The sequence below is a fragment of the Nicotiana tomentosiformis genome, chromosome 2 (genome assembly GCF_000390325.3).
Source record: "Nicotiana tomentosiformis chromosome 2, ASM39032v3, whole genome shotgun sequence".
Lineage (NCBI taxonomy): Eukaryota > Viridiplantae > Streptophyta > Magnoliopsida > Solanales > Solanaceae > Nicotiana > Nicotiana tomentosiformis.
This window is the reverse complement of record NC_090813.1, coordinates 54,874,061-55,001,920: the sequence shown is the minus strand read 5'-3', so window position 1 is coordinate 55,001,920 and position 127,860 is coordinate 54,874,061. Positions and strand designations below refer to the sequence as shown.

Genomic DNA, 127,860 nt, shown 5'->3' with positions numbered 1-127,860 from the left:
ATATCAAGGCTATTAATGCATGCATTAGCATGGTTAAAGATAAAATTATCCTTAAAGTCAAACAATATGGAGGGCATTTTTGTAAACAACTAATTTTATTTAAATGATGCAATGCATTTTAACTTTTAGGGGTCGTTTGGTAGCCGGTTAGAGAGGAATTATCCATGTATTAAAACTAAGATAACTTTATACATTGTTTGGTTAAAAGAAGGGGAATAAATAATATCCACATAGAAGCTAGCATAAGTTATACAATGTTTGGTTATTTTTTCCTCTTTTCCACATAAAATGTAGCATTGCTAATACAATATTTAGTTCATGTTTTTCTTTTCCGCATAACTAATACATGTATAAGTTAGGAGGGAATCTATGTATTATTTATGCAGGTAGAAGGTGGAATAACTTATACATGTACTAGTAATACTTGTATTAAAACATAAAATGACAAGAATACCCTTTATTCAAACTTGTATTTTTTTGTTTAAAAATATATATTTAAACTATACTAACAATTTTAATAAAATAAAGTAAGTTAATAATAAATAACACTCATATTACATTTATATTACTAATTCTTATATAACAACCGCATAACTAATTCACGCATAACTAATCACAACACAACTCAACCTTGCATAACTATCCCTGCATAACTAATACATGCATAACTTATCACTGCATTACATATTCTTGCATAATTAATACATGCATAACTAATACATGTATAACTAATACCTGCATAACTCTAACCGGCAACCAAACGACCCCTTAATACACCACACCAAACAATGGATAAGAAATAAATTCTACATAATTAATGCTTGCATTACTAAACCATGCATTACTAATCCTTGCATTACTAATACACCTTATTCAGCACTATTCTTATACATGCCTTTGTGGTATTGGATTTTCTTTGGGTTTATTTAATAAATTCATAAAAATAAAAATAAGAGCTGAGAAATTATTCACATTTAAATAAAAACTTAAATATCTTAGCTATAGGCAGACTTAACCTTTCAATAAAGAAAATGCATAACTATCAGCTATTGATCCCATTCATCCATCTTGTTCTTCTCTTCTCAATTTGTTATAGTTTCAAAATTTACATAAAGGTTCCCTTTTTATTGTTTTTTGTAAGCAAACTATATTGTATAAATACATTAAATTGCACTTAAATGTACACCGATTCTTTATTATTTTTTCAGATTCAACTCGTTTTATGCTACCATAATACTTCTCGTGGAGCCACTTTTTATTTTTGCCGTTCTGCTCCCATCTTAGAAATTTAGCTCTAATCATCAATTTTTTTAGCTTGTATCATTTATGTCTAATTTGACTTTTTTTGTTTTTTTGGGTCTTTATCAACGCAATTTAAAAAATTTGAAGAAGATGATCATAGGATATTAAATACTACCACTCCGGTCCACTTTAAGTGATTTTTTGGCTTTTTTTGTGGTTTGATTTTTTCAAATATCAAGAAGAAATTAACTTTTCTTTCCAAAGTTGTCATTGGAATAAAGAGTGTAGGAGTAGTTTGTTATATTTCCAATAAGCAAATTAAGGTTAATATGATCAATTTTATTATTAATTAATGCTAAAAGGTAAATTTCTTAATATATGTGAAAAGAGCAAAAAAATCACTTAGAACGTGTTTGGAAAGCCACCTAGGAATTGGATTTGGGTGTAATTGGGTATAATTACACAGTTTGGCATTCTTAAGGGGGAGGTGAGAATTGGTGGTAATTACACTGTGTAATTACAAGGTTACTTTTTAATTTCTTTCTTTTTTGTTTTTAATTTTAATTTATTTTCTTTATAACTTTTTATTTCCATTATTTTAATTTCTTTTTATTTTATTTTTACTTTTTAATTTATATTTTATTTTAAAATATATTTTCTTTATACATCATTTATCTTTTATTTTTCTACCTATACTTCTTGTGATATCATGTAATTGCTCATATATTTTATTTCTTATTTTTTTTGGTTGACTAGATATTTGTATAAATATATATGCAGTCACATTCGGGGAGGTCTCAGCCTCCACAAAAAGAGTGTAGTCTACTGCTACATTATAAATATTACAACCCCTTATTTTTCTTTCCAAAATAGTTCCTAGGATGTCTGTCCATATTGTTTCATTGGCAAACACCGGAGGAACTACCAAAAAGTTTGTTCTTGCTTAATTCATCTTGCTTGCTTCCTTGGCCAGCTTGTCCGCCATCATGTTGGTTTCCTTGTAGCTATGGTTTATTGGTGGATGTCCCAGTGTTGTTAGGAGTGACCTGCATTCACATACAATAGCCTCATAAATCATATTGCCTTTATTGATACCGTGTATTACCTCTGTTGAGTCTATGTTAATCTCCAATGGTGTGAAGTTGTTCGATACAACCATTTTTAGTCCCTGCATTAGAGCTATTAGTTAAGAGTGAAGAGTATTGGTATAATTTATTTTCCCCATGAATCTCAACACCCAATCCCCATTGTTGTTTCAGATTACTCCTCATACTCCCCCTGTAAGGGCATTTTGAAGAGTTGCCCTATCTGTATTGAGTTTGTTGTGGCCTCTCCTTGGAGGATGCCACTTGACATATAGAACATTTATAGTGATGTCATTATTATCCCCAACCACATGGATGAACTTGACAGCTTTTGCTATGACATTTTTATAGGAGACATACTCTCTCTTTCCATTGAAGTAATTGTTGTTTCTGGTTAGCCAAATCTCCCATAGGCAGAAAGGAATCAACTCTCCCCATTTGAGGAGTGAGTTGAATTTTTTGTTGTGGATAGTATTTTTGAGTTGATTCTATGGTTATTTAAGCTCATGTGGGATAGGTTGTCCCAAAAATGTTTGGCATTCTTACAGCTAACTATGACATGCTCTATTGATTCATCCTCTTTGTCACAAAAGAAGCACCTTGGATTCATATTGATCCCTCTATTTTGCAGGTGCTTTGTAGTGAGGAGTCTATCATGAGTTAGCAACCACATGAAGTATTTTATCTTGTTAGGCACCTTGTTTTCCCAAATCCAAGTAAACTTCAAGCCTGGACTATGGTGCATATCTTCAGATTGGTCAAAGATCATTGCATAGGCAGATTTAGTGGAGAATAAACAATTATGGGTCATGTTCCACACCATTTTGTCTATACTAAGTGGGTTAGCATTATAAATTATGGAGTTTATACTAGCAAGGATACTGCCAGGAATGTTGAAGCGAAGTCTGCTGGGGATGAACTGGCCATTTAGAAGACATATGGCCAGAGTTATGTTCTCCTCTCCCCCGTTAAGGGGGCCACTGATTAAAGATCTAATGAGTTCTAAGTTTTGGATCCATATGTCATTATAGAGGTAGATTCTATCACCTTTATGCACTATCCACCTATTAGCATCTCTGCATACTTTCCACTTATTTCTGATGCTAGTCCAAGTTTTTGAGGCAATGTGCCTGCCATGGTGATTGCTATTGCAGTGTTTGTGGAACAACAATCTGGCCCACAGGGCCTGAGGGTTGCTATACATCCTCCAAGCCAAACTAGCATGGCTGGCAGTATTCCTAAGGTCAACTTTATGCACACCAAGACCCCATGTTTCTCTAGGCTTAGTAATGATGCCTCACTTAATCAGATGTATTTTCTTCTTCTCAACAGTGGTTCCCCATATGAAATTCCTCTGAATCCTATCTATTTGGTTGCACACCTGAGCAGGTAACCTAATGTACTACATGACATGGCAAGGAATGCATCCCAGTGATGACTTAGCTAAAGTAGTTCTCCCGGCCATGTTCATGAATTTAGTTTTCCAACCTTGCTATCTATGATGAACTGGAAGTCTTATGAAAAATTGGAAAGCCTAAGTATTTCCCAAAGGAAGAGCTAGGCTTGATATTCAAAGTCCTTGCTAAGCTATCTATGGTATCATGTTGGCAGTTATTGGAGAAGATAACTTTTGGACTTATGGTATTGGCCTTTTGGCGAGATAAGCTACTAAAATGGTGTAGAGTATCCATGATTGTGGCACAATTCTTGGTGTTTGCCCTAGAAAACAGAGTTAGGTAATCAGCAAAGAAAAGATGTGAGATTTTAGGCCCAGGGTGGTTGATTTTGATGGGAAACCAATCCCCTTGATACACCTAAGTCTCAGTGCTCCCTGATAACCTTTCCATACACATTATGAAAATGTAAGGTGACATAGGGTCTCCCTATCTGATACCCCTACTAGGCTGAAAGAAATCAGTCCTACCCCCATTTACCAGGACAGAAATAAAACTTGAAGAAATGCATGATATGATTAATTTAGTCATATTGTGAGGAAATACAAAGGACACCAATATGTCTCTGATGAAGGACCATTATAGTCTGTCAAATGCCTTTTCTAGATCAATTTTGAGGATCATGTTAGCATTCTTTCCTTTTATCTTGGTAAAGTGACTGATGTATTCCTGAACTATGATGGCATTAACACTGGCCCTTCTGTTGGACAGAAAACTGGCCTGACCTAGGCCAATGATGGAAGGAAGGACTGGCTTGATTCTATTGACAATTATTTTGGTAATGAGCTTGTACATAATATTGCATAGCCCAATATGTCTGAAATTCTTAAGGATTATGGATGGCACACTTTGGGATCGGGCATAAGTAGGTTGTATTAACTTCAGAATTCATTTCTAGGGTGTTAAATGACTGGTTACAGAACTGAGTCACTTTGCTCTCCAGGATATTCCAGTATCTTTGGTAAAAGAGGGGGTGCAGACCATCAGGTCCAGGGGCCTTAGTGGGTTTGAAAGAGAACATGACCACCTTTATTTCACTACTCCTAAGGGGAGCACTCACAGTAGTTTTCTCCCTACTGGATAGAGTGGGGGCATCATATACTATGCTCTTCTAGGGAGTGAAGGAGTCTATATGTTCTGTGGTGAACAGCTTGGAGTAGTAGTGGTAAATGGTATCCTAAATTTCCCGTTGTCCATCAATCCAGTTCCCTACATCATCCTGCAGGGCCATGATTTTGTTCCTTATTCTCCTATTGAGCGTTGAAGTATGGAAGAATCTAGTATTAGCATCACTCTCCATCAGCCAGTTGATCCCAGACTTAGTTTTCCAAAATACATCTTCACACTTGAGAATAGGAATATTCCTCCAGAAGTTGGCCCTCTAGGAAGGGGTAGGCATTAGATTTCTGGATACCCCCAAGTCTGGCCATAATGTGCATCTTCTTATGAAATATATTACCAAACACAATCCTATTACATATCATCACCTGTTCCTGGAACTGGGCATTGACCCTTTCGAGGCTACCACATCCATCATAAGCCTGCTGAACAATGTTGGTGAAAGATGGGTGACCACACCACATGGGTTCAAATCTAAAAGGTTTGGAGGTTTTATTGAGAGCATTGGGCCACAAGCTGATCAACATAGGACAGTGATCAGAGTGTGTTCAAGGGAGGTGGCTCACATTATTGGAAGGGTAATCCTTGATCCATTCATCATTGGTAAAGCACATATCTAATCTTTCAAGGATTAAATGACTCCTATTCCTATATTTCATGCTTGTCCAAGTGTATTTACTCCCCTTAAAACCTAAGACAATGAGCTTATAGTGGTTCAGGCAGTGCGAGAATAGGTGAGCTCTTGGGACAGAGATGCAGTTTCCCCCCTATTTATCTCTTGCCCTTAAGACTTCATTGAAGTCCCCCTAGTAGCCAGCTCCCCATGTAACCATCAGAAATAGTTTTAAGCTGATCCCATAGGGCCCTTCTGTTAGCATAAGTGTTGCTGGCATAAATAACAGTGAAAAGCCAAGAGGTGGAAGAGGAAATTACCTTGACCATGACATTGATTCCCTGGGGAGTGGTGGAGACTTCATCAATATTTAGCATGTCATCTTTCCACATAATGATAATGCCTCCTGACAGGCCCACAACAAGGTTTTGAATTTTTCATATGAATCCCAACTCCTAAATGAGGTGTTTGTGCTCAGTCATCCTTGTTTCCAATAGGACCAGCATGGAAGGCTTGTGCATCCTAACCACTCTGCACAATGTCTCCTAAATTCCCCATTGTTAGCCCCTCTAGCATTCCAGATTATGAAATTCATCAGTAACATTGGGTTGGTTTGTGGCTTCCTTTTCAAGCATTTAGATTTCCCCTTCACTATTGGGCTCTCTGTGTTCTCCATCCCCAGATGATTTTGAGGAGTTAATTGGGCCATTACTGGTTTTAGGTTTACAGTTGAGTCCCCTGAGTTTGGCTCTAAGGCTGATCTTAGGCTTACTCCATACATTACCATGCTTCTTGGTCATAGTACGATAAATATTTCTCCCCCAGACCCTCTGAACTTTATTGGTTCCTCCTGTTGTAGAAGCATCGCTTTGGTCTTTGGCACTCCCAGCCTTGCTATCATTTTCTCTAATTCTATGTTGGTGGCTTCTAGTTGCTGGTGGACATTTTCTGACCTTATCTTTGGAGATGGGGTCCTTGTCATCATTGGTGTCCATGGGGAGAAGGATGGGTTGGGGATATCCTCTTCTAGAGAGACTACTGGGAAGAAGGGGGTGTGTGGCTTATTTGTTGCATGATAAGACTCAACTGATCTGTTGTCATTGTTTGCTGGCTCAGTTGCAAACTGGGCTTGCATGAGAGTTGCCAGCCACAGTTGGTGCCCATAATTCAGCAAGGCATGGTTCAGGCTAGCTGTGACCAGTTTGGCCAAGTAGTGTGGGTTTTGGATTACCACTGATATAGGTATTGTCCCCATCGAGAAGTTTAAGGAAAAAATAATACCCTGCAGTGCCATATCCAACCATGAGGTTGGAATGTGATCCATGTGGAGTGGGGTAGATGAAACCCTTATCAGATTTGGGTCCTCCCTTTGGTCCTGCATGTTACTGCTATTTTTTGGGTTGTTTTATTTCCCCTCCATTGTTATTGTCTATAAAGGTAGTGAAGTTTACCTTTTCAGTTGTGCCCTCATTTCCCTTTAAGCAAGGGTCCTCTCTGTTGGGTTTCCGTGCATAAAGATTTCTCATCATTAGAAATCTTTAAGAGGCGACAACGTCAGTCAAATCAGTAGAAAGGGAGTGATGATGGGACACAATGTTGGTTATAGTGTGAGAGGGAGAGTGAGATAGATTATTTAAATTTTTCTCCCTTTGCACTGTGTTAGTGGTGTTGTTAGAGAGATCAGGTATAGCCCCAATGATGGACCCCAGAATGTGATTTGTGTCAGAATCGGGGGGTATCATATTTGGAATTTCATTGGGGGTATTTTCCATACCCAAAATGGGTGCGTGTTTTACCCATTGGGCCGCGTGCGATGCGTTAGGTATGTAAGTGAGGGGGCACGTGCCGAGTGTTACACCTTATGTTCTAAGGCTGATCTTAGGCTTACTCCATACATTACCATGCTTCTTGGTCATAGTACGATAAATATTTCTCCCCCAGACCCTCTGAACTTTATTGGTTCCTCCTGTTGTAGAAGCATCGCTTTGGTCTTTGGCACTCCCAGCCTTGCTATCATTTTCTCTAATTCTATGTTGGTGGCTTCTAGTTGCTGGTGGACATTTTCTGACCTTATCTTTGGAGATGGGGTCCTTGTCATCATTGGTGTCCATGGGGAGAAGGATGGGTTGGGGATATCCTCTTCTAGAGAGACTACTGGGAAGAAGGGGGTGTGTGGCTTATTTGTTGCATGATAAGACTCAACTGATCTGTTGTCATTGTTTGCTGGCTCAGTTGCAAACTGGGCTTGCATGAGAGTTGCCAGCCACAGTTGGTGCCCATAATTCAGCAAGGCATGGTTCAGGCTAGCTGTGACCAGTTTGGCCAAGTAGTGTGGGTTTTGGATTACCACTGATATAGGTATTGTCCCCATCGAGAAGTTTAAGGAAAAAATAATACCCTGCAGTGCCATATCCAACCATGAGGTTGGAATGTGATCCATGTGGAGTGGGGTAGATGAAACCCTTATCAGATTTGGGTCCTCCCTTTGGTCCTGCATGTTACTGCTATTTTTTGGGTTGTTTTATATCCCCTCTATTGTTATTGTCTATAAAGGTAGTGAAGTTTACCTTTTCAGTTGTGCCCTCATTTCCCTTTAAGCAAGGGTCCTCTCTGTTGGGTTTCCGTGCATAAAGATTTCTCATCATTAGAAATCTTTAAGAGGCGACAACGTCAGTCAAATCAGTAGAAAGGGAGTGATGATGGGACACAATGTTGGTTATAGTGTGAGAGGGAGAGTGAGATGGATTATTTAAATTTTTCTCCCTTTGCACTGTGTTAGTGGTGTTGTTAGAGAGATCAGGTGTAGCCCCAATGATGGACCCCAGAATGTGATTTGTGTCAGAATCGGGAGGTATCATATTTGGAATTTCATTGGGGGTATTTTCCATACCCAAAATGGGTGCGTGTTTTACCCATTGGGCCGCGTGCAATGCGTTAGGTATGTAAGTGAGGGGGCACGTGCCGAGTGTTACACCTTGTGCGTCCCAAGGTGACGTATAATGAATATGAGACTTGTTAATCATGATTTAAATTAGTTTAAAGTGATAATATGACTATATATGATGTTTTGATAAAACACATAAAGTTTGGAAAAAATCGGATTAAAGTTGTGGAAAAACCAACTAAGAATTTGCCCTATAACAGAGCTTTTTGAGAAATAAATTTCGTATGCTATATGAGGTATTTTTGGGATATATTATATATCAAATTGAAGGTCTTGGAATTTAGTTTCCAATGCTCTTAACCGTTCATTCATACGATATCCGGATAAAAAGATATAAGTATCGGAAGATGGGCGAATCAGAGAGTGCCAAGCTAGCACCTTTTGATTTTTCAAAAGTTGTTATATTTTTTTTTAACTCATCTTTCTCTCTCTCTCTTTCTATCTCTCTCTCTCTCTCTCTTTCTATCTCTCTCTCTCTCTCTCTCTCTCTCTTCATTTTTACATAGCATCTGACCAGAGGACACCATAAATGGTCCTTGAGCTCTCTAATATTGCTTCAAACAAGACTATCATCTCGGACACGAAATCAAGAAGCGATAACATTAAAACGATCCCTACGACGTAAGTTTTGCTATACTGCCTCTCTTTTTATTTGTATTTTGAGTTTTGGAATGTATTTAATAGTTAATAAAAATTCCTAATTTCTGTATTTAAGCTTTAAAATATCAAGAAAAGTTGACAAATTCGTTTCCTAATAGTTAGACCTCACAGGACGGTGATCGGAAGCCGTGAGTTCGAGTTATTTAACTTATAGTGGACTGTTTTGTGTTGCCTTTGGGTTGTCTATTGTGCTGCTGATTTATGGAGTTTGGAAGGATAAAAAGGGCATGGATAAACGCCACATGTGGTAGGGTAGTAGGTTGGTCGCTCGTCGTCGTAGTTATAGGCTAATTGATAACTTGTTGATTGGGTCTATTATGGTATATTTGGGGGTTTTGTTGTATTGAAGGTCCCGTATTGTAATTAGGTTGGTTTTGAGTTGCTGATTGTATTATGTTTGTATCTCGCATATAATAGGCTTGAGGGAGCAGCAAAATCAGGGGAAATGCTGCCCGTTTTATTTTAGAATCGAGTTGTCGTTTGAGATACGTAATATACTACCGCCATCTAAATTGTACATGTATTTCTTTGTTATAAGGTTGGCACGCTAGTTGTCATAAGCTTGTAGTTGAGTTGCATTGACGACTTGAGGTATGTTAAGGCTATCCCTTCTTTCTTTTTGGCATGATCCAAATGATACAAACGAAATGAGCAAAATACGCAACTTTCATAAATGACTCTATTCATAGAGATACTAGGGGTGTCTATATTCTTGATTTTCCATGTGAATTATTATTATATCCTCTATTCATGGGTCTCAGAAAAATACGTATTTGATAAAGTTTGTCCGAAAGGCATATTAATTTTATGATATTCGACAAATCTTATTAACTTATTTCTTATGCATTTCATGCATTTATACATGTACATTGACCCATGACCACAAGGCGTTATATACACGTATATTATATGTATATGGAATATGGGAAAATATTAAGGCGTTATATATGCACCACCACCTGATCAACTGGTATACATTGATGATTTGCCCACAGTGGCCGAGATGATATGATGGGATGCCCTCAGAGGCTTGATGATGTTATGTACACCTATACCTATGCATGATATGACATTTATATGCACGTTCATGACATTATAAATGTTTCAGGATTCACAAAATTATTTAGACTCACAGGTGGAATTCTTTACCCCATGTTTCATCTATGTCTTTTATGTACTGATTTCATACTTTACATACTCAGTACATTATTCGTACTGGCGTCCCTTTTTGCCTGGGGATGCTGCGTTTCATGTCCGCAGGTGCAGGTAGACAGGCTGATGATCCCCCTTCTTAGAATCCTTGATCAGCGAGAGTTTGTGTGCTCCATTTAATCCGGAGCTGCTTTGAGTTTTGGTACGATGTGTTTGCATACATATATGGGTACGACGGGGCCCAGTCCCGTCCTTTATACAGTTGTACATTCTAATAGAGGTTTGTAGACAATCATGTATAGTTAGATAGTATGTGGCCTTGTCGGCTAGCCCTACCGTATTCCGTATATATATATATATATATATATGTCTTTTGGGCATGTTTTTTTCACATTGGTTGTTCATATGAATTGGTAGTTTATTTCCAGACTTTATGCATGTCCTATACTTATTTCATGTTTATATCTTCGACGAATGCTTAGGGGTGCTCGATAGGTAGAACTCGGGCACTCGTCACAGCCCATCGGTTTGGGTCATGACAAAAGTGGTATCCGAGCAATTCTGTCCTAGGGTTGTCTACAGACCGTGTCTAGTAGAGTCTTGTTTATGGGTGTGTTGTGCACCATACTTATAGACAAGAGGCTACAAGATATTTAGGATGGTTACTTTTCTTTCTTATCTTAGATCGTGCGATATAAGAATTCATTTTCCTAACGACATGTTATGTTTTCAGCGATGCCCAAGAAGGCTACAGCCGCCCAGAAGGGCAAGTCCGTGGATGATGAGACTACAAGTAGAGTGCCACGAGTTACCAAGTCTCGGGAAGAGTCGCATAGTGAGAATCCATCTCAGACTTCACATACCCTGCCCTCTCTAGAGGAGATCCGAGGGGGACCAGCTCCAGCACCCGCTCCAGTACCCCCAGCTCCTCATCCAAATGCACCAGGTCAGGAGATGAGAGATGATATTCAGATATTGACTTAATTAGTGGCCGCACATGCTCGGCGCTAGGAGGTAGGTATTGGCCATACAGATAGGGACATTAGTGCGAGGGTTCATGATTTCATTAATTTGGACCCTCCGATATTCACTAGAGCAGATCCAAACGAGGATCCTTAGGTATTTATCGATAGGATACAGAGAACTTTGAGGGTAATGAAGGCCACTGCGACTGAGTTAGTTGAGCTAGCTTCCTATAGACTTCAGGATGTTGCAATTAATTGGTACGAGTCTTGGGAGTTGTCCAGAGGTGAGGATGCCCTTCCAGCACTATGACAGGATTTTACAGAGGCTTTTCTTCGTCATTATTTGCCACCAGAGCTTAGACGGGCCAGAGTTGATAGGTTTTTGACCCTTCGACAGGGTAATATGAGTGTTCGGGAGTACATCCTTCAGTTTGATTCTTTGGCTAGGTATGCTCCCACTATTGTAGCTAAGATTGAGGATCGGGTTCACCGGTTCGTGATGTGGTTGGAGCCGCACCTGCTCAATGACTGTATGTCGGTCTCACTTCATCCAGGCATTGATATTTCTCATATTCAGGCATACGCTCAGGGTGTAGAGGAGCGTAATCAGAAGCAGAGGGCCGATCGTGAGCATGGTAGGGGCCAGAGTAAGAGAGCGAGATCTTCAGGTCCTTTTGGTGAGTTTCGAGGTGGTCAGAGACAACAGTATTCGAGGTATCCATCTCAGCCATCAGCTAGTGCACCCCCTCAGTTTTTCGGTAGGAGATTTGATCGTTCCACATATTCAGGGCCCAGTCAAAGATCCAGGGCCTCCCGTTCTCAATATAGGGGTGAGTCAAGTCAAATAAGGCCACCCTTGCCATGATGTGCTCAGTGTAGTAAGCATCATGTCAGGCAGTGCCTTGTGGGGTTGGGTGTTTGTTATACTTGTGGTTATCCAGGCCACGTTATGAGAGATTATCCGACGAGAGGTGGTGCAGGTATAGTTCAGCCAGCGGGATCTATAGTTGGTTTGTCATCATCAGTACGCCCCCCTGGACAAGGATCAGAGGCACCAGCCGGTCATGGTAGAGGCAGAAGTGGATCATCTAGCTCTAGTGGTCCTCAGAACCGCATTTATGCATTAGCGGGTCGACATGATCAAGAGTCGTCACCTGATGTTGTTACAGGTATATTATTAGTCTCTTCATATGATGTATATGCATTGATTGATCCAGGTTCCACCTTATCGTATGTCACTCTGTTGGTTGCTAGCAAGTTTGGGATAGAACCTGAGTTGATTAAACCTTTTGAGATGTATACACTTGTTGGGGATCCAGTGATAGCTAGACGGGTATATAGTGATTATATAGTAGGAGTTCTTAGTCGTTCTATAGTAGCAGACCTGATTGAGCTAGATATGGTAGAATTTGATGTTATAATGGGTATGGATTGGTTGGATTCTTGTTATGCTAAAGTTGATTGTAGATCAAAGATGGTTCGGTTCCAGTTTCCAGGGGAGCCAGCTCTAGAGTGGAAAGGTAATACTGCATCGCCGAGATGTAGGTTTATTTCCTATCTCAAGGCAAGGAAGATGATCAGAAAGGGCTATATTTATCACTTAGTTCGGATACATGATGTGAAAGCAGAGTCACCGACCCTTCAATCTATTCGGGTGGTGAATGAGTTTCCCGATGAGCTTCCAGGCCTTCTTCCAGAGTGGGAGATTGAGTTTGCTATTGACACATTACCAGACACTCAGCCGATATCTATTCCTCCTTATAGAATGGCACATGCAGAGCTGAGAGAGTTGAAAGAACAACTAGGGGATTTGCTTGAAAAAGGCTTTATCAGACCTAATACATCACCATAGGGAGTACCTGTGTTATTTGTGAGAAAGAAAGATGGTTCCTTGCGGATATGTATTGACTACAGACAGTTGAATAAGGTGACGATCAAGAATAAGTACCCACTCCCGAGGATTGATGATTTATTTGATCAGTTGCAGGGTGCCAGGTGTTTCTCAAAGATATACTTGAGGTCGGGGTACCATCAGGTAAGGGATAGAGAGAAGGATATTCCAAAGACAACATTCAGGACCAGATACGGACACTTTGAGTTTCGTGTTAATGTCATTCGATTTGACTAATACCCCAACGGTATTCATGGACTTGATGAACCGTATGTTTAGACCCTTTCTAGATTTGTTCGTGATTGTATTTATCGATGATATTTTGGTTTATTCTCGTTCAGAGGCTGAGCATGTAGATCATTTGCGTACTGTGCTCAGAGATCTATAAGAAAGGAAGTTGTATGCAAAATTCTCTAAATGTGAATTCTGGTTGAATTTTGTAGCCTTCCTTGGTCAGTGAAGACTTGGCCTAGACCCACGACACCGATAGAGGTTCATAGCTTCCTGGGTTTGGTAGGTTATTACAGGAGATTTGTAGAGGGGTTTTCTTCCCTTTTAGCACCATTGACAAAGTTGACTCAAAAGGCAACCAAGTTTCAGTGGACTGATGCTTGTGAGCGGAATTTCCAGGCATTGAAGGACAGATTGACTTCAACACCGGTTCTGACACTTCTAGAAGGGACTGATGGTTATGCTATCTATTGTGACACTTCAGGCGTTGGATTGGGGTTGTGTATTGATGCAGCATGGTAAGGTTATCGCTTATGCTTCTAGACAACTAAGAAACCACGAGAAGAATTACCCGACCCATGATTTAGAATTAGCCGTGGTGATTCATGCACTAAAGATGTGGAGGCACTATTTGTATGGCATTCATGTTGATATCTATACGGATCATAAGAGCCTTCAGTATATATTCAAGCAAAAGGAATTGAATTTACATCAGAGGCGATGGTTGGAGCTACTAAAAGACTATGATGTTGATATTTTATACCATCCAGGAAAGGCGAATGTAGTAGCCGACGCCCTCAGCCGTAGATCTATGGGTAGCTTATCATATCTACAACCAGAGAAGAGTGAGATAGCTTGTGAGATTCATCAGCTAGCTAATCTTAGTGTTCGATTATTAGATTCAGGTGGTACCGGAGTTACTATTCAGGACACGGCAACATCCTCTCCAGTAACTGAAGTGAAGGAACGCCAGTATGAAGATCTTGTGCTAGCTCACTACAGAGATACAACCCCTCAAAAGGAGAAGACACCATCGGAGATTACAGGAGATGGAGTCCTCAGATACTGAGGTCGATTATGTGTTCCTAATGTAGCAGGGTTGCGCCAGCAGGTTATGGGTGAAGCTCACTATTCTCTTTATTCCATTCATCCAGAAGCGACGAAGATGTATCATGATATCATGTGAATATACTGGTGGGACGGAATGAAGAAGGATATAGCAGAGTTTGTTGCTCAGTACCCAAATTGTCAGCAAGTTAAGATTGAGCATCAGAAACCCGGTGGATTATTGCAGGCTATAGAGATTCCGACTTGGAAATGAGAAATGATTAACATGGATTTCATCATAGGCTTACCTCGTACCCATCGTAAGTTCGATTCTATTTGGGTTATTATTGATAGACTTTCAAAATCATCCCATTTTCTGCCTCTCAGGACTACGTATTCAACAGAGGATTATGCAAGGATTTACATTAAAGAGATAGTACGACTTCATGGTGTCCCTATATCTATTATCTCAGATAGAGGTGCTCAATTTACAGCCAATTTCTGGAGGTCCTTCAAAAAAGGATTGGGGACTCAAATAATTCTTAGTACAACATTTCATCCCCAAACAGACGGTCAGGCTGAGTGTACTATTCAGACACTAGAGGATATGCTATGGGCTTGTGTGATGGACTTCAGGGGTAACTGGGATGATCATCTTCCACTTATTGAGTTCACATATAATAATAGTTATCATTCCAGCATTCAGATGGCTCCATACGAAGCTCTTTACGAACGAAAGTGTAGGTCACCTATCGGATGGTTCGAGGTTGGGGAAACTAAGTTAGTAGGACCAAAGTTGGTACAACAGGTAGTTGAGAAGATTAAGCTTATACAGGATAGGCTATTAGCAGCTCAGAGTCGTTAGGAGTCATATGCAGATAATCGACGACAAGACTTGGAGTTTCAGGTAGATGACTGGGTATTCCTAAAGGTATCACCGATGAAAGGCGTTATGAGATTCGGTAAGAAAGGAAAGCTTAGCCTGCTGTACATTGGACCTTATAAGATCATACGCAGAGTAGGCCAGGTAGCATATGAGTTAGACTTGCCTTCCAACTTAGAGTCAGTACATCTAGTTTTTCACGTGTTTATGCTCCGCAAGTGTATTGGAGATATTTCTAGAGTCGTTCCAGTTGACGATGTTCAGGTCACAGAGCATCTATCATATGAGGAAGCTCCCATTGCTATACTAGATAAACAAGTTCGAAAATTGAGAACTAAAGACGTATCTTCGGTTAAATACTTTGGAGGAACAAAATATAGAGGAGATGACTTGGGAAGCTGAAAAAGACATGAAATCTAGGTATCCACACTTGTTTCCGCTTCTGGAGGAGGATTGTACTGAGACATCACAACCTTAGGTACGTATATGGTACTTGATTCTTATGTTAGTTATTGTCATTGGTAATGTGAGACCATTGGTGTTATTGATGATTGTGGACCTGTGTGGCTTTGTATTGTTGGGTTTTCTGTCTAACAGGTTGATAGTTGTACCATTACAGAGGAGACTCTGCCAAAATTTCTATAAATATCTGGGAGTTTAACATTCGAGAACAAATGTTTCTAAGGGGGGAAGATTGTTACACCCTGTGCGTCCCAAGGTAATGTATAATGAATATGAGAATTGTTAATCATGATTTAAATGAGTTTAAATTTATAATATGACTATATATGATGTTTGGATAAAACACATAAAATTTGGGAGAAATCATATTAAAGTTGCGGAAAAACCAACTAAGAATTTGCCCTATAACAAAGCTTTTGGAGAAATAAATTTCGTGTGATATATGAGGTCTTTTTGGGATATATTATATACCAAATTAAAGGTCTTGGAATTTAGTTTCCAATGCTCTTAACCGTTTGTTCATACGATATCCGGATAAAAAGATATAAGCTTCGGAAGATGGGCGAATCAGAGGATGCCAAGCTAGCACCTTTTGACTTTTCAAAAGTTGATATATATATTTTTTATCTCGTCTTTCTCCCTCTTCATTTTTACATAGAATTTGACCAGAGGACACCATAAACGGTCCTTGAGCTCTCTAATATTGCTTCAAACAAGACTATCATCTCGGACACGAAATCAAAAAGCGATAACATTAAAACGATCCCTACGACGTAAGTATCGCTATATCGCCTCTCTTTTTCTTTGTAGTTTGAGTTTTGGAATGTATGTAATAGTTAATAAAAATTCCTAATTTCTGTATTTAAGCTTTAAAATATCAAGAAAATTTGACAAATTCATTTCCTAATAGTTAGACCTCACGGGACGGTGATCGAAAGCCGTGAGTTCGAGTTATTTGACTTATAGTGGACTGTTTTGTGGGCTGTTTTGTGTTGCCTTTGGATTGTCTATTGTGCTGCTGATTTATAGAGTTTGTAAGGATAAAAAAGGCATGGATAAATGCCACATGTGGTAGTGTAGTAGGTTGGTCGCTCGTCGTTATAGTTACAAGCTATTGATAACTTGTTGATTGGGTGTATTATAGTATATTTGGGAGTTTTGTTGTATTGAAGGTCCCAGATTGTAATTAGGTTGGTTTTGAGTTGCTGATTGTATTATGTTTGTATCTCACCTATAGTAGTCTTGAGGGAGCAGTAAAATCAGGGGAAATGCTGCCCGTTTTATTTTAGAATCGAGTTATCGTTTGAGATACGTAATATACTACCGCCATCTAAATTGTACACACATTTCTTTGTTATAGGGTTGGCGCGCTAGTTGTCAAAAGCTTGTTGTTGAGTTGCATTAACGACTTGAGGTATGTTAAGGCTATCCCTTCTTTTTTTTTGGTATGATCCAAATGATACAAATGAAACGAGCAAAATACGCAATTTTCATAAATGACTCTATTCATAGAAATACTAGGGGTTTCTATATTCTTGATTTTTCATGTGAATTATTATTATATTCTCTGTTCATGGGTCTCAGAAAAATACGTATTTGATAAAGTTTGTCCAAAAGGCATATTAATTTTATGATATTCGAGAAATCTTATTAACTTATTTCTTATGCATTTCATGTATTTATACATGTACATTGACCCATGACCACAATGCGTTATATACGCGTATATTATATATATATATATGGGATATGGGAAAATGTTAAGGCGTTATATACGCACCACCTCCTGATCAGCTGATATACATTGATGATTTGCCCACAGTGGCCGAGATGATACGATGGGATGCCCTCAGAGGCTTGATGATGTTATGTACACCTATACCTATGAATGATATGACATTTACATGCACGTGCATGACATTATAAATGTTTCAGGATTCACAAAGTTATTTAGACTCACAGGTGGAATTCTTTACCCCATGTTTCATCTATGTCTTTTATGTACTGATTTCATACTTTACATACTCAGTACATTATTCGTACTGACGTCCCTTTTTGCCTGGGGACGCTGCGTTTCATGTCCGTAGGTACAGGTAGACAGGCTGACGATCCCCCTTCTTAGAATCCTTGATCAGCGAGAGTTGGTGTGCTCCATTTAATCCGGAGCTGCTTTGAGTTTTGGTACGATGTGTTTGCATACATATATGGGTACGACGGGGCCCAGTCCCGTCCTTTATACAGTTGTACATTCTAATAGACGTCTGTAGATAATCATGTATAGTTAGATAGTATGTGGCCTTGTCGGTTATCCCGACCGTATTCCGTATATATATATATATATATATATATATATATATATATATATATAGTAGATATACATGTATATATAGTATAGTATATGGCCTTGTCGGTTATTCCGACCGTATTCCGTATATATATATATATATATATATATATGTCTTTTGGGCATGTTTTCTCACGTGGGTTGTTCATATGAATTAGTAGTTTATTTCCAGACTTTATGCATGACCTACACTTATTTCATGTTTATATCTTAGACGAATGCTTAGGGGTATTCGATAGGTAGAACTCGGGCACTCGTCACGGTCCATCGGTTTGGGTCGTGACACCCAGTGTGTGCTCTTTACTCCGCACAAGTTGTGAATTGTACATTCGGTTTGGGCTGTGCGTTGTAGGCGCATACAATTGTGTCGTGGGCTCATGCGGCCTAAGATGCATATCTTGTTGGGGCCTATCTATACAAGGCCCGTGTGGCTTGATTTGGGCCTGTTTCGTTTGGCCCATAATTCCCGTAGCCTTAGCGCCGCCATGTTCCCTAGCCTTTCTTCCGCCCTCAAAATCATCTAAATTACTAAGGTCAGAGAACTTACCTGAGTCTGATGGCCGTTTTCGCTCCCCGCTTTGTTCTCTGTGGCCTCCGATCGTGCCTGAGCTTTGAAAACTTCCGTTCTCCCTTGCCATTTTGCTTTGTCGTGGGAATTCCACCACTTTCTAGTCATCCTCGTCATTGGTTTTGTGACCCGCTGACGTTATTTCTGTTGCGTCCCTTGCCCTTATTTGTCGTTGATTTGGGCACTTCTTGAGTAGATGACCCAATCGCCCACACCATTTGCACATGATACCCTCTCCTTCGTACTCAATTGGTTGTTTATGTTCCCAATGAGTACCATCGTTTGTAGCGGTACCTCGATGGGTATTTGGATGCAAATCCGTGCATACATGCCTCTTAATGTAGCAAAGGTGCTTGTATCGATTTTCAACAACCTTCCAACCCTTTTCCCTACCCTTTTTAGGATCTCTTTATTGTTGTAATCCGTGGGTAATTAAGGCAGTCGGATCCAGATGACGATGGCGTGTATTTTTGATTTTGCTGGAATAAAGTTCGGTTCCTAATTTCTAAGGGAGAGCAAGTGTCCCATTACAAACCATGGGCCTCCGTGCAATGCAGACATCATGTTCTCATCCTTTTCAAATTTCACCACAAAGAAATCCCAGCCTAGATCTATCAGTGTTAGTTGTTCACTGAGGTTCCATAGGTGGTGTAATTTGTGTTTCAGCAGGTGGTGGGGAATTTTCTTCCCAAAGATCTTGATGATTAATGAGAAATGCCATGGGTGGTACAGTCTGTTCTTTTGTTCCATGGGCGGTAGAGTCTGTTCTTTTGTTTCATGGGCGGTAGAGTCTGTTCTTTTGTTCTTGGCTGAGAATGATGGGCCCGGTTGTCTGTTCTTTTGTTCTTGGCTGAGAATGATGGGCCCGGTTGTATCATCCGGAGTTGAATTTAGAGTTGTCTCCAGTTGGTGGTACTGATAATTGTATGTGCTTGACTTTGTCAAGTTCTCGTCCGCTAGCATTTCCTTAAAGGTGTTAACCTTTTCTTTTGGAGTTGATTCAACTTCCATCGGAGTTGAAATATTATCCGGTGGGTCGAGGGGTTTTAGTGTCAATGGTGATAGTTGGTCCTGTGGGGATAGGGGTGAGGCCATCCAGGGGGAAGGGGATAATTCTTGAGAGAGTTTCTCTTCATGTCTTTTTTTTTTTGGTTGCTAATTATACTAAGTTTTATTTTTTTTATTTTTTTTATTTTGCGTAACTACGTTATTGAATGAGATTATAAACTTATTATATTTTCTAGTCTAAAGTTGTATTGAAAATTATTTTTATTATGTTGAAATCTGACATATGTTAAAGTAATTTTTTTGGTGGGATTTTAAAATTGTGTTATACTTATGGTTCCAATTTACTTGTTTTAGTAATATTAACTTGTTATTTCACATTATATGTTGTTCATTTTTTAGTTAGAATTGATAGATAATTTTGTCAAACATTTGCATAATGTTATGACATTATATTTATAAATATCAATTTATTTTATCAAACATGCATTCCATGATGTTCTTACAAAACGTATGTTTTTAGTTGTTATAAATAATTAAACTATTTATTATTAAGTTAGAAATATATATCAATTATTTTTACAATATTAATTATAAATATATGATTACTAATTAGTGTATATTGAAGAAAAAATATGCATCTTAAATATCAAATCTAATATTATTTATACTTATAAAAATTATTTATAGACATATATTTATTATATTAACTTTTAAATTTTGATAATTATTTCATTTAAAATTTAATTTAACTGTGTAATTAACTTATGCAACCAAACAACACATTTGTAATTACAATGTAATTATGCTATAACAAACAAACAAATCGTTGTAATTATTAGGCTGTGTTATTACTACCATAGTAATTACACCAATTCCAATTAGCGGGTGGCTTTCGAAACAGACCCTTAAGGTGGACCGGAGGGAGTAAGTTTTATTTCACAAATGGAGATAAAGTAAAGTTAATGCAAATAATAGGCAATTATAAATTATGTATGCGCTAAACATAGTTTTGTTTCACAAAATCTCCATTTGCAAGCAAGCCTTCCCTCCTCCCCTCTTCCCCAAACAAAAAAAAAGAAAAGAAAAAAGAGAGAGAACCTCAACAGTCAACTCGCTTATATAGAAAGGCTAGTTATTTCGAATGCTGATTTCAAGTGAAGTCCAGTGAACTCTGTCTCTCTCTTCATTTCCCATTTTCAACAGCTGCAAAGCGGAAAATCTACTGGGAGTTTGGGGGTCTGTTGTCGCTGTAACAGGAAAAATGAGGATGGAAAGCAGTGAAGAAGAAGATGATTTCCCATGTATCGAAAGTGTGACCCCCCAATCCAAGATCGACTCCATTTACCAATCCAAAACTGAAAAAGTACTCTCTCTCTCTCTCCTCTACTTCCGTTTCACCCCCATTTTGGTTCATTGCTGAGAAATTAAGTGTGCTAGCAAATTCAACTGCTCTTATCGTTGTGTGTGTGTGTGTTTTAAATTTTGATCAATATTCTGAACCAAATTTGTGACTACTCATCTGGGTGTTCTTTAGTTTTCATGGACTTCAAGTGCTGGAAGTTAAATTTTGGTGCTTTGATGAAACGTGCAAGTTTGTTTATTCCTTTCTTGAGGTTGATCTGTTTTCTGAGCTAAATTTGTGAGTTTCTGTAGGTGCTCCTTATTTTTTGAAATTCTTATTTTGTTTAGTTTCTTGGGGTGTCCATATTTCAAGCAAAAGCCTAGTTGTGCTTGCTGAAGAGGAACTGAACTTTTATTTTGGGAGTTCAAATTCAATTTGATTTTCTAGGTTAATTTTTTGAGTGCCGGAGGTAAAACTGTGGTGCTATTGTGAAATGTTGAAATAGTCTGTCTGATATTAGGCTTACGTCTTCCTGAAGTTTTATGGTCATGCATTTTTGTTTTGTTCCCAAATATGCATACTCCATTTCCTTGAGTAGGAACGTTTTGAAGGTAGTCCTGCTATGCTTCTTGCCTTTCTCCATTTCTGTTTCCATTAATTTTCCAATAGCTCATGGGGGAAATGATAATTAGTGTTGGAATTTACTGAGAATATATTTTGGAGCCCTGCAATATAGTTGTCTCTAGACCGTGGTTTAAGTTTCTCTAGTTGGGATATGATGGTGTCTTGCTTTCTTTCACATGTGAAATCAAAGAAATCTATATTTTCCACTATTTCCAGGGTGCTTGTTGATTCGTCATTTTTGTCTTTTATTGTGGTTACCCAGTTTAATGTTCCGAGTTGTGCAGGGAATTAGGAAAATCTGCTTTGAGCTTTTGGATTTGAAGGATGCGGTGGAGAACTTGTGTGGTAATACCCGAACAAAGTGCTTGGCCTTCTTGAGGTATTGGTTGATGAAACTCTTTTACTAGACCAAAAGTGGGTTGAAGATTATTCTGTTTCATCATTTCTTGCGACGTCTTCACAAACCGTGTTTTCTGACTTTCATATGGAAGCTGCGGTTACCATTCTGTTGAAAACTTAAAACTTACACGGATACAATAGAAAAAGCTATCTTAAAACTTTGCACTAGATGAGTAAACGTGCATCATCTTAGGTAAAATACAGGTACTACCACCTCAAAGAGATGTGAAATAGTGTAATGCATCCTTTCGCAGCTCGGAGGTAATGAAAACTATCTGTTAGTCTATGTATTTGGAGTCATACTTGAGTCTGACATTGAGTTCATGTCGGTAGCACATGGACACATTTCCCATGTCTAGAAGGACCAAAAGCAACCCAACTGTGTGCACTATTTATTAGTTTTCTCTTGATGTTATATAGTCTCTTGTACTGAGAATCCTTGCTTAGAACTGTATAGGAAATAGACTTGTCTTTCCATCTATTGGTTCTAAGAGCTCCCTCTTTGTTTTTTGTTTCTTTGGTTTGGGGGGGGGGTTAATTAGTGAGAACTTTTGTTGTTCGATGACGTGTCTCAAACATGGAAGGAGAAACGGTAAGAAGCAGAAAGTGGGGAGATAAATCAGTCTAAACAGTGGTTATAAGCAAAGAATTAGAAGATATCTAATATTTAATTGGAAAAATGCACTTTGGCCCCTGTTTCATGTTTCCCTTCTTATAGGTAACCTTCTATTTTTTTTTTGTTTTGTTGTTTGTTCGTTAGTTATATTTTTTTTAAAATATTTAAAGAAGGATAATAAGAGTTAATTTAACAGAATAACAGTTGGATTTAACAAAATCTAGTGGTTCCATTATCAATTTTGATCAGAAGTGGTGCTAACACCAATAACGAAAGCTTTACGTGCTAGCATCACATTGCTCTTCTTATGTTCCTAATTATTATGGGATCCTTTATATTGGAGAAGGCTACACGACATAGTTTCTTATCGACAAAAACACAAGGAAGAGATGCAAAAGCACATTGAAAGAGAAAGTTACTAACTGTTCAACTTACCATCTCTAGATGATAATGTGGATGGTGTTAACAATCTCCATAGATTTAGGTCGACTGATTACTTGCATTTAGGCGTTCTGAACATTGCATGTCCAGCTGTTCTTTTTTGCGTTACTGGCTATTTTTTGCATTGAGCTGCTTTATGCATTATGTACTTGTTTTTTTCTACTGATCACCTTCAATTTATCATCTCCTGATCTATGTTATACTCCCTCCGTTTCAATTAGTTTATGCCTATTTGACTGGGCACGAAGTCTAAGAAAAAAGAGAATACTTTGAAACTTGTGGTCTGAAACAATCCATAGATATTTGTGTGGCTATAAATCATCTCATCTAGGGTAAAAGGGGAATTTTAAAGTTACATTGTTTCCAAATTTAGAAAGGGTTCATTCTTTTTGAAACTGACTAAAAAGGAAACAAGTTCATTCTTTTTGAAACGGAGGGAGTATGTGTTTTTCATTTGCCTTGATATACCCATGCCAAACGGGTGCAACTTGGATATGGGTCCTGTCTGCAGATTCTTTAAAATACACTGAATGATTGGCCAAAAGCGTATCAGATACTTATATACACTCTTATCAGATACACAACTGTAACTGAATCCATGTTATGGTACATGTGTGCAAAGGTTAACTTCTAATCTGTTGTTGTCATTGTAGATTGTCTGAGGAAGTTGTGGAAACAGAACATGAGCTCAATGAGCTTAGAAAGCATATATCAGCCCAGGGGATTCTTGTTCAAGATCTCATGAATGGTGTATGTAGAGAACTGGATGAATGGAGCCGAGCTAGTGGTGATGTCCAAGAAGCTAATGAAAGTCTTCAAAGCTCTGATTATGGTGATACCCTCATGAATGCCATGGAAGATGAAAACGTGTTATTCTTGGAGAATATTGATGTTCTTCTAGCCGAGCACAAGATTGAAGAAGCAATAGAGGCAATAGATGCTAAAGAAAGAAGTCATCCTGAGCTGAAAAGTTCAGGAGACACTTCATCTACTGAACCATCATTATTTAAGTCTGCTTTGTCTAAAAGAAAAAAGATGCTCGAGAATCAGCTGGTTGAGATCACAGAACGACCCTCAATTGGTATTGTCGAACTTAAGAAGGCCTTGTCTGGTTTGCTTAAGCTCGGGAAAGGTTCTTTGGCACATCAGCTACTTATTAAGTCGTACAGATCTCGTCTCCAGAAAAGTATTGAGGCTTTCCTGCCCCTTTGTCCTTGTTATCCCGAGACTTATTCGGCTACATTGTCTAACCTTGTATTCTCTACCATTTCTTTGACTACTAAGGAATCCGGCACGATGTTTGGTGACAATCCTGTTTATAGCAACAGAATTATTCAGTGGGCAGAAAGGGAAATTGAATACTTTGTACGGTTGGTTAAAGAACATGCACCGCCTTCTGATGGAGCTCCTGCTTTACATGCCGCAAGTGTTTGTGCTCAGGCCAGTCTTAATCACTGTAATGCCTTGGAGAAACAGGGCCTTAAACTATCGAAATTACTCTTGGTACTTTTGCGCCCATATATGGAAGAAGTCCTTGAGTTGAACTTCATACGAGCCAGAAAAGCGGTTCTTGATTTTGCTTCAAGTGATGAAGGGAAGCCTTTATCACCTCGCTTTGCATCTCCTTTATCTACATTCGCAACTACATCTGATACTCTGCTTGTTGAAAGTGGAATGAGATTCATATATGTAGTCAAAGTAAGGTCTCAATCCTTATTATTAATGTCCGATCATCTGATTGCTTACGTGTTAATACTGTATCTCAGTGCACTTAGCTTGACGAAGTGCACAGTGCCATTTTAGTTTGCACAATTTGCCCTCCTTCCTACATCCCCTTGTTTTCTGATTCCCCTCGATAAAGACTTCCTTCCTCTTGTTATAGTTGTATTGCAAGTTCTTCTGCATAACTTGGCTTATTGGTTTGCGTATTCTTGCAAGAATATTAAGCAATTTGTAACCTATAATGTTCTTTTTATAGACCTCCATGATTGTCCTTTTTTTTTTTAAAAGATGAACTAAGGTGTTTCATTAATAAAAGGCATCAAGAAGATGCAAAGTTACCGAAGAACAAAAGCACCAGAACACAAAAATACTAGTTTGTTAGCCCCTTTACATTGTGTCAGTCAAAACATTAGGGAACTAACAAAATCGAAAAATAGATCAGAGCTAATTACAGTTAAGTTAGTCCAGCAAAAAAGGTTAAGCAGACATCTAGCTTTAAGAGAGTGAGTTGGAGTTGAGATCCCATAAAAACATCTATGATTCCTTTCATTCCACTAGCACCAAAAAGTAACTGCAGGGATCATCACCCAGATCTTCTTGATGGTCTTGTCAACTCTCCATGATTGGCCTTTCTAGACAGCTGAATCTGTCGAGAGACTGGTAGATCAAATCCAGATGCTTTATTCTCTTCATTCTTTCTCTCCCCCCCCCCTCTCTCTCTCTCTCTCTCTCTTTCTCTCGCTCGCACACACACACACACACTCTTGTATATTCAACTACTTGATTCATTAGCAGAAATAGGAAGAACCTTGGGGTCTAAAAAGTGTCTACTTGGTCCAAGAAAACAAATATTTCTTGAGCAGAAAATAGTATAAAAAATGGAAGTGCCACTCTGTCAAAGAACCTTTCTGCTTTGCAGGTGAAGAAGGGAGAAAAAGAGCCATGTCCTGTATGTAACATACTTATAGCTGCATATTCAGCATGGTGGCGCAACTACTATTTACAATAGTGCAGTATATATGAATAAGTGTGTGATTTCTTTCTCTTTCTTGGCACATGATTTCTTTCTCTTTCTGCTGGATTCTGCTAGCTGCAATATTAGGATGACCTACGATGTTGTGCCACTTAAATAGATATCTCAAGTATTTTTCACTGCTCAAGTAGGAGCAAAGATTGATTTTTGAGATTGCTTTGAACTGCAACATATGAAAAAGGACAAAAGAACAATAACAGTGCATCAGGTGTCTGTTTCGTTTAATGATGGCTTAATAATAATTTGTTCAGCAACTTTCTCCTCTTTTGCAGGAAATAGTGGAGAAGCTCACCCAGTTAGTCATTCTACATTTTGGAGCTAACATATTGACCAGAATTTCACATCTTTTTGACAAGTATGTGGATGCATTGATTAAAGGTCTACCTGGACTCTCTGAGGATGACAATCTCACAGAGCTGAAAGAACCTGTTCTTTTTAGAGCTGAAACAGACTCTGAGCAGCTTGCTCTATTGGGAACTGCATTTACCATTGCTGAGGAACTATTGCCTATGGTTGTATCTAGAATTTGGAATGTTCTAAATGAAAGCAAGGAAGTGGGTTCTGAAAATATGATGCCTGCCGCAAACAATACCGTAGAGCTCAAGGACTGGAGGCGTCAACTTCAGCATTCGCTGGACAAACTTAGAGATAATTTCTGTCAACAATATGTTGTTAATTTCATATACTCAAGAGATGGTGATGCACGATTAGATGCACAGATTTATTTGAGTGGTGTCAGGGAAGATACAATTTGGCACACCGATCCGCTTCCTTCATTGCCATTTCAGGTACTGTAATTCCCTTTTGTCCTAGTTCCCAAAATGATCCTTACTAATTCGTGCTGTGAATAGCACACCCTAGCTAATTCTTTTGCCCATTTTAGTTTGTTCACTTCTTTTTCCCCTTCGTTAAAATGGTGCGAGATTAATTTAGTTTTCCTTTTTGTGAATTGGAAGAACTGAATGTGTAATTTTCCTTTATCCCAAGTGAATTAATGCTTCTTCTATTGAGTTTCTGGTTCATCATTTATGTTCCTGTTAGTATGTAACTCCACTTTCAAAACCTTCAGCTCCAGTTTTTTCTGCTTGTCACCTATCACTGCTTTATAGCAGCAACATAAGGAGAATCTTTTTATTTTGTTTTTATTAGACAACCATTCATCAAATTATTCAGCTGATGCTTGTTAGGCTTCATTATAAAGCTCAAGCAGGGGGTGCTCCCTGGGATTTGAAATTTGAAGCATTATGCTCTGAAAACATAGATTTATGTGGTCTCTCTGATGGTCATTTAGAACTGTTTGACAGTTCTTATCAACCTGCCCAAGTTCTAATGTTCTGCAATTTTTTCTGGAGTGCTTTCAAGAGTTTCTGCTAAATGAGAACCTTATAAAATACTTCACTGTTCAAATATGTAGGCATTATTTGGTAAGCTGCAGCAATTAGCAACTGTGGCAGGAGATGTTCTTCTAGGAAGAGAGAAGATACAGAAGGTTTTGCTTGCCCGGCTGACTGAGACTGTGGTAATATGGTTGTCTGATGAACAAGAATTTTGGAGTGTTCTAGAGGATGAGTCGGCTCCTCTGCAGCCGCTGGGTTTGCAGCAGGTATTTTGTTTTATCTACTACCTTGTCTTTAGCTGTACTACCTCAAATATAATACAGTGTAGCACAATTTCTTCTTTAGTTTTCCCCTCCTTATCACCTGTCATCAAGCCTACTTCCCGAGTTTTTCATTCAATTCAGAATGGTGTGTAGGAGCTGTTATAACTTTGTTTAATTTGAACTCTGTATGAAGAGTAGCACAACAGAATAAATTGTATGGCTCTATTGCAGATTCAAGTCCTCAACTGTAGAGAAATTCCTGAATGGACATTTCTCAAGGATATGTAGTTGGGAATAGGACAGTGATTAATATCTTACCTTTTTCTGAAAGTAACTCTCTGGGTATATAGGTGTTTGAAAATGAGGGTATCTTGTCCATGCCCTTATTACTTTAGCGGTTTAGCCCAATCAGTGTAAGATGTTAATTGGTTAGTTCAACAGTTAAGACCTTAAAGTATTCTCCCATTAGCCGTTAACTTTGGTGAAATACCAAAATGATACCTTAGTCTTAGACCGGGGTATTTCTATGTTAACATTCAGATTTCTGATATTCAACACGAAATACTCCCTTTTTAAGCAAGTATTTTGATTTTCTATAGGTTATGATAACACCTTCTCCCTATCTTGATATCAACTTTTTGTTCGACAGTTAATTCTTGACATGCACTTCACTGTTGAAATTGCACGATTTGCTGGCTATCCATCCAGGCAAGTGCATCAAATAGCGTCAGACATAGTTGCACGTGCAGTCAGGACGTTTTCTGCCAGGGGCATAGATCCACAAAGGTATACCTTGTTCACTTAGCTTACTGCTTTTCACCTTCCTTAGGCGTATGCTCATCATTGAATATGTCTTTTCTTTATCAGTGCCCTACCTGAGGACGAATGGTTCACGGAAACTGCAAAAGGAGCGATAAACAAGCTTCTCCTAGGTGGTTCTGGATCAGATACATCGGAGATTGATGATGAACACCTCATTATGCATGATGGAGGGATGTCGGACTCTGATGGATCGCCTTCCTCCCTCTCAAGTGTTGATAGTTCTGAGTCATTCGCTTCTGCACAAATGGGCGATTTGGATAGCCCTGTGTATTTCTCTGATCCTGAGAGTTAAACAATGCTGTCTAATTACTTCCAGTGACTTGCATTAGAAAAATATTTCTGTTGCAAGTGTGTGTGTTATGTTAGGATGGTAGGAGAAATGTAAGTACTTGTGCGTAATACCCTATATTTTTTTTATAATGGTGTATTGGTCATTAGCATAATAATAATAATAATAATTATAATAATTATAAGAAACTAACTACAAAAAAAAAAAAAAACTAAATAAACAAAACAAAAAGAAGAAAGAATACAAGTGGGCTTAGCCCAATAACGTGACACAAGTTACGAGGGTTAGAAAAAAAAAACAAAAATCAAAACAAACATCTATCTGCCAAATTGAAAGGGATTAGGGGAAGGGGAAACGCAGACAGAAGCAACGGTTTCAGAAGAAAAGAAAAAAAGAAAAATCCCTAGAAGGAAAGGAAGAAAGCATTGAACGAGAAAAACAAAAGAAAGAAAAATCCCTAGAAGGAAAGGAAGAAAGCATCGGACGGGAAAAACAAAAGAAAGAGAGTCTCGGGTGTTTCTTTAGCGCCGAAGATCGTGTTTCATCTAATCTTTGGCATACAATTCCTTGGGTTTCAGCAATACACTCCAGGTAGTTACATGTATTTCTCCTCTTTTAAGACAATGGAATTTTATATACATAATTCTGATAGGGCTGAGTAAATATAATTTTGGAATTGGATTAAGAATTTGAAAGATAAAGCTAAGAAAATTTGGAGAAATTCATGAGACTTTTTCTTAAATTAACTGAGTATATTATATGAATAGGTTGGAGTTGATAGATTAGTAATTACTCATATATGGGTAACTATAATTCGGCGAATTAAGAGTTAAATATAAAACTTGGGGGATTGGGTATTCTAAACTAGTGATGGATTTAGCCTAAACAAGAAAATTAACATGAGATCGATATTATGTAATTATAGATTGATTGGAGGAAGTTGTACGAATTGCTCGAGGTGAAGCATTTGGTATTTCGGCACGAGTACTGTGAGTAGTAATCTTACCGCAATTTGTATTTTCATAACTTGCATGATTTACACATGATTTCTATTATGAATATGTTACCGATTATTTTGAGTTGCATATGGGACAAGTCTTTTACTCGATATGATACCGAATAGATTTTTGACATGATTACAGTTGTTTTAAATATCCTTGTTGTCATAAGATATGCTTTACCGTTACTTGAATTTACTGTTATCGAAATGAAATTACATGATTTGATAAGAACCGACATGCCCTATATTGTTTTAAAATATTTTTCTATGAGTATATACGGATACAAAGACAAGTATAAATGGGAGTAGACTTTGAAGGATCCGTTAGCTAACAGCGGGTTCGTTAGACCTGGTGCACCTTGTAATTACCGATTACCATTATAACCCTCGCTTGTGGGAAGGTAGAACTAGCATAACGTTACCGATTTTCCTCGACTAGGGACTACCGTTATATTTGACTTCTTACGAAGAAGTCTACAGTTATACCGATTACATGATCCGTATATTGAAACCTTCCAAATGTGAATATTGATATTATACAGTGGTTACCGAACTTATTACTGAATTGTTAATTGTATTATACTATAAGAAAAGTATGATGAGACTGAAAATTATTTATTGTTTCTGAAAGGGCATTTTTATGTTATTTCTGTGTGAGATACTAGCATGCTTTCTGACTTGTCCCCAATAAAAACGGTTGTGGTTAAGTGTTATTATTCACTGAGCTAGCGACTCATTCCCCGCTAATTTTTTTTTACAGAGACAGCAGTTGACGCAGGCGAGGATTTCATTAATTAGAGCGCCTAGGTTGATAGTTCTTGGTGAGTCTCGCACTTGTTCGTGTGGGCGGAGATTTTATTTATTGTTATGGTCTTTCTTTGAACTCTTAGAGTCGCTCCATAGTCAATATTTTAGTGTCATGAGTATTCTTTTGTTATTATAGTCTTATGTTGAGTATCGTTTTTTATTATCAAAGTTGGAGATAAATTAGTATTTCTGGTTGTTAGTGGGTTGATTAGTAATGGTGGAGACTTGTTTTGGTTAATTGATAAGTTGTCGATTATTTAGTTTGATATTAGGATGGTTGGTTGTTGATTTTGAGACAGGAAAACTTTTTAGATAGTCCAAAACAGGGAAAACTCTGCCCGATTCTTTGTAAAATACCGATGAGGCTTACTTGGGAGCACTTGCTCCTAAGCGCTGGTCACGATCCTAAATTGGGTCGTGACAAAGTTGGTATCAGAGCTTAGGATTTAAGTCCCGAGTCATGGAGCAATGTTTAGTAGAGTCTTGTTCATGGGTATGTAGGCGCCCATACTTATGATCTTGAGGCTACTGAACATCTAGGAATATTTTCTCTTCTTTCATTCTTTGATCGTGCGTTGAGATAACTTGAGATTGACTTTGGAATATTTCTTTCGCAGATGGCTAGGACACGCACACCCTCATCTGCTGGACGTGATGCTACCCGGGGTGGCGGTCAAGTTGGCGTTCATCAAACTAGAAGACAAATTGCCCCTCAACCTGAAATTGGAAACATGGGTCAACCCCAAGCTGCTATGCCAGATCAAGTGCAAGGGCATGGAGTTCAGGACGCTCCACCACCAGTGCCAACTGTTGTGCCTATTGTTGCCTTACCTGCAGACGCAGTGGCAAGATTATTGAATGTGTTAGAGGCATTGGTGCCTACTCAGGGTGGAAGTTCAGCTCCTCAGGCTACTTTACAGACATAAGCACCTGCACAGACTTAGACTTTCGGGAATAAGGAAGTATCCCTATAAGAGTTCCTGAAATTGAAATCACCAAAATTCACAGGTTCTGATAATTCAGCAGATCCTCAAAGTTTCTTGGATGGGACACTCAAGGCATTACGTGCTCTAGGATGTTCTAGTGAGAGAGTTGTAGAGCTCGCATCATACAAACTAGAGGATATGACCAACACATGGTATGAAACTGTATTGCTAGGAAGGCCAGCAGGAGCAGCACCACTGACATGAGACGAATTCACTAAATTGTTCATGAATCATTTTCTTCCGGACAACCTGATGCAAAAATATGCTAGAGACTTTGAGAGATTGGTTCAGACTCCAGATATGGATGTGTCAATATATAACACCAAGTTTTGTAAGTTGGCTAGATATGCCCCTTACTTAGTGCCTACCGAAGAATCTCGAGTTCAGAGGTTTGTTGATGGATTGGTTGGTCGTCTATACACTGTAGTAGCCCCACAGATGAAGACTTTATCCTACTCTGATGCAGTCGACCTTACTAGAAAGATTGAAACCAAGGGACTTGAGGAGCGTGCAACTAGTGATTTACGTAAAAAAGGCCATGACATGAGGGTCTTTCGGTGTCGGTTTTAGTGAAAATCGAAGAGCAGGAAATCAGGGACAACAACAACAGGGTTCTCAGACAGGGACACACTCGTCTTCACAGTCCACATACATACCACATTCCAGACAGGGTAATAGGGGACCATCATCTTCTGGACATCATAATTCTGGGCAGATATATGCCACTACTCCAGTCTGCCAGACCTGTGGTAGATCACATTTGGGCCAATGTCGTATTCTAACTCGAGTGTGCTTTCGGTGTAGCCAGTTGGGACATCACTTGAGGGATTGCCCTCAGCCTCCGAGAAATTTCAACCAGGCTTCTATTCAGTCAGTTGCACCTACTCAGACTACTCGTAATACTTCAGGTGCTATAAGTACAAGAAATAGAGGTCGAGGTGCTGGAGATCGTGCTACTATGAATCAAGGACACGGGAATGCTGGTAGAGGTCAGACGAGAGTTTTTGCATTTACTAGGCAGGATGCTCAGGCCTCGAATATTGTGGTTACATGTAGACTTTCTGTCTGTTCATTTGATGCACTTGCGTTGATTGATCCGGGATCTACTCACTCCTATGTGTCCTCGTACTTTGCTTTGAGGTTTAGTAGACAACCTGAGCTATTGAATGACCCTTTTCTAGTTGCTACTCCTGTTGGAGAGTCTCTATTAGCTGAATACGTGTATCGTGCTTGTTAGATTCGGTTGATGGTAGAGATACTCTAGCTGACCTTATTGTACTTGATATGATTGACTTTGACATGCTGATGGGAATGGATTGATTATCTTCCTGCTATGCTATCGTCGATTGTCATGTAAAGATAGTCAAGTTTGAGATACCAAACGAACCTAGTTTTGCTCTAAAAGGGGGTCAGGTTCCAGAGAATTGCAAATTTGTATCTTTTATGAAGGCTCAACGACTGCTGAAGAAAGGTTGCTTGGGTCTCATAGCTATTGTAAATGACACAAGAAAGGAAACAGTTAGTATAGAAAATGTATCAGTAGTGAGAGAATATTCTGATGTAATTCCCGAGGAATTACCAGGATTGCCTCCAGTACGAGAAATAGATTTTGGTATTGATTTGCCACCTGACACACAACCCATATCAATACCGCCATATCGGATGGCACCAACAGAGTTAAAGGAGCTAAAACAACAACTGCAAGATTTGTTAGATAAGGGTTTTATCATACCGAGTATATCTCCATGGGGTGCACCAGTACTGTTCGTAAAGAAGAAAGACGGATCCCTGAGAATATGCATTGACTATAGGCAGTTGAACAAGATAACAATACACAATAAATATCCTTTGCCTCGTATAGATGACATGTTTGATCAGTTACAAGGAGCTGCCCACTTTTCAAAGATTGACCTCCGTTCTGGTTATCATCAGCTTAGAATCAAAGATGAAGATATTTCTAAGACTACTTTTAAAACTCGATACAAGCACTATGAGTTCCTTGTGATGCCTTTCGGACTGACTAATGCTCCAGCTGCATTCATGGATTTAATGAATAGGGTGTTCAAGCCGTTTCTGGATAGATTTGTAATAGTATTTATTGATGATATCCTGATATATTCTCGTAGCCAAGGAGAACACGAGGATTATCTCAGGACTGTGTTGCAGACATTGCGAGAACATCGGCTTTATGCTAAGTTCTTGAAGTGTGAACTTTGGATAGACTCAGTATCATTTTTGGGGCATGTGATATCCAAAGATGGAATTATGGTAGACCCTAAGAAGACCGAAGCTATGCAGAAATGGCCCAGACCTACTTCTCCTATAGAGATTCGCAGCTTTTTAGGCTTAGCAGGCTATTACAGGCGTTTTGTGCAGGATTTCTCCAGAATAGCAGCGCCACTGACTAAGCTAACACAGAAAAATGTAAAGTTTCAGTGGACGGAGGAATGTGAGCAGAGCACCAATATTAGCCTTACCATTAGGTTCTGGAGGATTTACAGTATTCTGTGACGCCTCGAGGGTGGGATTAGGATGTGTTCTCATGCAAAATGGTCGTGTTATAGCTTATGCTTCGAGACAATTGAAAAAGCACGAGCAAAACTATCCTACAAATGATTTGGAGATGGCTGCAGTGGTATTTGCTCTAAAAATTTGGAGGCATTACCTATATGGCAAAACTTGTGAGATTTATACTGACCATAAAAGTCTGAAGTATATCTTTCAGCATAGAGATCTGAATCTTCGGCAACGCTGATGAATGGAACTACTCAAATACTATGACTGTTCTATTTTGTATCATCCTGGAAAAGCCAATGTGGTGGCTGATGCATTGAGCAGAAAATCTATGGGGAGTTTGGCACATATAGCTCCTGCAAAGAGACTTTTGGCCAAAGATATTCAGAGACTAGAAGATACAGGTATCAGATTTAGTGTCGGAAATTCAGAGGCATTGTTGGCTTGTGCTCAGGCTAAGTCTTCATTAGTTGAGCGCATTAAGGCCACCCAATATGAGGATGAGCGATTATGCAAATACAGAGATGAGGCCTTAGCTGGTAAAAGCAAGGATATAATTGTTGAAAGTGATGGTGTGCTTCGAATGGGGGACAAGCTATGTGTAGCAGACGTAGATGGGTTGAGACATTCTATTCTTGAAGAAGCCCACAACTCTAAATACACCATACATCCTGGATCCACAAAAATGTACCAAGACCTGAAGCAATTCTATTGGTGGGAAGGTATGAAGAAAGATGTTGCTAACTTTGTTTCTAGTTGTTTGACTTGTCAGCAGGTCAAGGCTGAGCATCAGCGACCCGCAAGACTACTACAACAAATTGAGATTCCAAAGTGGAAATGGGAAAGAATTACTATGGATTTTGTCACCGGGCTACCACGAACCCTTAGAGGTTATGAATCTGTATGGGTGATTGTAGATCGACTGACGAAATCAGCACACCTTTTGCCAGTGAAGACTATATATGGCGGAGTGAGGTATGTACAGATATTTATGAACGAAATTGTCCGACTTCACGGAGTTCCAATATCCATCATCTCTGATAGAGGATCACAATTTACCTCACACTTTTGGAAATATTTTCAAGAAACATTGGGTACACGAGTAGATCTTAGCACTACATTTCATCCACAGACAGACGGGCAGTCTGAACATACTATACAGATCTTGGAGGATATGTTAAGAGCTTGCATTCTTGAGTTTAGAGGTAGTTGGGACGCTTATCTACCTTTAGCTGAATTTTCTTACAACAATAGCTTCCAGTCTAGTATTCAAATGGCACCATACAAAGCATTGTATGGTAGAAGATATCGTTCTCCTATCGGATGGTTTGAAGCTGGTGATACTAACTTATTGGGACCCGACCTAGTACAAAAAGCTATGGACAAGGTCCAATTGATCAGACAGAGATTGCTTGCAGCTCAAAGTAGACAAAAGTCTTATGCTGATAAGAGAAGAAGAGATTTAGCGTTCACAACTGGGGACAAAGTGTTCCTGCGAGTCTCCCCTATGAAAGGTGTGATGCGGTTTGGGAAAAGAGGCAAGTTGAGCCCCAGGTTTATAGGACCGTATGAGATACTAGACTGAGTGGGACCTGTGGCTTATCGTTTGGCACTTCCTCCTGAGTTGTCCTTTATTCATCCAGTGTTTCATGTCTCAATTCTAAGGAAATGTATATCAGACTATAACAACCCGATTTGTCGTTTTAAAAATGTACGCCTCATTCAGTGACTTAAGGTCTCGAGTAGCTTCGCAATATGTATTATGACCCGTGGGTGTGGTCGAGTTTGATTTACTGAAGATTCAGAATTAAATTAAAAGAACAATTCTTATTTAGAAGTTCAAATGGAAAGAGTTGACTTTTAAGCAAACGAATCCGGAATGGAATTTTGATGTTGTCAAAAGCTTCGTATGGTGATTATGGACTTAGGAGCGTGTCTGGAAAAGTATTTGGAGGTTTGTAGTGGAATTATGCTTGAAATGACGAAAGATGAATTTTTGAAAAGTTTGACCGGGGGGTTGACTTTTTGATATCGGGGACGGAATCCGATTCTGGAAATTGGAATAGGTCCGTTATGTCATTTATGAATTGTGTGCAAAATTTGAAGTCATTCCGAATTGATTTGACATGTTTCGGCACAAGATATAGAATTTGAAAGTTCAAAGTTCATAGATTTTTGATTTGAAGTGCGATTCGTCGTTTTGATATTGTTCGATGTGATTTGAGGCCTCGAGCAAGTTCTTAAAGTATTATGGGACTGGTTGGTATGATTGGTTGAGGTCCCGGGGGTCTCGGGTGTGTTTCGGGGTGGTTTCGGATCATTTGGAGCTGTTTTGGAACTGCTGATTCTGGTGTGTGGTTTCCTTCTTCGCGAACGCGAAGGAAGTCCCGCGTTCGTGAAGAAGAAATTTTTGGGGTGCTGGATTTGACTTTCACGAGCGCGAAGCAGTGAACACGAACGCGAGGCAAGGTCTGGTCAAGCTTCCGCGAACGCGACGTAATGGTCGCGAACGCGAAGCCGGGACCCTGAACCATTAACCCTTTGCGAACGCGAAGCTTGGACTGCGAACGCGAGGAAGGAGGGCAGTTGGCTACCGCGAACGCGAGAGCTTGAACGCAAACACGATGCTGTGCATGGTCAGGCTTTCGTGAACGCGACACTGGTCACGCGAACGCGAATAAGAAAAGCCTGGGCAGTGAGTTTAAGTTCTGAAAATGGGACGAAGTCTCATTTTTCTTTTTTTTGACAGATTGGAGCTCGGGATGAGGCGATTTTTGGGAGATTTTCAGAGGAAATAACGGGGTAAGTGTTCTTAACTCAATATTGGTTAAATTATCCGAATTCATTGTTGTTTTTAACATTTAATCGGTGAATTAAGTTGAAAAAATTGTGAAACCCCTCTTGGTTCAATTTAAGATTTGGAGGTCGAGTTGTTATCGGAATTGGATAAAATTGGTATGGTTGAACTTATATCGAAATGAGCGTTCATATTTTATAACTTTTGTCGGGTTCCGAGATGTGGACCCCACAGGCGATTTTTGGGTTAAATTTCGGATTTTTGTAGAAAATTTATATTTTCGTATGGAATTTATTCCTACAATTTGTATTGATTGAATATAATTAATTATGATTAGATTCGAGTCGACCGGAGTGAGAAAAATCGAGGAAATGACATACTACTTGACTGATTGAGCGCAGTTTGAGGTAAGTGTCTTGTACTTCGAGTGGGGGAAATACCCCTTAGGCATTAAGTATTATATATAAATTGTGTAAATTGAAAACCATGTACGCGAGGTGACGAGTACGTACTTGGTTTATATGTGCAAATTTCATTGATTAAAATCCTTAAACGCCATTATATATTAAGTTGGAAATTATTGGCACTTATTAAATCCTCTATTTGTCATGCCTAGATCCATGTTTGTTGAAATTATTTTTATATGATGATTTGGTGTGATTGCCACCTTGAATTTATGTGAAATATTATTTTGTTGAGTTGTTCACTCCCGGGTATTTTTATTAAGATTTTTGTTCACATTATAGTCGAGTCATGGGCTCCTTATTGTGGAAAATGATGTATTGTTGGTTTCCGTAGTAAGTTGAAATATTTGAACACTTGATGAGCCATTTATGATATGTGAGCACTTGATGTGCAGTTGTTGGAGTCATATTTATTTTGGGACTATGGAACGGTATTCTGGGAGATCCCCCTACCTTGCATATTTACTTTGGGACTACGGAACGGTATTCCGAGAGATCCCCCTGCCCTGCATATTTACTTTGGGACTACGGAACGGTATTCCGGGAGATCCCCCTGTCTTGCATATTTACTTTTGGGACTACGAGGCGGTACCTCGGGAGTGCCCTTTGTTGATATTTTTCTATGGATGCACTTGCCTTTGGTTATTTTGTTTTTTCGTGATATGTAAATTTTTGTGTTCTTCTGTGATGTATTATTTGATTTTATTGTGTGGTTGTATTCCTTGTTGTAATGTGTTGGCTTTGGCTCTTGTACGAGACTATGAGGATTTGTGTTTCTAGTTTTTACTAATTTTTAAGGTTAAGTTATTTTAAACAAAAGAGATTGTTGTACGCTTTATTTCTTATAAGTTTCACATCCAAATCAGCAACTATCAGGTGTTTCGTTTTTATTGAAATATTATTTTCTCTGCCCAAATAATTTCTAAAATAAATTCATTCTTTTGTTGATTTCCTACTTGATTTAAAAATTTTAAACTTACCTTATTGGGAATAAATTAATCATGTGGATCCTTATACATGGCACGTGAGTAGTCCGTGCAGTTGTGATAGAAATATGGGTACGAGGTACCGTGGAAATATAAAGGTGGGTTGAGACCCGTATTTGATGATTATAAAATGAGGTGTTACAAGGTGACTTTCAAATTGAAGAATTATATTTTTAAAGATATTTATTTGAAAGAGTTTTATATTCGAAGGATACTTATTTAAAGAAATATATATTTGGAGGGTATTTTATTTGAAGGGTTCTTATGTGAAAGACTTGTTTAATTAGTTGTACTTGTGTTCTTTCTTATTTGTCGGAGTAATAATTGTGGTGTTCTTGCTACCTTATTGTTTATATCACTGCTATTTATTCTCGATTATTTTAGTATGACACAGGTTATTTGACTAGTGAGTGTCTCGACTCTACCTCGTCATTACTCCACTGAGGTTAGTCTTGATACTTATTGGGCACCACTGTGGTGTGGTCATTCTACACTTCTGCACATTTTTGTGCAGATCTAGGTATTGTTCGTTAGTAGTTGTGCGGGTCGTTGCTGTGGAGACTCTAGGTAAACCTGTTGCTGCTTTCGCAGGCTTCGGAGTCACCTTCAAGTTTTCATTTTGCACTGTTTATTCTTATTTCTGGACAGTTGTATTTAGAAGCTTTCTAGCAAACACTCTGTAGAGCTTATAATTGGTGTCACAAGTGCACGAGCTTCTAGAATAAATATAAATAAAGGTCTGAATAAAATAAAGCTGTCTGAAAATAAACACACAGCTAAAGTAAAATAGACGGGGACTTCAGAACTGCGGACGCCATGCAGTTATACCTCAAGTCTCCTCTGGTAGCTGAAATCCGAGCAAGTCTTTGGTACGCCGTTGGGACCAACTCCAAAATCTGCACAAGAAGTGCAGAGTATAGTATCAGTACAACCGACCCCATGTACTGGTAAGTGCTGAGCCTAACCTCGGCGAAGTAGTGACGAGGCTAAGGCGGTTCAGTTACATTAACCTGTACGCAATATTAATAATAACAACAAATAATAGAAATAAATTAGGTAACTCATTTATAATAATTGAAGCCAACTCAGCAGTCATAATCCATTATTATTTCAACCAATTCTGTTGCAGCGTGCGACCCGCTCTCACAATATATTCACATTCAATTCTGTTGCAACGTACAACCCGCTCTCCCAATATATTCCTTTTAATCAAGTCTGTCATATATATATTTCAATCAAGTATATATAGACTTTTTAATAAGTGTGTTGCGGCGTGCAACCCGATCCTCTAATATTAATTTTTTAATAATTCTGTTGCGGCGTGCAACCCGATCCTCCAATATGGACTTTTTAATAAGTCTATTGCGGCGTGCAACCCGATCCTCCAATATATCCATTTCAATCAATTCTTATAGAAGAAATTTCCTCAATAAATGAAACAATTAATATAAAATTATAAGACAACAAGCATACAATAATTATGATTTAATTATGAAACAAACAATGACAAATAATAAATTATTATAAAAATCAGGGAGAAAATAGGCAGTTTAATATTTAATATGCTAAATGTCAAATAACAATTAAAACACATAATTCAAATTGCATGTAACAATTAATGCAGGAATTCAAGAATTAATATTTGGCAAAGAATATGAGAGAAATAATTATTATAATAATTAATTTATTATTTAAAATAATTTATGGTTTTTCAAGTAAGCAGGCAAACAATTAATTTCACGACGTATAGACACTTGTCACCTCGTCTATACGTCGTTCACATGCATTTCACATAATAAATAATTTAAGGGTTCTATTCCCTCAAGTCAAGGTTAACCACGACACTTACCTCCTTTTGCAAATTTCAATCAATTACTCGACCACAATTTTTCCTTTTAAATTTGTCTCCAAAAGCTTCAAATCTATTCACAAACAATTTGATATACTCAATACGAATTATAGGAATTAATTCCATATGAATTTATTAATTTTACTGTTAGAAATCTAAAATTTATTAAAATATTCGGCAGTGGGACCCACGTCTCAAATCTCGGACTCAATTGAGTTTTTAAAACTCTATTTCACATTTTAATCTATTTTTCACATAAAAACTCTTCGGAAAATTGTACGGACTGCGCACGCAAGTCGAGAAATAAAAAATAATATTTTTTGAGGTATTAGAATACATAATTACTTATTAAATTTAAAGATGGCATTTTGGGTCATCACATATATAATTTTGGAATTGGATTAAGAATTTGAAAGATAAAGCTAAGGAAATGTGGAGAAATTCATGAGACTTTTCTGTAAATTAACTCGGTATATTATATCAATAGGTTGGAGTTGATAGATTAGTAATTACTCATATGTGGGTAACTATAATTCGGCGAATTAAGAGTTAAATATAAAACTCGGGGGATTGGGTGTTCTAAACTAGTGATGGATTTAGCCTAAACAAGGAAATTAACATGAGATCGATATTATGTAATTATAGATTGATTGGAGGAAGTTGTATGAATTGCTCGAGGTGAAGCATTTGGTATTTCGGCACGAGTACTGTGAGTAATAATCTTACCGCAATTTTTGTTTTCATAACTTGCATGATTTATACATAATTTTTATTATGAATATGTTACCGATTGTTTTGAGTTGCATATGGGACAAGTCTTTTACTCGATATGATACCGAATAGATTTTTGACATGATTACAATTGTTTTAAATATTCTTGTTGTCATAAGATATGTTTTAACGTTACTTGAATTTACTGTTATCGAAATAAAATTACATGATTTAATAAGAACTGACATGCCCTATATTGCTTTAAATTATTTTCCTATGAGTATATATGGATACAAAGACAAGTATAAATGGGAGTAGACTCTGAAGGATCCCGTAGCTAACGGCGGGTTCGTTAGACCTGGTGCACCTTGTAATTACCGATTAGCGTTATAACCCTCGCTAGTGGGAAGGTAGAACTAGCATACCGTTACCGATTTTCCTCGAGTAGGGACTACCGTTATATTTGACTTCTTGCGAAGAAGTCCACAGTTATACCGATTACATGATCCGTTCATTAAAACCTCCCAAATGTGAATATTGATATTATACAGTGGTTACCGAACTTATTACTGAATTGTTAATTGTATTATACTACAAGAAAAGCATGATGAGACTGAAAATTATTTATTGTTTCTGAAAGGGCATTTTTATGTTATTTCTGTTTGAGATACTAGCATGTTTTCTGACTTGTCCCCAATAAAAACGGTTGTGGTTAAGTGTTATTACTCAGAGAGCTAGCGACTTATTCCCTGCTAATTTTTTTTACAGAGACAACAGTTGACGCGGGCGAGGATTTCGTTAATTAGAGCGCACATGTTGATAGTTCTTTGTGAGCCTCGTACTTGTTCGCGTGGGCGGAGATTTTATTTATTGTTATGGTCTTTTTTTGAACTCTTAGAGTCGCTCCATAGTCAATATTTTAGTGTCATGAGTATTCTTTTGTTATTATAGTTTTATGTTGAGTATCGTTTTTTATTATCAAAGTTGGAGATAAATTAGTATTTCTGGTTGTTAGTGGGTTGATTAGTAATGGTGGAGACTTGTTTTGGTTAATTGATAAGTTGTCGATTATTTGGTTTGATATTAGGATGGTTGGTTGTTAATTTTGGGACACGAAAATTTTTTGGATAGTCCAAAAACAGAAAAAACTCTATCCGATTTTCTGTAAAATACCGATGAGACTTACTTGGGAGCATTTGCTCGCCAGTCACGATCCTAAATTGGATCGTGACATTATGCTCCCCTCTTCTGTTGTATTCAAATAGTAGCCACATTATCAATTAATTAGTAGGGATTAAAGGGTTATCTGCTGCAAGATTCTGTTTTGAAGAAAACAGGAGAGTTATAGAACTAAGTGTCGCACTCAATGGTGTATGGGAATAGGTGAGCAACAAACCTTAAGCTGTAAATGAAAAACACAATTATATCATATCCCAGGACAGTAAAATTATGTAATATTTAGTTATTACTATGAGTGTCCTATTAATAAACTAGTTATGATGTACGTGTATTTTGTGTTTGTTAATAAAAAAAAAAAAATGGAATATAGAATAAGAATGAATTATGCGTATAGCAATTGACGTCAAGACAGATGCAACATTCATCTAAATAAAAAAATAAATATTATTACACTGACAAAAATAATTGAATTTCAAGCGATCTATAATCTATAAAACTGAAAAATTTAGGTGTGTTAGGTATAATACTATAATTAAAAGTATTTCATTATATGATATAATAATATGTTATGTTGCTATATTTGACCTTACATACTTTGTAGATGATGTTCTTGGTATTTGGTGTATCGTCTTATTAAAGATTTTATTATCAAATTTTTGGGTGTAAGTACATAAAAATACTAATTAGTGGCCATCAAGCCCTGGTATTAGTCGAAACCATCAACAACACCCAGCACTACATGTTGCTAAGATATGAAGCCAGTTAAATAGGATAGAAATTGAGCCTTTTCAGCCAGTTGAAAAGCTTTCACTTCAAAACTCCTCGGCAATGCACATCTTGAATAATTTGCTTTATGGTGAAGCAAAAGTCATTCTTTGTATTTTGAAATACCCTTTAATTTCTCTTGTACCAAACATAATACACCACGACAGTCATAGCCGTTCTAAACACTTAAGCCCCAAAAGATTTTTCTTTAACACACTCCTCATAAGACTAATGCCGAAATCAAAATAATTATACTAAATATCTTGGATATCTAATCTAGATCATAGACATTCTACCAATTTTTCTTCATAAAGTTTCTACACGTGAGACTTTCTTTTTTTATTCACAGACTTAACAAATAGGTACTTTAATAACGATAACTATTGACAATATTTATAGCCACATTTTTTAATGCGCCGTAAAACTTCTTCTGCAAGTGTCAGTTTCATTTAGACGTCTCATCTCCAACTATCACATATCGTCTTAATTACTTGTAAATCATATTCAGATAAGTATGTTATTATTGAGGTTAAAAAAAATATACACTCCTTAAGAGTGCGTTCTCCGCTTGACAAAATTATAAAGAAAATTACTCGACATATTTATGAAATACTTCATATATGTGCGATTGTGCGTACAAAAAGTCTAGGAGAAGAAGAACAAAAAGCATTTTGATTATTTGTTTAAGGTTGGCTAGTTTTAACATAATTAATGAAGGATAGCGATTCAGTATAATTTAAATTTTTTAATGTAATAATAACTTCAAAGCCAAAAAAAAGAGGAAGTTAATTAACGAACCTACAAAGAAAAATCTCTAAGTGATTGACATTTTAAATGGATTCAAAATTTTAAAAGTCATAACACAACAAATCAATAGGATGCTGAAATTCAAATATTATGAGGCTACTTGATTATATACAATCAGTTGCTATTAGATTTGTAGGAAATGCACATTTATTTGGTAGAAGTACACATTAATAACTTAACTAAAAGTACAAAACAATCAAACGAATTCTAAAAAAAGACTATAAATTTCTTTAAAAGAGTAATCGAAAAATATCAAGATCGGATGATAAATATATCTGACATACGCAATAAACTTATCAAACTGAAAATGGAGAGATTATTGATCTTCTACATCTAGATATGCTTCTTGCAGCACTTTGATTAAATTGGCTATTAGATGAATAGTGAGTGAGATATTAGAAGATATTCTGCACATTAAGAATGGTACTTCTACTTTAGTTTATGCCCATTATGTGTTTTCTCAAAGAAATCATGTAAGAAAGTTTCAAACTGATTCTACGAATAATAAAGTTGGTCTGCCATAGCGAAGCATGTCGACATCTCAAGGACTTACCCTGCATATCCATAAAAATGGAATAAAAAAATTTTAAAACCCAAAATACCACGGGCAACAACTTGAAATTAATTGCACACAAAAAATTTTTAACATGAGTTAACTTGAATACGCCGAGTTTAAAGAAGTTTTATTTTATTGGATCATCCAAAAGATATCTATAGGTAACACTCCATAAAAGTGGAATTCTGCAACCTAATAAAAGTGACCTAACTATATTAAAAATCTTGCTATTTGATCTAATACTCCGTATAAGTTAAAATCTTTTAACATTTTATTTAATGGTCCTTCAAGAGGTTTGAATTTGTGAGGTTCTTTTTAATCTTTAAAATCGGTGTACTTAGAGAAAGAAACTTTTTTGATGTGAGAAGAATTAAGGTTGATTGATTTTTAACTTCGCTTTTTTCCTAATGATTAAACAACACATGAATGCAATATATTAAAATTACTATCGAACTAATACAATAGTACTAATTCAAGCATAAACGGATTGTAATTCTGTATGAAGCGTTATTATAGCGTTGTATGGCATACTTGAATGGACGAAGATACAATAGTAGAAATTTTCAAGACTTAAGTGGAGCAGTGCATATTTCTGGCATTAAAGCAACACCAACTAAAGTTTATTTCTTAATTAAAAGTACTAAACCATAACAATCCACGAGTGTGAAAAATATTTTATCTTAACTCAACGTTTAATACTGATAAAATCTAAAATGCAAAAATTTAGTTTTCAACGAAGAGAATTTAAGATTCACATCCACCAATCATCATAACTTCTATTTTGCTAGAAAATAGAGTTCATCCCCAAAAAATAATTTCTTTATCTTGACATTCCCAATTTATTTTCAAATTAATATTACCTAAACATGAAATAAAAAACATAGATAAAGCACCATGAATTATTAGGAATTAGAAACACAACGCAAAAATTAAGAATGATATTCGCCGAAACAAAATATTCAAGTTATAGCAACAGATAACATAGAACATAGGAAACCACACAAATTATAGTAAAACCAAAGAATACATAATCAAATTTATAAAATTATAGCGTCTAATATCAAGCCGATAATCAAACCAATTTAAAGCTAGATAAAGCAATGCAGTTGATAACTTGATAAGCAGTACAGTTATGGGTGTTGTGGCTACACTCAATTTTATCGTTCATTGCTCTTTTATAGATGTGATTTTCTAACCCTAAGTGTGGATTTTATTTAGATTTGATAGTAAAAACATAATTTCAAATAAGAAAAAGTAACTTGGAATGTATTATGGAACTTTCGTTAACTTCAAATAAGGAAAAGTAACATATTATGGTTATTTTAGAAAGTTTAAATAAGGAAAGAATTTAGTAAAAGAATATTATTTGATTAGAAAGTTCTTAATATTAAAAAATTATGAAATCATTATCTAACCAAATATGAAATTTATTTTTAAAGGGTTAAAAATACGAACGACATTTCGTTAAAGGCATTCGTACTTTTAATATAATATAAATAAATAAAACGCACACATTATCATCTACAAGTTGCAAAGTAGTACAGAGAATATGAGGGACATAATATTTTTCCTTTTCCTTTTTTTCCCACCAACATAGAGTGGTAATTGAGCACTCCAATTCTTAGATTTTACTAGGGCAAGATAATCAAAGAGAGATATTTGATAATGATACACTTAATTGTAATTAGATTAATTATTCACTACATTTTCTTTTCCAAGTACAAAAAAGGGGGAAAAACAAAATTACTCACTTGCTCCGTATTATTCGCCACCTTGCCTTCTCAAAAAATCATATTTGGCCAACCTTCTAAAATCTGCTTATTTTGAAAAATATTTTTTTCAAAAGTGCTTTTCAAAAAAGCACTTTTGATGAGAATCGGTTTGTATTTGGCTAATTTATTTGAAAAGCACTTTTGAGCAGTAATTAGTGTTTGGCCAAACTTTTAAAAACTGCTTCTAAGTGTATTTTTTTCAAAAGTGATTCTCAGAAAAGTGCTTTTGGAGAGAAGCTGCATTTTTCTGCTTCTCCTCAAAAACACTTTTTTTTCCTTCTAAAAATTTGGCCAAAAAACTCAATTTTTTACCAAAAGCACTTTTGGCAAAAAAAAAAAAAAAATATTTTGGCCCCAAAAAAGTTTGGCCAAACAGGCTATATATATCTGGTCACAATTTTATACTTTTCGAAACTAGATAATATTCCAATTTCCAAGCTTTGCTAATATGAAGTGGTCTATAAATAAACATAAAATTCAGGAAAAAGCGCGGGAATTTAGAAGCTTAACTAAAATTAGGGCTTTTTTTGCTACTCATTACCAAATCAACTGAGCTATGGAGAGAAACACCGGCGGAATTTCAGGCACAATTGATTTAAACGGCAATCTGCCGCCGGCGAATGTCGTGGATCTCACCGGGAAAGTGCACCAGCTGCCATGCTGTATTAAGTTCAATGGTCCATCTGATGTTTCACAGTACTTCAAACCAAAACCCACTGGTATAATTATTCTATTTCTATTATGCTAGTCAATCTCATACTCCTTTGTGTACTTGAATTTTTATTTTTGGGTATTAAAATTTAGTTATTGGAAGAACTGTTTAAAAAAAATTTGTTAGTCAGTGTTTGAATATGTTAATGAAATTGAAGGTGTAATTGTTGACGGGTTAAGTGTGGAGGAAGCTCATTTTAGAGGAAGGAAGCTTCAGGGAACTACTGTAGCAATTCCTCATGGCTATTCTGGTAAACTCTCTTTTATTTCTTTTTCCTTTTTCCTTTTTTGTAAATACCAGTAGCATTTGGACCAGCTTGCCTTTTAAATAAAATTGAACGTAGTATTAGGGAAACACTGCTATGTTGATATTATTGCCTATCCAGCATAAATGATTAGGAGGCATAATTACTGAATGGCTCTGAACCAATTGATATTAACTTTATGGGAATCATATGCCAAAAGCTTGCTGTTAATGTGGCAGAGCCTAAGGTCATGTAACCACAGTGGAATCTCGTATAAACGACATCAGATTGAATCATGGTGGTAGTTTGGATTTCAACTTTTGATGATTTAACAGAAATTTTTGTTTAGCTTCCAATTTCAATAGGCACTGTCAATTTTAGAACAATGGTCTGGAAAAAAAAAATCCAGATGAACGTAAGATATATGCTTTTCGAATGATAGTATATTGTCTTTCACCTTTTGTATTGGTGGACTCGAATCACTAATTTGTGTTCCTTCAAACGATGTACTCCCATCCCAATTTTTGATAATTCTGTGATACACACTTCTTAATATGTATCACTGCATGTTTGCTGTTTCCGTTGGTATCATCTTTTTCCTTTTTTTCTTTCTTGAACTTCGTATAGTGAAACTACCTATATCACCTCTCAGCTGCCACCTAAAGTCTTACAATGATTATAGTTTGGATTTATGCTAGGAACTTAATCTTGTTAACTTTATTTTATTTGATACATCTAGACTTGCTTCTTCAGGGTTTGTCTTGGGAAAGAAAATGCCTCAGGAGAAAAGAAAAAGGTCTGTGCAAGATTCAAGTTGCTGGGAGATGAAGGCGATGTTCCAAAACATAACATCGTGGAATCATGACTCTCTTCCCTCAGAAAATGATGCTTTCTTGCGTGCCTTCCACCTATTTTCTGTTACAACAGCAGTACGTCTTCATACTTGTTACTGGGAAATGCCTTTCCTGCCCTATCTGTTTGATTATCCGTAAATTTTCTAACCAAGTGTTCATATTAAAGCTCTCCTTAGACAACAGCAGTTTCTACTGACTATGATACCTGCTTTGACGTGACACCCTGGTCACCTAAACTGTTCTTTGGATTGTGCTGTTCATGATGAAACATGCATCACCGAGTCAGCTAGTTTTGTTGTTAAACATTTGAGGGTATATTTTACTTCTCCAAAGTTTTGACTTTCCTTAGGTAGAAATGAATTGGAGATTGTCTTACTTGGTTTTGTTGAGAGGTGTATCAAATAAGCACCAGTAGTCTCGATCTGCAACCAAATGTTTGGCTAGTTTTAGTTCTCATTTTCTTTCCTCTGATGAACACTAATGTTGGAACATGAGTCATATAGACGAAATATATGTAGGAGCTGCAATTAAGATGGTCTGGATGCATTTGTATGGATTCATTACGCTCCTTTGTGTACTTAGTGATGTGTAGCCTCTTGTCGAGCCTTTGTTAAAGTTGCTTTTCATCAATGCAGCTGCACCAACCAGTCAGTGTTGAAGACCTGGAAGCTGCATCAATTGATCAAGAATTAGAGTTATGAATTGATCAAGATGCTGAGATAAGTAGATAACGTCCACAAGGAGCAGTACATTTGGAGCTCGTTTAGCTCTTTGCCAGTTAATGGAAGCTTTCTTCATTATATATCTAATCAATCAGGATTCTATTTATCCTTCATCTAATATCTATAAGTGAGAACATATTAAACACACGTATTTCTGATATCTCAAAAAATTCCCTTCGTTTCTGTAAGATTGTGCATTCTCGAGGTAGTCATAGATTTATGCCCAGTTTTATGTGACATCCTTGGAAGTAATGCGTTTACTACATTGTCACACCCTGTTCTTATTATCCCTTTAAGAGGTCCAGGTAATTACATTTCCTCTTTTTTCCTTCTTTTTTTTTTGGGTTGGGGGGTTTGGGGGGGTGGGGGTGGGGGTGGGGGTGGGGTGGAGGTGGTTGGGGGAGGTTGATAGTAGCAGCTATCTTCCACTCTACAAAATAACAAGGTAGAGAACAAAGAGGACGACTGATGACTGATAACTATCACATGTTAAAGTAATGCTGAGGGCTGACTACGTTTAATGAAGAGTTCAAATTGATGATAATTTCTCCCTTTATTTGGACTGGTTAAGTATATTATAAGGTGTGTTTGGCATGAAGGAAAATAATTTCTAGAAAATAAGTCATGTAAAAAATATTTTTTTAACGCACAAAAAAATATTTTCTATTAAAAGAAAAAAGGCAGAATAGCCTAATAAACACTTTTACTTGTTCAGTTTGACATCCCGGTCCTCCTACTTTATGAAGTTTCAACCAGACACCCGAGCTTGATCAAAACACAAAGTTATGTCACCGGAAAGCAGGGGGACTATCTGTATAGGGTAAATATGATATGACACGTGGCTGACTAAAAGGAGGACACGTGGAATCCAAGATAGGATAGTTGAGGACCGAACGCAGCCATTGCACTTGTCACCGGAACAAATAACGTTCATAAAAGTGTATTAAATGTTTTGCGCCCGGTAGCATTTACTAAAGAATATTTTACATTATTAAAGGGACGATCTGTTACAGAGAATTTGGCATTTATACTCAACGTTACATCTTTATCAATGACCCTCATGATTGGCATTAAAGAAGCGCATGATCCTATGACCTTTTCCCCTAATCATAACTATAAATAGAGAACTCAGTTACCATTGTAATGGACACGAATTTTCTGGCAAGAACATATACTATATTTTATACAAAGCTTTATAAAATTTCACTTTCTTGCTTTTAGATCTCATCATTGCTGTGTTCGGGAACCGTGTTCACGGAATCATCATCTTTGCTATTTCATCTACATTCTAAGGCTAAGTACTATGTATTTCTTCAATTATTATATTATTTCAGGATCAAATTAATTCACTTGTCTAGAAACCGCGTGTAAATTCGACTGTACCGTTTACGGGTAAACAGTTTGGCGCCCACTGTGGGGCCTAGACAGCCGTGCAATTAAATTGATCCTTGCCTCTTTTACTAATGTGTTTTGACTATTTTTGTCTTAGAAAAAATCGCAAAAATGGGAGATAGCACTGTTAACGATGCACACAACCCCGAAATTCGAGGGGATCAACCTCATTTCGAGGACTCAATCAGTGACACCCACAATGAGGGAAATGACGCCATGCCAGTGCATGGCAGACGGTATCGGGAAAGAACTCCCGATGATGCTGACGAGGAGCAAGTAGCGGATGCTGTGAGGATCCTGCAAAAGCAATAGGCAATCATTCTAGGCCATCTCACGCGGCAGGATCAGGTTATGACAGAACTGAAGTAGGCGCTATCAGGTGCTTCGAATAATGCAAACATGTGCGATCCGATTCCTCCCGTTGTTCCCGCAGACCAAATAACACAGAGAATCGATAACAACACTCCCAGGGGTGAAGTTGGCTCCGATGGGGCTATGGGGAACAGATCAGGTCTTAATAACGAGAACGATTCATTCAAAGATGATCTTTTACGATTCATGAGGGAAGTGAACACCCGCATGGATCAAATCCCGAGCGCACCACCAGTATTGAAAGGCCCGAACTCGAAGAAGTATGTTCAATTACCGCACAAGCCAAGTGCGATACCAGTACTGATCTCGAAGCATTTCAAAATGCCTCAAGTTCCAAAGTATGATGGAACTTCAGACCCGCAGGAACATATTACCACCTACACAATGGCGGTGAAAGGAAATGATCTAGCTCCTCACGAAATTGAATCTGTGTTGCTAAAGAAATTCGGCGAAACTCTCACAAGGGGAGCCTTAACGTGGTATTCATTACTGCCCGAGCATTCCATAGATTCTTTTGAAATGCTCGCGGATTCTTTCATTAAAGCTCATGCTAGGGCCATAAAGGTGCAAGCCCGGAAGACTGCATATTCAGAATCACACAAGGAGAATCAGAATTATTATGAGAGTTTGTTACTCGGTTCCAGAAAGAAAGGATGTTTGCTCCCGGCTATCCCGGATGAATGGGCAGCTGAAGCATTCACCAAAGGATTGAATCCGAGAAGTTCAGACGCTTCCCAGAAGCTGAAGGAGAGCCTGCTTGAGTTTCAAGCAACAACCTGGGAAGATGTTCATAACCGGTACGAGTCAAAGATAAGGATCAATGATGACGAGGTCGGTTTTACATCATCGGCCAAAGGACGGGAAAAGAACAAAGAAAAATCAAAGGATGAATACGACGCAGATATGCGGACTATGAGGGGTCAGTTTTTGCCCTACGAGCGTACCAAAGGCCGTGGCAGAAATTTCTGAACAGTAAACAAGTTCACTGTTGACGGAGGGACTGATCGTGGTTGAAATAATAGATCATTTCAAGATAAACAAACGTCGGGGTCTCAAGACCTTTCTTACCCAGGTTATCAAAATATAGATTCAACGTCAGTGTAGTGAAATTGGTGTCAGCCATGAGGAACATTAAAGAAGCACGATTCCCGAGACCTATGAGGTCCGATTCCAGCTAGAGGGATCCCAATTTATGGTGCGAATACCACGGGACGAACGATCATCGGACAGGGGACTGCCGAAATCTTCGGGAGGAGGTGGCAGCACTATTGAAAGATGGTCATCTCCGAGAATTCTTGAGTGATCGAGCTAAGAACAATTACGGTCGCAACAGAGACAACGCGAAATCCTCGAAAGCAGGAGAGGAAACCCCACGCCAAACGATCAACATGATCTTTGGGGGGAACGAGATTAACGGGGTCACCTTTTCGGCGGCAAAGAAGACTAAAGTATCGATAACTCACGGCAAAAGACTCTGAGAGGATGATATCACTTTCACGGAGGAAGACATAGACGGATTGCTTTTACCACACAACTACACACTAGTAATCTCTTTAAATGTGTTAAATTTTAAAATTAAGCATGTTCTAGTAGTTCCAGGAAGTTCGGCTAATATCATATAATGGAGAGTATTGGAATAAGCTAAACTCATTAGAAGCATTATTCTGGCGACAAAACTCCTCGCTGGATTCATCCTTGCGAGCGTGACGATCGGGGGAAGATCTTGCTGCTCACAAATGCTGAAGGAGTGATGAAAACAACTCTCTTCGAAGTAGTGGATGATGATATGCAATACAACATCATCTTAGGAAGGCCATGGTTACACGAAATGAAAGTTGTACCTTCGACGTATCACCAACTGCTGAAGTTTCCAATGCCCGAAGGAATCAAGCAAATAAGAGGTGACTAACCGGTATCAAGGAAGATGAATGCAATCTTAGTTTCCAGCAACAAAGGGAAGGAGCGCATGACATAGCAATTACAGGAAATTGGCATGCAATCTGAGTTTCTCGAGTTAGAAGAGGTTATTCCAGGGGCAGAATCGTTAGAACAATATCAGGTGCCGAGATATTTCCAAGTTTTGGAAGAAACGGACACAACAAAATCCACGGTAGAGGAGCTAGAGCAAGTGTCATTGTTCGAAGAATTTTTAAATTTCTACGACTATTAATGCTGATTGTTTGCATGGCCGCACGAGGATATGACAGGTATCCCGACGGAAATAGTCATGCACAAGCTGAGTTTGGATCCCAACGTACCACCGGTACGGCAGAAGAAGCACCCTATTGCCGAGGCCAGGAATAAATTCTTCAAAGAAGAGGCAACTCGTTTGCTTAAAATTGGTTCGGTCAGAGAGGTAAGATATCCAGACTGGCTAGCCAATGTAGTAGTAGTTCCTAAGAAGAACAATAAATTTCGTATGTGTGTAGACTATAAAGATCTTAATAAGGCGTGTCCGAAAGATTCGTTTCCGCTGCCAAATATCGATCAAATGATTGATGCCACGACCGGGCATGAGTTAATGAGTTTCCTTGATACTTATTCCGGGTACAACCAAATTAAGATGAATCTGGAAGATCAGGAAAAGACTTCGTTTATAACAAATTTTGGTACATATTGTTACAATGTAATGCCTTTCGGGTTGAAAAATGCCGGAGCCATTATCAACGGCTCATAAATAAGATGTTTGAAAAGCAAATAGGAAAAACCATGGAAGTTTATATAGACGATATGCTCGTTAAGTTTTTGAATGCAGGTGACTACCTTACGCATTTGCAAGAAACATTCGATATCTTGAGGAAGCATAACATGAAACTTAACCCCGAAAAGTGCGCGTTCGGAGTCAACTCTGGTAAGTTTCTGGGGTTTATGGTCTCACAAATGGGAATTGAGGTAAACCCCGACAAAATCAAGGCCATAGATGATATTCCGGATCAATTATCAAACGTAAAGGAAGTCCAAAGACTCACAGGAAGGTTAGTGACTAGCGCAAAACACACACTTAAATTGTGCTCGCTAGTCAAAGATAGTATAATATAATATAGTATCCACAGATATTGGATTTAAACAGTATTATCGTAGTTTGTAGCTAGATTGCTATTCAGGAGGATCAACAATTAAGGTTTATATAATTAATAATCTAAAATCTACAGCTATTGACTAATGACAATCGCAATAAAGGTAAGCAAGGAAGTTATCAATGGGAGAAAATATGGGTTGATACGATATGTGCAAGATAATTATTCGGGATTTAACTCTAGATAATTCATTCTAATGTTCAAGTGAGTCTCTCAAATTCACTTAATTATCAGTACAATTGTTTAGTAGAAACTCCTTTCTCGATTAAGTCTCAACCTCACAATATGAACCAATTTACGCTCGATGAAAGATATGCAAGAATTTGTAATGGATTGGTCTTTAGGAGAACCTCTTTCGATTATCCTCCTCACTAGGTTTAATCAAGGATTAAACTAGCATCTTTCAATTACTTAGAAGAATCTATGAACTCAACCAACAATATAGTGCAAATATATTATAAGTTATGCTTCTCTCGATTACAAGAACAAGTGAACATAGATGCAACGATTAAATCTTTCAAAAACGATTCAAATACATAAAAATAGAGTTATAATCCACAAACAACCATCAATACACCAAATCTATCAAAACCCAAAAGGTTCTACTCCATAGACATGAAGAAGTTCTTCACAAATGAAATAAAAGTAGAGGAAAACATAAATACAATCCAAACCTGGATCTTGAGTAGGAAAAGAATGATGAAATCCTTATGCTTGTGTTCTTCAAACTCCTCCTTAGCCTCCTTGGCCTCCCTAGGTCGAAATCTGTCCAAAAATCGTTCTAAAATGGTGTTTTGGGATATTTAATCCGCCCTCAAAATAAAAATGCGAAACTACCCTTTTCTTAGAGAAATAGAACTCTTCCCGGATAGGACATGCGCGGTCGCGCACCTGGGGACTTGATCATGTATCTGGGTTGTATCAGTTGGATATTTGGTAAAGTGTAAAACATGAAAGTTGTAGCCCTTTTAAATAGATTTCGAATGATATATTGTGAAGCCCAAACGGATTTTTGAGCTAAAGGTTATGTACATTTTAATGGATAATGCGCAGTATGCCTACCCGATTCTTCGTTGTGTTCTTAAAGTGCACTATCATCTGTTGATCCCCGAACACGATCCCAAATTAATCCTTGGGCTTTTACTCAAACTTCAAAGCTCTAAAATAGCATGAATTCATTCCACAACATCTACATAGATCGGAATCACTTCGACAAGGCGTAAAACACACAATTAGTACAAAACACTAGTGATTAAAGCTCCAACTCAATTAAAGTGCAGTAAATTAGAGTGCAATAAACGACTAGAACACAAGATTATAGCCTACCATCAACACCCCACACTTAAACTATTGCTCGTCCTCGAGCAATCAAGCCACACTTTATATAGATACGACATTTTTAAACAACTCCCCTAACTCATTACACCAAGAATCTTTAAAATAGACTAAGCACAATAGTGTAACATTTTTACCTCAAGAATTGACTCACAATTACCACGCATTATGCATAACTTACTCACTTAATCTAACATAGAGGTCCACGATATTACCTTTCCTTCATGAATCAAGTACCCTCATACAACAATCGAGAGTAGTTCCACACACAATAGACATCAAGAACAATTAGAACTCAAGATAGAAAGAATTCACTCTCTCGGAAAAATATTCATATGCCACAAAAGATGAAATATAGGCTTGCCCATAGTATATTACTCAACTAATCGAGCTCATTCAGTTAAGGATCAAGTAGGACTTTAATTGGTTGTAATGTAGGATGCGGGACGGGCAGGATACATTTAGATATAAGAGTAACTACACCTCCCTAAGCACTTTTAATACATATACTTAACCTTTAAACCCCACACTTATGTCAAACTATAACTCCACCTTCACATCCGTATATGTCGACTCCCAACTTCTTTAAGCACAAATACATCAAGAGTTACCACTATCAATAAATATAAACTATTTTTTTTCTTCATTTTCTTTTTCGATTCAAGTGGCTCATACTTTTTCACAACAGTGCACCTTTCTCCTTATTTCAATAGTTCCACTCAAAAACCAAACCAACCACCCTGCACTTCAACTTTTACAAAGTTTATACCAATTTCAAGTGCTCACGAGAGGTAAATGATTCAAATAGATGATAAATTCAGACAAAAGGGTAAAGCTTGTAATGTGGTTACCAAAGAAACTGGATTACATGCTCAACGGGGTTAACTACGATACATAACCATTTTGTGGGTAACATATATAGCTGGCTCAACAAAGAAACGCCTATATCACTTCCAAGACTGAACAAATCTACTATTTCTCTTTGCAAACACATAGGGAAAGTTTTAGACATCAATTGCACTGCACAGAATACATAAAGCCTCACACACACATGGCACATAACTCACTTAAGATCGGACTCATCAAGATACTTTAATCAAAGTAGTTAAGCAAAGTTAAGATCATACAATTTAAAGTGCTTATACAAGATTCAAAAACTGAGCCTAAGCGTCACAACTAAAGCACTTACTATTCTCAAGGCATAATAAAGTCAAGAGATATTGCTTTCATTTAGAATCACAGCACAAGATCTCCTACTCCTAAAAAAATAAAACTAACTATATCCGGTTCCAACAAAACCCTTGGAAAAGAACCGCGGAACAAAGAAAAACTAAGGGGAAATTATTATACAACCTAAAGAAAATTATAATTTTTTTTTCGACTTTAAAAACTTCAATCAAAAGAAACGAAAACACAAACAAGAAACGAAAACAACAGTTAATTACATATTTACATCCCCACCCCACACTTTAAATTGTGGCATGTTCCCATGACATATAAATAAAAATCAAGAGGTAAAGAAGACTCCCCTGTACTTTTTCCATTTTCGAGAACTTGTTAACTCCACCCTTAATTCTGAATGCACTTTTCAATTTCGCTCCTCGAAATTCTTTATGGAGCTCATCAGGCCAAAGTCCTTTAGGAACTTTTGAAAGACCCGCTCTTTTCTTTCTTTCTTGGCCTCATTTTGAGCGATGGATTGTTCTTGTAGGATTATCAACAACTTATTTTTGCATTCATCCACAAGATCAATCCCTGCATATTCCTATAAATCCCCAAAAATAAAATCCACATCATCAAGGTTAGAATAAGAAAATGAAGAAGAAAGGTCATATGAGTACTCCTCTGATAAGTCCAAGACCATTTGTTCCTCATTCTCTTCTACTAAAAGTTGCAATTGTGGATAGGTGGATGGGGGTTTGAACTCTTCTTGTATTTCTTCATAATCAACCAAAACCTCATTTTCAATCATTTCAGTTGAAACAGAGTCCTCTTGCAAAGTGAAAAACTCTCTCTGTAGATGTTCATTTTCTCGGGTAGGCTCATTTTCACACGGTATCTCTTCCATATATTCACCATCCCAATGCAACGAGCTAAGTCTATTCACTAATTGATTCATTTGCATTGTTAGGTTGTTAGTGGCGTCATCATCGTGTGTAAATCTATCATCCTTCTTATTTACGAACTTATACATAAGCTCTTCTAAACTAACATTCTCCGCTTAAGGTGGTTCTCTCACTTCGCTTTCATTCCAGTCATAATAAGGGTATTTATCCCAACCAAAGTCAGAATTGTACCCATATGAATCCTCATACCTGTACGGACTAGAGATAAAGTAAGAATGTTCAAAAGATGAACCATAAGAAGAATACCTACCTGCTTGACAATCAACCTATAGATGATTTCCACCGCATTTAAAACACGTAGCACACCAGCGATAATATTCAGTTGCTAACTCTTCAACCATTTTCTTAGGCTGGTTGTACTCCATCTTCACATCATTTAGAGTTCAATAACAAGAATATGCTCTTCAAGATTTCTTCAACAAAAGAAATCTTGAAGAGAAGTTAACATAACAAAACTAAAAAAAAAAAAAAATCTAATTCCTGAATTAGCACTACAAACTACTTCAAACACTATTGATTGCCAATCCCAGGCAATAGCGCCACAATTTGACGAGCACAAAACACATATTTAAATTGTGCTCGCTAGTCAAAGATAGTATAGTATAATATCGTGCCCACATGGATTGGATTTAAACAATATTATCGTAGTATGTAGCTAGATTTCTATTCAGGAGGATCAACGATTGAGGTTTATATAATTAATAATCTAAAATCTACAGCTATTGACTAATGACAGTCACAACAAAGGTAAGCAAAGAAGTTATCAATGGAAGAAAATATGGGTTGATAGGATAGGTACAAGATAATTGTTCGGGATCTAACCCTAGATAATTCACTTCTAATGTTCAAGTGAGTCTCTCGAATTTACTTAATTATCAGTACAATTGTTTAGTAGAAACTCCTTTCTCGATTATGTCTCAACCTCACAATATGAACCAATTTATGCTCGGTGAAGATATGTAAGAATTCGTAATGGATTGGTCTTTAGGGGAACCTCTTTCGATTATTCTCCTAACTAGGTTTAATCAAGGATTCAATTAGCCTATTTTGATTACTTAAAAAAATCTATGAACTCAACCAACAATATAGTGCAAAAATATCACAAGTTATGCTTCTCTCGATTATAAGAACAAGTGAACATAGATGCAATAATTAAATCTTTCAAAAACGATTCAAATGCATAAAAATAAAGTTATAATCCTTTTATGTTATAATCCACAGGCAACCATCGATACACCAAATCCATCAAAACTGAAAAGGTTCTACTCCATAGATATGGAGAAATTCTTCACAAATGAAACAAAAGTAGAGGAAAACATAAATACAATCCAAACCCGGATCTTGAGTGAGGAAGGAATGATGAAATCCTTGCGCTTGTGTTCTTCAAACTCCTCCTTAACCTCCTTGGCCTTCCTAGGTCGAAATCTGTCCAAAAGTCATTCTAAAATGGTGTTTTGGGGTATATAATCCACCCCAAAATAAAAACGGACGAAACTACCCTTTTTTTTAGCAAAATAGGACTCTTCCAGGATAGGACATGCGCGATCGCGCACCTGGGGACTTGGTTGCATACTTGGTCGCACATTTTGCTCACCATTCTGCCCCCAGTGCGCGATTGCGCACTTGGTCGCGCATCTGGATTGTATCAGTTGGATATTTGGGAGAGTGTAAAACATGAAAGTTGTAGCCCTTTTAAATAGATTTCGAATGATATATTGTGAAGCCCAAATGGATTTTTGAGCTAAAAGTTATGTACATTTTACTGGACAATGTGCAGTATGCCTACTCGATTCTTCGTTGCGTTCTTAAAGTGCACTATCATCCGTTGATCCCCGAACACGATCCCAAATTAATCCTTGGGCTTTTAATCAAATTTCAAAGCTCTAAAATAGCATGAATTCATTTCACAACATCTACATAGATCGGAATCACTCCGACAAGGCATAAAACACACAATTAGTACAAATCACTAGCGATTAAAGCTCCAACTCAATTAAAGTGCAGTAAATTAGAGTACAATAAGTGAATAAAATACAAGATTATAGCCTACCATTAGTTAGCAGCTTTGAGCAGGTTCATTTCTCAGTCATCAAAAAAGTGTCATCGCTTCTTTACATTGCTAAAAAAGAATGATTTCGAATGGACTTCGGAGTACCATCAGGCTTTGAGGGACCTGAAGAAATACTTATCAAGCCCTTTATTGCCTTCGAAACCAAAAAGAAGGTGAAACATTTCTGGTCTACCTCCAGTTTCAGAAGTTGCAGTAAGTGCAGTTTTAGTCCGGGAGGACGATGGTACGCAGTTTCCTATTTATTACGTTAGCAAAATTTTAACGAGAGCAGAAACTCGCTACCCACATTTGGAAAACTGGCCTTAGCTCTCTTATTCTCCGCTCGAAAGCTGAGGCCCTATTTCTAATACCAACCAATAGCTGTGGTGACTACTTTTCCTTTGCGAAACATCCTTCATAAACCCAAACTCTTGGGCAGATTGGCCAAATGGGCCGTCGAAATGAGTGAATTTGACATAGAATATAAACTGAGGACTGTAATTAAGTCACAAGTCTTGGATGACTTCGTGGCCGATTTTAGTCTGGGACGGCTACATTTGGCAACCAAGGAGGCAGTCATGATGTCGGAATCGACATCAGGAGTTTTGACCTTATTTACGAATGGATCCTCGAACGTAAAAGGGTCCGGGCTTGGAATCATTTTTATCACGCCTTCGGGGGAAGCCTTAAGGCAAGTTTCAGAACAATTACTTTAACTAACAGTGAAGCATAGTATGAAGCTTTGATTGCAGGGCTCGAATTGGCTTGGGGACTTGATTCTGAGGTTATCGAAAACAAATGGGGACTCACAGCTGGTGGTAAATCAAGTTTACGTGATCTTTGATACCAAAGAAGAACATATGCAACAATACGTGATAAAGGTCCAAGCTCTTTTGGCACAATGCCGTGAGTTGTCAATCCCTCATATCCCGATAGAGGATAACGCAGAATCGGATGCATTAGCAAAATTAGGTTCATCAACGGAAATAAAGGGATTAGAATCTGGAACGGTGGTACAACTGATGAGTTCAGTCCTTGATACAGATGGTTACTATGGAGTGAATTCGGCTAGTCTGGTCTGGGATTGGAGAAACTAAATAATCAACTACCTCGAGCACGGAAAGTTTCCCGATGATCCCAAAGCGTCACGAGCGTTACGTACTAAAGCTGCAAGTTATAGCTTCAGGAAAGGCCAATTATATAGAAAATATTTCCAAGGCCCATTGGCCCGATGTTTAGGAGCATCAAAAGCTGACTATGTCATAAGAGAAATCCATGAAGGAATATGCGGCAATCACTCAGGCGCAGAGTCTTTGATGCTGAAATTGATACGGGCAGGATATTACTGGCCTAGCATTGAACAAGACGCCAAAGATTTCATACGATAATGTGATAAGTGCCAACGCTACGCATCACTTGTACATCGACCAGCAGAACCCTTACATTCAGTTCTGTCCCTATGGCCGTACATGAAATGGGGGATGAACATCATCGGACCGCTGCCACCGGCTCCCGGAAAGGTAAGGTTTCTTTTAATTTTGACTGATTATTTTTCTTTTCTGCATAGCAAAATGCTTATGTAATTTCTGAAAATAGAAGGAATAAAATAAAATCCTTTTGCTTTTATCTTATTTCTTGTCTGAGCAATAAGCTGATTTTGTCATTTGAAAGTTAAACAAGTACTTCAAATGTTAGTGCCGCAATGAACAGGAAACGTCCTCTTCAAGAGCACCGTAAACATAAGAGTGCCCTCTCTTATAAAAACCCTCACGTTAAGGGGTTGGTTCCAGAAGAATCAATGCCCAGAATCCCAAATGCCATCAGGGAAAATACACCCGAAGTCGCATATGAAAAGGGCGCAAAAAGCAAACTTGCATAAATATTCATAGAAACCCTCATGTAAAAGGGAAACTTGTGCAAAGATTCATATAAGTCCTCACGTAAAAGGGATGATACTCAAAACCGAAATACTTCAAAGAAAAGGCATCTGAGACTACATATAGTAAAATGCGAATTAAACAACATGCGCGAAATACTTGAGCAAATACAAAAGTTAAAAGCTTGCATGGATATTCAAACGAAAGTAAGACTTGAATGATATTTCAATAAAAGGTATGTCTTTATTCACAAGAATGGGTTAAAACGTTACAAGTACAAAATGAGAAAAAAAAGAAAAAGATAAATTGTAGCGCCTCCGGGACCAGGAGGAAGAGAAGTATCCGCATTGTCGGAAAGAGTAGTTTGGCCTTCGGCCTCATCGCCTTCCGATCCTTCTTCAGTTTTCAAAAACTCAGAACTGGAATCGAAAGAACCTGGAGCATCAGATTGCGCCGGGAGTCCATTTTTTTGCAGCCAACTCAAGCTCTTGGGCCTTAGAAATTTCGGCATCAACATCGATGATGCCAACTTTGGCCTCTTCCAAGGTTTTTCTCCTCATGCTATACATGGAATAAGTTTTTTTCAACAATGAGGGAAGCTGCTCGGCGCTTAAGTTCTTATTTGAGTTGAGTGACCTCGGCGGAAAGGTTTTCCCGGGCGGATCTAGCAGATTGGAGGCTGATATCGAGCTCACAGACAGTTGAACTAAAGAGCATATTATGCTCTATAGTTTTACTGTACTTCTCTTCCAGCTGGGCATATTTCTCCTCCACAACAGCAAGCTCTTCACTTTTGGAGTTCAAGGCTGCTTCTAAGTTAATCACTCTTTCAGCGGAGGCATCCTCGCGGTCGGTTGCAGCAAGAATAACGTTCTGGACTTCTGCCTTTTTGGCTTTGGCCGCATCAAATCTAACCCTCAGCGACCCAATTTCTTGGTTAAAAAATTGATGTCGCCCAAACTCACACCACAAATATAGGTAGTGAGGCGGTCGAAGCAATAACAAAATCCAACGCAAGTCGGGGTCGAATTTTCAGGGAGTTAGAATTGGGATTAGGTATATATTTAATGTAATTATACGATATGCCTTAGATTACACTTCCACATTCTTGTTTGTTGTTTCTACTTCTACTTTAAACTATTGATTGCAATTATAAAACTAGAAGATAATATTTTTGGTTTTGGTTATTTTCCAAATGATAAAATATCTAGGGTCGTGACTTCCACCTAGGTGGTTACCTAATGAATTGTAAACTCTAGGGCAAGTTTGATTGGTCGGGGTTGTAATATAGTAATCACACGCAATTACCCACTCTATACATCTTATTAGTTTGAGTGATTTTGCCCAATTTGGGTATTGCACAAAATAAGTAATAAATGCTCAAGTCGGGTCTTACTATCTCTAGATTCAACCCTTTAAATTGGGTCTATCAATTTCTTGAGTTCACCCCAATTTCTTGTTAGCCAAGTTTTCCTAAACTTAGTCTCTTTTTCTCAAGTAGAGACTAAGTCAATTAGGCATGAATCAATATTTGCAACCATTAATTCTTGAATTCAAGCAAGAACTAGGCTAAATATCATTAACCCAATCACAAAAAAGTCCTAAATCAAACACCCATTAAGTACCCACACTAGGGTTTGGCCACAACCCCAGCTAGAAATTTAGCTACTCATAAAAAATGAAGAAATACAAGAAGAAATTAAGATAGAATGTATAATAATTTATTAGGGAAAGAAAATCTAATGTTTAGAAGCTAATCTAGTACAATATTACTCAAAAAAGTAAAGAAAAACGGCTCAGGTGCTCTCCCAAAATAAAACTTACCTTAAAATGACAAAAAATTCTATTTATATTAAGCTGAAAATATCTGACAAAAATGCTCATGCGGAGGTTGTGCGACCGCACAATTCTGTGTGCGGTCTGCACTCTGAGCTTGACTAGTCAATTGGGCCTTCTGCGGTCGTATAAAAGTGGGATGCGGCCGCACTTTATTTGATTGTGCGGACCGCACAATTCTGAGTGCGGCCGCACACTTGAACTTGGACTGGAACATGGCTCTCTGATTCTTCTCTTCTGTGGACCGCACAATTATGAGTGCGGCCGCACTTGTCATCTTGCGGTCGCATAATTATGGTGTGGTCCGCATATCTTCATCCTCCCCAAAAACTAACTCTCTGAATCTCCTCTTCTGCGGCCGCATAATAATTGTGCGGTCCGCATACTCTAAAGGACATCTGACAGTGATGTTGCATTGTTCTGCGGCCGCACACAGTATTGTGCGGTCCGCACTGTGGGCCTTTTTGCCTTGTTTTGGTCCTTTTTTATTTTTGACTCCTTTATGAATTGATTTTGACTTCTTTGGCTTGTCTCTCAATATTCCTGCACGAAAGCACATTTTATTAGTTCCCGGAAATACCTTTAAGCATTTTTGAGCTAAAATGCAAGTAAAAGAGAGCAAATAAGCGGTCAAAATCCCTACTTATCAAGGGTTACCACTTCTTGCTCGCTTTGCTGAAAACGAGCCTCCAAAACAACGGCATCAGCAGCTCTGGTTTCCAGTTCTGAGAGGCGGAGAACAGTCTGGTCCCGTTCTGCCAAAAGCTGATCCCGTTCAGAAGTAAGTTCTTCCTTCTCACGAATCAACTTTTGAAGGCCCTCAGAAGCAAGAAAGTTGGCATATAAAATAAGAAGAGGTAAAATTTAGAATACATTCGTTTAAAGTAGAAGAAATAATAGAGGAAGGAAGGAACGTACTGCTGCGGTATTATGCATAACATTATTCAACAAACACTCTTCCGAGAGTGTCTAAATCTTTCCCCAGTCTTTTTCTAAAGCCAAAGGCTTCAGGTAATTAGCAAGCTCCACCGGCCGTGATAGCAGGTTGCTCCCGGTAGAGACCGAAAGAGTGATGTTCCTAATCCTTTGGGGATCTTCAAAAGGAGCAGCATAATTTTGCCCCAAAAATTTCATGAACTGGGGACTGTGGAAGAGGAACACATTCTTCATGGTCAGGTGCGGCCGATGGAGATGGTATAGCAACCACTGGTGGGAGAGTAGACGAAGATGGAAATGATATAGCAGTTGCTGGTATTGGTGAAGGTGGAGATAAAGATGATGGAGTTGAAGAGTGAGAAACAACTGCATCCAATGCAGTGCTGGTTGTTTGATGCTTGCCAGCCAAAGACGACAGGGACCCGATACTCAGCCTCGCAGCACCGATTACAACAATTAGGGTCCGGAAGCGGGGAGTTGGCATATTCTACTAAATCAGATTCTCCCCAAAGTGTTGAGACATTGTCTTAAGTTGGTGCAACTATCTCAACAGGTTGAGCATCCTGTTAAGATGATGAGGATCGTCGCCTTCTGTATAAAGAAGCTCCCTCATCAACAACTTCTTCAAGAATCACTTACTCGAACAGGTATCTTCGGGCCTATTTCTGGTGCAAATATTTCTTTACGGAGTCCCCGACCGGAGAAGCATTTTCTCTTTGTTTGTTTATCTTCCGGACGGGGACTCCGTAAAGAAATATTTGCACCAGAAACAAGCCCAGAGATACCTGTTCGAGTAAGTGCTTCTTGAAGCAACCTCACTGCATCAGCAAGATTGGCCAGAATATCCTCTTCGGGGACAACAACAGAACCTGCAGGTAGACCTAATTTTATGAACAAAGTCAGAAGGGTTCAACCAAGTTCTTCATATACAAAAATGGAAGCAAGGTAAATTAAAGTTACCATGATTTTTGGCCTTCCACCTGTACTTAAGGGCCAGTTCTTTCCATGAATGAGTTTCGGGCGTTGTGACGTCCAAAATCTTCTAAACCCACTGGTTCAAACTTTCCACCACCGGTGGGAGCCATCGAGTTGCTGAAACATGCAGAGGGTAAAGAGATGATATGGCCATAAAAAAATATCTAGTAAGAGGAATATTATACAAAGAACTTACGAGTGCAGTTCCAAGCAATCGGAAAAAATGAAGCCGTTATCGGAATGATGTCATTGGTGGCAACTGCAACGAACCATTCCATCCACCCATGGTCGTTGTCATCATCAATGCTAGACAACAAAGCATGGTGGCCATGCTTGCAAAGATTTATCATTCCCTTGTGGAAGATTTTGGGGGAATAGAGATTCATCACATGAGCTAAGGTTAGCTCCTCTCTAGTTTCTTGGCACAAGTGTCGGAGGCAGGCGATTGTCCTCCACATTGAAGGACTTACTTGCGCCAATTTACCTGGTAGCGAAGGCAAAACTCCGTAATCACGGAATCAAGCTTTCCGCTCAAAGAAAACGCAACCAAAGTAAAGGGATACGTGAAAAAATATGTAAAACCTTCCTTGGGAAGGGTCACTTGCTCCGATAGATCAGGAGCAATGATTTACAACTCATTGCAGCGACAGTCCTCCTTCACAACATGAATACTGGAAGGACGAATGAAAGAAGGGTACCTACTAACAACCCATGTACGAGGCTTAGCAGTAGGAAATTTCTCTTCAAATTTCTTAGAAGTACTAAGCCTCCTTGGGATGATGGAATCCACTGTTAGAGGAATGGAGTCCCCGGTTTTGTTCTTATTCTTTGAAGAACCACCATGTTTGGAAGAAGAAGCCATCGGAAAAGAAGAAGGTAAAGAGTTTGTGTTTGAAGAAAATTAGGAAAGGGATGGAAAACAAGGATGCAAATCAAAAACTCAAGCAATTGTGAAACGTAAAGGAAAAGAAAGTTACGTATAAGTAAAATTCTGGCGGCTAAATTCATGGCCATGATTACCTCGATAATCGGCAAAAGCTGTGCTGAATCAGGGATGACACGTGTTAGGGGCATTAAAATACAGAGAGACATCCGTCTAATCAACTGTCAGAGACCTTCAGAGGGAGTTATAGTAATTCCCGCCAAAAAAGTATTTCTATCAACTTTTCGGTAACACAAAGTTATGTCACCGGAAAGCAGGGGGACTATCTGTATAGGGTAAAATATGATATGACACATGGCTGACTAAAAGGAGGACACGTGGAATCCAAGATAGGATTGTTGAGGACTAAACACAGCCATTGCGCTTGTCACCGGAATGGATAACGTTCATAAAAGTGTATTAAATGCTCTGTGCCCGGTAGCATTTACTAAGGAATATTCTACAACATTAAGAGCGACGGTCTGTTACAGAGAATTTGGCATTTATACTCAACGTTACATCTTCATCAATGACCCTTATGATTGGCATTAAAGGAGGGCATGATCCTAGGACCCTTTTCCCTAGGCATAACTATAAATAGTGAGCTCAGTTACCCTTGTAAAGGACACGAATTTCTTGGTAAGAACATATACGATATTCTATACAAAGCTTTATACAATTTCACTTTCTTGCTTTTAGATCTCATTATTGATCTGTTCGGGAAACGTATTCACGTAATCATCATCTTTGTTATTTCATCTATATTTTAAGGCTAAGTATTGTGTATTTTTTTAATTATTATATTATTTCAGGATCAAATTAATTCACTTGTCTAGAAACTATGTATAAATTTAACTGTACAGTTTTACGGGTAAACAACTGCGTGCTGCTCACTCGAGTAGACATGGAGGATATATCGGATCCACCTCAGCTAAATTAAACCATGCCATTATTTATTTTTATAAAATATTATTTTTACTTCTCCTTCTCCTTCTCTTCCTCTTGCGGAATCAACCACCACCCTCTATGCCTTCTTTTCCTCTGCTTCCCCCTCCCCTTTAACCATTGGTTGCCGGTCTCCTCGCCCAAAACCAAAAAACGAGCGGACCAGGGATATAGAACAACAAGCAACATCACCGGCCGGAAAACCCGCTCTGTATTAGTCCCTACGTCATTAATAAAGAATTCCAAAATCCTCTTAAGGAAAGAAAAAAAATCACATCTTTAGCTTTCTTCCACTTCCTGTTCATTATCTCCATAGAGCAAGGCACCAAAAAGAATAAATTGTGGGTACAATCTTAACGTCCATTAAATTTTTGGCAAAAGTTATTCCAATTCAAAGGTTACCAAGATCTGGGTCTTCTTGACATGGCTGAAAAAGCCAACACGGTCAACTAAGCTGATCAGAAGTTTTGGATCTGTGGTGATGAGGGATGTCACTTATAGATGAAAAGGTGGTGGGGAAGGTTGTTGCAATGGGTTTTGGCTTAAAATGGGGGAGGAGGAAAAACGTGAAAAGGTAGGGAAATAGAAAAAAATGGGATTTGGGGTTAGGAGGGGGGTGGGGGGAGGTGGAGTAGAACGTTAAGTGAAAGAGAAAAAACAAACTTTGACCTTTTCTTTCTTTTCTCTAATTTGAATTTTTGTTTTTTTGTTTTTGTTTTTCGTTTTTTCCCTTATTTTAATCATTTTTTATTTAAATTTTTATATTCACGCTCCTTATACGCGTGAAATACAAATATTTTGTCCAGTTTAGCAATTAAATTGCCACATAGACTTGGTCAATAGTTAGAGAAGTTTAAAATACTGACTTTGAACAATTATAAGTGTCTAGATGAAACTTCATTAAGTATAGGGACATGGATGACAAACGCGAACAACTATAAGTGTCTACAAGGCTATTCTGCCAAGAAAAAAAATAGACTTTCTTCGGTTGCGTTTTTCTCCATTAATTCATTTAAAGTAGTTTCTGAATTTTGGAGAGTATTGATTAGTGAGACAATTTCTTGTCAAATAACATAAAAGAGGAACAAAAGTGAAAAAAACAAAAGATTCATAATTATCCAAGGAGCCCAATTTAGAAAATAAATTTCATAGATTTTGGTCTAAACAAATAATATATAGTGTATATTAAGAATTAAAAGCATTGTCTGACCACAGCAGCTGGAGTAGCTCAGTTGGTTAGAGCGTGTGGCTGTTAACCACAAGGTCGGAGGTTCAAGCCCTCCTTCTAGCGCTTAAATTATTGTTCTTTTCTTTTCTTTTCTTTTTTCCTTACTTGGTAATTAGTCCATTATTTGAAATTTAGTCTTTATTAGTCACTTGCTTCTTCCCCCACTCCACGCCAATTCATTCAAATAGATAGGTACGTACCTTAAGAGAAATTTTATGTGTCAGCAAAGCTAAGAGAAGAGAATCAACAGCTCATCGATCTCACGGTTGCAGATGCCACTTTCGTGTCCAAACCAATAGAATATATTGAACGTCATTGCACATAAAATTGGTAACTAACTAATACGTATCCTGTTTTAGGTTCTTCTTGTAATCTGCAAGAAAGCAGACAACGGATTGTATATTCTGGTTGATAGTGAACAAAAACATTGTTTAAAAGTAAAATTGTGTACGGATAAAAATCGGGCTCATGATATACTCCGGCCTCCAACAGGGTAAAACGAGCTCAAGATATGATTGCGAAAGATCGGAATCGAAGCAAGGATATCCTCGAGTCAGAGTACGGGGACCGACCATCTACCCTCGATAATATAGGGATCATGATTCGAGACCGACCTAAAACCTGAAGGACTTCGGAGAGCGTCTCCGAATAATCAAGTGCGGCCAATAGGAGGCCGTAATATCCGTGACCGGCCAGATATCACGGCGTGGATCTCGGCACGTATCGATGTAGAACCGACAATCAATTAAACAGAAGATTTTTTTTTTTACCTTTTATAGAGTTATACTTAGAGTAGGATTCCCCTACTATATAAAGGGGGGTCTGATAATTCATTAAGCACGTTGTAACACGCATTCCAAAGCAATATACTATTATTTTCATTGTTATTCTAAGTTTTTCTTTCATTCATCAATATTGACCATTGTGAGCCCGGATCTAGGACAAAAAGCTCACTAAGGCTGAAGACATCTTCCTCGCGTGGTTTGAATTTACCGTATTTCTATTTGTTCGTTTTAATCCAATTTATCGTTTTATATTAAATTATTCCCCGTATCGTTAAAACCACTTACAAATTTAATTGTTATCCGATTTTGAGGATAAACAAAAATTATAAATTTATTAGTAAGCACATAAAAAGTAGTTATAAACAAACAAAAATATAACATATGAGTTTAAATTCTATACATTGTTAGTGTAAAAAATATTTCTACAATCAAGTCGCTCAATAAAAAGCGTCTTGAGCCTTTGCTTGCCAGCACATAGTGAAATAAATTTAGATAAGTTTAAATTTTTATTTTTTTGTTTTCATGAACGATTTTATTATTACTGATCTCTAAAATTGAGTTATCATGTAAACTACTACTTTATATATGGTTCTTGTACTCACTGAACAATCACCTTACTTTGAAAGGAACCTCACATTCTCTTTTTCGTTAGTAAAAGCGTTATGGAATGCAATATTTAACAAGAGAAATTCTAATTGGTAATTTTGTTCTCTCGCTTACGCCTAAACGATTCTTCGCCTGCCCACCACCAAAATATCCAGTGCTATTAATTAAATAGCAGAATCGAGTGATCATAGTCACGTCTTCGACATATGTGAAAGGTTGAATAGTAAACTTAATAAGTTCGTAAGTATAGAGGTTTTGCTTCATTGCCTTATCAAAAGATTGCAAACTTCAAATATGTATCATATGAGAGTCAAGTACTTGAGATGGATAATAATTATCTGGTTGAAGTTTATTCATTATTATTGAATTTCTTATGCGTTTCAGAGTTAAACAACTTGATAAATTTTGGAATAACAGTTTTACTATGACTTTTTTTTTTTTAAAGAATAGGAGTAGCTAGCATATGTTCTTGTGTACTCTGATTATTGATGGTCAAGTCAACCTTTGAGAACCGTACGCAATTGTGGTATGAATAGAGAGAGTATCTTGTTAATACTATTTATTATATATGTACAGCAAAAAGTCAATTTGAAATCCATTGTAAGATTAAGAATAGTTTATTACTATTACACTACAACATGTAACTTTTTAGAATATAGAAAAGTGCGACTTTCCTCGAGGTTTTTGGCTGATTAGAATAAGTGATAGTTGGTAATCAAAATCTTAGTCAGCTCGTTGGTTGCTACTTAAATTTTCATCTTATTGGTAAGAGTACTTCAATTTTCCTCCTATTTACCCCCTCCCCCATTTCCCTTTCAAACCCAAATTAAAAAAATGATAGTTGAAAGAAGGCATTTGAGAAAAAGGTGTGTATTAAGCAATGGAAAGGATTTGATACTTAATGTCGTGTGAGAATACTATTATTCATCTTTAATCTTTATCAATTACCCCACAATCTCTAGCTAACTAGTACAAAAACAAGGAGCGGTTCTAGTTTTATGCATTCAATTTTCAATAACTTATAGTATATTCTTAATTAGTTTTTCTTTTTTCGGGTTTTATCATTCGGTATTCAAAATTCATTGCGTAAACTTGACTGAGAGAAGCTAAGCCGTTGAAGTGAAAGGGGAGAAGAATATAATCTCAAGTTAAAAGTCTCATTGTTCTTACTTCCTGTATTTTTAGAGGTGTTTTCTCGCATATATTTGTAATATTGCTTGCACAAGCGAAACTATATATATGATTCGCAAATCACAATCATATATCCTTTTACATTTACAATTTCATTGGTGCCTGACATACACTTAATTAAATAAATATTTAATCTATAAAATATTTTCGGTGTTCGAGAAGTGTGATAAAGGAATTTGACCTCAAACTCAGGAGGCAAACTATGTATTCTCCCTTAACTTAATGATAACTTAGAATTTGTAGAATATTTGACTCTTCAGATAGTAGATAATAAATTTTGATTTTTGTTTTCATGGACGTTATATTGTTAGTCGAGCCATCATCCAAAGCGCTACGTGGTCCTTTTATTCGTTGACCAATCATCATACTTTTGAATATTTATATTGGCGGATATGAAAAGAACTTCACATTCTCTTTTTCATTATCAAAAGCATTACTTTGAATACAATGTATTTAATAAGAGGAATTTTGACTCTTTGGCAATTTAATGTGATACTCTATCGTATCTAGTTTTTTAATCTGATCCTTCTAGATCTCTACTCAATATTAAATGATCGCGTGAGAAAGCGACACGTGGAGCCGAAGACAGAAGATAATCGGGTCCGAAGGCAACAATCTCGTTTGTTATTTGAGAGAATGATATTCATAAAGGCGAAATAAATGTCTGTCACCCGGTAGCACTTAATGAAGTATATTCTTATGCATTAAGTATATGGTCCGTTACAGAGAATATGACATTCACTACCTACCGTTACACATTCTTCAGTAGCCCTCATAATTGTCATTAAAGAGGGGCTTGATCCTAGGACCTTGTTCCCTAGGTGCAACTATAAATAGTGAGTTATGCCATCATTGTAAAAGACACGAATTTTCTGACAAGCATACACTATATTCTATCCAAAGCTCAATAACATTTTACTTTCTTACTTATTCATATTGTTATTACTGCCTCCGGAAGCTCTGTTCCCGGAACCAAAATTTTTGTTGTTTTATATTTTTACATTCTTGTCTAATTTATTTATCATTTTAGGATCAAATCGATTCACTTGTCTATAAACCACGTATAAATTCAACTGCACCATTTTACGGGTAAACAGTTTGGCGCCCACTGCCGTGTAATTGAATTGATATTTGCATCTAGTACTAACTTGTTTGATTCTTTGTTCTTAGCAAAAATCATTAAAAATGAGAGATAACGATGTCAACATCGCACACAACGTTGAGGCCCAAGTAAATCAGCCTCGGCACGAAGATTCCATCAGTGATACCCGCAACGAGGGGGATGAGGCCACGCCGGTTCACGGTGGGCAATATCCACGACATATTCGAGAGGCAACTCCTAATGATGCTGAATATGAGCACGTCGTTGAAACAGTAAGGATCCTGAGGGAGCAACAAAAGGCCCATAATAGGCCATCTCTCGCGACAAGATCATGTCATGACGGAATTAAGGCAGGCATTGTCGGATGCTTCCAACAACGCGAATGGACTAGGTCAGTTCCTTCTGGTACTTCGGCAAATCAAACAACATAGAGGGTCAATAACAACACCTCGAGGGGCAAAGTCGGCTTTGACACGGTCGGGTGAACGGTAGCGGATCCGGTAACAACAATGAGAATGATCCCTTTAAAACTGAACTTATGCGGCTTATGAGGGAAATAAAGGCCTGAATGGATCAAATTTCGGGCGCACCACTAATATTGAAAGGACCGGATTCAAGAAAGTACACCCAACTACCGTTCAAACCAAGCGCGTCACCAGAGTTGATCCCGAAGCGGTTCAAAATGCTAAACGTGCCAAAGTATGATGGGACTTCAGATCCTCAGGAGCATATCACCACTTATACAACGACGGTGAAGGGAAACGATTTGGCTCCACACGAGATTGAGTCAGTCTTATTGAAGAAATTCGGAGAGACCCTCACGAAGGGGGCCCTAACATGGTATTTACTCTTGTCCGAGCATTCCATAGATTCCTTCGAGATGCTCGCGGATTCTTTCATTAAGGCTCATGACGGGTTGTCACGGCCCGAATTTCCCAACTTCGGACCGTGATGTCGCCTAACATTTCACTTGCTAGGCAAGCCAACGTTAAAATAATATTATCCATTTTAAAATAATTTTTAAATTTATTAATAATAAAGAAACAAATGCGGAAGTAAGGTATGAAATATAGTGAATAATCCATAAAAATAACGGCGTCTAAATACCATCCCAGAATTGGTGTCACAAGTGCACAAGTTTCTAGAATAATAAAAATAAAGGTCTGAATAAAATAAAGTTGTCTGAAAATAAACACACAACTAAGGTAAAGTAGACGGGGACTTCAGAACTGCGAATGCCGTGCAGTTATACCTCAAGTCTCCTCTGAGTAGCTGAAATCCGAGCAAGTCTATGGTACGCCGCTGGGACCAACTCCGAAATCTGCACAAGAAGTGCAGAGTGTAGTATCAGTATAACCTACCCCATGTACTGGTAAGTGCTGAGCCTAATCTCGACAAAGTAGTGACGAGGCTAAGGCGGTTCACTTACATTAACCTGTACGCAATATTAGTAACAAAATCAATAATAGAAATAAATCAGGTAACTCATTTATAATAGTTGAAGCCAACTCAGCAGTTATAACCAATTATCATTTCCATAAATTCTGTTGCAGCGTGCAACCCGCTCTCACAATATATTCACATTCAATTCTGTTGCAGCGTGCAACCCGTTCTCCCAATATTTTCCTTTTAATCAAGTATGTCATATATTTATTTCAATCAAGTATATATATAGACTTTTCAATAAGTCTATTGCGGCGTGTAACCCGATCCTCCAATATGGACTTTTAAACAAGTCTGTTGCGGCGTGCAACTCGATCCTCCAATATGAACTTTTAAACAAGTCTGTTGCGGCGTGCAACCCGATCCTCAAATATGGACTTTTAAACAAGTCTGTTACGGCGTGCAACCCGATCCTCCAATATATTCATTTACCAATTCTTATAGAATAAATTGCCCCAATAAATACAACAATTAACATAAAATTTTAAAACAACAAGCATTCAATAGTTATGATTTAATTATGAAACAAGCAATGACAATTAGCAATTTATTATAAAAATCGGGGAGAAAATAGACAGTTTAATATTTAATATGCTAAATGTCAAGTAGCAATTAATACACATAAATCAAATAGCAAGTAACAATTATTGCAAAAATTCAAGAATTAATATTTGTCAAGGAATAGGAAAGAAATAATTATTATAACAATTAATTCGTGTCTTAGAACAATTTATGATTTTCAAATAATTATGCAAATAATTAATTTGACGACGTATAGACACTCGTCACCTCGCCTATACGTCGTTCACATGCATTTCACATAACAAATAATTTAAGGGTTCTATTCCCTCAAGTCAAGGTTAAACACGACACTTACCTCGCTATGCAAATTCCAATAAATTACTCGACCACAGCTTTTTCTTTTAAATTTGTCTCCAAAAGCTTCAAATATATTCACAAATAATTCGATATACTCAATACAAATCGTAGGAATTAATTCCATATGAATTTACTAATTTTCCGGATAAAAATCTGAAATTCACTTTAAAAATTGACAGTGGGTCCCACATCTCAAATCTCGGAAAAACTTACTAAATCCGAACACCCATTTCGAGACTAGTCCAACCATACAAAAATTATCAAATTCCGACATCGGATTGACCTTCGAATCTTCGTTTTATATTTTTGGAAGGTTTTGTAAAAATCTGATTTTTCTTCAATAAATTCATGGATTCATGATGTAAATGAGTATGGAATCATAAAATATAATCAATATAGGATAAGGAACACTTACCCCAATTTTTTCCCGCAAAAATCTCCCAAAAATCGCCTAAATCGAGCTCCCCAAACTCAAAAATGAGTAAAATGGCTAAACTCCCTGTTTTATGGGGTTTCTGGCATTTTCGAGCGCCACAGGTAGCGTGGGGCGCTGCCTGTGGCGCACTTTCCAGAACACCAATAATTCCCAGCGCCAGGGCTAGCGCCCCACGCTACCCTGGGCGCTGGCGGCTACAAAAAATCTTTCCCAACACGAAAATGGGCATAACTCTCTCATACGATGTCCGAATTCGACGATTATTTTTGCTATGGCTCCAAAATTTCAATACGGATCTAATGCTTCCATCAAAACTGAATTTGGAATTCATTTGCTTAATGGGATACAACTTATTCTTGAAGAAACGACGTCGAACGTTCTTGAAATGCCAAAATTAAATTCCGTTGACCACCCAAAATCCACCCGAGACCCTCGGGATCTCAACCAAATATACCAACAAGTTCTAAAACATTATACGGACTTACTCGGGGTCTCATATCACGTCAAACGATGCTGAAATTATAATTCACACCTCGATTCGATCTTTTGAGTTTCCAAACTTTTTAATTTACAAATCTTGTGCCAAAACATGTTAAATGAATCCGGAATGACTTTAAATTTGGCACACAAGTCATAAATGACATAATGGAGCTATTTCAATTTTCTGAATCGGATTCTGACCCCGATATCAAAAAGTCAACCCCATGGTCAAACTTGGAAATCTTTAGCCTATAAATTGCTAGTTCCGTTAAATGGTCATAACTTAAGCTAGAGACCTCTAAATTAAATTCCGGGCATACGCCCAAGTCCCAAATCACGATTCGGAGCTACCAAAACTGTCAAAACACTAATCCGGGTCCGTTTGCTAAAAATGTTGACCAAAGTCAACTCGCTTGAATTTTAAAGCTCTATTTCATATTTTAATTCATATTTCACATAAAAACTTTCCAGAAAATTTTACGGATTGTGCACGCAAGTCGAGGAAGGATAAATGGTGCTTTTCAAGGTCTTAGAACTTATAATTACTTATTAAATTTAAAGATAACATTTTAGGTCATCACACGGGTCCATAAAGGTATAGGCCTGAAAGGCCGATATATTCAAGATTGCACAAGGAGGATCCGAATTGTTGCGGGAGTTCGTGACTAGATTCCAGAAAGAAAGGATGTTGCTCTCGGTCGTACCAGACGAATGGGCAGCAAAATATTTACTAAAAGGCTGAATCCAAAAAGTTTCGATGCTTCTCGAAAATTGAAAAAAAGTCTGCTCGAGTTTCAGGCAACAACATGGGCGGATGTTCACAACCGGTACGAGTCAAAGAAAAGAATTGAAGATGATCAGCTCGGCTTTTTGGCGTCAAGAAAAGGCCGGGACTGGGAAAATAATAAGGAGAAATTGAAGGATGATTTCGACACAGATCGACGGTATTCAAGGAGTCGGTTTTTGTCTTATGAACGAGCCAAAGGATGTGACAGAGGATAGATTCGCTACCGATAGGAGAGCTGATCGCGGCCAGAATAACAGGTCATTGCAGGACAAGGAGGCATTGGGTTCTCGATATTATTCCTACCCAGGTTTTCCGGATACAATTTCAATGTCAGCGTAGTGGAGCTGGTGTCGGCTATGAGGAACATTAAAAAAGCACGGTTCCTGAAGCTAATGAGATCTGATCCCAGCCAAATGGATCCTAATTTGTGGTGTGAATACCATGGGACCAACAGTTATCGGACAGGGTACAGTCGGCATCTGCGCGAGGAGGTGGAGACATTGCTGAAAAACGTCCATCTCAGAGAATTTTTAAGCGACTGGGCTAAAAACAACTATGGCCGCAATCGTGATAATGCAGAACCTTCAAAAGCAGGAAAAGATTGCCCACGCCTGATGATCAATATGATTTTTGGAGGGAACGAGATTAATGGTGTGACATTTTCGGCGGCAAAAAAGATAAAGGTATCAGTGATCCACAGTAAATGACTCTGAAAAGTCACTGAGGATGACATTACTTTCACGAAGGAAGACGCAGATAGATTGTTGCTGCCGCACAACGATGCATTGATAATCTCTTTAAATATCTTAGATTTTAAAATTAAATATTTTTTGGTGGACCCAGGAAGTTCGGCCAATATCATCTAATGAAGAGTGTTGGATCAAGCCAAGCTCACCGGAAGTATCATTCCGGCCACGAAACTCCTCGCCGGATTCAACCTAGCGAGCGTGACAACCCTATGAGAGATCATGTTGTCCATAAATGCCGAGGGGGTGATGAAGACGACCCTTTTTGAGGTGGTGGATGGCGATATGAGCTATAATATTATTCTGGGGAAGCTGTGGTTGCACGAGATGAAGGTTGTGCCATCAATATATCATCAGTTGCTGAAATTCCAACTCCTGAGGAAATTAAACAAATAAGAGGTGACCAACCGACAATAAGGGAGATGAATGCAATCTCAGTTTCCAGTAGCAAAGGGAAGGAGCATGCAACATAGCAATTACAGGAACTGGTGCCTGCTTTCGAGCCGAGCGAAGTCAACCATGGGGAGGAGTCGTCAGAATCCTATCAGGTACCAAGATATTTCCAGGTACCAAAAGAAACGGATGCAACAAAAACCACAGCGGAAGAACTTGAACAAGTCACGTTGTTTGAAAAGTTTTTGGACAGGAAGTTCCACTTGGGGACAGGACTAAACCCCGAGCTCATGTCCGGATTTATCGAATTTCTTAAATTTAATATCGATTGTTTTGCGTGGTCGCATGCGGATATGACAGGTATCCCGCCAGAAGTGGTCGTGCACAAACTAAGGCTGGATCCTAACATCCCTCCGGTAAGACAGAAAAAATGTCCTATTGCCGAGGTCAGAAATAAATTTGTCAAAGAAGAGGTAACTCACTTGCTTGATATCGGTTCAATCCAAGAGGTAAAGTATCCTGACTAGCTACCTAATGTAGTAGTAGTTCCAAAGAAGAAATATAAATTTCGCATGTGCGTAGACTATAAAGATTTAAATAAGGCGTGCCCAAAAGATTCATTCCAATTTCCAAACATTGATCAAATGGTCGATGCGATGACCGGGCATGTGTTAATGAGTTTCCTCGATGCTTATTTCGGGTACAACCAAATTAAGATGAACCCGGAGGATCAGGAAAAAACTTCGTTCGTAACGAGCTTTGACACATATTGTTATAATGTGATGCCTTTCGGGCTAAAAACGCGGAGCCACTTACCAACGGCTTGTAAACAAAATGTTTGAGAAACAAATAGGGAAAACTGTGGAGGTTTACATAGATAATATGAAGGTTAGGTCTTTGAATGCAGGTGATCATCTTAAACACATGCAAGAAACCTTTGACATCTTAAGGAAACACAACATGAAGCTTAACCCCGAGAAGTGTGCATTCGAGGTCAGCTCTGGCAGGTTCCTAGGATTCTTTGTGTTTCAAAGGGGGATCGAGTTTAACCCCTAAAATATTAAATCCATCGAAGACATCTTGGACCTACTATCAAGCATAAAAGAGGTTCAGAGGCTAACAAGAAGACTGGCCGCTCTGAGCAGATTCATTTCCCGATCTTCGGAAAAATGCCATCATTTCTTTGCACTCCTCAAAAAGAAGAATAACTTTGAATGGACTCCGAAATGTCAACACGCTTTGCAGGATTTGAAAAGTTATTTGTCAAGTCCTCTATTACTGTCAAAATCGAAGGAAGGCGAACAACTACTGATCTACTTAGTGGTTTCGAAGGTAGCAGTAAGTGCCATTTTAGTCCGTGAGGATGAAGGTACGCAATCTCCTATCTATTATGTAAGTAAAATTTTGATGGGAGCATAAACTCGCTACCCATATCTAGAAAAACTGGCCTTAACCTTCGTAGTCGTCGCTCGAAAACTAAGGCCTTATTTCCAATACCACCTGATAGTTGTGGTGACCACTTTTTCCCTGCAAAATATTCTTCATAAACCTGAACTCTTAGGTAGGCTGGCCAAATGGGCAGTCGAAATGAGTGAATTCGACATAGAACATAAACATAGGACTGCGATTAAGTCACAAGTTTTGGTCGACTTTGTGGCTGATATCAGTCCGGGAGTGTTACATTTGGCTACCAAAGAAGAAATAATGGTGTTAGAATCAACATCAGGAGTTTGGAATTTGTTCACGGACGGAGCTTCCAATGTGAAGGGGTCCGGGCTCGGCATAGTTCTTACCACTCCCTCGGGAGAAACCCTAAGGCAGGCCATAAGAACTGTTCCTCTGACTAACAATGAAGCAAAGTAAGAATCTTTGATTGTAGGGCTCGAGATGGCTCGTAGACTGGACTCAGAGGTCATAGAAATCAAATGCGACTCCCAATTGGTAGTAAATCAGGTCTATGGGATCTTCGAATCCAAAGAGGAATGCATGCAACAATACGTAATGAAAGTCCAGGTTCTACTCACTCCGTTCAGGGAATAGTCAATTACGCACATCCTGAGGGAAGAGAATGTGGAAGCAGATGAACTAGCTAATCTTGGATCATCCACGGAAATGAAGGGATCAGACTCTGGCACGGTCGTACAACTTATGCATTTGGTATTGAACGCGGATAACTATTTTGAGGTGAACGTGGCCAATTTGGTCTGGGAGTCAAGAAATGAGATCATTGACTATCTCGAACACGAAAAATTGCCTGAAGATACTAAGGCATCTCGGGCACTGCGCACTAAAGCAGCTCGATACAGCTTCAAGGGAGGTCAATTGTACAGAAGATCTTTCCAAGGCCCGTTGGCCCGATGTTTGGGAGCTTCCGAAGTTAACTATGTTATGAGAGAAGTCCACGAAGGGATTTGCGGAAATCACTCAAGCGCGGATTCCTTAGAGTTAAAAATAATTAGGGCATGATACTACTGGCCCTGGATGGAACAAGACGCCAAGGTATATGTTCAAAAATGTGATAAATGTCAACTTTACTCACCGTTGGTACATCAACCGGCAGAGCCACTACACTCAGTTTTGTCACCATGGCCATTCATGAAGTGGGGGATGAATATATTCGGACTGCTACCACCGACCCCCGGTAAGGTAAGATTTATTTTGATTTTAACTGACTATTTTTCTAAGTGGGTTGAAGCATGTCCTTATCAGAAAATCAGCGAACGTGAAGTAGTAGATTTCTTGTGGGAGAAAATTTGCAGATTTGGGATAGCAAAAGAGATAGCTTGGGATAACGGGACATAATTTATAGGTGCTAAGGTCACAAAGTTCCTTGAAGACTTAAAAATCAAAAGGATCACATCATCACCCTACCATCCGAGCACAAACAGTCAAGCAGAACCAACAAACATGGTGATTATACAAAGTCTCAAAAAGAGATTGGAAGCAACTAAAGGTAAATGGCCCGAAGAGCTGCCAGGAGTAATATGGGCGTACCGGACCTTGGCCAAGTCAATCACAGGGGAAACTCCTTTCTCTCTTGTGTACGGAGCAAAAGCCCTCATCCCAATGGAAGTAGGAGAGCCTACCCTGAGATATTTTCGGGCGAACAAAGAAACAAACAATGAAGCAATGTTGGTCAAATTGGAGCTGCTCGATGAACTCAGGGACTTGGCGCATATAAGGATGGCAGCCCAAAAGCAGAGAATGGAAAGATATTACAATCGAAGAGCCAACCTCCGTTATTTCAAAGTAGGAGATTTGGTTTTAAGGAAAGTAACTTAGAACACCAGGGAGCTCAATGCAGGGAAGCTAGGTACGACATGGGAAGGCCCTTACTGGGTTTTAGCTGTCACCGGAAAAGGGTCACACGAGTTGGAAAATCAAGACGGAGAAAAGTTGTCGAGTAACTGGAATGTGGCACACCTAAAGAGATACTATTGCAAATGAGCCTCGCATATACTGAAAGTATGTGCTGCACTCTTTTTTCCTTCATCCAGTTTTTGTCCCAATTGGGTTTTTCTGGCAAGGTTTTTAACGAGGCTATAACGGAAAACATACTACGAAGGAAGCTTTAGCAGCAAAAATAAGACCTTTAAATGACAAGGCACGCAAGAAAGGGCCATTATAGAGCGGTTATATAGTCTTTTGCTCGTTAGCAAAAGTTCCTACCGGGAAGTAAAGCTTGCAGTCGAGAAAAGATTACTCGACTGTTCACAAGTGCAAGCCACTAGGGAATTTTTAGATAATCTTTGGCTCGATAGCATAAATTCCTATGGGGAAGTGAAGTTTGATATCGAACTGAAGATTATCTAACCATTCACTAGTGGAATCCTCAAAAGGTGCAAGACTTCCAATGTTCGAATTCGTATTCGAACTCTGGGGGGAATGATATGAGGATACGGCAACAATGATTGTCACATCGACCGGAAGATGAAACCCGAAAATAAAGTTGTATCATCGGGACCGGGGACTGTGCGGCCAGTCCCGTAGAAACAAGTTATACAAGCTAGCCATAAGTAATGGCAATTTCTTTTTAGAACAACGAATGCTTATTTACTTTTGAAAATGAAAGGAATAAAATAAAGTCCTTTTATTTCTATCTTATTTCTTGTCTGAACGGTGAATTAATTTTATCATTTAAAAGTTAAACAAGTACTTCAAATGCTAGTGCCATAATGAACAGGAGACGTCCTCTTCAAGAGCACTGTAAACATAAGAGGGCCCTATCTTATGAAACCCTCACGTTAAAGGGTTGATTTCGAAAGTACTTATGCCCGGAATCCAAATACTACCGGGAAAAAATACACCCAAAGCCTCGCATACCTCGGCGCCGAAAACTTGCGAGAATACATAAGAAAAATGAACGCAGAAAGAAAAACTTGCGCAATGCTTAAACAAAAAATATGCTAAGAGAAAAACTTGAGCAATACTTAAACAGAAAGTACGCAAAGAGAAAAACTTGCACGATACTTAAACAAAAATAATGCTTCTATTCACAACAAACGTGCCAAACGGCACAAGTACAAAGATATGGGAAAGAAAAGAAAGCAAAAACTAAGCTACTGCATCTCCAGAACCTGGAGGAAGAGAAACATTTACACTCCCAGGAGAAGTGGGTGGATCCATCGTCGACTCAATATCTTGACCTTCAGCATCATCACCTTCCGGTTCTTTTTCAGTTCCCGAGAACTCGGAACCAGAACCAGAAGAGTCATTTGCATCAGGCCGGACCGGGAGACCCCTTCGGGCAGTTGACTCCAACTCGCGGGCCTTAGCGATTTCGGCATCAAAGTCAATGATACCCTCTTTGGCCTATTCCAAGGTTTTTCTCCTCAAGCTATACATAGAATATGTTTTTTCAATAATGAGAGAAAGCCGCTCGGCGCTGAAGTTCTTCTTTAAGTTGGTCAACCTCGGTAGAAAGGTTGTCCCACTCGGATTTGGTGGCCCGGAGACTGATATCAAGGTCAACGACAGTGGAGCTAAAAACCTTATTGTGCTCTATGACCCTCTTATGACTCTCCTCCAACCGGACATACTTCTCCTCGGCAACAGTAACTTCTTCAGCTTTGGAGTTTAAGGCTGCCTCCAAATTACTCAATCTTTCAGTAGAGACAGCCTCACGATCGAATGTAGCAATAACAACATTATGGACTTCAACCTATTCGGCCTTAGCTTCTTCAAATTTTACCCTTAATGGGGCGATCTCCTGGCTAAGAGTCACTACCTCTTGCTCGCTTTCCTGCAATCGAGCCTCCAATTTAGCAGCCTCAGTAGCTCGTGCTTCTAGTTTCGGAAGGCGGGCAACAATCTGATCCCGCTCGGCCAAAAATTGATCCCGCTCGGAGGTAAGCTCCTCCTTATCAAGAATCAACCTTTGAAGGCCCTCGGAAGCAAGAAAGTTAGCCTGCAAAACAAAAATGCAAACTCAAAACCCTACCATAACGACAATAGAAGAAACAACAAAGGAGGAAAATATTTTACCGCTGCTGCGTTGTGCATGGCAATGTTCAGCAAATACTCTCCCGTGAGAGATTGTATTTTATTCCTATCTTTTTCTGAAGCGAAAGGCTTCAGATAATTAGCAAGTTCCACTGGCCGGGAGAGCAGATGGTATCCAATAAAAATTGAGAGGGTAACGCTCCTCCTTTGGGGATCTTTGGAAGGGGAAGAATAATTATGACCCAAATTCCCATGAACTGGGATTAGGGAAAAGGGACATCCTCCCCTTGGACTACTACGGTCAGTGGAGATGATGTAGCAGTTGCTGGTGGCAAAGGCAAGGTTGGTGAAGAAGGAGATGAAGCTGATGGTATTGTAGGTTGAGAAGCAGCTGCGGCAAGCGCAGTGCTAGTTATTGGTTGCTCATCAACCGAGGACAGGAGAGACCCGGTACCCTACCTCGTGGTATCGGGAACAGTGACTGGGACTCAGAAGCGAGAATTAGAATCTTTCACTACATTATACTCCCCATAGTGCCGAGGCGTCGTCCTTGGTTGGCATAACTAGCTTAACAGATTGAGCATTCTGTTGAGCTGATGAAGGTCGTCGTCTTCTATGTAGAGAAGCCTTCTCATCACTAGCTTCTCCATCATCGTCGATCACCACGGTGTCTATGGCCGGCTCGGGCGCGGTGCTCATCACCATAACATCTGAGGATGGCTCGGGTGCTGCACTCTTCATTTTTTTTATTTTTTCCCCCGGCCACAGAGGAGCGTTGTCTTTTTTGTTGCTTGTTCTCCGACCGGGGACTCCGACAAGAAGCATTTGCACCGGATGCAGTACCGACTACACCCGTTCGGGCAAAGTCCTCCTATAATAACATCATCGCATCTGAAGGATCAGTTAAAACGTCCTTCCTCGGGGACGACAACTGAGCCGTGGGGTAGACCTGAATCCAACAGAAGAGAAAGGTTAATCAGTTTTCTTATACGAAAGGTAAAAACAAGATGAGTTCGACCTACTATGATTTTTAGCCTTCCACCCATATTTAAGGGCCAGTTCCTTCCACGTGTGGGTCTCGGGCGTAATGACATCCAAAATCTTTTGGACCCATTGGTCCAAGCCTTCGACCCTCAGTGGAGTCCACCGAGTTGCTGAAATAAGTGAAAGAAGAGGGATCAGTAATAGCATGGGATGATCTTTAACTAGAAGAAAAGAAAAATGGTGAACTTACGAGTACTGTTCCACAATTCCGGAAAGGATGGAGTCGTGGTCGGAATGATGCCCTTGGTGGCAACTACAACAAACCGTTCCATCCACTCACGGTCGTTGTCATCATCCATGCTAGTTAGCATAGCATGGTGGCCACGTTTGCTGAAATTTATCATTCCCTCACGACAAATCTTGGGGGAATAAAGATTCATTAATCGAGCTAGGGTTAACTCTTCTCCTGTCTCCTGCATAGACGCCAAAGACAAGCAATTGTCCTCCACACAGAAGGAATTACTTATTCCAGGCATATCTAGTCATGGATGCAGAACTCCACAATAGCGGAGTCAAGCTCCCCACTCAAAGAGAACGGCCCCAAAGAGAAGGGATACGTATAAAAATATGTGAAGCCCTTCTTGGGTAAGATTATCCGCTCTGCCAAGTCAGGGGAGATGATGTTTAAATCATGGCAATGGGAATCTTCCTTCACAAAAAGAATGCTGAAAGGAAAGATGGAAGAAGGATACACACCAACAACCCACGTGCGAGGGTTAGCGGAAGGATATTTCTCTTTGAAGTCCTTAGTTTTGACAAGAATTCCTGGAATAATGGTGCTTATCATAGGAGGAGCGGCATCATCAGCTTTACCTTTGTTCTTTGAGGAACTGGGGTTTCTGGAAGAAGAAGCCATTGTTATCAGAATGGAGAAAAGGGTTCTCTTTGAACAAGAAGGTTAGATAAAGTTGAAGACAAGTACGAGTTGAGTAAAGAGAGTTTGAGAAAGATTCGAAAATTATGAAGTGTAAATGAAGAAGTTTGATGCATATAAGTAAAGGAATAGACAACTAAAATCGTGGCCATAATTACCTCGATAACCAGCAAAAGTGGTGCTGAATCGTGGGATGATGCATGTTCTGGGCATTAAATGCGGAGAGACGTACATATAATCAACCGTCAGAAACTTTTCAGAGGGGGTCAGAGAATTTTCTGCCAAAAAGGGTATCTCTACCAACTTTTCGGGACACAAGGCTATGCCACCGAAAATCAGGGGGACTATCTGTATAGGATAAAATATGTTCATATTAAATGATCGCGTGAGAAAGCGACATGTGGAGCCGAAGACATAAGATAATCGGGTCCGAAGTAACGATCTTGTTTATTATCGGAGAGAATAATATTCATAAAGACTAAATAAATGCCTGCCATCCTGTAGCACTTAATGAAGAATATTCTGTAACATTAAGTATATTGTCCATTACAGGGAATATGACATTCACTCTCTACCATTACACATTCTTCAATTGCCCTCATAATTGTCATTAAAGAGGGGCTTGATCCTAGGACCTTGTTCCCTATGTGCAACTATAAATAGTTAGCTCTACCATCATCGTAAAGGACACGAATTTTCTGACAAGCATACACTCTATCCAAAGATCAATAACACTTTACTTTCTTACTTATTCATATTATTATTACAGCCTTCGGAAGCTCTGCTCTCGGAACCAAGATTTCTGTTGTTTTATCTCAATTTCAAGGCTAAGTCTTATATTTTTGTCTAATTTATTTATCATTTTAGGATAAAATCGATTCACTTATCTATAAACCGCATATAAATTCAATTGTACCATTTTACGGGTAAATCCTACAATCTTTAATTAAATTTTGGTATTCTCTTCCCGAGCTACAGAACTAACGGGCCTATTAAAAATCGAATTACCTAAATTTTCAAGTAAAGTGGCTTCTGTTGTAGATGGAGTTGCACGTGTTTATGGATTGAATGAAGTTCTAGCTCATAGAGTTACTGCTCGCTTAATTTTAGAATATTCACGTGAATATAACTGGGTGAAAATTATTTATATCCCCTAATTTTACTTTCAGAATCAAACTCATCCTTTATTTTTGAAAAATTATCTTTCTCCTCCTAATATCAAAGTTGATTTTTAAAAGGCCTATTACCCTCTATAATATTTATTTCATATTTTTATTCTTTAATATAATAATTATATATATATATATATATATATATATATATATATATATATATATATATATATATATATATATATATATATGTTATCGACTTACATAAAAACAAAAAAAAAAAACAAAAATTCGAAACCAAGAAAAAGTGAGAAGTAATAATCAAGGACATCCAATAATAAAATAATTTAAAAAATTGCTCATATGAGCAATTTATTAACAACAATCAAAACTTAATTTATTTACAAAATTAAGAATAAAGGGGAGTTATATTGCAGGTTATAAAAAATAATGGGTGAAAAACAAAGGTAGATTTTACAATAAATTATTAAAAGTTATCTATTTATACTTTACATGAATTTTTAATTACAATTTAGATAACAATCAAAACTCAAAAATTTATATACACAATGGAGAGTAATAGAAATAGTGGAACTTAAAATAACACACACATACAATGATATACATTATGTGCATATAAAAAAATAATTGAAAGATTTTGTATTTATAATATGAATATTCTATTTATAATGTTACTGAACTTAAATTAAATTGTATAATAAGATACTCCTATAACATTTATTTATAATGCGATTTATTTGCGATTTATAAATCGCATTTTTTGAACCCGACTTATAAAACGCATTTGTTGAGTGCGACTTTAACTCGTTTGAAAAACCCAAATAGTCGTCCAACCAACCGCTTAAACTAAAAATAACCGTTGAAGGTATAATATATGCATAATATGTGTATTATATATGTGTAATCTGTGTATCTAAAAAAAGTAAAAAATTAAAAAATCCATCTATTTGTGTAAAGATCCTTTTATTAAATGGGATTTGTAAATTTTAAAGACAAAGTTCAAAGTAATCCGTTAAGTTTGGCTTTAAACTCAAATTCGTCCATTCAATATATCCTAGTACACCAATTGTCCTTATAGTTTTGAAAGGTAGTGCAGTTTTGGTTGTAACGGGTGAATTTGAGTAAAATTTACCATAACACACTCCCTCCATATATTATCAAGTTGAGATGGCATCAACAAAGATCGACATGAAGATTGATTTTGTAATATATATATGTTTGTTTCATTTTATGTGATGATGTTTGATTAGACAAAGTTAATTAATAAATTAAACATTATGAATTTAAACATGTTATGATATTTTTGTGATTATAATATCATGTTAATATGAGTAAAATGAGAAATTTCAAATTGATTGTTTCTAAATAAAAGATGTTATTCTTTTTAAATAAACTAAAAAGTATGCATATAAAAGTTTATATTTCTAAATTCTGATGTATTCCTAAAGTTATTTTTGAAAACCTTAAAAAAGAGACAATTAGCCTACTACATTACAATAATATATGTGACTTTATTTATGGGGGAAAAGAAACCTTGATGTATGTGTTGTTTTATTCAAGCTTAAGTCCCTTATCAGCATCAGCAATTTTATCACCGATTTGATCGTTTGTTTGAAAGACCTTAACTCATATTTGATCGTTTTTTAATCGAATGGTAAAATTGATCCAATCGTATGTAGAATCAGCAAACAGCAACATATGTTAGCAACTCGCAGCTGATATTTCTGATGCATACCATTTTCCATGGCGTGAGATGTAAAGGTTAGAAGACGTTTGTGGAGTAAATAAATTATTGAATTATAAGTTTTTAATTGCTAAAATTTATAAGTTTATCTCAAAATTATTGGTTTCCCAACAAGTAAATAAATTTAAAAAGGAAACAACTTTTAGCACTTTAATTCATTTGTGAGATTGAAGAGAACTATTTCTTAATCGTTACTTGTTATACTACTTAACATTTTTTTTAAAATAGTTTACCACTCTTTGTCCGGTACTTGCTTTGAGACCGATACCCTATCATATGAGAAAGATAGAATTTCAATAGTAATTCACTGAAATACAATCAAATCAGTTGAAAAAGAACATTCCAGAAAATAGAGGCAAAACTGATAAAGAAGAGTGTTTGGCAAGTGGGAAATTATACAAGCTTTGCTGACAATGGTACATCTTGGGAAATTATATCTGTGAATTTAGATGACGGTCAAAATTGTTGATTGGTACTACTTATCACATGTGTTCATAATATATACATTAGTTTTTGAAAATTAATGGAGAATATATTAGATAAGGATGGGATTTGGACAATAAGGAAATAAAATCTGGTTTCAAAGATGCCATATTCCTCAGCAGCAGCTTGCCGTATGCTAAGACTTCTTTAACGAGCATCTGATTCTGAAAGTATACACCATACAAAGTAGTAACTCAACAATGCAATTGAAAAGTAAACAGCACTTTTAGTTTTAGATCAATAAACATGAATCTTATCTCTCAAGTCTCTGTCCTAGAATCAATGCTATAAGGTAAGATCAGTGTTTTAAAAGGCTTTTATAGGACTCGCCTCGGGGCTCGCCCGGGGGCGGGGCACTATCAAAACGCCTTAAGACTCATATGTGGGGCTTAGTTCTATGAGACTACGCCCCCAAGCGCCCGATTGTGCGCCCTAAACATACATAACGCTCAACGCTCGGGACTTGCCCCACAGTTCCTAGGTAATCTTGTGTTGAATTCACTAATTAACATTGTTGACTCTCAAAGTTTTTCAACAAATGAATGATTAAAGTTCTTTGTATCCATAGGAATATGAAAAATGTGAATAACTCAAATAACAAACCATAGTATTGCATATTTACTAATTAAGAGCACCGTGAGGATACGTGAATATCATTTGAATATTTCTTCTGAAAATAGATAACCAAAATTTATATCACTACTTGATAGATCTTCATGTCTTAGTTCTATGTCTCACTAAATTATCATATATTTATTATTTTACTCTTTAAAATTAATTTTATATTTCTCATGAAGGATAATATTTTAAATTACAGTGTTGATAAAATTTATTGAGTATTTACTTTTAAGAAGGTAAAATATGCAGTTTGATAATATTTTTTAAGAAATTAAAATTTTTAATCGTTTGAAAGTTAAGACGTTATAATAAATTTATATTTCATAGTAACTTTAACAGTATTGCATTATTTATACTTGTAAAACGATATTTTATTTTATATGAGTTTCTTTAATTCTTTTTAGTTTTCATGAACTTTTAATGTATCTTTTATATTTTTTTTATAATGCTATATTATTAATTTATAAATTTAAAAAATTAAAGATCCATGAGGCTTACACCCCATGTCTCGAGGCTTTCGCCTCGCCCCGTATTAAATAAAACGCTCCGCCTCACGCCCTCGCCCTTTAAAACACTGGGTAAGATATCTAATTTTAACTAAAGATCAGCTCTTCTGCAAATTGATGAGCATGGCAAGGTAGTCTAGCTGCAATATATTCAACATTACATCCAGAGAATAAAAATACAAACGGCCATCTGAAAGTAACCACATGATTGTTGTTGTACCAAGTAACAGTATTATAAAACCGTACAAATATATAATAGGAATAGCCGAATAGGATCTAACTTAAGTATAAATGTTTAACATGTTGTCCGCCTTATTTTTCACTATACTAATTCCACTTATTATGGGCAACTGTAGTTATGTTCTAGGTGACCTAATAATATGAAAAAAAAATTACAATAGAAGTTAAAACTATATGTAAATTGATGCAATTACGAAAAAGAAACGGCTATTAACCAGGGGTTAAATGATCAAAGTATAATCAGGAGCAGAAAAGGCAGAAACCCCAAAATAAGGTATTGCAGGAGTTTGAAATGTTTTAAAGGTGCAAGGTGCACGCTATTTTTCGGATCGGACGATGCTTTCCCCATAAGGCATAGCCGAACAGCTAGAGTTATACCATTTTCCAAATGTAGACATCTTCCACATCCAGTAACATTAGTGAGTTTATCATCAAAAGGGAAAAAGCTACACTGTCATAACTTACGCTCATTGTAGAGGAATAACTTTTTTATGGCCTACACTTTGCTGGCATGAATCTGTTTATAGACAGTGCGAAGTGGATAGGAAGGGATAGATTCTTAAAGATAGATTCCGACTCCACTTGAAAAAGATAAAATCAAAAGATGCCCAACTGGGAAGAGTTTCAGAATAAAAGCTTCCCTGCTCACGAGAGTGATTACTGATTAGACCTGGCAGAGTACATAAACCAACATCGACAAAGAGTTCATCTTTAGAAAAAATGGGGTCAGGGTGGTCACAAGATCAGGATTTACAACAAAATCAAGAACTAAGAAACACTTCACCTCAAACTCAAAGCCACCATAATGATGCCGCCGTAGTCAATGAAGAACCAAGAAAGAGTATGCCACAGAGCAGCAAGAGTATTGAGACTAACAAGACAATGGAAGCCACCAGAGTAGTTGGATTTCCACATAATTACGAAGAAATACTAAAAGAGGCAGATTCTTCTATTGACAGATCCTCCATGGACAAATTGTATGACCAGCTATATGCTGGAGTATTCTTGAACCAAAAGCACAAGGTAAGAAAATTTTGTCTCCATTAGCTTAAGTGTTATAGTCTAAAAGAAAGGCTCTTTTTGAAAAGGTAGCCCCCCTTCTGAAAAGGAAATTCTTCGCTTATCAAGACTTCTTTATTATCCTATTTGCAAAAAGATTTTTGTTTAACCTACTTCACTAACTTTATCTCCATTTCTAAACCCCCTTTCATTTAAAGATTAACAAAAACTCCAACTTTTACCTTAACAGTTATGTTCAAACCAAATAGGGCACCCAAATTCGTTCAGAGTCATACATATCTTGATAGTGTTCTTCCTTGAGAAGGTTGTGTTACAAGCGTTATTTTGATGTAGATATACAGGCTCAAGTGTCCCTAAATGCTATGTGGAAATATATAGATACTTTATTTTTTGAGAACGAGTATATATATACTTTATGTTGTGCTCTTTACGTAAATTTAGCTGAGTTTAGAAGTCTAGCCTTCAAATTGACCCCAAGAGAAGCGAGTACTCTCTTGATTTAATGGACCAATTCTCATGTTCAAGATCAACTAGTCAATTGAGCCTAAACACTTGAAATTATTGTTTTGCCCTTTAGCAATAATATCTACTGTTATGGCTAACTTAGCAGAACATCTCCACTTCATGCAGAAATACTGGGTTGATAAGAAGTCAAAGGGAAACTGTTTCATGCTGTATGCAAGAGACCTCTTAATCACTTGGGCAGAAAACAAACGTTTCTGGCACTGGCCCTTGGTACAGGACTCGAGGTAATATGAAAATGTTTCATTTGACAAAGAAAACCAGGCTCATTAAAGTTGAACTACAGTGCAGATCCAAAGCTTTAACTAGTCAGAAGCATCCTTTACAACACATAAGGCTGTCATAGAAGAATAATAATCCTTAGGGCAGCCCAGTGCACAAGGCATCAATCGTTCACGCATGGTCGGGGGAATGGCCGCACCCCAAGGGGTGTAGTAATCCTTCCGTTTCATTTTATATGGTGGTTTATGACTGGGCATAGAGTTTAAGAATTTAAGAAAGAAAGAAAGACTTTTGATACATACCAAAAATATCCTTACAACGTGTGGTTCTAAACATGCCATGATATTTCTATGGCTATAAGAGCATGTCATTAAAGATAAAATCAGAAGTTTAACGTTAAAGAGTTTCCAAAAATAGAAATAAGTCATCCTTTTTGGAATAGACTAAAAAGGAAAGAGTGACATAAAAAATAGAACAATGAGAGTGATGCCCTAAAACAGACTAAAAATCAGTAAACATGTGTTACCAAATGATAATCAGCATTCATCAGTTAAAACTAACTAATACTTTTCAACTCTAAGATCACGTTCCCTATTAGAAGATATTCTAAACCAACACGTACCACATACTTAAAGGTTTCTGTAGTTGAAAACTACCAAACTAAAAAGGCCTGAAATGCTGTTTCTATTGTTTATGCAGTGATGTGCTTCTTCCAGCAGCAGAATTACTAGATGTTTGCTGGCTAGAAATCCATGGAAGATTCAATACAGTTAGGCTATCTCCAGGATTCATGTATGAGGTTGTATTTATTGTCATGTTAAAGGATCCTGCTTATGGATGGGAAAATCCAGTGAATCTTCGACTCATTCTCCCAGATGGTAGCAGGCAAGGACATAAGGAGAATATGGTGGAAAAACCACGAGGAAAATGGATAGAAATCCCAGCAGGAGAGTTCATGACATCAGCAGATCAGAAGAATGGAGAGATAGAGTTCTCTCTATATGAATATGAAGGCGGAATTTGGAAGAGGGGGCTAGTCATCAGAGGTGCTGTCCTTCGCCCAAAAGCCTGAGGTTCTATAGCATACAATACGAATTTGGCATGAAGCTGCAGCTCGCCCAGTTGCAGTTTCTTTTTAGCTTTTTCACACTGATGTTTAAAATGATGAGCACTAAGCTAGTAGCAAAAAGCATGAGATAGTGTTCTTTCTTTTGCATATTTAAATTAAGATGCATGTGCTACATTTAGCAGCTATATCCTAAGCCTCAAACATTTGGCATTAAGCCTAGAACTCGATAGTATCAAGTGATAGATGTGTAAAGACCATAGTTGACCTATATAGGAAAAATCTAGCATAGGGTAATCTGTTATACTGGTGAAGTAAATAAATCAGTAATAAAACTTCTTTTTCCCTAGCAGGGATAAAAACCTATGGGTCTGTAAACCTCCAGCCTAAATAAAGTAAATCTCTCAATTAAAACATTAGTTTGTGGTGAGTGTTTCCCAGATTAACTAAATTTATCCTATCTGGGAATACATTTTAAAAGTAGTAATGCACTTTCTCAGTGACAGACAACATTTAATGGATATGTTTGCCAGTTCCACTTTAACATGGAAATCTTTATGCCAAAAGAAGCATGGAATCATAACATTTTGTTACTAGATAAAGTCGTAATGTGATTAATCAATTGATACTAGGGAAGTACCCTTACATGATATAGCAAGAGAAAGATCCATATCAATCTAATACAACAAAGATCTAATTGTTATTGGCCAACACTGAGCATGTTTTCCTAGATTCCTTGTAGCCTTCTGTTTGGACCTGATTGACTAGTTCCTGCTACAAATTCAATTCAAAAGTCAAAAACAGCCATTTAAAGCTCATTTTGACCCGCACTCCGATCTGTTTGAGGGTCAAGCCCATAGCACAGCGCAAAGTTTCTTGTAAGGAATAGGAAAAATGCTGGATGAAGAGAGTAAACTAGTCAGTACCACATCTTCAAATTCGATTTAAAGTATCTACCATCTTCACCAAAGTCTTGGGTCACAGGGAGTTTGCCAAGGACCAGCTGGACTGTACATACAATTGGGCTGGCCATCTCCCTATAGATTCCAAAGATACGACCAACACCTTTATTGAAATAGGTCAAGTGTTTGACTAAACACCCAAGGGTGTGACCTAGTGGTCAACAAAGCGGTTTGAGAACCATGAGGTCTTAGGTTTAAATTCCAGCATAAGCAAAAACACTAGGTGATTTCTTTCCATCTGTCCAAGCGTTAGGGGACAGAATTACCCAGTACATGTGCTGTTGCGAGGTACCAGGTATCCTTTAGTCGAGTACCCTATGGATTTAGTCGAGATGTGCGCAAGCTAGCTCGGACAACACGGTTATCCGGAAAAAAAGGTGCTTGACTAATTAAGCGTCACTTGTCTTTCAAGTCACTGCCGTGCGAATCAGAATTTAGCTTTCCACTTGTAATTACACACTTCATTTCTGGTTGGGGCACTTGAAACAAAATGTCTTCATGAAATTGTTTTGCACAATTCTGTGAGGTAGCTAGAATGTTCACTTGAGTTATTTCTGTCTAAATGACGCTTGTTCAAAATGAGTTTTAGTTTTACAATGTGTTTAAGGCCTATTCAAAGGCAATACAAATTTACTGCATTTTTCATTCCATCGTTCAGCCTACAATTGTTTGAAAGAGTCGGTAATTTTTCAAACTTCTAGTAGTAGAAAGTGCATAGAGTTCGTTGGGACATCATAACTAGCACACGCACACGCACACACATTTCCAATAGCCTTATTCAGCCGGATAGCAAATTACAGCAAACAACTTGTTTACTATTTTGTTAAAAATGTTAACCAGCTATAACAAGAATAAATACAATAAAAATTGAAAGTATCATTTATTCCATTGTCCATATCCTTTTACCTAAAAGATATGTTATATTAGATGACCTAATATCATTTGACCAGTTCCATACAATGATATGTAATATAGAAAATACAGATGCAAATACTGACCTAATCAAAATCTGAGTGCAGAGAATCTTTCAAGCAGGGCATTCTAAAGAACAAAATGGACGTATCAAACCTCTGTATGGTAATTTTCTGGCTTGAACCACACTGAGAAATCAATCCCTTTGCCCTTCAAATTCTCTGTTGCTGGACCAATTTTCTCAAGGAGCTGCGCATGTTAACAGAAACGACATTAAGCAGCTTGATATTTCCTTAAGAGAGTTACATGTTCTAATTTTTAACAAAAAATTACGAGATTAAGAATATTTCCATCCTTACATACTTATACAAAATATTTAAAAATCGACCTACTGGATTGGAGGTACTATACATTATAGAGAAAGAAAAGCAGAACTGAAAATTCAAATCAACTCCAACCATATCCAGATGAAAAACAGCTTACAAGTTAATTTCACTTCAGCATAGACACAGACGACTGACCTTTGCATGAAGCAAACCATTGGATACCAAGACAGATCTATCAAATACTGAAAACTTTCCACCATCCATACATGAAACTGTCCCTCCAGCCTCTTCAACTATCTGTATGAAAGATACACCACAGTGTCAAATAATGACTTGAATACAACTTGTTAACAATTCGTAAACAAGAAGAAACCACTTAGAGAAACTTGAGGACAACATTTGAGCTAAACTCAGTTTCATGAATTGATACCCAGGAGGTATTTCATTACTAAAGACTTTACCGACATGTGATACTTCAAGTTAAAAAGATGACCACCATTCACTTCTTCGATTCAAACCAACTCATTGATCTTGAATAATTTGAATCCAATGGGATCATTCGGAAACTTAGAAATGAGACAAGTATTGTTATAAATTGCTACAGAGGGTTCATTCTAACAAACAAACGCATCCCTGTTATAGGACCTTAACTCCTTCTGCACACTTGTCTGCGCTGCATTACTTATTTATAATACAATGGTTAGTTCTACTTATTTTTTATCTTTTCTTGAGCCGAGCATCTACCTGAAACAGCCTCTCTACCTCCACTTAGGTAGGGATAAGGTTTTCGTACACACTACGATTACATTGGGTTTGTTGTTGTTGGTTAGTTGTACTTACCCAAAAAAAAAAAGGTAAGTTCTGCTCCTTTTTCTTTTTTGTTGGGATAAGCACGCAGCATACTTCTCTCTTTTTTCACAAAACATGTGGCAAAGACCACATTTAACCCTTTTTCCATTAAAAATAGAAAAGAGAGAACCACAAGATATTATATGGAAAATACAACTAAATGATTGGACCTGTTAAGCATCAAACACTGCCTACTCAGCTGTCTAAATTTTTCTCCAAACACAGGTAGAAGGAGTGTCTGAAATATATCGATAATAATGAAATCAAGAATACCAGAACTCCTGCAGCCATGTCCCATGGCTTTAAGCGATATTCCCAATATGCTTCTGCAATCCCCAAAGCAACATGACACATGTCCACTGCGGCAGCACCAAGCCTTCTCACACCCTATACAGAACAAGGCAGGAAGATAATTAATATTTTTTTGGGGTGTGTGTGTGTGTGTGGGGGGGGGGGGGGGGGGCATATGCAAGATTTTCAGATAAAGTTGCTACCCGGCTGACATCAGTAAAGTCCTTGAACAATTCCATATTGGTTGCCCATGGATCATCATGATCATATCCAAATCCAGTCACTAGAAGAGATTGTTCCACCTAAACACCCCCCAAACCCCCAAAAAAACGGAAAGAAGATTGACAGTAAGTGTACCTTTCATTTCGTGAGATTTACAAATGTAACACTATAGTCAATTTAAAACTTCAAAGTCAAGCCATATATTACCTCTTTGCCAAAAGAAGGTGCAAAACTAGCACAACTATCAAATAGTAAAAAATACACGTGCATGTAAATGGGTCTGGACGCATAACAGGTCACACATAGCAGGTATAGCAGGTAAGTTCAACATTTACCCAATTTCCTAATTCAATAAGACAAGCAAGAACTGTGTTTATCGGATGCTATGAAAGTTACCATCAAACTCTCATTTCAAATCATGGGTCTGTGGAAAATGGAAAGTAAGCTATTTTACACATGCATATTAAAATTCTCACCTTGTCAGTTCCACTGACATGAATCTTCTCACCATTAGCAAAGGCTCCTTTGCCTAGAAGAAGAAAATTGCATATGTCAGTAGTAGATCGTTGGAATTCGCAATTGAATAAATGATTTGTTATAGATAAACTTCTTTACCTGCAGCTGCAGAAAATATGCGAGTATTCCAACACATAGGGCCACCAACAAACTCAACCTATAAAGAAGCAGACATTAACAGTATTATGTTCCGGGCGAGGACTTCAGATGTCATATCAGAACAAGAGATTTGGTGTCATTGATGGTCTTTCCACTTTATGGTTCCCAATTTCGTTCTCACAGTGTTTCTCCGGGATTCTGTATACTGCATAATAGCTACTATAAGATAAAAGCCACATGACCTTGGTTGGTCAGCTAATTCAACTCTTCAGTAGATTTAAAAATGTAGAGTTGCCTTGGATTAAATTATTTGATATTTAAGTGCAACTAACACAAATCCTACACAATTATGGGTAGCTTCAGAAAAAAAATCTTACAGCAACATTAAAGCACGTCGCATTTCAACTGTTTTAGAATTTGTACAGTTCACTGTAAATTCCTTCCCCTTTTTATCTCAGTTCAGGTCCCTTACAGCTATGAATATAAAAATACTAAATTTCTTTTTTACATAATTCGCCCAAGATAGTAAAAGAATATAACATATTCAATCTCTTAGCACTACATGATTTAAGTTGCTAGTGATCATTCAAGCTTTTGGTTCTCTTCTTGCACATTAGATCGGAATCAGCTATCATAAGATTTTCATAGACCAAGCTCACTGGATAAGAGACGGTGCTCTTCTACTGAACAATGGTAAATAATCCAAAAAGCACATCAGAAACTATCCCAGCATATACCACGGTAGCTGCAGCTGGCTTCCCTCTGAAAAGAACACCCACAGAGACCGCAAAGCTAGGATAGCCATGCGCAAAGTTTGTTGTTCCATCTGCAAGATAAAGTTGCCAATTAATATTTGTTCCTTATTGGTTGAGTTGTCTTTAAGATAATATGTGGTGCCATTGTTTCCAGTGGAGCGAATTTTTGTTGAACTCACACATGCAATATATCTATTTGTATGTGATAAGATGATTGTATGATGATAATATTAAGTAACTTTACCAAAATTGGTAAGTTTTTGAAGCACATCGTGGATATCTCACTTGATATAAAATAGTTTTGCATATTTAGGAAAAGAACCCTCGGCGTGAATTGTGCAATGAACGTGCCAGATTTTGACTAAACTGCAAGAAGTAATCTGGATTAATCTAGATCTCAAGTTAAGCCATGATTCTCGTAAAACTGCAGCCCATGACACTTGTGAATGCTTCAAATGGCTCATTTGGAATTCTTTGGCAAAGTTATGACCATTTTACTGAAGCTGTGCAAGTCTAAAATTATCATTCCAACTCCTCAACTGCTAGACCACGTTTTTGGGTGTTTATGGCGTTCTCAACTCTTACAGGAATTCAAGATTATTATTTTTAAAATGAAAAAAAGGGGGAACTTCCAAGACCATAAAAGGGTAACAATCATTTTTTCGAGGCAAGATCAGGCACAAGACAAAGAGCTTTTGAAGAGATTAGAGCACCTAATAGAGTTTCTTTCTTCCAATTCCACTTAGTCATTGGACGTTTAAGAGATTCTCTATGATGTTCTAAGACTCTTAGCACACAAATTTTAATTTTCCAAGTTAGGATGAATCTTATCATGTAGCTTGGATTAATTTCTTTCTTGGTCTTTATTACTGATGATTGAGTTGGTTGTTCAATTTTGTATCTAATTCTAATTGATTGACCAATTAGTCTTTTTTATATTTTAAGTGAGCTTAGGAAAGATTCTTAATTTAGACTGAGGATTGAAAAGCTTTTGATTTATACTAATCAAATAGATGAATTAGGTATGATTTGATTGCAGAATAGGGTTATACTTCAAAGGCATGGAAATTAGAATATCCTCCTTATCTTAATAACCATCAGAAATAGTTAAGAAGGTTAGCTTCACTTGACATAGGAATGTACCCTGAATAATTATGAACTCCGACATAGAAACTCACATTATAAGTAAGATCAAGAGGATAATAAAGATCCAAAAGAAGCAATTACGTGAAGTCAGAAACACAAGCTTGCTACCACAAGATTTTCTTTTAGCTACCTAGTTATTTTATTTCCTTTTTTCCTTATCAGTATTCAGTACTTTCCTATTTATTCCATTGTTTACTACTTCCACCCATTTCCAATTCTCAATCAATATGAAGTTAACGTCAACTCAACTTCATCATAAGCCTTGTGGGATGATGCTCAATATTCCACTATGTTGCTCGGACTCTCCGAAAATATTGTCGGGTGCGTGTCGGATCCTCCAAAAATAGTATATTTGGAGGATCCGACACGGGTGCTGCATCATTTTGGACAGTCTGCGCAACATAGTTCATCCATATATTGGTTGAGAAATTACGTGCCTTTGCATGGTTAAATTTGCTAGTATAGTTGCCTGGTATTTAGGTTAATGAACTTGTGTATTTGTTAAACTAGAACTAGTTAAATGTGGAAGGGAGAGATCTAGTAAAATGTGACCCTTTCTAAATTAAACAACTTAGCAGTTACAAGTTAAACCACTTGGAACCTTGGTAATCCATATCTACTTATGGGAACCTACACAAGCTGTCTAACCCTAATAGACAGTTCGACTATATGCATTACTACTTTCATTGCCGTGGAAGTTAGAGATCTGTAGGGCAAACCTAAAGGATCAATGCACCAAAGATAATCAGATGACGAATCCCCAATAATTCCTCCTTCCTCCCCAAGAATTAGATGATCTGGAAAATTCTTCCTCACTACTTCAAGGATAGCAACTTCACTACTTTTATCTGTGCTGCAATAAGTTTAAACAAACACATTAACCACTGCGACAACATGATGAAAGTCTTCGTGTAAAGAAATAAAATGAATAGAGCAACTAAAATTTAGCTCATATAAGATCACCAAATTGTTAAAGCATAAGGTCAACCAATAAAGTGAGGCTGTAAACAGTCACTAACAAGGCATTGTCATATTTTAGTGTTAATTCAAGCATGGTCTTAAGAGAAGGGGCGAATGTGCTTCCAGCTAGAAAAAAAAAAGAAGGAGCAATTAACAACGATCACATAATTTTGGAAAGGAAAGTCAGAGAATATTTAATACAGTCTAATAAAGAACTAAATCATTTCAATGGAAACATAAAAAAATAAAAAGGAAAGAAAATACTCTTTGTGACAAAACTAGACATAGTGACAATGAAAAAAGTAGATTCACTAATTACTGTGAATCATACAAGGCTCAGTGTTGTCACCAAAAACTGGAAAACAACACTGCAACAAGAATGTAAAGCCTCTAAGATATGGCCTTTGACAGCCTTATAAATCAACCTGACACATCAGCGTAGAAGAAAAAGAAACAGAAGCACTATGTCAGTTCTGCTACAAACAAATAACCACCAGCAAAAGTAATACAAAGTCTTACTCGGTCACTAGGTCAGTGAGCCCTTTATAGGTAACATTCCGAGGCTTATTCACAGCATCCATTACAACCTAAAATGAAATGAAAATAATGAGAAACAAGTCATAGAGTAGGAGCCAGAAAGATTATTTAAAGGCTAGATGCAGATGGGAGATAGAAAAGTAGTGAACGAAGAAATTGCAGGATCCTTTGCTTTGTCCATAAAAAGAAAGATAAAACATCAATATTGCATGACCATAGTCAGCAGTATAATCTCAATGCACAAGAAGAGAGGACATAGGTAAACCTCAGAGAGAATAAGCAATATGATGGCTGAGGCCAGGATAAAAGGTAAGCAGAAAAGGGAGCACAAAGAAGGAAAAAGAAAATTGAAACAGAGATCCCTCTAGAAAAAGGTGGAAGAAAGATCAATAATCAACCGGAAAGCTGTAAAGAACTAGAGGAAGTCTAAAGAGACCATAACAAGTACAAGACATGTTATTACGTAAAAACTTCTGATTACTGCTAATATATGGAAACATAACACATATGTATGTATTTCTGTACATATTTTTTTCCTTCTGATTGGTTACTAAACTTACCAGTCATCAACCTCATCCTAGATCTCCAACCCCTCAAGCAGGTCTTTCCCTTATCTTGGCAACCAAATTAGTGAAGGCAATAATAATACAATGTGTGGTGAATGGTGAAAATATGACACACACTTCAATATAGAGTAATGGAGTTGTATTTATCTTTTCCCAGCATCCTAACTCCTCAGAATAAAGCTTAATATCATGTTCTTAAGCATCCTATTTATCCTCTAGCCTCTAGGTAACTACGCTGCAAGAATCCAAAAGTAGCACCCAAGTAGCAGTGCACTTAACCCCATCCCAAAATATGAATATATCATCCAAAGTGCACTCAGCTTGTTGAGATCTTGAAATTGGCGATAACCGCCTCCTACCACCCAGGGGCGGAGCTAGGCAGAGAACCCCCTTCGCCGAAAATTATAAATTATAATGTATATAAGGTAAAATATATATATATATATATATATATATATATATATATATATATATATATATTTGATGTTGAATTCTCTTAGCTTTTTCGCGTGTTTATTTTTCTTATTTGTTGAATCCCCTTGGTGAAAATCTTGCTTCCGCCGCTGCTACCACCAGAAGAATCATTTAAGCATCACATACACAACACATACGTGCGCGCACACACACATACACACACAAAAAAAATAACCAACTCCTTGTCTCTAATAGCTCAACAGAATGAAGGGTATCCTAATTAAATAAATTATCCAATGCACCAGCAAGAAAAAGACAGCACTTTGTTAACTAGAATGTAATATGGCTATTATTTTGTCAAATGGAGTCCATCTCACATAAGCATAAGCATCTTTGCAAAGTGTAGACTTTGTTGGCAATATTCTTTGGCACCCAAAAATATTGCATTGTGTGTTGGACATCATTTGCACAAGTTGTATCTCTTCTTTTACACCTAAGAGGTCAAGACTTTTTTGCCTATAAAAGGGAAAGCCATTAGTTCATTTTAGACACACCAACAAGACTTGTCTTCAATTCTTGTTTCTTCCTTTCTTCCTTTATTAAGAGTGTTTTGTATGAGAGTTAAGTGTTGGGAAGCACTTGTGTGAACCCTTTCTTTGGAGTGATCTTGTGAGGTTATTCTCTTAGAGTATTTGGGATTAATTAGAGTGTTTACTCTAATTTTGTACTCTCTTTTGTACTCTTATTGTTATAGTAAATTGCCCCTCTCCGATTGTGGACGTAGGTCACTTTGACCGAACCACGTTAAATTTGTGTCTTCTTTATCTACTTTAATTGTCGTTGTTATCAACTTCCATTGTCTTTGTTATTGCCATTATACCGTTGTTTGGCTAAATTACGCACTACCCGGGTTCCCGATCCTAACAAATTGGTATCAGAGCCGGATCTAACCGGGTTAGTTTCAATAGCCAAAATGACTCTAACAAAGACCTATGTTGAGAAATTTGACCGAAGTGCAAACTTCGGAATGTGGCAATTAAAAATGGAAGCTATCCTAATTCAGGATGGCTTAGACTTGGTGTTGCAAGGAAAGGAGAAGAAGCCGGATAAAATGACGGATGGGGAGTTTGTCGTCATAGACAAAAGGGCAAAAGCAGGTATCATTTTAAATCTCTCAAATGAGGTTTTACGTGAAGTTTCTGTAAAAATCACAACCAAAGGCATGTGGGAAAAATTGAAAACCTTATATATGAAGAAGACGGTGGAAAATAGACTTTACCTGAAGCAAAAGCTTTATACAATTCGTATGGGTGAAGGTACCTCTATTCTCTCTCATATTGACATCTTTGATTCCATTCTTATGGATTTGAGTAATATAGATGCTGAAATTAAAGATGAGGATCAAGCCGTGTTACTGCTTTGTTCTCTACCCCCATCTTTTAAGCATATAAGAGATACTATGCTTTAAGCATATAAGAGATACTATGCTTTATGCAAAGGATAATATCTCTTATAAGGATATTAAATCTATCTTAAAATCAAAGGAACAGATAGATAGTGATATTACTGGGGAAGCTAGTGGAACTCAAGCGGAAGTTGGCTTGTTTGTTAGGGGCAAATCCGACTCCATATCCAGATACAATAATTTACAGTGTCGCTATTGTCATAAGAAAGGTCACATTATCTCCGAATGCTATAAGCTGAAAAATAAAGAAAAGCATAAGGAAAGAAAAACTGAGCACAAAAATACTGACACCGCCGAAGCTAGTGTAACAACTGATGAGATTGAGGGAACTATATTTTTAGCAACTGAAACTAGTTTCAAATTAGACAATGAGTGAATTTTAGATTCCGGTTGTTCATATCATATGTGTCCTAGAAGGGACTTGTTTTCTACATATGATTCAGTTGCAGGTGGAGTTGTCCAATTGGGTAACAATGTTACTTATAACGTTATTGGCAAAGGTACAATTCGGGTCAGAATGCACGATGATGTGGTGAGAACTCTCACCGATGTTAGATATGTTCCTGAGTTGAAGAAAAATCTCATATCTTTGGGCACTTTAGAATCTCTTGGGTGCAAATTCACTGGTGAAGGTGGAGTTCTGAAAATTTTTCAAGGTGCTCGTGTGATCATGAAAGCACACAGATCTGGTTCGTTGTATACTTTATTGGGCTCCACTGTTATAGGCCCTGCTACAGTTTCGGTATCAGACAATTTGTCTGATTTTGATGGCATTAAATTTTGACATATGCCCATTGGGGCTTTTGCGGAGAGGTGGAGCAAATTTACTATATCATCCAAAATTAGGCCAAGGTGGAGATTTGTAATATGGCCATTATTTTGTCAAATGGAGTCCATCTCACATAAGCATAAGCATCTTTGCAAAGTGTAGACTTTGTTGGCAATATTCTTTGGCACCCAAAAATATTGCATTGTGTGTTGGATATCATTTGCACAAGTTGTATCTCTTTTTTTACACCTAAGAGGTCAAGACTTTTTTGCCTATAAAAGGGAAGACCATTAGTTCATTTTAGACACACCAACAAGACTTGTCTTCAATTCTTGTTTCTTCCTTTCTTCCTTTATTAAGAGTGTTTTGTATGAGAGTTAAGTGTTGGGAAGCACTAGTGTGAACACTTTCTTTGGAGTGATCTTGTGAGGTTATTCTCTTAGGGTATTTGGGATTAATTAGAGTGTTTACTCTAATTTTGTACTCTCTTTTGTACTCTTATTGTTATAGTAAATTGCCCCTCTCTGATTGTGGACGTAGGTCACTTTGACCGAACCACATTAAATTTGTGTCTTCTTTATCTACTTTAATTGTCGTTGTTATCAACTTACATTGTCTTTGTTATTACCATTATACCGTTGTTTGGCTAAATTACGCACTACCCGGGTTCCCGATCCTAACATAGAATAACCCAAATATCAAATCTTTAAGCAGAAATTTGCCAAGAACATAGAAATAAAACCATTAATTAAGGGGGAAACCTGAGCACCAGTCTTGGCAGCAGCTTCAACTACTTGGAGGAGCTCGTTAGAGGGAATACTTCCAGTTGAGTCAGCACCAATCTTTGAGTACACTTTCTTGTTGTTACCCACCTCAGATAAAGTAGCCTTTGTACAAAATGCTCCACTTGTTTTGGCTCCAGTTGTACAAACCCCGTAATGAAAAATCGCTGAATGTGTGCTAAAATTCTTGGGGAATGCAAGTTTAGGGGGATCAGAAGGAAGAAGAGTTCTCAAAGGAGGAATAACTGTGGATGAAAGAAGACATCTTCCCATTTTCACAGAAAAGGGAGCGAACTTCTTTCTCACACACACACAGTTATTCGTGCTGACTGCTCCTGCCTTCCACAGAAGCGTTACTGCTTGAGTGTCCTTGGATTTTTGTATGAAGGTATCTAATTTTCCTAAAAATTGATTTGTAATTTCAAGAATATGAAAATTTTATCTACGGCCCTTTGTTGCATGATATTTTTCTTTGGTCCCTTCTATTATGAAAATTGTCACATAATTTAAGCCCGTTTGGACATAACAAATTTTTTTTTTTTTTTTGATTTTTTTCGAAATCAGCGTTTGGTCATAAATTTTTCAATTTTCACTTGAATATGCATTTTAAAATTTTTGAAAAATTTGAAAAACTCCAAAAAGTTATTTTTCAAAATTTTCACTCAGATCACTCACAAAACTTCAAAAATAACCCAAAATTATATTCATGTCCAAACACAACTCTAATTTTCAAATATCATTTTCACTTGAAAATTTTTTTCACTTTTTTTGGAATTTTACAATTCTTATGTCGAAACGCCCACAAAGTTTTTTTTTCTTAGAGTAAAATCTTTGATATTACAATTGTGAGAAAAAGTTCCAAATGGTCCTTAATGTATAGGATATGACTATTTTGGTCCTTAATATTTAACATTGAAAACAAATAGTCCTTGATATCAGTGCTTTAAAAGGCGAAGGCGCTAGGCGGGACGTTTTTCTTAATACGGGATGAGGCGAAAGCCTCGAGACATGGGGCTAAGCCCCACGGATCTTTAATTTTTTAAATTTATGAATTAATAATATAGCATTATAATACAATAAAATATAAAAGATGCATTAAAAATTCAAGTGAATTTAAAAAACTCATATAAAATAAAATATTTAGCATGTTTTACAAGTACAAATAATACAATATTTTTAAAGTTACTGTGAAATATAAATTAACTCCAACCTCTTAACTTTCAAACAATTAAAAATTATAATTTCTTAAAAAATATTATCAAACTGCATATTTTACCTCTTTAAAAGTAAATACACAATAAATTTTATCAATACTGTAATTTAAAATATTACTTCTTCATGAGTAAATATAAAATTATTTTTAAATAATAAAATAAGAAATGTATGATAATTTTGAGAGACATAGAACTAAGATATGAAGATCTATCAAGTAAAGATATAAATTTTAGTTATCTATTTTTAGAAAATATATTCAAATGATATTCACCCTCACGATATTCTCAATTAGTAAATATGCAATAATATGGTTCGTTATTTGAGTTATTCACAATTTTCATATTTCTATAGATAAAAAGAACTTTAATCATTCATTTGTTAAAAAAATTTGAGAGTTAACGGTACAAATTAGTGAATTCAACACATGATTTGCATAGGAGCTGTTGGGCGAGTCCCAAGCATTGAGCATTAGGCGTGTTTAGGGCGCACCGTCGGGCGCTTGGGGGCGTAAGCCTCACAGAACTAAAACTCACACATGAGTCTCAAGGCGTTTTGATAGTGCCCTGCCCCGGGGCGAGTCCCAGAAACGCCTTTTAAAACACTGCTTGATATTACCCACTTAAAAAGGTTTAACCCTTTACCAAAAGAGCCCATCCCATGTACATTAAGTACTCCTATAGAATAACTAGTGGATATATTTGCGCTTTGCGCGATTATTTAAAGAGTTACTGAATATACGAAAAGATCAAGAATTCAATACTAATTTATATATTATTTCTCTTCTATATGAGAAAGAAAATATTTATAACGACATATATTTGAGTTAATTCATACGTTAATTCACCATTTGGGTTATTAAGAAAGATTCAGAAGGAGCATTAGAAAAATATAAAGTTTTGAAATAAAATTATGTAAATCTCATTTTGTAACTACTAATTATCATACAATAGATTCCTCTAATTATGTTTCCTAGAGTTAATCTAAAGAAGTCAATCTCTGAATATCCAAGCTAAAAAAATATCACTTTAAATTTCAAACTCCGGTATTCTTTAGAAAATTCAAAATTAATGGTGTCAATCCAACTTGATATTATTTGTATATCTTATTTTTAATGAACTTATAGACGACAGTCAAATTACCTTATTTCTTGATTTTTAACATGACATGATATTGTTCTTATGAGTTTTAATTAGGTAGTATACCACGATTCTCATTTAACTAAAGACCGAAGTTTCAAAGACTTCGCAATAAATTAGATAATGTAAGGCATAACATGGTTACCATTTAGGAGAAAGACCTTTAGAAAATGGGGAGTGTATTGGTGGAAAAAAGGCATGGCATATGGGCTATCATCAAGGTGACAGGGGCATGGCACGTGGACCATCAACAAAGTAACATGTGGCATTTCTAATTAGATGAGTTAAAGAATTCAAGAAGGTACGGGAGATACACCCCCCCTCCCCCCGAATTTCTTTGGGAAAGGAACCGACACTGACAGCTGGGAGAGAAGAAATAGAAGCGGAATGTATAAAGTCCATTAAAGAAGGAAGGTGCACAGATCTATTATAAATAAGGAAGGAAAATCGACATTAATCGTGGTCACGGAAAATCATTAGTCATAAATGCTTCCGTTACAATTATATATAATAATGGATAATCAAGGCAATCAATACCTTTAACAAGCCCGAATTAAGTAAAAAAACCCGTTATAATGGTATACTCCTATATAAGTGCCTAGTCCTCATTTGTAGTGGCATCAGATGATTATTGAAATATACACAATTATTCTTTACTTTATAAGGTTCTAACCACAATTCTAGGAGTGATTATCAATCCATTTCATATTTTCTTTCATTGCCAATTATTTTTCATTATTTGTTTTATTCTTTAAATTATTGAGAAAGTGAAGTAAATCTTGGTTATCAGTAACCTGATTTCTTCTTGATATTGACTTTGACCGAGAAATCTATTTTTGGGTTAAATATATTGGTTCTATTACAGTGAATCTGATAATCTGTTTACTTTTCAAACTTCATTCTTAACGACCAACAATGTCAACCGCTAACGAGAACAACCAGCAGAATCAACAAGGTGAAACTCCACCACATCACACACCCACGGGATCACCTCGGCAATCCCCGTGAAAGTTCACCTGAAAGGTCTGCTTTGTGCACTGATGGTCAACTTGGAAGCGATCAAACCGTTGAGTAGGATGCTCTGAAACAATTGATTGCAGAACATGTGAACGATGCACTGCAGGCTTTTGTTAGAGGATTACCCAACGTAGCACAAACACCTTCACCAGTTAATATAACAATTTTGGAGAACCTGCGTTCGAGACTTGATAACTCTGGAAGTGGAGAAATTTCTAATGAATCTCGCGATGGAGGATCGAGTACACCAAATAATTATAGTTTACAAAGTTTAGTACTAACTTAGCAGAAACAACTGAAGGAGCAAAACGAGCGTATATAGCAAATACCTAGCGTACCTCCCGTGATCAAAAGTGTGGATATTGACATGTATTCACAACAACCCTGGAAGCCAAGTGCATCACCCTTGCCGATTCCCAAAAGGTTTAAAATGCATGATATTCCCCAATATAATGGGACGCCTGACCCCCGAGATCACGTAACCGCATTCACTACCGGCGTGAAAGGCAACGATTTAACCGAGCAGGAAATTGAATCAGTTTTGGTTAAAAAGTTTGGCGAAACTTTAACAAAATGAGCGTTAACATGGTATTCTCTCTTACCTAAAAATTTCATTGATTCTTTTGCTGAGCTTGCAAATTCATTTATAAAAGCACATTCGATGGCTCAAAAAATTGAGAAAAGGATGGAAGACATCTTCAAAGTTAAACAAGGGAGTACAAAATTGCTCAGGGAATTCGTAAATAGATTCCAATGAGAGAGGATGATGCTGCCGCGAGTACCTGAGTGGCATTCGCGAGCAACTTGAACGAGAAAAGTTTAGAAGCCACGAGAAGGACGAAAGAAATTTTGCGAGAATTTCCTATAATAACTTGGAATGATGTATACAATCGATACAACACGAAGATGCGGATAGAAGAAGATACGGTTGCACAGTCAAGGGTTGACGAAAGACCAGGTTTGAGACGCTCAAAATCAGAGAGAAGGTCCGGTTAAAATAGGTACGAGCCTTACATGGGACCCGCGGGGCGAGATTCTCGATCTAAACAAGAGAATGCACGATTTGATTCAAGACCAAGGCAAAAAGACGCAAGTTCTTCATCCAGGTTCAAAAAGGAGCAGGATGCCCAAAGCAATGATTCTGATACTCAAGCAAGAATAGGGGATTATAACTTTAACATTAGCACCTCTTAACTGGCGGTTGTTCTAAGAGGGATGGGAGATAAGGTGCGATAGCCGAAAGAAATGAGATCAGATCCAAATAAAAGGAACCCGGATTTCTGGTGCGAGTTTCATAATGATCATGGCCATAGAACAGAAGATTGCAGGCTTTTATAAGGAGAGGTTGAACATTTATTGAAGCAAGGTTATCTTACTGATCTGTTCAGTGAGAAAGGGAGACAATCATACATGAAGAACAAACAATACCCCCCCAAGCCTCCATCACCAAAGAGAACAATCAACGTCATAACCAGAGGAGATGAGGTCAATGGAGTGACATACACAGCCATAAAAAAGACATCAAAAGTTACTGTCACTAACGGAAAGTGAGTTCGCCAAGCTTGGATGGTGACAATATAACGTTTGACGATGAAGACGCGGACGACTTGATGATTCCTCACAACGATGCACATGTAATATCTTTACTTGTACATGAACTAATGTAAAATGAGTTTTGATTGGCCCAGGTAGCTCAGTGAACATCATTTTACTGAGGGTGGTAAATTAAATGCAAGCTAATGATAAGGTCATACTAAAGGCACGGTCTTTATCTAGATTTGATAATTCAAGCATTCTTACCAAAGGGGAAGTTGTACTGGCCACATTTGCAGAAAGAGTCATCACAAATATGAAGTTTCAAGTAATAGACGCGGACATGGCCTATAATATAATCTTGGAAAGACCATTGATTCATGATATGGATGTTGTCTCATCCACGTTGCATCAAGTTCTCAAATTCCCTTCACAGTGGGGAATCAAGCAAATCCGGGGAGATCAACGGGCTTCACGAAGTATTAATTCAGTAGTGATTGCAAACACAACAACCAACGATGCATATGCGAAATAACAATTAAAGAGTTCAGTTGAGGACACTATTGTTCATGCTTAAACTGAAAACACACAAAGGCAGACTGATGTTGACGCAAGACCTGATGTGATTCAAAAGCCAGAGAAAAATGAGATCATTAAAACAACCACGGAGGAGCTCAAAGTTGTAATACTATTTGTCCACTGGCCAGACAGAAAAGTTTACATCGGAGCAAATTTGAGGCCAGAAATGAAAGGTAAGTTAATTGAATTTTTACATGCTAACGTAAATTGCTTTGCATGGTCGTATTCAGATATGACAGGTATACTACCAAAGGTGATGACTCATAAGCTAAATGAGGATCCATTACACCCACCTGTCAAGCAAATAAAAAGGAAGCAAGGGGCCTTCAAAAATCAAGTGATCCAGGATGAAGTATAAAAACTTTTGAAAATAGGTTCAATACGAGAGGTAAAATACCCTGATTGGTTAGCTAATACTATTGTGGTTCCAAAAAAGAATGGAAAATGGCAAGTCTGTGTAGATTATACTGATTTAAATAAGGCTTGTCCTAAAGGTTCATTTCTTTTACCACATATAGATCAATTAATTGATTCTACCGCAGGTCGTGAGCTTTTAAGTTTTTTAGATGCATATTCTAGTTACAACCAGATAAAAATGGATCATCTATATGAGGAGAAAACTTCGTTTATCACATACAGGGGGACTTACTGCTACAAAGTCATGCCGTTTGGCTTGAAAAATGCTGCAGCCACATATCAGAGATTGATGACCAAAATATTTCAAGAACACCTGGAAAAAACTATGGAAGTCTACATAGACGATATGTTGGTCAAGTCAACACAGGCGGGGGATCATTTTCAACATTTGTCTGAGATCTTTGAAATTTTCCGCGAGTATAACATGAAGTTAAACCCGGAAAAGTGCACTTTTGGCGTGGCTTCAGGTAAATTTTTAGGTTTTCTTATTTCTAACAGAGGTACTGAAGTAAATCCTGTACAGATCAAAGATATTGAGGAAATACCAGATATACTCACGAGCAAGAAAGAAGTGCAAAGATTAACGGGCAGAATAACAGCTCTGGGGAGGTTTATATCAAAGTCGTCAGAAAAAAGTCTTAAATTTTTTTCAGTGTTGAGAAAGCAAAATCAGTTTGAGTGGACTGACGAGTGTCAACAAGCTCTGAAGGACTTAAAGATGTATCTATCAAATCCACCTCTGTTAGCAAAACCAAAAGACGGAGAAAGGTTGCTCATTTATCTCGCTGTGTCAGAAGTAGCGGTAAGTGCGGTATTGGTACGTGAAGATAAAGGTAAACAATCTCCAATTTACTATGTTAGTAAGTCATTACTAGATGCTGAGACACGGTATCATCATCTAGAAAAACTTGCTTTAACTTTAATTATGGCATCGAGAAAGTTACGACCTTACTTTCAATTTTATCCTATTTCTGTTATAACTATTTTCCCACTAAGAAACATATTGCATAAACATGAATTATCAGATAGATTAGCTAATGGGAAATAAAACTCAGTGAATATGATATTATATATCAGCCTAGAACTACAATAAAATCACATGTATTAGCATATTTTAGTCCGAACCTAGTTCCTGAAGCAGAAAAAGAGCTACAAGTATTTACCAGAGCTAATCTGAGAACTTGGACCCTATTTACTAATGGTTCTTCAAATGTTAAAAGAGAAGGTTTGGGTATTGTTCTAATTCCATCCCCGGGAGAAGTCATAAGACAAGCAATAAAATATTACCCAATTAGTAACAATGAGGCAGAGTATTGAAGTTGTGATTGCAGGTTTGGAACTAGCACGAGAGCTTGGTATTAAACAAATTGTGATCAAAAGTGACTCGCAGCTGGTAGTCAATCAAATGCAGGGGACTTACGTGGCAAGAGAGACACAAATGCAGCAATACCTCGAAAAGGTACGAGAATTACTTAGACAATTTCATACATGGAAAGTTGTGCAAATACCTAAAGAGAAAAATGTAAAAGCAGATGACGCTGGCAAATCTCACGTCTGTCGCTGATGCAACAAATGCAGAAAATGCTGTTGTGGTAAATTTCAATAATTTAAATAATTCAATAATTCATTCAGCACTCGACTAAACCAAGAGTAAGGTAAATTTCAATAATTTAAATTGGTATTGGAGAAACGAATTTGTGAACTTTTTGCAGTATGGTATCTTGCATGAGGATAAAAAAAAATCCCAATTGCTACGGTTGAAAGCTGCTCAATATTGCTTAATTCACGAAAATTTATATCGTAAAATATTTTGTGGACCTTTAGCATGGTACCTTGTCACAAACGGAATATGTAATGAGATAAGTACATGAGGGGCATTGTGGAAATCATGAAGGGGAAAGATCGTTGGTGAAGACATTAATAAAGGCCGGATATTATATGCCAAAAATGGAAGAAGAAGCAGAAAACGTTGTAGCAGGTACGATAAATGCCAACGATATGCCAATAATATACATCGATCGGCGGAATTATTGCATTTAGTCATATCACCATAGCCCTTCATGAAATAGGGGATGGACATCGTAGGGCCTTTGCCTCAAGTTAAGGGAAAGGTACGATTCTTGTTAATTCTCATGGATTATTTCTCAAATGGGTAGAAGCAGGTGCCTTTAAACATGTGCGAGAAAAGGAAGTTATAGATTTTATTTGGAGAAATATTATATGTCAATTTGGAGTTCCAAAGGAGATCATCTGTGAAAATGGCCCACAATTCATAGGTGCGAAAGTCACTGATTTCTTCCAAAGCTGGCAGATTAAACGAATCAATTATGCACCTTATCACCCAGTGGCTAACGGACAAGCTGAGTCGACAAATAAGGTTATCATCAACAACTTAAAAAAGCGATTGGAAGAATCAAAAGGCAAATGGCCAGAAGTTCTACCAGGTGTGCTATGGGCTTACCGAACAACGACGAAAACTAGTACAGGCGAGACCCCATTTTCACTTGTGTACGTAATGGAAGCTTTAATTCTGGTAGAGATAGGCGAACCAAGCATGAGGTACACACATACCACATGTACACACATACCATTAAAGCAATGAATGAGGAAGAGCTACGAGTAAATTTGGATTTGGCAGAAGAAAGGAGGGAAGCAACACTAATTCAGATGGCAGCTTAAAAGCAGATGCTTGAACGATACTATAACAGAAAATCCAACTTGAGGTACTTCAAGATTGGATACTTCGTCCTCAAAAAAGTATTCCGGTCAATAAAAGCATTAAACGCTGGGAAGTTAAGTCCAAATTGGGAAGACCCATATAGGGTTAGCTGGAAAAATAAGTGTACGAGTTGGAAACCATGGATGGCAGGTGTTACCATTGCATTGGAACGCAGTCCATTTGAAGAAGTATTACTTCTAAATGAAGTTAGTACCCACAGTCAAGTATCACGCAAGTTCGATTTTATTTTGTTCATTTGGATTTTACTAACCATTTTAAATGATAGGAAAAAAGCTCACCTGCACCAAATGATGATATTAGACCCGAAAGGCACGCAGAATACTGAAGTAATCCCTGTCTAGGTTACAACTTTTCTGATGGAAAAATGGTTATGCAGTCATCATCTAAAAGATTATCTCCGAGTCCCGTATGTATTTCCCTTTTCAGAAAAAGGACTAAAAGAAAGGAGTTGATCCAGTGTTCGAGATTTCATGCTTCAATGCTCCAACACTTGGGGACTATGCATATAGAAGGTTACACAAGGAAATAAGATGTATACCAAGAGCATAGTTCAGCCTTGAAGAAACCCTTGAAGAAAAAATTTCAGAAATTTTCAAAGGTGTTCAAACTCGCAAAAAGGATGCAAGATATTCCCACGAGCTTCTAGGTTAATGCCATAAATTTAGTCGCGGGAGGATACCTGAATTTGTAAACCTGCTATAAAACTTTCTTAAATTACTTCTTGTTTCATATCTTTGCACTAATATGAATATGAGGCGCCATCTTCATCAGTGTTGTTATTATAAAAGGTCCCTCTTTTATAAAAACCCCTGCATATTGAAGTCACGGTATACTAAAGCATTTTAAGTGCAAGAATAAGCTCAAAAAATCAAAGAGCAGAAAGCATAATATGCAGCAAAATCAAAAAAAGATATTTATATCATCACCCCAAAAATAGGGGTGGTAAATCTTCCAAAAATTATCCAAAAACACAAGAGAATTCCAACAAAAACCCAGAAAACAAACACTTTCAACGAAAAGTCAGGAAGGGAAGAACTATGGAGCATCATCCACGGGAGAAAAAGGATTAACTTGAGAAGAAGAGGTTTGAACATCGACTTCACTAGGAGTAAGTCAATCACCATCACCCTTGGAACCTTCGTCCTTGGGTGTAGAGAAGCCTTGACGATGCTGAGTTTGTTCAATCGTATATGTAGCCTTTGTAATCTCAACATTAAGGTCAAAACCCTTCTGGCTAACTTCAGTTAATGTAACGACCCAACCGGTCGTTATGAATATTTTAACCCCGATCCCCTAAATTTTGTTTCCTCAATGCTATATCGTGGTGTTGTAACTTTTCGGGGTGTTTGGTTTTAGGATTCAGAGTGAAATGGGACACATAGTTCCTAAGTTAGAGGCTTAAGTTGAAAAAGTTGACCGGATGTTGACTTATGTGTAAACGACCCCGGAATAGAGTATTGATGATTCCAATAGATCCATATTGTAAGGCCCCATAAATAATTTCTAATGATTTAAGATTTTAAAGCGCGCCAACGGTATTTGGGAATAACGTATTTGAGTATTAAAGGAGACCTATGGGATAGAGCAACATCATGTTGAATTGATAATGTATATTTAAGGTGTGTTGGAATATACTAAGGAGTTTTGGGAATGGCAAGAACTTGTGTGAAACAAGTTGGACACATTAAGTGGAAAGGATATTTCAATTGGCACAAGACCCGACTTCAAATGAATAGAACACCCTAAATATAATGACTTATGTGGTTATATACCTATCAAATTAAATCCCTTTGAGTCTATTTTCCAACGCATTAAACCTTTCATCATTTGGATATGTATAGAGAGAGTTATGGCCATTTTACTGGACCTGTGTCATATGCGCTCCCAGATGCGCGACCGCGCATATTTGAGAGTTTCTGCCTCAGGTGCGCGGCTAGATGTGAGGCCACTTGCCCAGGGGCACAGCCGCGTACGTAGAAGCCCATTAAATAACCCCAAGGATGGGTAGAGAGAGGGGCTAAGTCATTTCTTCAAGACTAGAGCTTTCTCTCCACCACCCATCCGGCCAAGGCTTCAAATACACATCTAAGGTGAGTTTTTAAGTGTGTTTTTATGATGATTTCACTTCTCAATCACTAGTTACAACAAAGTATTGGATTCCATAGGATTTCTTCAAAATCTCAAGAACACCCCAAAAATTGACTTTCAAGATTTGGTCTACAAGAGGTAATCTTTCACCCTTAAACCTACATGCATGGATTGTTAGTGAATAAATAAGCAAGGAATAAGTACTAGCACTTATGAGATGGTGATTGGAAGCTATAAATACTTAAACTAGATTATTGGGTGTGGTAGAGATTTTGTAATGAGTTAATTGGTAAGATTTGGTAGGTGTGAGTTCATTGATGATTATAATGGTGCTAAGAAGGTAGTTAGTGGACAAAATATGTTGTAGTATCTCTTGTTGGTGGTAAGGAGGTATTGTTGGAGGAAGAAACACCACTACTAGAGGTAGTTGAATGCTATGCACTCTAAGTGTTTGATAAAATGCCAAAATGACCAAAAACCTGGAAATATTTACTAATATTGGTCCAATTGAATTATGTTGATATAGATTGAAGTTGTAAGAGTAGTTTGTGGTTTTAATATCGCTAAAGAGCTCCATCAAGGTATGTTGGCTAAACTTTCTCTCTTAGAATCGAATTCCATAATGTTCCCGTGAGTTTCAAAGTATAGGTTGCGTATTAAAAATGTTGTGGCTTTGAATCCTATTTCAAATGAAAGTTAGTATGCCAAATCGCATGAGAAAATCTCAATATGCTTAAGACTCTTAATTGCTCATATGTGTACCTAAAGTCTTGATTGAAAATGTCTTATTGTTGATAATCTATCAAGATGGTTGGAAGTGAAATAAGTGAATTGGGGATATAAAGCGTGGCCAACGTGCCAAGAGTGAAAGTTATACTTGTGGCCAATGGTGCCAATGAAGTGAGATGATGTGATAAAGAATATGAAATGAGCCTCCACTCAACTGTTTTAAAATGACTTCGAAAATAGAATTGCCTAAAAGTTTTTCTACTCAAGTCATGCCATATGTGTCTGTTTTAATAAATACTATGATTTGTGAGTATGTATTTTGCATTCTTACATATTCGTGAGTGGAAATTGTGTATTTTGTGCATCAATTGCCAATTATTTTACTCTATTTGTCGGAAAGAAATCTATTGTGCTTAAATTGTTCATTTCTAATGAACTTAAAGTTGTCATTTCCATAATATTCTATATATTGATATTTGATGGTGATCTTTGAAATTGAAAGATGCGAAAATGTGGAATATGAAATATGGCCACCGTGCCAGGAATAAAAAATCTTGTGAATGGCCAAATGAGCCAAGGGAATGTTGTTATTGTGAGTGATTGGAAATACAAATGAGAATTTATACAAAGTGAAAGATGTTGAGGTGAGTACAATTGTATTTATTTTACCTTTGTAAATCAAATCAAAAATGTTTTTGGGAGCATCATTAGCAAAATCAAGGAAGGGTGGGTCATAAGGCCCACACCTGAAAATACACGTGCCGGTGTAGGGGTGGATTGTGATTATTCCCCTTATTTGGGATGAAATTGGATCCTTTGGGAAATTGTGATATTATTCCCCTTAATTAGAATGAAACTGGAACCTTTATGGATTGGAAAAGTCAACCCACACGGCATATGTGGGAAGGCGGCCTAGCTGATCGGGTTTAGATCAGACACCATATTGTGCATATGGTGGTACTACTCTTGGTAACAACTTTCTTTCGCATCACATGTCAAACCACATTATTCGTGGGGATATGGCTTAGCCGATCGGGCGTAATCAGATTCCGTGCTAACATAGACGGTGGTATATCGGTGCTAATGATCTCCCAACCAAAAATTGTAAATGAAGTTCATATTTTGAAAATTATTATGTTTTTCACTGGATATTTGGATATTGTGGATGGTGACTGGGTGTTTCTATGTGTTGCATTTTCTTATGTGGGTATTTTATTTTGGAAGAGAACTTTTAGCTATACATACCAGTGCTATTCGACGGTACTAACGTCCCTTTTGTCGGGGGCGCTGCATCTTTAATGGATGCAGGTGGTTCTACAATAGGCAGCATTGATCAATGATCGCAGTACACTCTTTCAACTGATTTGGTGAGCCCCACTTCATTTCGAAGTCATGTATCTTTTTTTTTCTCATGTACTGTGTTTTGAGGTATAGCCGGGGTCTTGTTGCCGGTATTTCCATATTACTCTTCTATTGTACTTAGAGGCTCCGTAGACAAGTTGTGGGTTGTGGTTGATGTTGGAAATTGAACTAGAAATGTTGGTATTTGGAAATCATGCTTTTCATTAATTCTATAAACTCGTAATATTTTGGAAATTATGAATGAAGCTGCTAATGGGAATGAAATGAGGGCTGTTAATGAAATCTTTTGAAAGTTTGATTAATGGAGTATATCTCCTCTTTATTCATGGATGAATTTGGGTATAATGAAATCTAATAGGCTTGCTCAGTCGGGTTTACTCGGTTGAGCGCCGGTCACGCTCCCCGAGTTTGGGGCGTGACAAACTTGGTATCAGAGCCTAAGGTTATAAAGTGTCCTAGGATGTTTCGGAGCCGTGTCTAGTAGAGTCCTTCTTATCGGTGTGTTTTCGACCACATCTATAATGAGGAGGCTACTCGGACGTTTAGGAATTTCTTACTTCTTTGATATTCCAAGATCGTGCGATAGAGCCCAAGGTAGGGAGCTAATTTCCTCGTTATGTCTCATTTTCTTTCAGATGAGTAATCCACGAGTTTGAAACAGTGAGGAGGGAATGACCGCGCCATTGAATCTGGGGGAGATTACACAAGAGTTCGTTGGGAGAATGCGTCGAGCCGTGGAGGGATTGGAAGAACTTGTTGCTAAGGGAAGTGTCCCTATTCCTACTAACGTCACCGCACCACCGGATCGCGTGGTGAGAGAATCTAAGAAACGAAAGAGGGTTGTTGGTGCTAATGAACCAGGCTGTGTGATTTGCAGCAAGCGACACTTGGGAACATGTTGGATGACCCTTGAAATATGTTACAGTTGTGGAAATAGCGGGGCACAAGAAGAACAAATGCCCTAGGTTGGGATACACCCATCCCGGTTTGCCCGATGTGCGAGAAAGAACATTTGGCATCATGTGGTGAGTATGCTCCGCAGCATGTTAGGGGTGGCAGGTTTGGGAAATTCCAAAGGCCCACACAACAAACCGATACGGGGTTAGTTACTCCCGCATTGGAAGCTTGGAGGAAGGATAAGGGGGATGCTTATAATGTATGTAAAAAGGGTAATTATCAGGTCAGTGGTACGAGTGAGTTTAGCGGACCTCATCCCCGTTGTGTGAAGTATGAGAGATGTCATCCGGGAGTACGTCACTATAGTACCTATGTATGTTACAAGTGTGGTATGACATGTCACTTTCAAAGAGATTGTTATGTGTCTCTCCAGAGCATGGGAAGGGGTAGGGCCCAACCAGCCAGTTCTGTAGCTACTGCATCCACAGCGCCTCCCCCAGGTAGAGGCATTATACCGCCCACAGGGCGTGGAGCAGCTAGGGATGGTATTCAGAGCTCGGGAGGGCCCAACAGGTTTTATGCTATGAGGAGGCTTCAAAAGTTTGAGGCTTCTCTAGATGTGGTTGCAGGTATATTGACTGTCCAATCTCATGATGTGTATGCTCTTATTGATCCCGGTTTCACTTTGTCATATGTCACTCCTTATGTTACTATGGAAGTTGGGATAGAACCGGTATAACTTTATGAGCCGTTCTCTGTATCTACTCTTTGAACGAGACACATTATTCGTGAATCCATTCTATCACAGATTCTCTTATTTACAACCTCTTGAGTAATTGATAATTATGTCCTTAAATTGAGTTATAACTCTAGGATTAATACTTCCCACTTGCTTTCCTAACTTCTCAACAAGGGAATATACCTGATGAATTTCTTACAGAACCTTTTGATTCGAATGAATAACATATTCTCAGTTGTGCCTATGCATGAACCATCGTAATATTTACCTATGTGGTATCATATCCAATGTAAGGCAGCCTAGTGTTGAGATCCTTCTTAAGCCACTCTTTCTCTCTCCGGTGTATGTGGCTCATATGGCCTGAACAGTCACCCTACTCCTTTGTGAGTATTATCATGGAACCTTTCCACTGTCTAGTAACATAAGAGCATATCTCAGAACCTATCATATGTGTACCTGTCAATTGAAAGGGGGCCATTTGTCCGCATAAAGTTTCTGAGAAAATTTGAGATTTATCACAAATTCGTCACAGAAAGATCCTGTTATTTTCCCATCTCAGTATGACTTTCATGTTAACCTAAATTGTCTTACACTAAGTAGCTCACTTTGTACCTAGTATTGTAGTCTTCCATGAAGTGGCCTGGTATTGCAACCTGAGAGTTATTATGGAAGAAACATGTCTATCTCATAGAAAAGTGTTCATTTTCTCTAACCAATACATGATTTCATCCCAAATATTTAGATGTCCCGGCTATGTGGTTTCACTCGTGAAAGGTTGAAATTAGTTGCTTCCAGATTTTGGCACATATCATGAGTATATTGATTTGAAAGACAAGTTTGTCGCATCTCTAGTTCTCTCATATAGGATCAACTATCGGAAAGGGGTTAAGCTGTCAGAATGATAATAATCTCACAAGTGTTCAACTTCTTTTTCATCCTCGTAGGCTTGTGGCATAGATTCCTTGTGCTAGTTACTGTTAAGAGCATAATGCAACTTCATGTATTTTGAAACCCATATCACATTCAAGGTGCTAGAATATTCTCATCTAGAATTAAACTGATTTTCCCTACATTCCAAGAGGCGATTGGTGTCATGTACTTGGCTATTTCTCTTTGAGGCCTACTATTGCCGAACAAGGCACATATGGAATGAAACAATAGTTGATGTCATTTTCATGACTCTTAGACTTCCAAGAATAACTGACGCTAATGTCTTTATCCTCCCGACCATGCCTCCCATATGTCACATGTCTAAATGACTCATTTCTTTTAAATCTCAGAATCATGAACATGGTCCCTACATTATCAATGCCTACTATGCAACTCTATGCCTCATTTTGTCTAATCAATGATGTCATCACAATGATTAACCATGTCAACACTATTGGTAGTAATCTTCATGTCTCTTAGGATATAACCTCCTGAAATGCCCTGCTCAGCACATTGATGGATTCTTGAAAATATTCCAGCCCGATCTCGAACATCGTTGTTCCTCTTTATAGTAACCTATGGGTGTTGAAGGTTCAAACATGTCAAAGAAGAAGCATCATACCTTGATCAAATATATTGGATAGGAAATTTTATGGTCATATTTATGCTAGCACATCTTAGAGTAATTGTTGGAGGTCGCCAAAGGTTTAATTTGGGTGTTTGGTGTAGGGATTTAGAGTTGAAGAAAGTGAACGGGTTATTCTCAAGATTTTCTCTATGAATATATTGGGTGAATTGTTAAGGAAGGTAAAGTATGTGTAGTCACATTAGGCCTTATGGAGTATTGAAGGAAATAGGTCAAACTATGAGTATGATGTTTTCCCATCGTTGTCCTCCATGCACCCGATGCATCATGTATCTAGGTTCCAAAAGGTTGTTGGAAGTCCTTTGCCTATCGTTCCAGTTGAAAATATTCAAGGTAAAGTTAATGGGTAATTTGCTTATAAGAGGTACCTAGTTGGCATCCCTGTTAGATAAGTCCGGAAATTGAGATCTGCCTCTGTTAAAGTAAAGGAAGTATTCTCACATGCTTGTATAACTAAATGGTTGTGATTCAAAAGGGTACTTGTTATATGTTATGATTTAAATATGTGCAACTCATGTCTAGATACCACTTCTATTAATGTAATGACCTTAATTTTCAGATTAGTGTTGTTGAAATACATTGTGATGTTTTGTTGAGTTATGGATATGTTATTAGGGTGGTTTTGGTGATTCTCTAGCAGGTGGTTAGGCCCGATTACAGGGGAGACTCTGCCGAAATTTCTTAAAAGTTTTGGAGTTAGTCAAATTTGGGGGATCGAAATGTTTGAAAGAAGAGTCGAGTTATGTTAAGTGTTTGGGGAAGGACTCTACTCCTCATTCGAGGACGAATGATCCTAAGTGGGGGAGAATGTAAAGCCCCGTAAAAAATTTCTAATGATTTAAGATTTTAAAGTGCGCCAATGGTATTTGGGAATAAAAGGAGACCTATGGGATAGAGCAACATCATGTTGAATTGATAATATATGTTTAAGGTGTGTTGGAACATACTAAGGAGTTTTGGGAATGGCAAAGAACTTGTGTGGAACAAGTTGGACACATTAAGTCGAAAGGATATTTCAATTGGCACAAGACCTGACTTCAAATGAATAGAACACCCTAAATATAATGACTTATGTAGTTATATACCTATCAAATTAAATTCCTTTGAGTCTAGTTTCCAACGCATTAAACCTCTCATCATTTGGATATGTATAGAGAAAGTTATGGCCATTTTACTGGACCTATGTCATATGCGCACCTAGATGCGCGACCGCGTATATTTGAGAGTTTCTGCCTCAGGTGCGCGGCTAGATGCGAGGCCACTTGCCCAGGGGCGCAGCCGCACACATAGAAGCCCATTAAATAACCCCAAGGACGGGTAGAGAGAGGGGCTAAGTCATTTCTTCAAGACTAGAGATTTCTCTCCACCACCCATCCGGCCAAGGCTTCAAATACACATCTAAGGTGAGTTTTTAAGTGTGTTTTTATGATGATTTCACTTCTCAATCACTAGTTACAACAAAGTATTGGATTCCATAGGATTTCTTCAAAATCTCAAGAACACCCCAAAAATTAAATTTCAAGATTTGGTCTACAAGAGGTAATCTTTCACCCTTAAACCTACATGCATGGATTGTTAGTGAATAAATGAGCAAGGAATAAGTACTAGCACTTATGAGATGGTGATTGGAAGTCATAAATACTTAAACTAGATTATTGGGTGTGGTAGAGATTTTGTAATGAGTTAATTGGTAAGATTTGGTAGATGTGAGTTCATTGATGATTATAATGGTGCTAAGAAGGTAGTTAGTGGACAAAAGATGTTGTAGTATCTCTTGTTGGTGGTAAGGAGGTATTGTTGGGGGAAGAAACACCATTACTAGAGGTAGTTGAATGCTATTCACTCTAGATGTTTAATAAAATGCCAAAATGACCAAAAGCCTGGAAATATTTACTAATATTGGTCCAATTGAATTATGTTGATGTAGATTGAAGTTGTAAGAGTAGTTTGTGGTTTTAATATCGCTAAAGAGCTCCATCAAGGTATGTTGGCTAAACTTTCTCTCTTAGAATTGAATTTCATAATGTTCCCATGAGTTTCAAAGTATGGGTTGCATATTAAAAATGTTGTGGCTTTGAATCGTATTTCAAATGAAAGCTAGTATGCCAAATCGCATGAGAAAATCTCAATATGCTTGACTCTTAATTGCTCATATGTGTACCTAAAGTCTTGATTGGAAATGTCTTATTGTTGATAATCTATCAAGATGGTTGGAAGTGAAATAAGTGAATTGGGGATATAAAGCGTGGCCAACGTGCCAAGAGTGAAAGTTATACATGTGGCCAATGGTGCCAATGAAGTGAGATGATGTGATAAAGAATATGAAAATGAGCCTCCACTCAACTGTTTTAAAATGACTTCGAAAATAGAATTGCCTAAAAGTTTTTCTACTCAAGTCATGCCATATGTGTCTGTTTTAACAAATACTATGATTTGTGAGTATGTATTTTGCATTCTTACATATTCGTGAGTGGAAATTATGTATTTTGTGCATCAATTGCCAATTATTTTATTCCATTTGTCGGAAAGAATTCTATTGTGCTTAAATTGTTCATTTCTAATGAACTTAAAGTTGTGATTTCTGGAATATTCTATATATTGATATTTGATGGTAATCTTTGAAATTGAAAGAGGTGAAAATGTGGAATATGAAATACGGCCACCGTGCCAAGAATAAACAATCTTGTGAATGACAAAATGAGCCAAGGGAATGTTGTTGTTATGATTGACTGGAAATACTAATGAGAATTTATACAAAGTGAAAGATGTTGAGGTGAGTACAATTGTATTTATGTTACCTTTATGCGAAAATCAAATCAAAAATGTTTTTGGGAGCATCATTAGCAAAATCGAGGAAGGGTAGGTCATAAGGCCCACACCTGAAACTACACGTGTCGGTGTAGGGGTGGATTGTGATTATTCCCCTTATTTGGGATGAAATTGGATCCTTTGGGAAATTGTGATATTATTTCCCTTAATTGGGATGAAATTGGAACCTTTATGGATTGGAAAAGTCAACCCATACGGCATATGTGGGAAGGCGGCCTAGATGATTGGGTGGAGACCAGACGCCATATTGCGCATATGGTGGTACTACTCTTGGTAACAACTTTCTTTCGCATCACATGTCAAACCACATTGTTCGTGGGGATACGGCTTAGCCGATCGGGCGTAATCGGACTCCGTGCTAACAAAGACAGTGGTATATCGGTGCTAATTATCTCCCAACCAAAAATTGTAAATGAAGTTTGTATTTTGAAAATTATTATGTTTTTAACTGAACATTTGAATATTTTGGATGGTGACTTGGTGTTTCTATGTGCTGCCTTTCTTATATGGGTATTATATTTTTGAAGAGGACTTTTAGCTATACATACCAGTGCTATTCGACGGTACTAACGTCCCTTTTGCTGGGGGCGCTGCATCTTTAATGGATGCAGGTGGTTCTATAACAGGCGACATTGATCAGTGATCGCAGTGCACTCTTTCAGCTGATTTGGTGAGCCCCACTTCATTTCGGGGTCATGTATCTTTTGTTTCTCATGTACTGTGTTTTGAGGTATAGCCGGGGTCTTGTTGCCGGTATTTCCATATTACTCTTCTATTGTACTTAGAGGCTCCGTAGACAGGTTGTGGGTTTTGGTTGATGTTGGGAATTGAACTAGAAATGTTGGTATTTGGAAATCTTGTTTTTCATTAATTCTATAAACTCATAATATTTTAAAAATTATGAATGAAGCTACTAATGGGAATGAAATGAGAGTTATTAATGAAATCTTTTGAAAGTTTGATTAATGGAGTATATCTCCTCTTTATTCATGGATAAATTTGGATAGAATGAAATCTAACAGGCTTGCTCAGTCGGATTTACTCGGTTGAGCGCCGTTTGCGCTCCCCGAGTTTTAGGCGTGACACATATGGTAATTTTGGACTTAGGAGTATGTCCCCAAAATTATTCGAAAGTTCGTAGTTAAATTAGGCTTGAAATGGCAAAAATAGGAAATTGAAAGTTTGAAAGTTTGATCGGGGAGTTGACTTTTTGATATCGGGGTCGGAATCCAATTCTGAAAATTTGAATAGGTATGTTATGTCATTTATGACTTGTGTGCAAAATTTGAGATCAATCGGACTTGATTTAATACGTTTCGGCACGAGTTTTGTAAATTTGAAACTTGAAAACTCGTAAGTGCGATTCGAGGTGCAATTCATAATTTCGATGTTGTATGATGTAATTTGAAACCCCGAGTAGGTCCGTGTTATGTTACGATACTTGTTGGTATATTCGGACGGGGTCCCGAGTACCCCGAGTGTGATTCGGATCGAAATCGGATCAATTTTTGGACTTAGGCAAATTCTGAAATTTGCAGCTTCTGGTGTCATCGCACCTGCGGACGGACTGACCGCAGGTGTGGACACGCACGAGCAAGCTGTGGCTCACAGAAGCGTACAAAGGGCTGCCCAGTTGGAGTCGCAAAAACGGAACAAGCTCCGTAGAAGCGAAGGCGCTTCTGCGATGCAATGAACCGCAGAAGCGAGAGAAGCGCAGAAGCGGGAGACGAGGTCGCACCCGCGGTTGCGCAGAAGCCGACCATTGTCCGCAGGTGCGAAGGGAGGTTTCCAGTGCTTCTTCGCAGAAGCGGAAATGCGGTCACAAATGTGACTCCGTAGAAGCGACAATTGGTCCGCAAATGCGGAAATACCTGGACAGAACATATAATTCAGGGGTTGGCCATTTTTACTAATTTTTGGATTTTAATAGCTCGAGTGAGGCGCTTTTCAGGCGATATTTCAAGGAAAACATGGGGGTAAGTGTTCTTAACTCAATTTTGGTTAAAGTACCTGAATCTATGGTAGTTTTTAACATTTAATTGGTGGTTTAAGTTGAAAAATTTGAAAATGCTCTTGGTTAGATTTGAAGATTTGAGGGTCAAATTGTTATCGGAATTTAGTAATTTTGGTATAGTTGGAATCGTGGTTGAATGTGCATTCATATTTCGTAACTTTTATCGTGTTCTGGGATGTTGGCCTCACTGGCGATTTTTTAGTTAAATTTCGGATTTTATTGGAAAATTAGTATTTTCATATGGAATTAATTCCAATAAATTGTGTTGACTGAATCGAAATAATTGTGACTAGATACGAGGCTTTCGGAGGCCAATTTGTGAGGCAAAGGCTAGTGGAGTAAACAATTACACGGTTTGAGGTAAGTGACTTGTCTAACCTTGTGTGGGGGAAATTTCCCTTAGGATTGGTATTGATATGATAATCGTGATGTGTTGAAAGTCGTGTACGCGAGGTGACGAGTGTATACATGAGCTAAAATATGGAAGATTATATCTTTAAATTGTGTACGTCTCTGTTACATATTAATTAAATTATTTTTATCCTGTTATACTCATCATCATTGGTCTACTTATATATTTTAAATTTGCCTTACCTTTTTCCTGCTAATTGCTTTACCTGTTTAGTTGAAGCTTTGTTTCTTTTATTCTGTGCTCGTTATTTGAAGGTTGAATTTCTTAATCGAATTATTATTAATATGAAGTACTTGACATTTAAAATTTGGTATTGAGGTAAAGTGTTAAATTTGCAAAATATTATTTTGTCAAGTTATTTACTCCCAAATATTTTGTTGAGAATTGTATTCATAGTGATTGAGCCGTGAGCTCCTTATTGTGGAAAATAATGTTATTGTTGATTTATTTTGGCAAGTTGAGATATTTGGACATTCGAGGTGCAAATTGTGATATATTGTGATATTGATACACATGCGGTGGTATAAGGTCTGGGTGTTGAAACGCATGCGGTGAGATAAGGAGGCTTGATACGCATGGCTAGTAGGGGAACTACCAGAAGTCATGCGGTGTAATAAGAGTGGCTAAAACGCGGGATGCTATTTCGAAAAAAATAATTTCTTTAAAATTAAATGTGAAGGCTCTAGCGCTGATATAAGGAAAAGAATTATTGTGAATTTATTTATAATTTGAGATTCCGAGGCGGTACCTCGGGAGTTCCCTTGTTGATATTTCTCTATGGTTGTACTTGCCTTTGGTTAATTTGTGTTTTCCTTAAATATGTAAATTTCTGTTTTTCTTCCGTGAGGTATTATTTTCCATTATTCTGTGTAGTTAAATTGTGGCATGCTCCTTACTTGATTCACTTCCATTGTCATTTTTATTATTATATCGTTAAACTTTTCGCCCTGTTTTTTATTATTTCCAGTAGGGCCCTGACCTGACCTCATCACTACTCTACCGAGGTTAGGCTTGGAACTTACTGGGTACCGCTATGGTGTACTCATACTATGCTTCTGCATATCTTTTTATGTTGATCCAGGTACTTTCACCAGACTAGGTATCAGTGAGCTAGTCAGTACGCAAAGACTTCAAGGTATATCTGCCAGCGTTTGCTGATCTCGGAATCCCCATCTATCCTTATTATGTTATTTTCCTTATTCTCCATAGACTATGATGCATAGAGACAATTAGAATAAATTCTTAGAAGCTTGCGACTTATTTCTATCGGGTTTTGGGAGTTGTAATTATTTAATTTGCAGTTCTTATTTATTTTAGTTGTTAAGGATTGAGTTTCATATTTATATTCAGTTATTCTGTAAAAATTGTTAGGCTTACCTAGTCTTAAAGACTAGGTTCCATCACAATATCTTATGGAGGGAATTTGGGGTCGTGACAAGTTGGTATCAGAGCTCTAGGTTCATAGGTGTTATGAGTCACAAGCAGGTTTAGTAGAGTCTCGCAGATCGGTACGGAGACGTCTGTACTTATCTTTAGGAGGCTATGGTACTATTAGGAAAATGTCCATTTCTTTGATTCCTTATCGTGTGCATTTGTTGACTTCGAAATTCTAAACCATTGTCTTTCTATTTTCTCACAGATGGTGAGAACACGCACAACTGGATCTGATGATCAGACACCCGTGCCCCCTATTGGAGCCGCAAGAGGCCAGGGCCGGGGCAGAGGCTGAGAAAGACCACGCAGTGCAGCTAGAGCACCTGCACGAGCTACTGCAGAGGAGCCACCAGTAGCTCCAGTTGGAGATCAGGCACCTGAGACGCCTGTTACTACCCCTGCACTCCAGGAGACTCTTGCCTAGTTTTTGAGCATGTTTGGCACTCTAGCTCAGACAGGGTTGATTCCATTTGCTCCTGCCACATCTCAGGCCGGGGGAGGAGCACATATTCCCATCGCCCGTACCCTAGAGCCACAGGCTCAGGTTGACCATGTCCCAGAGGTTATACCAGTGCAACCAGTTGTCCCAGTTCGGCCCGAGGTTAGGGCAACAGTTTCTGAGGGGGAGCAGACTCAGGCTCGAAAGGTACAAAAAGTACCACCCTCATACCTTCAGTGGCTTGGCGTCAGAGGATTCCTAGAGTTTTCTTGAGGAGTGACACCGTATCCTCCGTACTATGGGTATTTCAGAGACTAGTGGGGTTTCTTTTACGACATTCCAGCTTAGAGGAGCGGCCTATTTGTGGTGGCGCGCATACGAGTTGGATAGTCTGGTTGAGGCAACTTCACTCACTTGGACTCAGTTTTCAGATATGCTCTTCAGGGAGTATGTTCCTTAGAGTCTTAGAAATGCATGGCGTGCAGAGTTTGAGCAGTTGCGCCAGGGCTCTATGACAGTATCAGAGTATGCATTCCGGTTAAGTGATTTATCCAGTCATGCACCTGCCCTGGTTGCAACTGTCATAAAGCGTGTTTGTCGATTTATTGAGGGACTCCACCCTAGTATCAGATTTAGTATGGCCCTAGAGTTGGAGATGGACATCGCATACCAGTAGGTGGTGTCAATTGCTAGGAGATTGGAGGGTATACGGATCCGGGAGAGAGAAGAGAGGGAAGCTAAGAGACCTCAAGATTCTGACACGTATAACAGTTCTCGTGCCCCAGCTGTAGCCCATCATGGTAGAGGCTAAGTGGTCTGTCCTATTCATTTAGCACTTCCAGTTTCTAGCGGTATTCTGACTACTCTCAGACCTCAGGTTCCCTATTATGCACCATAGTGTCTACTGTACTTCATGTACGAGATGCTTTCAGCGGTCAGTCCAGCCGATCAGGCCGAAGCCAGTCCCAGCAACCACGTCCTCCGAGGGCTTGTTTCGAGTGTGGTGACACTCGTCATATAATGAGGGATTGCTCCAGACTTAGGAGGGGTGCACCTCCAAGGATTTCGCAGGCCCCACATATTCCACATGGCCCTCAGGCTTCTCAGGCCATGATTACTACACCAGTTGGCACTCCGCCTGCACAGCCAGCTAGAGGTGGAGGTCGGACATGTAGAGGTCGCCCTAGAGGGGGAGGCCAGGCTAGATATTATGCCCTTCCTGCTAGGACGGAGGCAGTTACATCCGATTCTGTTGTCATAGGTATTGTTCCGGTCTGTCATAGGGATGCATCAGTCTTATTTGATCCAAGCTCCACTTATTCTTATGTTTCATCTTATTTTGCCCCGTATTTGGGCGTATCCCGTGAACCTTTGAGTTCTTCTATTTATGTATCTACACCTGTGGGTGATTCTATTATTGTTGATCGCGTGTATCAGTCGTGTTTGATTGTTATCAGTGGTTTTGAGACCAGAGCTAATTTATTATTGCCCGGTATAGTGGATTTTGATATTATTTTGGGCATGGACTGGTTTTCGCCCAATCACTCTATCCTTGATTGTTACGCTAAGATGGTGACGTTGGCTATGCCAGGTTTACCACGACTAGAGTGGAGAGGTACCTTAGATTATGTTCCTAGCAGGGTTGTTTCATTTCTTAAGGCTCAACGAATGTTTGAGAAGGGGTGTGATGTGTATCTGGCCTATGTGAGAGGTGTTAGTGTGGATACCCCTAATGTGGAGTCAATTCCGATAGTAAGGTATTTTCTAGATGTATTTCCAGCGGATCTTCCGGGTATGCCACCCGACAGGGATATTGACTTTGGCATTGATTTGTTACCGGGCACTCATCCCATTTCTATTCCGCCATATCGTATGGCCCCAGCAGAATTGAAGGAATTAAAAAAGCAGTTACAGGAGCTGCTTGATAAGGGTTTTGTTCGGCCCAGTCTATTGCCTTGGGGTGCTCCTGTCTTATTTGTAAAGAAAAAGGATAGTTCTATGCGGATGTGTATTGATTAC

At 37.8% G+C, this 127,860-nt stretch overlaps 6 protein-coding genes, 1 long non-coding RNA gene and 1 other non-coding gene across 13 annotated transcripts; 7 read left to right on the top strand and 1 right to left on the bottom strand.

Moving 5' to 3' along the window:
- The first annotated feature begins 20,703 nt into the window (after positions 1–20,703).
- LOC104108718 (exocyst complex component EXO84C) lies at positions 20,704–28,687 on the top strand. The gene is made up of 7 exons (XM_009617822.4): positions 20,704–21,031; positions 21,919–22,013; positions 23,744–24,788; positions 26,118–26,633; positions 27,260–27,448; positions 28,095–28,231; positions 28,313–28,687. The coding sequence occupies exons 1-7, from the start codon at positions 20,930–20,932 to the stop codon at positions 28,557–28,559; spliced, it is 2,331 nt and encodes a 776-aa protein (XP_009616117.1). The 5' UTR covers positions 20,704–20,929; the 3' UTR covers positions 28,560–28,687.
- Positions 28,688–40,249: 11,562 nt separating this feature from the next.
- Positions 40,250–41,673, top strand: LOC138906483 (uncharacterized). The gene is made up of 2 exons (XR_011413892.1): positions 40,250–40,668; positions 41,439–41,673. It is a non-coding gene; the product is annotated as an uncharacterized lncRNA (long non-coding RNA).
- Positions 41,674–46,159: 4,486 nt separating this feature from the next.
- Positions 46,160–48,469, top strand: LOC104087751 (uncharacterized). Its single transcript, XM_009592313.4, has 4 exons — positions 46,160–46,468; positions 46,619–46,711; positions 47,459–47,634; positions 48,195–48,469. The coding sequence occupies exons 1-4, from the start codon at positions 46,306–46,308 to the stop codon at positions 48,258–48,260; spliced, it is 498 nt and encodes a 165-aa protein (XP_009590608.1). The 5' UTR covers positions 46,160–46,305; the 3' UTR covers positions 48,261–48,469.
- Positions 48,470–67,341: 18,872 nt separating this feature from the next.
- TRNAN-GUU (transfer RNA asparagine (anticodon GUU)) lies at positions 67,342–67,415 on the top strand. Its single transcript has one exon. It is a non-coding gene; the product is annotated as a tRNA-Asn (tRNA).
- Positions 67,416–79,107: 11,692 nt separating this feature from the next.
- LOC138904830 (uncharacterized) lies at positions 79,108–79,482 on the top strand. Its single transcript, XM_070193332.1, has one exon. It carries the CDS (start codon positions 79,108–79,110, stop codon positions 79,480–79,482), a length of 375 nt encoding a protein of 124 aa, XP_070049433.1.
- Positions 79,483–86,799: 7,317 nt separating this feature from the next.
- On the bottom strand, positions 86,800–103,078 carry LOC104087750 (phosphatase IMPL1, chloroplastic). 6 transcript variants are annotated; one of them, XM_070195355.1, is made up of 11 exons: positions 102,665–103,078; positions 98,672–98,739; positions 97,912–98,045; positions 96,029–96,117; positions 95,292–95,349; positions 95,153–95,205; positions 94,658–94,756; positions 94,437–94,550; positions 93,510–93,611; positions 93,145–93,237; positions 86,800–87,084 (listed from the first exon to the last, which is right to left on the bottom strand). In XM_070195355.1, exons 1-11 carry the CDS (start codon positions 102,956–102,958, stop codon positions 86,944–86,946), a joined length of 1,245 nt encoding a protein of 414 aa, XP_070051456.1. In that variant the 5' UTR covers positions 102,959–103,078; the 3' UTR covers positions 86,800–86,943. The 6 variants fall into 6 exon arrangements, 3 of the variants coding, with proteins under 3 accessions (XP_070051456.1, XP_070051457.1, XP_070051458.1); XR_011413889.1 differs by having other exon boundaries at positions 86,861–87,084; positions 93,075–93,237; positions 102,665–103,076; XM_070195356.1 differs by lacking the exon at positions 86,800–87,084 and adding an exon at positions 91,685–91,888 and having other exon boundaries at positions 102,665–103,077.
- On the top strand, positions 88,835–91,302 carry LOC104087749 (lectin-like). The gene is made up of 3 exons (XM_009592308.4): positions 88,835–89,307; positions 89,935–90,053; positions 90,748–91,302. The coding sequence occupies exons 1-3, from the start codon at positions 89,005–89,007 to the stop codon at positions 91,118–91,120; spliced, it is 795 nt and encodes a 264-aa protein (XP_009590603.1). The 5' UTR covers positions 88,835–89,004; the 3' UTR covers positions 91,121–91,302.
- A 4,704-nt stretch (positions 103,079–107,782) lies between the features above and the next one.
- LOC138904829 (uncharacterized) lies at positions 107,783–108,523 on the top strand. Its single transcript, XM_070193331.1, has 3 exons — positions 107,783–108,076; positions 108,185–108,338; positions 108,396–108,523. The coding sequence occupies exons 1-3, from the start codon at positions 107,783–107,785 to the stop codon at positions 108,521–108,523; spliced, it is 576 nt and encodes a 191-aa protein (XP_070049432.1).
- The last annotated feature ends 19,337 nt before the right edge of the window (positions 108,524–127,860 follow it).

Bases quoted from the DNA above. Each gene is read 5' to 3' on its own strand.
- LOC104087751 (XM_009592313.4), top strand. From the start codon at position 46,306: ATGGAGAGAAACACCGGCGGAATTTCAGGCACAATTGATTTAAACGGC. The intron at 46,469-46,618 runs GTATAATTATTC...ATGAAATTGAAG, and splicing joins CTTCAAACCAAAACCCACTG to GTGTAATTGTTGACGGGTTA. The intron at 47,635-48,194 runs GTACGTCTTCAT...TCATCAATGCAG, and splicing joins TATTTTCTGTTACAACAGCA to CTGCACCAACCAGTCAGTGT.
- LOC104087749 (XM_009592308.4), top strand. From the start codon at position 89,005: ATGGGGTCAGGGTGGTCACAAGATCAGGATTTACAACAAAATCAAGAA. The intron at 89,308-89,934 runs GTAAGAAAATTT...CACTTCATGCAG, and splicing joins TCTTGAACCAAAAGCACAAG to AAATACTGGGTTGATAAGAA. The intron at 90,054-90,747 runs GTAATATGAAAA...TTGTTTATGCAG, and splicing joins CCCTTGGTACAGGACTCGAG to TGATGTGCTTCTTCCAGCAG.
- LOC104087750 (XM_070195355.1), bottom strand. From the start codon at position 102,958: ATGGGAAGATGTCTTCTTTCATCCACAGTTATTCCTCCTTTGAGAACT. The intron at 95,350-96,028 runs GTATATGCTGGG...GCTTCTTTATAG, and splicing joins AGCCAGCTGCAGCTACCGTG to GTTGAGTTTGTTGGTGGCCC. The intron at 87,085-93,144 runs GTTTGATACGTC...GTATACTTTCAG, and splicing joins CAGAAAATTACCATACAGAG to AATCAGATGCTCGTTAAAGA.
- LOC138904830 (XM_070193332.1), top strand. From the start codon at position 79,108: ATGGTGATTATACAAAGTCTCAAAAAGAGATTGGAAGCAACTAAAGGT.
- LOC104108718 (XM_009617822.4), top strand. From the start codon at position 20,930: ATGAGGATGGAAAGCAGTGAAGAAGAAGATGATTTCCCATGTATCGAA. The intron at 22,014-23,743 runs GTATTGGTTGAT...TTGTCATTGTAG, and splicing joins AAGTGCTTGGCCTTCTTGAG to ATTGTCTGAGGAAGTTGTGG. The intron at 24,789-26,117 runs GTAAGGTCTCAA...CCTCTTTTGCAG, and splicing joins GATTCATATATGTAGTCAAA to GAAATAGTGGAGAAGCTCAC.
- LOC138904829 (XM_070193331.1), top strand. From the start codon at position 107,783: ATGCAAGCTAATGATAAGGTCATACTAAAGGCACGGTCTTTATCTAGA. The intron at 108,077-108,184 runs GTAGTGATTGCA...ACACAAAGGCAG, and splicing joins CTTCACGAAGTATTAATTCA to ACTGATGTTGACGCAAGACC. The intron at 108,339-108,395 runs GTAAGTTAATTG...GGTCGTATTCAG, and splicing joins TTTGAGGCCAGAAATGAAAG to ATATGACAGGTATACTACCA.